Genomic DNA, 117,357 nt, shown 5'->3' on the forward strand with positions numbered 1-117,357 from the left:
TTCATTAGTTCGATAGCGGGGTGGGGGGGGGGAGGAGCTGTTCCTGAAATGTTGACTCCGTCTCTTCAGGTTCCGATACCACTTCCTTAATGGTAGCAATGAGAAGAGGGCATGTCCTGGATGATGGCGGGACGGGGGTGTCCTTTTTGACGGATGCCGCCTTTTTGAGGCATAGCCTTTTGAAGGTGCCCTCGATACTGGGGAGGCCGGTGCCCATGATGGAGCTGAGTGAGTTTACAACTTTCTGCAGCTTTTCCCGATCCTGTGCAGTGGCCGCTCCATATCAGACGGCGATGCAACCAGTTGGAATGCTCTCACAGCTGTAGAAATTAGCGAGTCTTTGGTGACATAGTAAATCCCCTCAAACTCCTAATGAAATATAGCCGCTGTTGTGCCTTTGTAATTGCATCGATACGTTGGGCCCAGACGCAGCAATCCCGGAACTCTCTGGTGTGGGAACTCCTTCACCAGGATTATAGGCTCATCCCCAGCTTTCCAGGGGCAGTTAGGGGTGGCCTCACCAGCAATAGCCAAATCCCCAGCGGTGAGGACTCTCCAGATGGTGCAGAGAACATGTGGAGGTTTTAACTGGAGCTCCCACGATGGCGCATCGTCTCCAGCATCAAAGCATCACCTTTAAGCAATGTGCCATCTACAGAGAGTGCTGTCGCAAAAAAGCAGCATCCATCATCAAGGACCCCGCCATCTAGGCCATGCATTCTGCTCGTTAATGCCATCGGGAGGAAGCAGCCAACAGATTCTGGAATAGTTATTACCCTCAACCATCAGGCTCTTGAACCAGAGTGGGTTACGTCACTCATCCCATCACTAAATTACTCCCACAACCTCTGGACTCTTCATCTCATGCCCACAATATTTATTGCTTATTTTATTATCGTTATTACTTTTTTCTTTCTTTTTCTATTTGTAGTTTGTTCTCTTTTGCATATTGGTTGTTTGTAGGTTTTGTTGAGCGCGGCTCGGCCCGAAATGTCGACTGTACTTTTTTCCATAGATGCTGCCTGACCTTGCTGAGTTCTTCCAGCATTGTGTGTGTGTGTTCATTGATTCTAACGTGTTTCTTGTATTTACTATAAATGCCCACAAGAAAATGAATCTCAGGGTTGTATATGGCGACATATATGTACTTTGAACTTTGAGAACAAGGCGCAGGTAAAGGCAGGTATAAGAGTCAGTGTGTGTGTGCGCCCCGCCCCACCCCACTCCTCCCCCGTTTGGGTTTTAATCTGAGACAAATCCCGGGAGTGCTGAATTTTATTGACTCCAGCACTGCGTTGCTGGGAGAGTGGCGTCGCTCAGTGACGGTTGCCGGGGGACTGGATCGGTTACGTGAGAGGTTTTGCAGAGTTCTTCCTCCCGGGGCTTCTCGCTGGCTGCGGGGGAGATGAGTCCTGGGTCTGTGCAGGAAGCCCTTCCAACGGTATCTTTGCAAATCACAGGGTCCCGCCGAATAAAATGACTCAAACTTCGGGGAGACGCGCCCACTACGGCGGCGGCTGCAGATGGGTGAGTAGAGAGACGGGAAGAGTTGTCAGGCTGAAGGGTGAGGGTGAACAATCCGGCGGCGCCGAGCACTTGTTCAAAGTCCGGCGGCACAGCAGCCGAGTGCATCCACAGGGTCTGCGCCTCGGGAGAAATTGAAACAAAATCCCCTCCATCAATTTTGTTATTAATTGAGTTGTACGGGACACAGCTCCTTTAAACGTATCCACAGGAGATTCTGGAAGTCCAGCGTAACACATACAAAATGCTGGAGGAATTCAGTAGATCGGGCAGTATCTTGTAAAGGGATAAACAGTCGACATTTCGACCCGACATCCTTCATCACGACCATGTGTGACTTACAGTCGAACAGATAATGTTAGAGCCCCCGGAGAATGGCTTTCAATGTATTTAAAATTCTCTCTGACTCCGGACTACAGTCCCGAGGGGGTGCCGCACAGCCTGCCAGCCCTGTCTCGGGTTAAGCCGATGCAAGATCTCCAGTCACCTTGAAATTTCTGACCCCCAAATGCAAGGAAGTTTGGCGTTGGCGGTTGTTAGGGACGAGGATTGGAATACCGCCCCGCAACTAAGAAGTTAAAAAGTAAATCAATAATTAAAAAAAGACTAGAGTCAGTCACAGTGAGAGTGATATTACTGATTATTATATAAAAATCAGGATTAAGGGAGGTAATTTCAAAATGAGGTGCATAGAAACAACTTCTCCCTGAGAATGTGGATCCTTGAACCAGAGAGGAGAACTTAGATAGATAGATAGATAGATACTTTATTCATCCCCATGGGGAAATTCAACATTTTTTCCAATGTCCCATACACTTGTTGTAGCAAAAACTCATTACATACAATATTTAACTCAGTAATAATATGATATGCATCTAAATCACTAACTCAAAAAGCATTAATAATAGCTTTAAAAAAAAAAGTTCTTAAGTCCTGGCAGTTGAATTGTAAAGCCTAATGGCATTGGGGAGTATTGACCTCTTCATCCTGTCCGAGGAGCATTGCATCGACAGTAACCTGTCGCTGAAACTGCTTCTCTGTCTCTGGATGGTGCTATGTAGAGGATGTTCAGGGTTTTCCATAATTGACCGTAGCCTACTCAGCGCCCTTCGCTCAGCTACCGATGATAAACTCTCCAGTACTTTGCCCACGACAGAGCCCGCCTTCCTTACCAGCTTATTAAGACGTGAGGCGTCCTTCTTCTTAATGCTTCCTCCCCAACACGCCACCACAAAGAAGAGGGCGCTCTCAACAACTGACCTATAGAACATCATCAGCATCTCACTGCAGACATTGAATGACGCCAACCTTCTAAGGAAGTACAGTCGACTCTGTGCCTTCCTGCACAAGGCATCTGTGTTGGCAGATACGTCTTAATACGTCTTCACTCACTCACTCCAACACTAAAGTGTTCCCACAATCTATGGACTCACTATCAAGGACTCATCGTCTCATGCTCTTGATATCTATTGCTTATTTATGTATTATTATTATTATTATTATTATTATTATTATTATTATTATTATTTCTTTTTCATATTTGAGAAGTTGTCTTACACATTTGGCCGTCCTGTTGTGCAAGGAATCTCATTCTTTTGTATCCACTGTGAAAGTCCACAAGAAAGTGAATCTCAGGGTAGTATATGGTGACACACGTGTACTTTGATAATATATTTACTTTGAACTTGAATTCCGAACCCATAGAGTTTGGATCCGTGAGGTGTTAGAGGAGGGTGAAAGTTTGAAAGGTCGGAGTGCTGTCCGAAACGGCCACAGAAGAGGAGACAAAGCCTGGGGCCTCTCAGCCATAATGGTATAAAATGGTGGGGCAGTCTTGTTGGGCCAAGTCGTCTGCTTTCCTGTGTTCATGAACATCCTTCAGGAAGGGAAATGTGACGCCCGAACTCCAGGCCACAGCCCCCCCCCCCCCCAGTCTGGTGCCCTATCAGAAACAGTTAGCCATGGTGAGAAAGGGCCCGCATTGCCAGGGGCATCGTGTTCTTCTCATATTTCCTTACAAAATTGAAGACCATTAGACTCATTGAGTGAATGCTGGCTCTCTGACAGTCCAAGAGTCCCACTTATTTCTCTGAAATATATTCTCCCCATCTTCCCATCAAATTCCCCCAAGGTTCTCCCATTCGCCACCACACTAGGGACAGTTAAAGGCTAAATGCAGCCAATTAACTTGCAGCCTACACATGTAGTTAGTGTAGGAGTTAGCGCATCGCTTTACAGTGCCAACAACCTGGGTTCAATCGCCTCTGTCTGTAAGGAGTTTGTTTGTTCTCCCATGACTGCGTGGGTTTCCTCTAGTGCTCGGATGGCTCCTCACATTTCAAAGATGTATGAGTTAGTAGTTTAATTGATCAGATGGGTGGAATTGGGTGATGTGGGCTCATTGGGCTGGAAGAGCCTGTTACTCTAAATAAAAAATAAATAAAACACCTTCTGAGACAAGTGCCGGAAGTCTTGAGCAATACACACAAAATGGTGGAGGAACTCAGCAGGTCAGGCAGAAATGAATGGTCGACATCTCTATCCAGATGAAGGGTCTCGGCCAAAAAAGTCAACTGTCTTGTTTCCCTCCATAGAAGCTGCCTGACCTGCTGAGCTCCCCCAGCACCTTGTGTGTGTTCCGCACATCTTTGAGATGAGGGAGGAAACACCTGGGGGAATCCAGACAGTCACAGAGAGAACGTGCAGACTCCACGCAGACAGCACCAGAAGTCAGGATTGAACCCGAATCTCTGGGGCAGGGAGGCAGCAGCAGCATTCGTTAACCCTGTGCTTCCTAGCCATGTTAAAATGAACTTTGAAGAGATCGTTGTTTGGTTGTGATTGTAGTGTGGTTGCTGTCACGTTACTGCCTGTGTGAGCTTGCAGTTGCCTTTCCTGCCTTGTGAAGTGATTGAATTAGATGCCTTTAAAATGATGTTGCAAGGTGGAATTAAAATTGGTTTATTATTGTCATATGTACTGAGATACAGTGAAAAGCTTGTCTTGCATACTGTTCCTTCAAATCAGATCATTACACAGTGCATTGAGATAGAACAAGGTAAAACAATGACAGAATAAAGAATAAATTATAACAGCTACAGAGGAAATGCAATGCAGGTGAACAGTAACATGCAAAATCATAATGAGGTAGATTGTGAGGTCAAGAATCCATCCTAATAGTCTGATAACAGTGAATAAAAGCTGTCCTTTTGCCTGGTGATACATGCTTTCAGGCTTTTGTATCTTCTGCCCGATGAGAGAGGGGAAAAAAGGGAATGTCTAGGATGGGTGAGATCTTTACTGAGGCAGTGGGGAAGTATAGACACACCCAATTATGCTAAACAGCTCAAAACTGCAAAGTTTACTTTATGGTTTTTAAAAAAAGCCTGCATTAAATAATCAAGACTGTATCTCTTTCTCTTGAAGCTGTCCAGGATATTGTGTCTCTAATATTCTGCCAGTATGGACCTGTGGGTGTGAATGGGGCTGCAATGAAATCCACCCCAAGGTCAATTAGCATGCATCATTCACAGGGTCGTTTATGAGGAATGCTCACTTAGGAAATGCCTTCCAGCCCACGGTTATTCTTTGACCCAAAGAACTTTTTAAAAATTTCATTTATATACCTTTGCTTCAAACAATCCAAGCATCCAGTTGTTTTTTTCTTTGTTATTTTCGTCCCCTGATTAATTTGCATTACTTTAATTTGTTCTGCTTCACGCCTGCTGACCAGCTGACAATTCAGGTTGCAACCAGGGATTTCTCCAGCAGCCAGTCTGAAATTATCTCAGTTACACTGAGAATTGGACCCAATCTGAATAATAGTGTAAATATTTACCAGCAATGTAATTTTGTTTTAAACATTTAAGTATAACTTTCATCTTTGATATTTCAATCTTAAATCTGTTTGGAAATTATGACTGATATGTTACTGACATAAATGTGTTACTGTGAAGCATGCAATTTGTCAACACATTCAGTTGCAGTCTATGGTTACAGTTACAAGTGTTTGTATGAGGCTTGTCTCTTTCTGGGAGCCTTCCCCACACTGTCGCCACTTCCTGTTCCATCAATGGTCGGAGACTGTAATTATAATGTAACATTTACATGTTAAGTACAGTACTAATATAGCAGTGAATTGCATAAATAGTATTAAATTTTACTTTTTATCTTATTTAGAGATGCAGCATGGTTACAGACCAGAAAGTGGTGAGGCATATGGATGAGTATTGAATTGCCAAGCCAGAGTAGACTACAGACCAGTGACTGTGATACGAGAGGAATGAGGGAATCTCAATGAAATCTATTGAACACTGAAAGATATGGATAGAGTGGATATGAAGAGGATATTTCCTACAGTGGGTGAGTCTAGGATCAGAGGGTGCAGCCTCAGAATAGAGGAACGTCCATTTTGAACAGAGATAAGGAGGAATTTCTGTAGCCAGAGACTAGTGAATCTGGAATTCAATGCCATGGATGGTTGTAGAGGCCAAGTCATTGAGTATATTTAAAGCAGAGGTTGATAGGTTCTTGATTAGTCAGGGTGTCAAAGGTTATAGGGAGAAGCAAGGGAACGGTTAAGAGGGATAATAAACCAGCCATGATGGAATTTCAGAGCAGATTTGATGGGCCCAATAGCCTAATTTTTCTCCTGGTGTAATGATCTTACAGTCTTTGGTATTGGTATAAACTATAGACTAAGTGCTAGTTAAAGGGGTTTGTATTAATGGACATTTAATGATCAGCATGGACATGATGGGCCAAAGGGCCTGTTTCTCTGTCCTTCGCAAAAGACAGGACCTCCTGGAAGCAACCTATTTCAATTCAACTTCCTATTCCCATTCTGGCATATCTGTCCATGGCTGCCTTGACCGCCAGGATGAGGCCACACTCAGGCTGGAGGAGTAACACCTTGTATTCCATCTAGGTAGACTCCAACCTGATGGCACAGACATTGATGTTGCAAACTTCCTGTAATGATTTCCCCTTCCACTTCTCTCTTTTTCCATTCCCCATTCTGATTAATCCTTCTCATCTCCTCACCTGTCCTTACCTCCCTCCTCTTTCCTTTACTTCTATGGTCTACTCTGCAACTATCACCTGCCAGTTTCTTACTTCATTCCCCTTTCCCCCCCTCACCTTGTCTCAACAATCACCTCCCACCTTCCCCTCCCCCCCCCCCACCCTCACTGATTGGCGTAGCATAAACAGGACTTGGAATATACGACCATCTGCTGCTTGCTCCCAGGCTTCACGTGACCCTGACCAGGGGGCTGAGCAGGTGCTACACCTTGCCCTAGGGTGACTTGCAGGCTAGCAGAGGGAAGGAGTGCCTTGCACCTCCTTTGGTAGAGATGTGTCTCCACCTTAGCCCTCCATTTTCTTTCTCAGCTGTTTGACTCTATGGTTGTTCACTTTTCATGGACTCTCCCTCTGCACCACCAAGGACAGCAGGAAATTGGCTTCTCTGCTAGCAGGTGGAAGTGGTGACAGACTGGACTAGATGTCAGCATCTCAGAATATCTATCCTGGGCCCAACAATATTGATGCACTAACAAAGAAGCTGTGACAGCACCCTGTTCCATGGGGCAGTTCAGGAGATTTGGTATGTCACCAAAGACTCTACCAAATTTCTGCGGATGTACCGTGGAGGTCATCCTGACTGGTTGCATCACTCTCTGGTATGGAGCGGCCACCGCACAGGATCGGAAAAAAGCGGCAGAGGATTTTAAACTCAGCCAGCACCATGTGGGCACAAGCCTCCCCAACATCGAGGACACCTTCTAGGCAACATCCATCATTAAAGACCCCCATCATAAGGTCATGCTCTCTTCTCATTACTAGACAGACAGACAAACATACTTTATTGATTCCGAGGGAAATTGGGTTTCGTTACAGCCGCACCAACCAAGAATAGTGAAGAAATATAGCAATATAAAACCATAAATAATTAAATAATAATAAGTTAATCATGCCAAGTGGAAATAAGTCCAGGACCAGCCTATTGGCTCAGGGTGTCTGACACTCCGAGGGAGGAGTTGTAAAGTTTGATGGCCACAGGTAGGAATGACTTTCTATGACGCTGAGTGTTACATCTGGGTAGAATGAGTCTCTGGCTGAATGTACTCCTGTGCCTAACCAGTACATTATGGAGTTGATGGGAGTCATTGTCCAAGATGGCATGCAACTTGGACAGCATCCTCTTTTCAGACACCACTGTCAGAGTCCAGTTCCACCCCCACAACATCACTGGCCTTACGAATGAGTTTGTTGATTCTGTTGGTGTCTGCTACGCTCAGCCTGCTGCCCCAGCACACAACAGCAAACATGATAGCACTGGCCACCACAGCCTCGTAGAACATCCTCAGCATCGTCTGGCAGATGTTAAAGGACCTCAGTCTCCTCAGGAAATGGAGACGGCTCTGACCCTTCTTGTAGACAGCCTCAGTGTTCTTTGACCAGTCCAGTTTATTGTCCATTCGTATCCCCAGGTATTTGTAATCCTCCACTATGTCCACACTGACCCCTTGGATGGAAACAGGGGTCACCAGTGCCTTAGCCCTCCTCAGGTCCACCACCAGCTCCTTAGTCTTTTTCGCATTAAGCTGCAGATGATTCTGCTCGCACCATGTGACAAAGTTTCCCACCGTAGCCCTGTACTCAGCCTCATCTCCCTTGCTGATGCATCCAACTATGGCAGAGTCATCAGAAAACTTCTGAAGATAGCAAGACTCTGTGTTGTAGTTGAAATCCGAGGTGTAGATGGTGAAGAGAAAGGGAGACAGGACAGTCCCCTGTGGAGCCCCAGTGCTGCTGACCACTCTGTCTGACACACAGTGTTGCAAGCACACGTACTGTGGTCTGCCAGTCAGGTAATCAATAATCTATGACACCAGGGAAGCATCCACCTGCATCACTGCCAGCTTCTCACCCAGCAGAGCAGGGCGGATGGTGTTGAACGCACTGGAGAAGTCAAAAAACATGACCCTCACAGTGCTCGCCGGCTTGTCCAGGTGGGTGTAGACACGGTTCAGCAGGTAGAGGATGGCATCCTCAACTCCTAGTCGGGGCTGATAGGCGAACTGGAGGGGGTCTAAGTGTGGCCTAACCATAGGCTGGAGCTGCTCTAGAACAAGTCTCTCCAGGGTCTTCATGATGTGAGAGGTCAATGCCACCGGTCTGTAGTCATTGGAGCCACTGGGGTGCAGTGTCTGGTACAGGAATGAGGCAGGACATCTTGCACAGCACAGGAACCCTCTGGAGACTCAGGCTCAGGTTGAAGACATGGTGAAGTACTCCACATAGCTGGGGGGCACAGGCTTTGAGCACCCTGGGGCTGACACCATCCGGGCCTGCAGCCTTGCTTGGGTGGAGATGTTTCAGCTGTCTTCTCACCTGTTCAGCTGTGAAGCCCACCATGGTGGTTTCAGGTGTGGGAGGGGTGTAGTCACAAGAGCAGGGTGGGGGGCTGTGAGGAGGGGAGAGTGGAGTATGTGTTGATTGGGGGCAACAGATGAATCATGTAGGGGATGGGCAGGGGCAACAGTGTCAAATCTGTTGAAGAACAGGTTAAGTTCGTTGGCCCTGTCCACACTGCCTTCAGCTCCTCTGTTGTTGGTTTGCCGGAACCCAGTGATGGTCCTCATCCCACTCCAGACCTTTCTCATGTTTTTCTGTTGGAGTTTCCACTCAAGCTTCCTCCTATACCCCGGTCTTGGCTTTCAGGTCCCTCTGTATTGTCCTCAGCTCCTCCCTATTTCCATCTCTAAACGCCCTCTTTTTAGCGTTCAGGATTGATGCACCATCAATAACTCACGCTGAGACTTAGGAAGAGAGATATCGGCTTTTATTGACTGGTAGAATAAACAGCACTACATCCTGGGGAAAATGAGGGAGAGCAGCAGCCCACAGTCGCCTTTATACAGGGGTCTGTGGGAGGAGCCACAGGAGCAGTCAGCAGGGTCTGTGGGAGGAGCCACAGGAGCAGTCAGACAGGTATATCTAATTCACCACAAGGATGTCCTTAACGTCCTTTGTTACCCATGGCTTGTTATTTGAATAACAAAGGACAGTTCTTGCCAGAACATTGCAGTCCACACAGAAGTTGATGTAACCAGTGATGCACTCTGTGAGCCCATCAATGTCCTCTCCATGTGGCTTACAGAGGGCCTGCTAGTCTGTCGCCTCAAAACAATCCTGGAGTGCCTCATAAGCCTCCCCCGACCATTTCCTCACTGACCTCGAGGTTGCAGGTTTACTCTTCACCAGAGGCACGTAGCAGGGTTTGAGATGCACCAGGTTGTGATCTGACCTTCCCAGTGGGGGGAGGGGAGAGCAGTTGTAAGCATCCTTAACGTTAGCATACATCAAGTCCAGGGTCCTCTCCCTCTGGTTGTACAGCTCACATACTGCGTGAAGTTGGGCAGTGTTCTAGCCGTGGTAACATGGTTGAAGTCACCCGAGATGGTAATGAGGGCACTCGGGTGCTGTGTTTGTAGTCCAGCTATGACGGTGTGAATGATGTTACACGCTGACGTCAGGTTGGCAGAGGGAGGGATGTGCACAACAACCACAATTGCATGTGAGACTACCACCTAGAAGGAGGTACAGGAGCCCAAAGACACACACTCAACATTTTAGGAACAGCTTCTTCCCCGCCACCATCAGATTTCTGAATGGACAGTGAGACAACCCATGAACAGTCACTCACTATTTTTGCTCTTTTTTTGCACTACTTATTAAATTTTTAAAAAAATGTTTCTTACTGTAATTTACAGTATATTTTGAGTTGCACTGTAGTGCTTCAGAAAGAGAACAAATTTTACAACATATGTCAGTGATATTAAGCCTGATTGTGATTGTGTACTGTTTCAGATCCTGCTGTCATCCTTTGGGATGACAATTAGAGGAGCAGGGAATCGTAGCTACAAACAGTCGCTCTTCCACCAGCTCCACGTCTTTCTGCTGCTCTCTGAGTTATTGGCAACAGGTAAGAAACCAGCTCTCGGTAATGCGTTTCCTGCTCTTGAAATGCCCCAGTATGTTACTTGGCTGCCACTTGTTGTGTTATTGTGGGCACCAACTGTAGTTTGGTAGGTAACACAGGCGTAACGGTATTATGGGGCCAGCAACCCGGGTTCAATTGCCACCACTATCTGTAAGGAGTTTGTACGCTCTCCCCATGACTGTGTGTGCTTCGCAGCTTTAATTTAGACCATAAGACCATTAGATATGGGAGCAGAATTGGGCCTTTTGGCCCATTGAGTCTGCTCTGCCATTTCATCATGGCTGATCCATTTCCCTCTCAGCCCCAATCTCCTGCCTTCTCCCTGTATCCCTTCATGCACTGACCAATCATGAATCTATCATGTCTGCCTTAAATATACATAAAGATTTGACCTCCACAACGGCCAGTGGCAAAGAATTCCACAGATTCTGGCTGAACAAATTCCTTGTCTTATCCGTTTCCACTGGATGCTCTGGTTTCCTCCCACAGACCAAAGACATACAGGTTAGTAGGACATGGGAGTAACTGGGTGGTGTGGGCTTGTTGAGTGGAAGGGCTGTATCTCAAAATAAAATAAATGTAATGATGTGGATGCAGGGATAGATATTAGCCAGAGGAAAGCCTTCCTCTTCTTTAGAGCCGTGTTAAGGATTTTGGGAGTGGTGAGAGACTGGAATGGGTGTCAGCATCTCAGAATATCTGTCCTGTCCTGGGTCCAACATATTGATGCAATTACAAACAGTGGCTGCTATTTCATGGTGAGTTTGTATTGATTTGGGACGGACAAGTTGGCCTGCATTGGCCTGGCAAATTGTCCATGAGTTTAACAGCAAGTATTTCCCCTCCTGAAGGACATTGAGGTATTTAGAGACATCTCAAAAGCATCAAAGGAACTGTCATGGCGACCAGATTTTTGTTTGAATTTAAGTTCTCCAGCTGCTGTGTGGGAACAGGAATTCATAGCTCCAAATCAATCATCCAGACCTCAGGAAAATAGTCCAGGATCATGACCATCAATCTACCCTCCTGTGAAGGGACTGGAAAATCAGCAGGACTGGTTATGGTTAGGAGTAATTCATGTGACTCTGGGTCAGTAAAAATTCTGCAAACATAGAGACACTCCTGTGCCAAGCATCACGTTGTGGGCATACAATCAATCTATGTACATAAGCTATCTGATGTATTTATATTTATTGTGTTTTTAAAATTATTATTGTGTTCTTTATCCTTTTTTTGGTGCTGCATCAGATCCGGAGTAACTTCATTCTCCTTTGTGTACTGGAAATGACATTAAACAACCTTGAATTTTGGATCCTTGGTGGAAGTTGTGTGAATCAAACTGTTCTTGTTGGGATTAGTGTGTCAATGAGACAGGCACATGGATAATAAAATAATGAAGTGCTAAGATTAGAATGGTCTCTTCAAAGCAACACTGTGGGCTGAAGGATCTTTACTGTGCTGTAGTGTTCTATGTAATTGTTTCTTGGTGCATGCACGGGTAATGTGGACTTGTTCAAATTCAGATTTATATATCACACCTACATCAAAGCAGTGAAGGTGTGCTGGGGGCAGTCCACAAGAGTCACCACACATCCCAGTGCCAAAAGATTGTGTCCACAATGCTCAGCACAGAACACAACGTTGCGGAAAACACGACGCAAGAACCTTCTTGGGAACACAAACCTCCCACAACACAGGGGCTGTATGTACGCACACAGGAACAAGATATACCAGTCAATTGTGACACAGCAACAACTTTGCTCTTAACACCTGCAAGACCAGAGAGCTAGTTGTGGATTTCAGGAAGGGTAAGACAAGGGAGCACAGAGTGCAGATTTGACCAAAAATGCTATTTATATTTTCTGAAGCAAATTGTGGTGAGGAGGCAGACGGAGGCAAGGCTGGTTTGGGGGATGAGCCTCGTGGAGGCATTGCGAGGTGCAACGTGTTCGAGCTGCAGGCAGAGCCGGAGTTCATATCGCTGCTGGAGATGGAGTGAGCAATTTGGAGAGGAGTCAGTACAGAAGAGATTCACTCCAACTGCTGAGCTGATTTGGTGAGATCGAGAATCAGGCAGCCCAAGAGTATCAGAGCACCTGCATTCGGGTCCTGGAATGTGGTTTTACTCAACACTCTAACGTCGGCCAGATAGGCTGGAAGCCCGAGATTTCACTCACGGTCCCACGAATGCTTATTCCTTTCTCCGCAGTGCCGAGGCTGTGAACTGATCGGGCTGCTGTACTTTTTTTGCCACGCTGGTGTGATGAAATGGAGACTGAGGCTCGGCTTGGGTCTACTCTGTCTGCTCGGATCTAGGACTCAGTCTGGTCTGCTCAGGCGTGCTTCTGTAGTTGTGAACTTCCCACGATTCAGGACATTTACAAGGACAGGTGTGTAAAAAGGGCCCATAGGATCATTGGGGACCCAAGTCATCCCAACCACAATCTATTCCAGCTGCTACCATCTGGGAAGTGGTATCGCAGCATAAAAGCCAGGACCAACAGGCTCTGGGACAGCTTCTTCCACCAGGCCATCAAACTGATTAATTCACACTGATTTTAACGTACTCTATATTACATTGACTGTTCTATTTATTATAAATTACTATGATTGCACATTTAGATGGAGACGTAACGTAAAGATTTTTACTCCTCATGTATGTGAAGGATGTAAGAAATAAAGTCAATTCAATTCAAATGTGCTTTGAATCTTTGACATGTCAGCCAATGGCCTTCTCTTTTGTCACAATGTGAGCAACACCTCATATTCCATCTCGGTAACCTCCAAACTGGTGGCATGAACATTGATTTCTCCTTCCGGTTATTTTCCCCCTCCCTCTTCACTCTTCTTCTATTCCCCACTGTGACCTCTTACCTCTTCTCTTCATCAGCGTATCACTCTCCTTGGTGCCCCTCCTCCTTTCTCCTTCTCCAGCCCTTTGCCTTCTTCACCCATCACCTCCCAGTTTCTTACTTCATCCCCCTTCCCCCACCCACCTGGCTTCACCTAGCACCTTCTAGCTTGTCCTGCTTCCCCTCCCCCCACCGTTTTAGGGGGCATCTTCCCCCTTCCTTTCCAGTCCTGATAAATGTCTCAGCCCAAAATGTCAATTGTTTGTTCATTTCCATAGATGCTGCCTGACCTGCTGAGTTTCTCCAGCATTTTGCATGTTGTTCTATTAAATAAGATTATCTTTTTTTGTCAGTTGTACATCAAAATATACAGTGACTTTAAAAAGTATTCACCCCCTTGGAAGTTTTCATATTTTATTGTTTTACAACATTGAATCACAGGGGACTTAATTTGGCTTTTTTGACACTGATCAACAGAAAAAGACTTTTTTGTGTCAAAGTGAAAACAGATCTCTACAAAGTGATCTAAATTAATTACAAGTATAAAACGCAAAATAATTGATTGCGTAAGTATTCACCCCTTCAAGTCAGTATTTAGTAGATGCACCTTTGGCAGAAATTACAGCCTTGAGTCTGTGTGGATAAGTCTCTATCTGATTTGCACCTCTGGACACTGTTATATTTCCCCATTTTTCTTTACAAAACAGCCCTTTTCAAGTTCTGTCACAAATTCTCAATTGGATTGAGGTCTGGACTCTGACTTGGCCACTCCAGGACATTAACTTTGTTGTTTTTAAGCCGTTCCTGTGTAGCTTTGGCTTTATGCTTGTGGTCATTGTCTTGCTGGAAAACAAATCTTCTCCCAAGTCTCAGTTCTCTTGCCGACTGCATCAGGTTTTCCTCCAGGATTTCCCTGTATTTTGCTGCATTCATTTTACCCTCTACCTTCACAGGCCTTCCAGGCCCTGCTGCAGTGAAAGCATCCCCACAGCATGATGCAGCCAACACCATGCTTCACGGTAAGGATGGGTGTGTTTTTGATGATGTGCGGTGTTTGGCTTTTGCCAAACATAGCGTTTAGTCTGATGGCCAAAAAGTGCAATTTTAGTTTCATCAAACCATAGAACCTTCTTCCAGCTGACTTCAGAATCTCCCACATGCCTTCTGGCAAACTCTAGCCAAGATTTCATGCGAGTTTTTTCCAACAGTGGCTTTCTCTTTGTCACTCTCCCATAAAGTTGTGACTGGTGAAGCACCTGGGCAACAGTTGTTGTATGTACAGTCTCTCCCATCTCAGCCCCTGAAGTTGTAACTCCTCCAAGGTTATCAGAGGTCTCTTGGTGGCTTCCCTCACTAGTTCCCTTCTTGCACAGTCACTCAGTTTTTGATGACAACCTGCTCTAGGCAGATTTACAGCTGTGCCATATTCTTTCCATTTCTTGATGATTGACTTAACTGTACTCCAAGGGATATTCAGTGACTTGGAAATTTTCTTGTATCCATCTCCTGATTTGTACTTTTAAATAACCTTTTTGCAGAGCTGCTTGGAGTGTTCTTTTGTCTTCATGGTGTAGTTTTTGCCAGGATACTGACTCACCAGCAGTTGGACCTTCCAGATACAGGTGTATTTTTACTACAATCAATTGAAACACCTTGATCTCCAAAAACAGATCTCTATTTAACTAATTATGTGACCTCTAAAACCAATTGGGCACACCAGTGTCATATTAAAGAAGGAGGGTGAATATTTATGCAATCAATTACTTTGTGTTTTATATTTGTAATTAATTTAGATCACTTTGTAGAGATCTGTTTTCACTTTGACACGAAAGAGTTTTTTTCCTGTTGACCAGTGTCAAAAAAGCCAAATTAGATCTGTTGTGATTCAGTGTCATAAACCAATGAAACCAAGGATCGCGAATACTTTTTATAGGCACTGTAGAGTGAAATGTTGTTTTATGTCAATGACAAACACTGTCTGGCACCAACAGAACATGCCCACAACTTATTAACCCTAACCCGCATGTCTTTGGAATGTGAAAGGGAACTGGACCGTCCGGAGGAAACTCGTGCAAGAATGTGCAAACTCTTTACGGACAGTGGTGGAAATTGAACCTGACTTGCTGCTGTTGTTATGTTTTACACAAACCCTTGTGCCCATTTACCTAAAGTATCACCATCCTTCTACAGCTGTGTGTGGCATTGCTCTTATCTCTAACTTTGTCAGTTTACACGATCGATGATCTGACAGTTAACTCTTCACTGTCCAGTTTCTGCCTCTAAGTTCAGGACCTGCGAGCCGTACTTGGATGCTGTGGGAATATATCACCCTGGATTCCACTGTCCACGCCTCAACGATGACCAGAAGCAAACATATTGCTGCCGGCAGAGTAACCAGACCCTCAAGTACTGCTGTAACAAACCAGAGTTTCAGAGCACCAAGGGAGTCAACTTGACTGAGGCCACCAGGAGCCCTGTGTATGTATGATCTCATCTAAGTGTAGAGGGAATGTGCTGGCTGCAGACAGGCCTGGCCATGTAGACTGACAAGTCTGCTTTGTGAGCAGTCGGAAGATGTATGGCAGGGTGTGGTCTCCAGACCAGAAGAGGCTGCCTAGCTCTGGAACTGCACACACATGCTACATGCTAGAGGAACTCAATAGGTCAGGCAGCATCAATGGAGGGAAATAAGCAGTGAGCGTTTCAGGCCGAGACTCTTAACCATGATGAAGAGTCTCAGCCTGAGACATCAACTGTTTATTCATCTTCACAGATGCTGCCTGATCTGCTAAGTTCCCCCAGCATCTTGTACGTGTGCCCTGGATTTCTAGCATCTGCAGAACCTCCTTTGTTTACCCCTGGAGCCCACCACTTTGACACTTGATTTTTATGTATTCATTTTCTTTAGCAGTACAGCACAGTAACAGGCCCTTCAGGCCCAATCAGCTCACATGGTCCGATGACAGCCCGTGACCAATGAGCTCACACAGTCTAATGGCACCCTTGTGACCAATGAGCTCGCACGATCCAATGACACCCTTGTGACCAATGAGCTCGCACGATCCAGTAACACCCCTGTGACCAATGAGCTTACACGGTCCAATGACATCCCTGTGACCAATGAGCCTATTAGTCTATATCTTTTGGAACGAGTGAGGAAACTTGAGCACCCGGAGGAACCCCATGTGATCACAGAGAGAACGTTCTAGCTCTTTACAGGGAGCAGCGGTATTGATTACAGGTTGCTGATGCTCCAGTAGTGTTACACTAACCACTCTGCTACCATGCTACATTTGTTCACAATTACAAATGTGAACGTCAGGAATGGGATTCGAACCCACACCCTCAAGGTGGAGATCAGAACACCTGTGTTTCTTCAGAAAGACTTCATTCCTTGAGTCTGGTGCGTTAGACCATTTGGCCACACGACAGCCCTAAGCGGATTGATGAAGTGTCTCCACAGATGCTGCCCGGCCCACCAATTCCCTCCATCGTTTTATTTATTCCAGCAGCTGCTACCTCTGGTGTGTGCTGCTTGATTGTTGCCAGGAATTCAGTGGGTGAAGGGCCTGTTTCTGTACTGTACAATGTCCAATCCTTGCGATGTTACAGCTCACCTGTGACCTTAAAATTGTCTATTCCCATATTCCTTAAAACCATTGCGAGTTGGTTTAATAATGAGCTTTGGATTTAATGTCCGCAGCTGACCAGCTCTGACCGGTCTGTGGAGACTTTGATCACGCTGTGAGTGTACGGAGCATTTTCCTGAGTTTGCTCTTGATGTGCGTGTCTCTACCTGTTAGCCCCAGCCTCTCCCACAGTGAGCACAGCAGATTTTAGTCATACAGTGTGAAAAGAGACCCTGTGGCCCTGCTCGTCCGTGCTGAGCGTGGCAGCCACATGAGCTATTCCCATTGGCCAATCTTGCTACGTTTTGCCTATCTATGTACTTGTCAAAATGAATCTCTTTATTGTACCTGCCTCAGCTACTACCTTTGGCAGCTCACTGCTTTGTGAGTGAAGAAGTCCTATTCCCCTCTCACCGACACCCCACCAATTTCCTAAACTTTCAATCTTAAACCCACACCCTCTAGATTTGACCCCTCTGCTTGGGAATAAGACTGCATCCACCTTTATGAACTTACAGATGGCCTATTACCTTAAAATGGCTTATTTATGCCTTAAAACTATTTGAATTCCTTTATAACGAGCCTTGGATTCAATATCTGCAGCTGACCGCACTGACCAATCTGTGGAGAGTTACAGACACTCATCTTTGTGTACGGATGGAGGATTTTCCTGATGTGCACCCTCTCTGGGGAGGGGTGTGTGTGTGTGTGTGTGTGTGTGTGTGTGTGTGTGTGTGTGTGTGTGTGTGTGTGTGTGTGTGTGTGTGTGTGTGTGTGTGTGTGTGTGTGTGTGTGTGTGTGTGTGTGTGTGTGTGTGTATGTGAGGGTGTGTGTGTGTGTGTGTGTGTGTGATTTTCCAGACGTGCACCCTCAATGGAGAGTTATAGACATTTATCTTTCTGTGTGTGTGGAGGATTTTCCTGATGTACACCCCTCTCTGTGGAGAGTTACAGACACTCATCTTCGTGTACGGATGGAGGATTTTCCTGATGTGCACCCTCTCTGGGGAGGGTTACGTGTGTGTGTGTGTGTGTGTGTGTGTGTGTGTGTGTGTGTGTGTGTGTGTGTGTGTGTGTGTGTGTGTGTGTGTGTGTGTGTGTGTGTGTGTGTGTGTGATTTTCCTGACGTGCACCCTCAATGGAGAGTTATAGACATTTATCTTTCTGTGTGTGTGGAGGATTTTCCTGATGTACACCCCTCTCTGTGGAGAGTTACAGACGTCAGTCATGCTCTGTGTGTGTGTGGAGGATTTTCCTGACGTGCACCCACCCTCTTTGCGCTTTCCACCTCCACATCTACCAGACCCATTATCTTGAAAATCCAAGTCGAGTCACACCTTGACCCTCTGAGTTCCAGGGAACTGAACCTGAGCTGATGTGTTTGCTTCTTGTTATTTAACCCTTGGTGTCCCTGGTGAACCCTTTCCAAGTCAGCACACGCGTCGAACTGTCGGAGGCTCATTACTGACCCCAGCAGGATGTAACCAGGCTTATTACAGACCCCAGCAGGGTGCTGTGCATTTGCAGTATAACTTGTCCCCTGCGGTGTCAGTGGATATAACACCAGCATTCTAGTCTCATTTTGATGAGAATCAGAATCAGGTTTATTATCGCAGATTTTCAGTGCCCATTAATGATATTTTATTTATCTTTAGACACAACGCCTACCTTCCCCCTTGAGCTTATTTGGATCTCTGCTGCTTTGGAGATGTACTTTTCCAATCCTTCCTGGGTTGAAATTTCACCTTGTTACTGATGACCTTGAAATCCATTTAGAACATAAAACATGAGCACAGTACAGGCCTTTCAGCCCATGATTTTGTGCTGACCTTCTAACCTGATCAATCTAACCCTCCACCACCACCCCGATAGTTCATTGTAGGTGCCCACCACTCTGAGTCTGAAATAAAACCTACCCCTAACCCTCTGACATCCCCCTTTACTTTCCTCCAATCACCTTAACATTATACCCCTTGTATTAGCTACTTTTGTCTCAAGTCTCTTAACTGTCTGTAATCTATCTGCCTCTACCACCACCCTGGCAGTGTGATCCACACACCCACCACTCTCTGGCGTCCCCCTATACTTTCCTCCAATCACCTTGAAATGATGCTCCCCTGGTATTAGCCATTTATACCCTGGGGAAAGTCTCTGGCTGTCCACTCGATCTTGCTGCAGATTCTCACGATTGTTCCACTAATGAGCTGTCTGTCCTGCTTAATGCAACCACATGCACAGTTGTCAAAGTGATTTGTCTTCATGTCACTGCTGAACCTGAGTCTGTGGCTGCTTTATGCTGTTACCCAACTACCCTTATCTTTATCAGTATGGAGAATAACAGTGACCACACCACAGGCCCCTGTGGGAACCCCATCGCCCTCCTCCCACACCAACCCCTACCAATCTGAGCTGCTGACCGTTGTCTGTGGTCACAATCAGGCTGGTAAAACCCCTTTGGTTCCCTAGCACATACATAACATGCTGGAGGAACTCAGCAGGTCAGGCAGCATCTATGACAATGAATAAACAGTCAGTGTTTCAGGCCGAGGCCCTACATCAGGACTGGAAGGAAGGGGGAAAGACATCAGAATAAGAAGGTGGGGGGGAGGAGGAGAAGCTAGAAGGTGGTAGGTGAAGCCAGGTAGGTGGGGGAGGGGCAGATAACATAAGAAGCTGAGAGGTGATTGGTGGAAAAGGCAAAGGGCTGGAGAAGAAGGAATCTGACAGGAAAGGAGAGTGGACATTGGGAGAAAGGGAAGAAGGAGGTGAGGAGAGGAAATGAGAGGTCAAAGTAGGGAACCGAAGAAGGGGAGAGGAACAAAGAGAAAAACAATTTCCAGAAGGAGAAATCAATAATCATGACATCAGGTTGGAGGCTACCCTGATGGAATAAGAGGCGTTGCTCCTACTCCCTGAGAGTGGCCTCATCGTGGCAGAAGAGGAAGCCAGGGACCAACATGTCAGAATGGGAATGGGGATAGGAATTAAAACAGGAAATTCCGCTTTTGGTGGATGGAACGGAAATGCTCAACAAAGCAAACCTCCAATTTACATCAGGTTCTCCGACTTTCTCTGAGAACGGGCTGGAAGTCCACGAGAACCATGTCAGGCTCATCAAGTCCCCTAAGCTTCACTGGGCTCGGAGGGAAGGGGACTTGCTCTGGGAGAGTGAGAGGGGTGGACAAGGAGTGGCAGCATGGTGAAGAAGGAGCCATTCAGTTGTCATCTGCCATGAGTTTGTGGATTGACGGATGTTTGGGGCCGTGGGGTAGTAGATTGTTGGGGCTTGGGATGGAACTGGGTGGAGTTGTAAGGAGGAATGGATGGGATGGGAGTGGGGATGGGTGACTGGGTGTTAGTGAGCTGGGGTGGGGTTGGGATTGGGACTGGTGTAGGCTGCGAGAGCAAGGTGGAGGTGTATCGGGTGGGATGGGTTGAGTGGAATTAGGTAGTACATAGAGTGTGTGGTGTGGTGGGGAGGGGTTGTGATTGGGAGTGGTGTGGGGTAGGGATGTAGTGAATGGGATGGTGGAGGGGTAGTGAAATGGGTGGTTGTGAGTGAAGTGGTGAGTGAGGGCAAATAGGATGGTGGGGATAGAAGTGTAGTGGTGAGGAGTGGTTTGGGGGTAAGATCGTGATGGGGATGGATGGATGGTGAGGAATGGATTGGGGTGGTGAGGAATGGATTGGGGGTGGTGAGGAATGGATTGGGGTGGTGAAGAGTGGGTTGAGGTGGTGAAGAGTGGGTTGAGGTGGTTGAAGAATGGATTGGGGGGGGTTTAAGGTAGTGATAGGGATGGGTGGATGCAGGGAAGAATGGATTGGGGGTGGTGAGGAAATGATTGGGGGTTTAAGGTGGTGATGGGGATGGGTGGGTGCAGGAAAGAATGGATTGGGGGTGGTGAGGAAATGATTGGGGGTTTAAGGTAGTGATAGGGATGGGTGGATGCAGGGAAGAATGGATTGGGGGTGGTGAGGAAATGATTGGGGGTTTAAGGTGGTGATGGGGATGGGTGGGTACAGGAAAGTTGTGGTTGAGCAGGTGGGCGTGGGTGGTGAGGACGCTCTGAGTGTGAGGGGGTGGGCACCACAGTAGTTTAGCGGTTAGCACGACGCTATTACAGCCTGCGGCGTCGGCATTCAGAATTCAATCCTGGTGTCTTCCAACTGGAATGCGTGGGTTTCCTCTGGGAGCTCTGATTTCCTCCCACAGTCCAAAGATGTTCTAGTTAGTAAGTTAATTGGTCATTGTGATTTGTCCTATGATTAGGCTAGGGTTAAATCAGAGGTTGCTGGCTGTGTGGCTCAAAGGGTTGGAAGGGTCTGTTCTGCACTGTATCCCTAATTAAAAATAAATGTAAAAATATTCACCAATATTCATCATTGTGTGAGCTGCCCAATGCGTCCAGCCCATGTTGATTGACCTGGGCACCCTCCGGACCCTCTGAGGCATTGACTCCCAAGCATACACCTTGATTACAATGGTCGAAGTTCAGTGGATTGGGCACTAACAGAGCTGTGACTCTGTCCCACCTGGCTGTAACCTCGGTGTCAGCAGTGAGCCAAGTTCATGACGTCTCTGTGTCTGTTCAAGATTGTTTAATGTCACTTCCTGTACACAAGTGTAAGGAGAACAACATACTTGTTACCCTAGCACAAAAGAAACACAAGATAAAGAACCCAATAATAATAACAACACAATAAATGTAAAAACATTAGACAGCTACTATTCCACGTCCATGAAGTGACACTAGGCTGTACATAAGGTGACTGATGGAATATGATAAAGTAGTGGTGGGTTAGTGGGTGGGGGTGTTGATCAGCCTGACTGCTTGGGGAAAGTAACTGTTTTTGAGTCTGGTGGTCCTGGTGTGGATGCCATGCAGCCTCCTCCCTGATGGGAGTGGGACAGACAGTCCATGAGCAGGGTGTGTGGGATCCTTCATGATGTTACTGGGCCTTTACAGGCACCTTTCTGTTCATATGCCCTTGATGGCAGGTGAGGCTTTTGATACACTTTTTATTTTATTTAGATAGAGTGCAGTAACAGGCCCATCTACCCCTTGTGAGCTCGTGCTGCCCAAGTAGACTGATGTGACCAATTAACCTACTAATCCGTAATGCGAGAGTTAATCCACACGGTCATGAGCATGCACGAGCTCCTTACAGAGAGCAGTGGGAATTGAACTTGGGTCGTTTGCGCTGTGAAGTGTTACTCGGACTGCTCAGTTACCATGCCGTATCCTCACTTGCTGACCTGCTGTTTTCTCTCCCCACCCTGCAGCAAGTACGGGCTGCTGGCTGCCGTTCTGGTCTACGGTCTGGGAGTTATCGCCCTTCTGCTGACCGACCTGCTGTATTACTACTCGCTGAATAGGGACGACCCCCGGCTGTGCCCAGCTCCCGCCTCTCTCTGCAGACGCCGTGGAAACAATGCTGAGGGAAGATTACCTGCGCTGGGTGAAAATTTGTCATCGGGACAGTGTGCCCTTTGACGTTGCTGCTGGTGAAGGATCCTTGCATTGGTGGATGTGAGAGCAGGTTGTAGGCCCCAAACTCGCAGGAGCACAGCCACTCTGCGGAACTCCTTGAAGGACAGGATGAACCGTGGAATCGAGGGGGTGCAGCAGCCTCTCTGTCTGGTCAAATAATATGTCACGGCAAAATCATTTGAGGGTCAAAGGCTAACCAGGACACCATGAGAACTCACAGATGCAAGAGATTCTGTGGATGTTGTAATTCTGTAGCACGGCACACAACATACAGGAGGGATGCAGCAAGTCAGGCAGTATCTGTGAAGAGAAAAACACAGTTGCTGTTTTGGGCTGAAACCCTTCATCCTTCCATAGATGCTGCCTGTCTTGCTGAGTTCCTCCAGCATGTTGTGTGTCTTCCCTATGAGAACTCTGCTTTCAAAAGTAGCATGTGGGATCTGGTGCCAAGGTATGCAGCAGTTCAGAATCAGGTTTATTATCACTGACGTCTGTCGTGAAATCTGTTGTTTTGTGACCGCAGCACAGTGCAAGAGATAAAAGAGTTACTGTAATTACGTCAAAATAATAAACAGTGCAGAATAGTGAGGTTGTCTTCATGAACCATTCAGGAACCTGATGGTGGAGGGAAGGAAGCTGTTCCTAAGCTATTGAATGTGGGTTTTCTGGCTTCTGTACCTCCTTCCCAGTTGTAGTCATGCAAAGAGGGTGGGTCCTGAGTGGTGAAGGTCCTTAATTATGGATGTCACCTTTCTGAAGATGTCCTCAATGGTAGGGAGAGTTGTGCTTACGACGGAGCTAGCTGAGTTTACAACCTCCTACAGTCTTTTTTGATCCTGTGCATTGGCACCTTGATATCTGTCTGTGATACAACTGGTGGGAATCCTCTCTATGGTACATCTGTAGATACTTACTGGAGTCTTTGATGACATACCAAATCTAGCCTGGAGCACCAGCCTGGGTTCTGTGGTCACATCTGGAGTGGATGTGAACACAGGAACTGTGTGTTTAAAAAGGATGCTGCCTCCCTAACCTCTGACTGACCCTGTAATACTCTTAGAGGAGAGTGGTAACCTTGGACATTGCTGGTGTTGCTTTGACCCAACTCTAGTTGTCCTATGGATAGAAGTTAGCTACTCTGCTTAGTCAACAGCATGACTTGATTGTCTGAGTAATGCTGAGGCTTTATAAGCCATTGGTTAGACCACTCTAGGAATATTGTGAGTAGTTTTGGGCTCCTTATCTAAGGAAGGATGTGCTGGCATTAGAGAGGGACCGGAGGAGGTTCATGTGAACGATCCCGGGAATGAAAGTGTTAATGTATGAGGAACATTTGATGGCTCTGGGGCTGTACTTGCTGGAGTTTAGAAGAATGGAGGGGGTGGAATCTCATTGAAACCTATCGAATATTGAAAGGTCTCAGTAGAGGGGATGTGGAGAGGATGTTTCCTATAATGGGGGAGTGTAGGACCAGAAGACAATGCTGACCCTTTAGAACAAAGATAAGGAGAAATATCTTTAGCCAGACAGTAGTGAATCTGTGGAATTCATTGCCATAGATGGCCATGCAGGCCAATTCATTGGGTGTATTTGAAGTGGAGGTTGATAGGTTCTTGACTAGGAAGGACATCAAAGATTATGGGGAGAAGGCAGGAGAATTGGGCTGTGAGGGATAATAAATCAGCCATGATTGAGTGACGGAACAGACTCAATGGGTTGAATGGTACAATTTTGCCCCAATGTTTTATGGCCTTATGGAGTATTCATGATGACAAATGATCCAGACCTTAGCCTTTTGTTCTGACAGTTCCCATGTGCCTGTTTATTCTGCTGTAGACATTGGCCCTTGCACTCCAATCACTCTTGAAGGGTTGACATTTATGTGATAATTTTTGGCAAACAGCACTCCTGAATTACAGGCAGAAAATCAGCATTTAGGTGACAGGAAACTTGACTCCTGCCCAATATTCAACCCTCAACCAACATTCCAAACAGACTGATCTAATGGCTCTCTGAGGCCAGTTTGTTTTCTTCCTTCTAACACTGATTATAATTCAGAAATATTTTACTGATATAAAGATTGAGTGAGTTGATGGACAAATCTTCCCTTCAAGTAGAAAGACCAGCTTGTGTCACTGTTGGTTGGGGAAGGGTGGGATTTGAAAATAATATTGATCAGGGCACGGGAAGTATGTTGCTTCTCTTTGAGACCGGTAAGTCTGAATTTCCCTCGGCGGGAGATTCAGCCAACTGCCTCTGCAATGAGAACTCGGTGCTAAATTCACCAGTTCATCACCCATGTGTGAGAGACAAGCCAGCTCCTCAAAACTTAATAATGATTTGGAGGTAGAGGTATTGACAATAGCAAAATTTAAAAAGTATCCAGATGAATAGATGGATGTGAGAGGTTTATGGGCCAAATGTGGGCAGATAGGACTAGCTCACTGGGCAATAAAAAGCATCCAGATGAATACATGGATGACCATGGATGGGAGAGGTTTATGGGCCAAACGTGGTCAGATAGGACCATCTCACTGGCCAATACAGTTGGTGTGGAAGAGATGGGCTGTTTTTTTTGCTCTATGCCTACACGATAATGTTGTACAAACTACTTAACTGTATATCTGTAAATTATAGAATAAAACATGAATTATCACATGCTTTTGTCTAGCCTCTTTGTGAGGGTCTAACAACTGCAATGTTTAATTAGGATGAGCCCCAAGATAGTGTTACATAGAACATAGATCAGTACAGGCTTTTCAGCCCATTACCTACTCTAGGATCAATCTAACCCTTCCCTCCCACATAGCCCTTCATTTTTCTATCATCCATTCTATATCTAAGACTTTCCTAAATGCTCCTAATCTACCTGCCTCTATAAGAACATAAAAAGTAAGAGCAGGAGCTGGCCACCTGGCCTGTCAAGTCTGCTCTGTCATTCAATAAGATCATGGCTGATCTGGCCATGGATTCCTCTCCAACTACCTGCTTTTTCCCCATAATGCTAAATTCCCCTACTACGGTATTCAAAAATCTATCCAAACTTGTCTAAAATATATTTACTGAGGTAGCCTCCACTGCTTCATTGGGCAGAAATTCCATAGATTCACCACCCTCTGGGAAAAGCAGTTTCTCCTCATCTCTGTCCTAAATCTACTCCCCCGAATCTTGAGGCTATGTCTCCTAGTTCTAGTCTCACCTACCAGTGGAAATAACTTTTCTGCCTCTATCTTATCTATCCCTTTTATAATTTTATATGTTTCTATAAGATCTCCTCTCATTCTTCTGATTTCCTGTGATTACAGTCCCAGGTGATGCAATCTCTCCTCAAATTCTAACCCCCTCATCTCTGGAATCAACCTGGTGAAACTCCTCTGCACCACCACCAAAGCCAGTATATTCTTCCTCAAGCAAGGAGACCACAACTGCACGCAGTACTCCAGATGTGGCATCACCAGTACCCTGTACAGATGTAGCATAACCTCCCTGCTCTTAAAATCAACCCCTCTGGCAATGAAGGCCAACATTCCATTTGCCTTGAGAGCCTGCTGCACCTTCAAACCAACCTTTTGTGATTCATGCACAAGCACTCCCAAGTCCCTCTGCACAGCAGCATGCTGCAATCTTTTACCTTCTAAATAATAATCTGATCTATTTTTCTTTCCAAAGTGGATGACTTCGCATTTACCAACATTGTACTCCATCTGCCAGACCCTTGCCCACTTACTAAACCTATCTATATCTCTCTGCAGACTCTCCATATCTTCTGCACAATTTGCTTTTCCACTCAATTTAGTATCATCAGCAAACTTAGATACACTACACTTAGTCCCCTCTTCCAGATTGTTAATGTATATCGTGAACATTTGTGGGCCCAGCACCAACCCCTGCAGCACTCCACTCACCACTGATTGCCAACCAGAGTAACACCCATGTATCCCAACTCTCTGCTTTCTATTAGTTAACTAATCCTCAACCCATCGCAATTTGCCTATAGCCACAATAGGTCAACGGCAGTCACAATTTCAATGGCTCTCCAAATCGCTTTAGACCACCTGGACCACACAAACGCCTAGTGTTCATCTACTATAGCTCAGCATTTAATACCATCATTCCCACAATCCTGATTTAGAACCTGGGACTCTGTATCTCCCTCTGCAATTGGACCCTCGACTTGCCGACTGGAAGACCACAGTCTGTGCGGATTAGTGATAACATATCCTCCTCACTGACAATTGACACTGGCGCACCTCGGGTGTGTGCTTAGCCCACTGCTCTACATGACTGTGTGGCAAGGCATAGCTCAAATACCATCTACAAATTGGCTGACGATACAACCATTGTTGGTAGAATCTCAGGTGGTGACGAGAGGGCGTACAGGAGTGAGATATGCCAACTAGTGGGGTGGTGCCGCAGCAACAACCTGGCACTCAACATCAGTAAGACAAAAGAGCTGATTGTGGACTTCAGGAAGGGTAAGATGAAGGAGCACATACCAATCCTCATAGAGGGATCAGAAGTGGAGAGAGTGAGCAGCTTCAAGTTCCTGGGTGTCAAGATCTTTGAGGAACTAACCTGGTCCCAACATATCGATGTGGTCATAAGGAAGGCAAGACAGCGGCTTATACTTTATTAGGAGTTTGAAGAGATTTGGCATGTCAACAAATACACTCAAAAATTTCTATGGTTGTACTGTGGAGAGCGTTCTGACAGGCTGCATCACTGTCTGGTAGGAGGCGCTACTGAACAGAACTGAAAGAAGCTGCTGGAAATTGTAAATCTAGTCAGCTTCAACTTGGGCACTAGCCTATGAAGTACCCAGAACATCTTTAGGGAGCGGTGTCTCAGAAAGGCAGCGTCCATTATTAAAGACCTCCAGCACCCAGGGCATGCCCTTTTCTCACTGTTACCATCGGGTAGGAGATACAGAAGCCTGAAGGCACACACTCAGCGATTCAGGAACAGCCTCTTCCCCTCCACCATCTGATTCCTAAATGGACATTGAAGCTTTGGACACTACCTCACTTTTTTTAATATACAATATTTCTGCTTTTGTACATTTTTAAAAATCTATTCAATATATGTAATCTATTTATTTATTTATTTATTTATTATTATGTTTATTTTACTTATTGTTGGTGTGTGGCCAAGTGGTTAAGGCATTCGTCTAGTGATCTAAAGGTCACTAGTTTGAGCCTTGGCTGAGGCTGCGTGTGTGTCCTTGAGCAAGGCACTTAACCACACATTGCTCCACAATGACATCAGTGCCAAGCTGTATGGGTCCTAATGCCCTTCCCTTGGACAACATCGGTGGTGTGGAGAGGGGAGACTTGCAGCTTGGGCAACTGCCGGTCTTCCATACAACCCTGCCCAGGCCTGCACCCTGGAAACTTTCCAAGGCGCAAATCCATGGTCTATTGAGACTAACAGAGGCCTACTTACTACTTTAGTTTACTTATTATTTTTTCTCTCTCTGCTAGATGATGTATTGCATTAAACTGCTGCTAAGTTAACAAATGCTGGTGATAATAAACCTGATTCTGATTCTAATACATCACCCCAATTCTATGTATCCTTATCTTATTGATAAGTCTTTTATGTGGCACCTTATCGAACGCCTTCTGGAAATCCAAGTAAATAACGTCCCTCTAACCACTGCTCTTGTTATATCCTCAAAGAACTCCAGTAGGTTTGTCAAACAGGACCTGCCTTTGCTGAATCCATTCTGCGTCTGCCTGCTGCTTCTATTTCTTTTCAGATGTCTCATTATTTCTTCTTTAATGATAGCTTCAAGCATTTTCCTAACTACAGATGTTAAACTAACTGGCCTATAGTTACCCGCCTTTTGCCTGCATCCTTTTTTGAACAGTGGCGTGACATTCGCCATCTTCCAATCTGCCAGGACCTGCACAGAGTCCAAAGAATTTTGGGAAATTATCACCAAGGCCTCTACTATAACCACTGCCATTTCTTTCAGTACCCTGAGATGCATTCCATCAGGACCAGGGAACTTATCTATCTTCAGGCCCACAAGTTTGCTCAGCACTGCCTCCTTAGTGATAGCTTTTGTATCGAGGTCCTCACTTCCCATTGCATCTGTAATATCTACCACCATCTCTGGCAGGGTTTTCCACGCACTCAACATTCTGTGTAACAAAACGTACCTATGACACCCCTCTTATATTTTCCTCCAATCTTACCTTTAAATTATGTCACTTCTTATTAGCCATTTCCTGGCTAATTTTTCTGGCTAGAGTCGATGCCTCTTTTAGTCTTGTACACCCAACAAGTCATCTGTCATCCTTCTCTCCAAAGAGAAAAGCCCCAGCGCACTCCACCTTTCCTCATAAGGCATGGTCTGTAATCTAGGCAGCATCCTGTTCAATCTCAGGTTCAAGTTCAAGTTTACTTGTCATTCAAGCATACCTGAACACCCATGAACACAGCCAAATGAAACAGCGTTCCTCTGGGGCCAAGGTACAAAACACAGAACCAACAGTCACTCACAGCACAAGTCACACCTAGCCCATGTACGATAGCAAGCACTTATAAGATGTCAGTAAAATACAGTCATAGAAAAAACTATAGTCCAAGACCCTGAGACCACAAATATTGCAGCAGTCTAAAATCAAACACAATACTACTTGTCTATTGTCGAGTGAGAACCTTTGTAAAACTTCCAAAGGGACTGAACACAGCACTCCAAGTATGTTCTAACCAGGGTGTTACAGAGCTGCAATGTTACCTTATGGCTCTTGAACTCATTCCCCCAACTAATAAAGGCCAACACACCATATACACAACAAAATCTGCGGATGCTGGAAATCCAGAGCAACACACACGAAATGCTGGAGAATCTCAGCAGGTCAGGCAGCACTTAGAAATGAATAAACAGTTAATGTTTCAGGCTGAGACCCTTCATAAGGACTGAAAAGGAAGGGGGAAGATGACAGAATAAAAAGGTGCGGGTAGGGGAGGGAGGGAAGATAGCTAGAAGGTGATAGGTGAAGCCAGGTGGGTGGGAAAGGTAAAGGGTTGGAGAGGAAGGAATCTGATAAGAGAGGGGAGTGGACCATAGGAGAAGGAGAAGGAGGAGGGGACCCAGGGTGAGCTGATAGGCAGGGGAGAAGAGGAAAGGGGCCAGAGTGGGGAATAGAAGAAAAGGGGAGAGGGAGGGAGAAATCGATATTCATGCCATCAGGTTGGAGGCTATCTAGATGGAATATTAGGTGTTGCTCTTCCCCACTGAGTGTGGCCTCATTGTATGGTTTCTTAACAACCATGTGTTTCTCTCTCCCCTCAACCACCTTCTAAATCTATTCCTCATCTTTTTTTCTCCAGTCCTGATGAAGGGACTCAGCCCGAAACATCAACTGTACTCTTTTCCATAGATGCTACCCGGCCTGCTGAGTTCCTCCAGCATTTTGTGTGGGTTCCATGGGTTTCCAGCATCTGCAGACTTTCTCTTGTTCTTAACAACCCTGTCAACTTGGTTGTTATATTGTAACCGAGCACAGTTTTTCCCTGGGACCAGAGATAAAAGGAACAACCATGAGAATTAGTTAATAAGGAAGCAGAAGGTATTCAAAGGAGTATTTCAAAGGTACTTTTAATGACAGATTTATCTATGTGGAAAGATGTTGCTGTCAAAGCTCTATTTATTGCCTGTATCCAACAACCTGAGAGATGGTGGTGAGTTATTACAATCCATCTAGTGACTCCAGTAGAGTTGTTGGAGAAGATAGTTTGATTCAACTACAACAAACAAAATGCTGGAGAAATTCAACAGGGTAGGTAGCATCTACAGAGGGGAATAAACCGTTGACATTTTGGGCCGAGACCCTTCATCAGGACTGGAAAGGAAGGGGATAGAAGCTGGAATGTTAAGCTGGGGGAGGGGAAGGAGTACAAGCTGGCAGATGATAGGTGAGGCCAGGTGAGGTAAGAAGCTGGGAAGGGATAGGTAGAAGGGTAAAGGGCTGAAGGAAATAGGGTCTGATAGTACTCAAAATGCTGGAGGAACCCAGCAGGTCAGGAAGCACCCATTTCCAGCATCTGCAGAATCTCTTGTGCTTATGAGTTCAATAGTTCGACTCCTCTGAGTGGTTGGTTCATTTCAGAGGCAGTTTATTGCCATGTTCACGAAAAGGTCAGACTGGGTAAGAACAACTTAGTTATTTCCCTGAAGGACAAATTCAATAGCTTCACCCTGACTATAAAAAAAATCTAGATTATTTAATCAACTGAATTAAAATTGTCCAGTGGTTATGTTGGGATTAGGTGTTTTTTGTTGTTTTTTCCCTTCCTTTCCAGTCCTGATGAAGGGCCTTGGCCCAAAATGTCAACAGTTTGTTCTATTCCATTGATGCTGCCTGACCTGCTGAGTTCCTCCAGCATCTGTGTTTCAGCTTTGAACTCGTATCTCCTTCTCAACAGTCCAGAGCTTTGCATAGTGAGGCCTCCATTGGTCACAGTCGACCATGGATGTTACATCCTAGCTATTGATGCAGCACCAACAATACACAAGCCAGGGCGATACGACATGGAGAGTAAGCTCCTGCCCGTGCAGCAAGCTCCTCCTCCCCACGCAACTGATGAACTTATTGGAACGGCAGAGACTAATGCAATTTGGCACCAGCGGCGTCGCAGGAGTTGCCAGTCCGTGTTGAACTCAACGTAGGGCTGTCTTGGGGACTCCAGCTCTGGAATCTTCCTTGGGCATTACTCTTGAAGACTTCTCCATGAGTGGCTGTAGACCCAAGGCAGCAGAGGTTTGAGATCAGAGTATTCCTTCTCCAAGACAAGGGGCCAACCACAGCTGATGAGCTCCATCTGCCCCAAGTGACTGGTTTTAAGGTGCCAGTAACCTGCCTTTACCCCTCCTCCTGTCAGTAGAAATGGTTCTGCTGGGCTTAGTAGCCTAGCCACACGTGAAGGCCAGGAGCTGGGCTTGGTTATCGGGGCACACCGTTGGGAGCATTTAATAGGTAGTGGGGGCTTATCCTCACTAACCTCCCAGATAACCTCAAGGAGCTTTGCATTAAATCCATTAATTTAACAATAGAATGTATCATCTATAATTCCATATCAGATTCTAAAAATGAAGTGTACTTCAAAATGTCAGGCTTGGGAAAAGGAAAGTTTCCAAAAAAAAAACGACGTTAACTGTTCTGACTGGATTGAGGTTCAAATATCTAGACAATTTGTAAAGGATGAGTGAGCTGGTGAAATGGGAAAAGTGTGGGGCTTTATTCAACTCGAGGGAGGAATCAGTGATGGGCAAAGGTGCTGAAACTTTGTTGGTTGAGTGCAGCCGAGAGTGATGGACTGAATCACAGAAATGGGGGGAGCCCCTGCAACACATAGATCACCAGCCCCACTCGCGTTAGGTTGGGAGGTGAAATCAGGTGGGCACCTTACACAGAAAGTTCCTCTGGGCGTCCCTCTAACTGTACCGAGCACACTAGTGTAAAGAAAGAGAGAGAGACAAGCGACACACACAGCGTGCTGGAGGAACTCAGCAGGCCAGGCAGCATCTATGGAAAAGAGTACAGTCGACGTTCCAGCCGAGACCCTCCATCAGGACTGGAGAAAGAAAGATGAGGAGTCAGAGTTAGAGGGGAGAAACAGAAGGTGAGAGGTGAAACTGGGGGGAGGGATTACGTAAAGAGTTAGGAAGTTGATCAGTGAAAGAGATACAGGGCTGGAGAAAGGGGGAATCGAATGGGAGTGGACAGAAGGCCATGGAAGAAAGAGGGGGAGGAGCACCAGTGGGAGGCGATGGACAGGCAAGGAGATAAGGTGAGAGAGGGAAATGGTGATGGGAATAGAGAAGGTGGGAGGGCATAACTGGAAGTTTGAGAAATCGATGTTCATTCCATCAAGTTGGAGGCTGTCCTGACAGAGTATAAGGTGTTGCTGCTCCAGCCTGAGTGTGGCCTCATCACGGCAGTAAGGGAGGCCATGGACTGACATGGTGGAATGGGAATGGGAAGTGCATTAAAATGGGTGGCCACTGTGAGACCCCACTTTTTTTTGGCAGACGGAGCTCGGTGAGGTTGTCTCCCAATCTACGTCAGGTCTCACCGATCCACAGGAGGGCACACCGGACACAGTAAATGAGTGCAACAGACTCACAGGTGAAGTGTCACCTCACCTGGAAGGACTATTTGGGGCCCTGAATGGTAGTGAGGGAGGAGGTGTGGGGACAGGGGTAGCACTTGTTCTGTTTGCAAGGATAAGTACCAGGAGGGAGATCAGTGGGGAGGGAAGAGTGGACAAAAGAGTCCCTGTGGGAAGCAGAAAGTGGGGGGAGGGAAAGATGTGCTTGGTGATGGGGTCCCGTTGGAGATGGGGGAAGTTACGGAGAATTGTGTGCTGGACGCGGAGGCTGGTGGGGTGGTAGGTGAGGACACGAGGAACCCTATCCCTGGTAGGGTGGCGGGAGGATGAGGTTAGAGCAGACGTGCACAAAATGGAACAGATGTGGATGAGGGCAGTGTTGATGATGGAGGATGGGAAGCCCCTTTCTTTGTAAAAGGAGGACATCTCCTTCGTCTAGAATGAAAAGCCTCATCCTGAGAGCAGACACAGCGGAGATGGAGGAATTGGGAGAAGGGGTTGGTTTTACAAGTGACAGGGTGGGAGGAGGTAGCTGTGAGATTCGGTGGGTTTGTTATAGACACCAGTGGATAAGCTGTCTCCAGTGACAGAGAGATCGGGAAAGGGGAGGGAGGTATCGGAATTTGGACCAGAGGGAACTTCATCCCAAACTCGCCGCGACTCTGCCAGCCGGAGCCCCGCCCCCTTTTTAGAGTGACAGCTCATCGCCTTTTATGGAGATGGAGTTTAGCGGGAGCTCCGTGCTGACGCCATCATCGCGCGACGGCACGGACGCCAAGGATCGGCCCGGTCGTGGTCGCCGCGGCAACCGGAGTGGGGATGGCGGACAGGGTGAGGCCGGAGGCGTGGGTGACCAGGGTGGAGGGAGAGAGGAGACCGGTGGGTCGGGGATCGGGGCAGAGGCCGAGGAGGGCAAGGGGACATGCGATCAGCAGCCGGGGTGTGCGGAGCGGAGGGCTAAACAGCGAGATCAGTGGTGAAACAAGAGGAAGGAGTGAAGAGTCCGGTGCTGTGTGCTGTCAGGCCTGGGGAGGGTGAGGGGCCTGAGGAAGGGCTGGGGAATAGGGTCCCTAGGGTGCAGAGGGCACCCACTACGTTGGGGACGAAGTGGGCGGGGGTAGGGTGTTGGACAGAGTGGTCCTGAGGATGGGGAGTGGCCTGGGTTCCGTGAATCACTGGGAAGTGTTTGGGACTGGAGTTGGCAGAGGTATCAGAGAGAGAGGGGCATAATTTTAAGGTGATTGGAGGAAAATCTGGGGGGGGGGCAGGTGGTGTCAGAGGTAGGTTTTTTACACAGTGGTGGGTGGTGGTAGAGACATTCACGTTAGAGATATTTAAAAGACTTTTGGATAGGCGTGCGGATGATATGAAGGGCTTTGTGGGAGGGTAGTCTTAGATTGATCTTGGAGTAGGTTAAAAGGCTGGCACAACATCGGGGGCTGTCGTTTTTTATGTTCTATGATGGGCCATTTACCATCACAGTAGGGATTCCAAGAGCCAGAGATCTCATTGCTAAAATATGAAAACAGTGCCGGATTGCATTCAGCAATAACACTCAAGACCATGTTACACATGCACTCCATGACTGCCAATCTGATCATCTGGTGACCAGATGGAGAGCTACGTAGGAGATTGATCTTGGTGTAGGTTAAGGGGTTGGCACAACATTGTGGGCCGAAGGGTCCATACTGATCTATGTTAATGTCTCATTAGATATTGCCAGGGAAGATGCAGCACGAGTGTAGCAGTTAGCACAACGCTTTATGGCTTCAGCTGTAAGATTCCCACCACTGGATGTCCTCCTTGTGACCACGTGGGTTTCCTCTTACATAGCAAAGATGTGTGGTTGGAGTTAGTGAGTTTTGTTGACTCTGGAAGCATGGTGACACTTGCAGGCTGCCCAGCACAATCTTTGCTGATTTGATTTGACGCAAAATGACAGGTTTCACTCGATGTACATTTAACAAACAAAACTTATCTTTTAATCTTTACAAACCCCTCTGCATTGTTGGATCAGTGAGTACTGCAGTGTTTTTTTGACATTTTATGTTTTGTTTTCTCCTACACTGTTCATCAAATGCTGCTGGGACAGAGATGACTATGTAGCCCCATTGTGGTCATCAGTTCTTATTTCAGTAAACTTCCTACTGTAGCACCAGCTGCTCTTCACCTTCATTAACTCAAGTTTACAACTTGCTCTAAGCTGGGGACAATTCATGCCTTTATCTCAAATAGACTAGATTAGATCAATACACTTTTTACTGGCCTTCCAAAGAAATCTATTGACAAACTTGAACTCATTCAGAATGCTGCAGCTAGATTTGTAACTAAAAGCTGGATGAGGGAGCACATCACTCCCGTTCTAACAGCTGTGTACTGGCTTCCTGTATCTTTTAGAATTGATTTTAGTGTTCTCTCTACTTGTTTTAAAGCTCTCTGTGGTCTGGAGTACGCCACAGAATTGTTTTAATTTTATAATCCTCCTCGAGCTCTCAAGTCTTCTTCCGCTGGTCTCTTAAATTTAAACAATCTCGATTTCCCTCAAAAGATAATTGGCAAGTCAGCTTTTTTGATCTATGCTGTGGAACTCAATAACTAAAACTGCAGACTCAGTTGACACTTTTAAACCAGCTCAAAACCTATTTATTTAGCTTTGCTTTTAACTAACATCAGGTTTTTTTCTTTTATTTTCATATTAGCAGTTTATCCCATCGTATGAAAACTGCTCATTAAATAAGATTATTATTGTTATTAATTGTTCTCTTGGGTTATTGAGGAACTGGGTCAGATCAGATTTTTGCATCTGTTTCTTGTTACAGGGCAGCGTGGCACAGCTGCGGGAAGATGGAAACGCAAGTTTTAAATCGGGAGACTATGAGGCAGCTCTGTCCTGCTATACTCAAGCAATTGAGCTCTCCCCGGAGCCAGCTGAGCTCAGAGTGCTGCACCGTAACAGAGCAGCCTGCTACCTCAAACTGGTGAGTAAAATATCAAATAATCTGATAGCTTGAGTCACCTTTTCTTAGAAACTGTGAACACAGGTAGTCAAAACTGCTCAACGCATCATCAGTTCAGGCCTACCCACCATATAGGACATACGGAAAAGGGGTAGTGACTCGTGATGGATCCCACCCACCCCACTCATGGACTGTTCGTCCCACTTCCATCAGGGAGGAGCCTACATAGCATCCACATTAGGATCACCAGACTCAAAAACAGTTACTTTCCTCAAGCAGTAATTTTGATCAACTCCTCCTCCCATTAACTCCGACCCTACATTATTATTTTCAGTCAGTCACCTTATGTACAGCCTAGTGTCACTGTATGGACTTACAAATAATCTATTTAATTTTGTATATTTATTATGTTTTTTTAAAAATTATTATTACTGTGTTCTTTATCTTTTGTTTTTTCTTTTTGTGCTTTGTCTGATCTGGACTAACAATTACTTCATTCTCCTTTACATTTGTGTACAGGAAATAACGATAAACAATCTTGAATCTTAAATCTCTGAATAATTATAAATTATTTATTCAGCCTTGTGGACAATATGTCTAATTATTTTTTGTTACTCTCTGTTATCAGGAACAGTACTCAAAAGCTGAGGCTGATGCTTCAAAAGGTGAGTGAAGAACGTGCTCTGTATAGTGATGCTTCATGTAACTACATTTACCTGGTTGTTCCTGAATATTCTCTTGCGTGGGAATGATATATTCTCTGTTGACAAACTGAATGAGTTAAAAAATCCCACGGAACCACTGAAGTAGTCAGCAAGGATGTTTTCCCCAGTGCACTAACCAATATTTATTCTTCTTTCAGAATTGCTGAGGCTAATTGTATATAGTCACTAAATTGTTAATAGTCCTTATTATATTCCGGTTGGTCTGATAAAAGTCTACTCTTCAGGGTATTTTCATATTCAATGAGATATTAAAACAAATATTAAAGTAAAGTGTTTTTTTCTTTTATTTCTTCTTCTTAAGCTTATCACCCCTACTGCAGCATTGGCTGCCAAAAGCAGCTCACCAGAGTACTCTGTCCTGGGCTGATAGAAGGTTGATCGGTTCTATGACTTTAGACATCTTCTAGGCAAAGATCCTTCCTCTCCCAGGCATGAGGTCTCTGGAGCTTCTGATGGCGTTTATGTAGCTCTGGGTTTTGAGGAATGGGGTTGCTTGCCCCATGCCCAACCTTCCTCCTTTCACAACCGGGCTTGGGGCCATCCATGGTGGAGTTTTCTTTGATTGGGAACATTCTAAATTAGACTCATAGCACAAATGCAAGTCCTGTGGTCCAACTTGTCCATGCTGACCAAGGTGTCTGCTCAGGCTAGTCCCATTTGCCTGCACTTGTAAAACCTTTCTCTTCGTGTATCTGTCTATATGTGTTTGAGCATTGCAATTCTTGTGTGATGCATGCAGACAGGTTTGTGCGATTTGAGAAGTTGGTTATATTGCAGCCATTTGTTTATTTAGCGATGCAGTGCGGAACGGGCCCTTCTGGTTCACCGAACTGTGCCATCCACAACCCACTGATTTAACCCTAGCTTATTCACAGGACCATTTACAATGATAAATAAACATGTTAACTGGCATGTCTTTGGACTGTGGGAAAGCACATTCCACAGGGAGGACATACAAACTCCTTAAAGAGAACACCAGGATTGAACTCTGAACTCTGACGCCCAAACTGTAGAAGTGTTGAGTTAACTGCTACGCTATCTTGGCACCTATGTTTGTCTGGTTTGAGAAGCTGGTTATTTTGCACCCATTGCATAGTTCTGCTGAGCTACTGGACTAGAAAAATATCCCTAGTGAACTAATCAATCCTAAAAGCATCCATCTCTCACGTATCTATTCAAATCTATCCTCACTTGCTATTCAGACTATAGTCTCCGAATTGTAGGTTACTCTTGTAAATAACTAGAAGCACGTAGTCCTTTGAACCTGCTTCACCACTCATCAAAGCTATGGCTTCTAGCTCAGTACCACTTTCCTGCGCTTTCTGTTTCCCATGATTCACTTAATATCTTGAACTCTCTTAATCCCTGTTTTCAGTGACATCAACAACTGAACCTTCACAGTTCTCCACAAGCCAAGAATTTCATGGTAAAGAAATTTCTCCTCTTCCCTGACATAAATGTCTGCCTGTTATGCAGAATATGAAACTGACTGAAGTTCTACACTCTTCAGCAAGGGTAGTATTGTTTCCAGTGACTCACACCCACCCTCCACTCCCTTCAAGCGTACTGTTGAGCCCTGTTTCAATGAGCTTGCTCCTCTCTTGAGGCCTAATCTACTCAATCTCATTTGTTTAAATTTCTGTGTTAAGTTCCAGCAGTAATGGTTGTTCCTCTTCTCAGTCATTGAGGTGGATGGGAAGGATGTGAAGGCTCTGTTCCGCAGGAGTCAGGCCCTGCAGGAATTGGGAAGACTGGATCAGGCATTTGCTGATATCCAAAGGTGTGCTGTTCTGGAACCGAAGAACAAAGTCTTCCAGGAGTCGATGCGGCAAATTGCAGCGAAGGTCCAGGAGAAGGTGAGGGGACTGTGGAAAGGCAGAAATGGTGAGGGTGGAGGTGGTACATATTGGCAGGAAAAAGAAGTGCATGCAGGTGTTAAAGTATTTGTTAAAGATTACCTTTACTTGTCACATGTACATCGAGATATAGTGAAATGTATCATTTGCATCAACAACCAACACAGTCCGAGGATATCCTTGGGGCAGCCTGCAAGTGTTGCTACGCTTCTGCTGCCAATGTAGCATGCCCACAAACCCGTACGTCTTTGGAATGTGGGAGGAAAGCAGAGCACCCAGAGGAAACCTACACAGTCATGGATCACAAACTCCTTACAAACAGCAGCGGCAACTGAACCCTGATTGGTGCTCCTGGCACTGTAAAGCATTGCACTAACTGCTATGCTACCGTGCCACTGTAAAAGCATTGGCTAAAGGTCTAAATAGTCATAGCTTGTTGATGTGGGAAAACAAAACAATGTCAATATAAAACACACCAGGTCAGGCAGCACCTGTAGAGAGAGAAGCAAAATTACCATTTTAGGTCAATGATCCCTTTTATTATGTTGGTCTGGGATTGCCTTTGTCGTAGACATGTTAGCTACAGTTATTGCGTATTGTCAGTTCCATCAGCAATGACTATGAGTTCAGAACCTAGTTTTTCATGACAGGATAGCATACTCTTCTGTTCATTCTTTGTCATCGCTGGGTTTCAGAAAACTGCCCCACAAGGAATGTGAAATTCTAATACATCTTAAAATTCTAATGGCACTTCCTGACATGGGCTGGTTGAAGAAAGTACTTAGAATTATTTTCTAGTGTCATGCTCAGAGGCTTGAATTTTTAAAAGTTAGGTTTTCTTTCCCAGATTCCTGCATTTCTACTGATGTTTCAAGTCTGACAGTGTCATTGTTGATCAACTCTGGTAATAACGACATAACAATCCTTATCTGCTGTGTTCCTGTCTCTTTATTTCAGGTCCGACTACAGTCCTCTACTGACTCGCGCGTAGAACAAATGTTTAACATCCTCTTGGATCCTGGAGAGAAAGATTCCGACAAAAAACAGAAGGTCAGTGTTTTCTAGAGAACATTTTGTCAACTTTAATGCTCTGATCTGAAGAGGGAGCTTGAGGCTTTGCGGAGTGTAGTACTGAGCATTGAGTGCTTTGCTGTGTCACTCCCTTGTGCGGTGAAAGATCAGCAAGTAGCAAGAGTGGCCTGGTAGAGCAGCAGTTAGTGCAATGCTTTACCGTGCCAGTGACTCAGGTTCAATTCTCACTGCTGTCTGTAAGGAGTTTGTACATTCTCCCTGTGACCCTGGGTGCTCTGGTTTCCTCCCACATTCCAAAGATTTACGGTTAGTAAATTGTGGGCACGCTACGTTGGAGCCAGAAGCACTTAAGAGCTGCCCTGGCACAACCTCACTGACTTGATTTGATGCAAACAACACATTTCACTGAACGTTTTAATGTTCATGTGACAAATAAAGCCAATCTCTTTATCTGTCCCTCTGATCATTAGGTACATTGTGGCAGGGTTATAATGACCTCAAAAGCAACAGTTAAATAATCAGATAGTCATAAATTGTTGATGTCAGCCCAGGATGCTGGGAAAACAAACAAAAAGAGAAAAAAAAAATCATTAAAGGTGGCATCTGTGGCGAGAGAAACAGAATAAATGTTTTAGGTCAATTGTCCTGATTAAAGATCATTGCCCTGATATGTTAACTGTGTTTCTTTCTCCATAGATGCTTCCGGTAATTTTCCCCCCTCTCCCTTCCCTCTTCTTTAATTCTCTACTCTGTCTTCTTACCTCTTCTCACCTGCCTATCACCTCCCTCTGGTTCCCTCCTCCTTCCCTTTCTCCCATGGTTCACTCTTATAGACAATAGGTGCAGAAGTAGACCATTCGGCCCTTCGAGCCTGCACCGCCATTTTGAGATCATGGCTGATCAACTACTATCAATACCCGGTTCCTGCCGTGTCCCCATATCCCTTGATTCCCCTATCCATAAGATACCTATCTAGCTCCTTCTTGAAAGCATCCAGAGAATTGGCCTCCACTACCTTCCGAGGCAGTGCATTCCAGACCCCCACAACTCTCTGGGAGAAGAAGTTTTTCCTTAAATCTGTCCTAAATGACCTACCCCTTATTCTCAAACCATGCCCTCTGGTACTGGACTGTCCCAGCATCTGGAACATATTTCCTGCCTCTATCTTGTCCAATCCCTTAATAATCTTATATGTTTCAATCAGATCCCCTCTCAATCTCCTTAATTCCAGCATGTACAAGCCCAGTCTCTCTAACCTCTCTGCGTAAGACAGTCCAGACATTCCAGGAATTAACCTTGTCTCTCCTATCAGATTCCTCCTTTTCCAGCTTTTGCCTTTTCCACTTATCCTCTCCCAGCTTCTGACATCCCCCTCCTCACCCACGTGACTTCACCAATAACCTTTGAGCTTGTCCTCTTTCCCCTCCTTCCACCTCCTTATTCTGGTATCTTCCGCTTTCCTTTCCAGCCCTGATGAAGGGTCTTGGCCGAAAATGTGTGCTGTTCATTCATGTCCATAGATGCTGTCTGACCTACTGAATTCCTCTGGCATTTTGTGTGTGTTCCTTGATGGGCTGAGTATTTTCTGTTTCTGATTTCCAGCATCTGTAGATTTTGTCAGGGAGTCAAACAGCATTGGAACAGGGCCCTGGTCTACCGAATTTGCCTGAGCATAAACCACCCACTTACACTATCCTATACAAGTCCCATTTTATTCTCTCTCTATGTTGAACTTAGGCAGCACAACATCATTCACAGAAGGGCCTATACTCTGCTGTTGTATATTCCACTCCTCCCAGATTCTATCACTTCCCTGCACACCAGGGGCAATTGACAGCAGTCAGCCTATCAGTCTACATGTTTTTGAGATGTGGGAGGAAATCAGGGTATCCAGGGGAAACCCACATGACACAGGGAGAGCATTTTATCTGCTGTGGAGATTTCGGCAATTGTCTTGGTAGTGGTGGACATCCCACCTCAGGCTCTAGATGAACTGAGCGATGTAATCAACAGGCATGAAATAGCTCATCCTGATGCTGTCAACATCATTATGGAGGATTCTAACCAGGCCAGCTTGGAAAAGTCTTAAATAATTATTACCAACAAATCATTTGTAGTACCGCAGCCAACACACTGGACACTCTTGAAGTGTGTTCTGCCAAAAAGTTCAACATCTGTCTCATCTGTCCACAGAACATTGTCCCGGAAGTGTTGTAGAATATCCTGGTCGTCTTTTGCAAACCTGAGATGTGCAGCAATTATTTTTGTTCTGGAGAGCAGTGGTTTCCTCCGTGGTATCCCTCCATGAACTCCATTCTTGTTCAGTGTTTTTCTTATAGTGGACATATGAACAGAGACTTCAGCAAGTTCTAGGAATTTATGCAGGACTTTCGCTGTTAACCTTGGGTTTTTTTTCACCTCCTCCATCTCTTGGTGTGATCTTTGCAGGATACCCTCCACTAGGGAGAGTAACAACAGTACTGAGTTTCCTCCACTTGTAGACAATTTTTCTTACTGATGAACACTCAGGTCTTTAGAAATGCTTTTGTAACCTTTTCCAGCTTGATGTATTTCTGTAATTCTTCTAACGTCTCCTGAAAGTTTTGACTGTGGCATGGTGCACATAAATGTTCCGAACGTATCTGCCTTTATCACCACCCTTGGCAGGGCATTCCATGCACCCACCACTCTCTGTAAAAAGCCTATCGCAGACATCCCCCAATACTTTCCTCCAATCAACTTAATATTATGCCCTCTTGTATTAGCTATTTCCACCTAGCTGTCCACACTGTCAATGCCCTTATCATCTTGTACACCTCCATCAAATTGCCTCTCATCCTCCTTTGCTCCAAAGAGAAAAGCCTTGGCTCACTCAACCTATCTTCGTAAGACATGCTCTCTAATCCAGGAAGCATCCTGGTAAATCCCCTCTGCACTCTCTCCAAAGTTTCCACATCCTGCCGATAATGAGGCGATCATTCAGAGCAGAACAAAAAGAGACCGTGTATAGCACCCGAGGTCTCTGGAGCTGAGAGGTAGAGGCTCCTCCAGCTGCTCCACACTTAGACTTTTAGGTTTTAGGGAAAACTGTTGCTTTTCTCTGATGTGGGATCTTTTGTGCCTAACCGTCTCGAGAGAAGGCCTGCATCTCCATTGGTGCAGTACTTCTCACTGAGACTGCTCACCCTCTGTGGCTCTAAAGTGACTGCTGACAAAACAAAATGAAACCACCAGACTGAACAAGAAGTTTCTGTACTTGTAGTAGTTTTGAACTTTATCACGTGCAGGCTGTCCAGAATCTGATTGTTCTTGCTCGCGAAGATGCTGGGGCCGAGAGGATTTTTCGCAGTGATGGGGCACGTCTCCTTCAGAAAATGCTGGACACGAGGAACGTGGATATTATGCTGGCTTCGCTACGCACACTAGTTGGACTGTGTTCAGGTCACCAATCTCGGGTGAGTCAGGAGAGTTGGGAGAGGAATTATCCTCTTGATTCCTTTTAATTAGGAATTGTGCTCCAAAGAGCCACCTAGTGGCCCGAGGTTTCAACCACCTTGTGAATGAATTGAATTGAATTGACTTTTATTTCTTACATTGTTCACATATATGAGTAAAACTCTTCACATTACGTCTCTGTCTGAATGTACAAATTATAGTAACATAATTAATAGTATGTCAGAAATAAAACAGAACAGTCAATATAGCTTAGAAATACAATTGTGTCAGCGTGAATTAATCAGTCTGATGGCCTGGTGGAAGAAGCTGTTCTGGAGTCTGTTGGTCCTGACTTTTATGCTGTGGTACCGTTTCCTGGATGGTAGCAGCTGGAACAGTTTGTGATTGGGGTGACTCTGATCCCCAATGATCCTTCGGGCTCTTCTTAAGCATCTGTTGCTGTAGGTGTCCTGAATGGTGGGAAGTTCACATCCACAGATGCGCTGGGGCTTTCTGCACCACTCTCTGCAGAACCCTGCGATTATGGGAAGTATAGTTCCCACACCAGGCAGTAATTCAGCCAGTCAGGCTGCTCTCAGTTGTGCCCCTATAGAAAGTCCTTAGGACTCGGAGACTCATGCCAAACTTCTTCAACGCTCTGAGGTGAGAGGGGCGTAGTTGTGTTTTTTTCACCACACAGCCAGTCTTTGGTATTGTGTATACCAAGGAGGAACTTAAAGCTGTTTACCCTCTCAACCCCAGATCCATTGATGTCAATAAGGGTGAGTTTATTTCCGTTCTTCCTGTAGATAAAATTGTGCAGAGAATGTTGAAACAAAACAATAATAAGTTGAACCCAATAGCAAGTTACATTTCTGAAGTGAAAGTTTCCAAGGTGGTATAATACCATAAGGTATAGGAGCAGAATTAGGCCATCAGTTCCAGTTACTCAGATCAAACTGAAAATGCTAGAAAATTTCAACAGCTCAGGCAGCATCTGCTGAAGGAGAAGCAGAGTTCCTGGCTATGTATCAGATCTGTCCTATACCACTTTATGAAAGATTTTTTAGCATAGTGATTTCATTACCTTCAACTTCGGCAGTTCCTCATGACCAAAGTTGACTGTATCCACCTCATAGGTTTAAAAACATTGTGAGGCACATAAGTAGTCAGAGAGTCAAGGAATCTAAAACTAAAGATTTCAGGTGAGAGGAGTTGGATTCAAAAGGGAGCCTGAGGGGAAGTTTATCATGCAGAGGGTGAGGGGTATGTCAAACAAGCTGCCACAGCAGTTGGTAGAGGAAGGTATAATTCCAGCATTTAAAATGCATTTACTCAGGTACATGGATAGGAAAAGTATATGGGCCACATCCAGGCAAATAGTATTACTATGTGAACATCTTGGTTGGTATGAATGATTTGGTCCAAATGGCCTGTTTTCTCCATTGCAGTCACTTAATGTGCGATTTGTAGTCAATCTTACTGCAACAGTCAGGTTCTGTAGTACTTGAGGCAATCTCTAAATTTTGGTACAGAAAGGTGGTATTTGTGACACCTTGCTTTTCATCTGAAAGAGTTAACATTTTGACGTCTGTTGATAGGCAACAATGATCTTGCACACAGTAGGAATGGACAGGCTGTGCTGTGTGATGGGCATTGACCACGAGCAGGTTTCCCTGGCGACCTGCAATGTGCTGCAGGGTATTTTTGATTCATTGAAAGGTGGAATAAAAAGTGATGTTCGAGGGAAGGAGGAAGCTGTAGTTCTCGGTAAGTGATCTATCTAACATTGATGCAAGTTTTTTTCAGGAGTGATTTCCATTTCCTTCTTATTGAAGCCTCACTCTCACTATCAACACTGTCTTAGTGGAGTAATTAACATTAAATTCTTCCATTACTTTTGTATGTACACTCAGGCTATGTCCACACTACACCAGATAAATCCGTAACTGAAGCTTTTTCTCTTCGTTTTTACCCTCCATCCACACTAAACCGGTGTTTTCGTCCCCTGAAACCAGAGATTTTCAGAAACGCTCTCCAGAGTGTGTAATTTTGAGAACGCCACTTGGCTGGAGCAGTGTGGACGGGGCAACTGGAGAAATCTAAAAACGCTGTCATGATGTGCCGGAACAGATGGTGACAGCAGCGCCACATTTCCTTGTTTTCTTGAACACAACCTAACAATTTCAGAACAGACGGCAACGAGACTGAAGCCAGAAGAGTTAGAAATGTACTCACCAAATACTTTGACCCATAACTTACTGAATAAATAAGTATGGTCACTTTGCCCTGTTTTCTGTCCTTGCTCGTATGAAGGTGGTTTCCCTATTTATGCAAGTACTTCTCTGACAATAGATGTGTAACAGCCTAATGTAACATTGTATGGAAATACAAGATAACACTGATGCAGACATGTTTTATACATTTAACAAGGGGCTTTATTAATGCAACAGAGTTCGTCAGGTTTTCAATGTTTGTCGTCAGCCGAGTCATACTGTCCATGAACTCCCTGTCAGTTGCCTCTATACGCTCCAGTATTTGTTTTTTTTTACTTTTAAGTCCTCCTGTGCGAGAGCCAACAGCTGCCCATCGTTTAAGTTTTTCTAGTTTGTAACTGAACAAATGCGCACTCAGTCTTTCATGGTGAGATTCGACACCAAACATGTTGCTTGTTTTCGGCAGATGTGTCCTGTGCATGCACAGTAGGAGGGAATTTGCCAAAATATCCGTTTTAATGAGGACAGAGATATTTTTTTAAATGCCTAGTGTGGACGCTTATCGTTTTTACGTGAAACCGGCATTTTCAAAATTATCCGGTCTCAGTGGCCACTTTATTAGGTGCCTCCTATAGTTCAGAGATACTGTTCTGCACACCACATTTGTAATGTGATTATTTGAATTACTATCACCTTCCTGTCAGCTTGAATCAGTCTGGCTATTGTCCACTGACCTCTCTCACTAACAAGGCGTTTTCACCCACAGACTGGATGTTTTTTGTTTACCTGCACCATTCTCTGTAAAATCTAGATACTGTAGTGTGTCAGAAGGTCAGCAGTTTCTGAGATACTCAAACCATCCCGTCTGGCACCAACAATCATTTCTTCCCCATTCTGATGTTTGGTCTGAACAACAACTGAACCTTTTGACCATGTCTACATTCTGTTATGTATTGTCCCTAATCAACTGGCTTCTGTGTGTACTTTCTGGCAATATGCTGATATGTAGGATGCGGGGCTCAGTCTCCTGGAGTTTAAGTATTTATCATTGAACGGAAACATAGGAAATAGGAGCAGGAACAGACCCTTCAGCACTGCTGCACCATTCAGCCATTTAACTGTTGATAAGGTGGTTACCCATTCTTCCAGCCTGTTGGTCTCCTGTTGTGAAATTTATTTATCCTCATTGCGGTTCACAACAATGCTAAGTATTGTGTCATATCAAACTTAGAAATTGCGGATTGTACCTCCAATATTATTGATCAAAAATGCAACGTGCAGTCTTTGATAAGAAGCTCTCTCAAGGCTCTCTTAAAGTGGAAGAGCATCACAAGGTAGTTAACAGGAATGTTATTGAATAAAATTTAAAAGTCCCAACTGAGCAAAATACAAGGAAATGAGACAAAAATCTTGATTGAAGTAGTTTTTTGAAAGAAAAGAGAATCAGAATTTTATAAAAAGAATTTCTGAGCTTTGGCTGTTAAAAGGCACGGCCATCAGTTGTGGAGCAAATGAAATTGAAGATGTACAAGAAGTTAGAATTGGAAGTGCTTGTAGGAAAGTGGTTGCACAGTTGCAACGCTGCTAGCATTACGCTTTACACTGTAAATGATCAGGATTCAATTTTGCCAGTTTCTGTAAGGAGTTTGTACATTTGCCCTGTGACTACGTCGATTTCCTCTGGATGCTCCAGTTTCTTTCAAAAACATACGAGTTAGTGTGAGTAAGTTGTGGGCATGCTATGTTGGTGCCGAAAGCTTACAGGCTGCCCCTTGGGCTGTTTTGGTTGTTAATGCAAACTATGCATTCCACTCTGTTTTAATGTTTCAATGTATATGTGACAGATAAAGATGATCTTTAAAATAGACTTTTAAAAAGTCTTTAAATTCCAAGGTTGAGGCATTGCTGGTCTGAGAGTTGATCATCATTATCAGCTGCCATGCCCAGTTTGAGCTTTGACTGCCATGGCCCACACACTCCTGTTTCGGGTCAAGTGGATCAATTCATTGGTATTCATTTCCAGTTCTCTGGCTACTGTCAGTTGATACAGAGATGTAAAGGAGTGAGTGTAAGGTTACTGCCAGCAGATCTCTGAATGAACTTTTTGGAAGACTGAGGTGATTAAATGTGCCTTCATGTTTGATAATTGACAGTTAGTCTTTGACCTTTAGATCCCGTGAAGGAGATGAAAATGATGGTGCAACAGCTAATAGAGATGTTAATTCAGCGTGATGTCTCTACACATGGTCGAGAAAATTCCATTAATCTCCTGATTAAAAACGTCCCACGTAAATCCTTACGGGACCCAAACAACTCCATGACAATTTGGGTCATTGATCAGGGTAAGTCAGCCCTAAAGATATTGCATGTTAAATTGTAAGCAAAGCCACTTTAACTGTGAATTACACTCCATTTCCTGAGTTAATGTCACTAACGGATTCTGGTGTCCTAATTTTGAATTTATTTATTGGCAGCTCTTTACTAGACACACTAATCTCTAAACAGGATAAACAATGACTGAAAAATCACCAGAAAGGTTCATGAAAATCTTGTCTCATAAGTCAGTCACGATAAGTGTGATTCTGATAAATCTGATTTAAAAGAAAAATAAACAGTGTTGGGAGTTATTAGCAGACCAGTGTGCATCTAGGGAAGAGGTAAATGGAGTTAACTGTTCAGGTTGACATGTTGACAGAACAGATTTGAGGTAATGAGCTTTGAGAGTTCAGTAGCTTGTGGAAACCACAGTCTGATTATATATAGTATGGTTTATTGGATTTGGGAGGAAGGAGGTTAAGAGAATTGGTGAACATGGTATTTAAAATCAGATTCCCAAGAGACAAACTTGTAAAAAACAAGCACTCTGACTTGTGAGAAATTGATATCAATTGACCTTAAAGATGAGCTGGCCAAACCATTTAAACACTTTCCCTAATCCAATGGTCTGTGAGTGCGCTGGGGAGTTGCCCACAAGACCAGGGCTGTGTCCCTATTGAAATTCAGCCACTTAACCAACAAAATGTGATTTCAACGAAATATAAACTGGTATTACTGTCAGATCTCCTTTAGGCATGTGTTTTTTTTTGTTTGCACTATTTGTCTTCTTTTGCACATTGGTTGTTTGTCAGATTTTGTTTATATACAGTATTGTTCAAAAGTGTTTGGCACATGATGTATTGCACTGTACTGCTGCTGGGAAAAAAAGCAAACCATTTCATTCAAGAGTGATGATAAATGTGATTCTGATATGGGTCTCTATTGTGGACTGAGAGGGGAGGGAGTGGCAAGCACCAGAGAGACATTCTGTAATGGTCAGTAACCCAATTGTTTGGTGTGTCTACACTCACACCACCCCTGCTCTTAGCACTCCACCTCTGCCACCTGCTCCACCCTCGCTATTCCCAACATCCTTTGCTCCTGCCAGACTTACAACCTCACTGTCTGCTGTACATTGACAAATACATTACTGTGCAAAAGTCTTAAGCACCCTAGATATATATAGTCAAGACTTTTGCACAGTACTGTACAATTTCTTGTAAATTCTACTGTATTCTTTATTTTCCTGTAAATGCCTGCAAGAAAATGATCTCATATGGTAACATATACATTGATAGTAAATTTTACTTTGAATGGTGAACTTTGCAAGTCAGGCTTTGAGGAATGTGTGGTCTTACTTCACAGTAGGTGCTGTATAATTCACCCACAGAATTCATTCAGCCCAGCAGGTCTGTGTTAATACTTGTCCTGTGTACAAAACTCCTTCAGCTCAACCCTGCCAATAATAGTCCTCTGTCTGCACTGATTAGGAATGAAGAAGATTCTGGAAGTGGCCGGGACGGTGTCTGAAGTTCCTGATAGCCTTCCAGTCACTGACAGTGGTCGGATGAGTGTATCAGTACTGCTGAACAAACTCTACGATGATCTCAAATGTGATGCAGAGCGAGAAGCCTTTCACAAGCTCTGTGAGGACTATGTCAGGTAGGAACTGTGGTGTCAGTGATAAAAGCACATTATTGGGACTGAAAGAGTCCAGTTTTCCAGCCCCTAAGGTAAATCTATTTCCCCTCGAATTACATTGTGTACATTGCAATAGCGTTTTGTACTCTGGCTCATAGAAGAAATATCTGATGTAGTTTCCACTCCTGTTTCCTGTACAATAAATCCCGTTGAAAGAGAAAATGGAGGGGCTCACTTCTCACCAGTGAACACATCATTGATCAGACCTCTGCCACTCCTGCAATGTCTTCCAACTTCTAATCCTCCCAGGTCTCCAAGCTTCTTCAGTTCTGACACTCTACCACTGGTCCATCCAGATGTCCGGGCCCTTATCTCTGTAACTCCCTCATGAGAAGGGGAATGGGACTGTGATTGCTGGGACCCAGTGACCCTCTGTATTAGGGTCATAGAACACTACAACACAGAGAGGCTCTTTGGCCCATCCAGTCCATGCCAAAATACATATTGTAATATGCATTTTGAGAAAGCAGGTGCAGCCATGACAGCCTTTGCTGGAGCGCACTTGGGGTTGGACTGAACCTTTAGGCTGGATTGGAGTGGCAGGGCCCAGGCCCAGGAGTGAATAATGAACCGATGTTTGGCTGATTTAAGCACCGAGCCAGATTAGAAAGTTTAAGGCATCAAGGGCAAACGATGAGCCGGTGTTCAACTTGCTTCTCCATGAGGTTGTACTTGTCTCAGCGCTGAACTGAATGCAGCCATTTTACTCGGCTCAGCGCTGAGTTCGGTTCCGTGGCTGTGGACTTTCTTTCGGGCACTCTGCAGTTTATGTCTTGTAGATTGCTTGTTTGCCTTTTCTGACTGTTTGCACAATGTGTTCTTTCTTTTTCACACATGGGATGTTTGACTGTCTTTGTAAATTCTATTGTTTTGTGCTTGCCTGCATGAAGATAGATCTCAGAGTTGTACATGTTTTCCGCTGAGAGGCTATCCTGCCCCCCCACCGCCCCGGCCGAAACAGTAACCGTATACAACTGGTATACCTGTCAAAGAGGGGTCTTGCACTGCTCAGTGTAAGGACAGGGTGGTGTTACGTACACACAACCTTGTTAAAGGTTCAGTAACAATAGAACACACCTGGAGTCTGGTTTTACTGTTAACAAAACACTATTTTATTAGTAACTACGTCATATAGCAATTTAAACCAGGTATATCAAAATTTAACGGTGTTATGCATATGTAGGTGTAAGTATATAAATCCCTAAACTTCTTCTAAGCTCAGGTGGCAAGAGTTACAATCTTACGATGGTATGTAAGAAAGTTCAGTTCAGATGCACAGGTTAATTAATGCGAGATGTTTGTAATCCAAAGGCAAGTGTTGTGAGAAGGCAATTACGTCAATATTCCACAGATTCCATGACAGCAATACAAAATAACGATAGCAGTAGGTTTTATCTCCAAAGTTGTTCCACTCCACACACGAAGTATCACCGACAGTGATCTTCAATGAATATCCTTTCAACACAAGTGGTACCACACCCGAATTCAGCTACGGGACGTCCCAAAGTGGTGGCCACAGGATACTCAAACAGAATCCACGTATGGATTATCACCAACAGTAGCTTATCACAAAGGGGACCATCTTCCAGGGAACCACCACCCAGGCAAGGGTCGACACACCGGTAGATTCCACACGGTTACCCCAAACACACAATGTGATAGCCACTTATCCAGTTCGACAACATACGAAATAACTCCAACAGTGTTTTGCCACAGGGGTGCCTTCTTCAGTGAACTACCACACCCAGACAAGGGTAAACACACACATGGTATTCACAAAGGTTTGCCCCTCACCAGAGAACCCATTCCTGTGGATTAACTAAGTGACAATCACACTTCCGTAGCCGAATGGGAACAAACTCACCCTCACGGGCTACTTAGAGAGTCCAAACAGTGATCTCTTTGTCACTAGGTTTCTTCTGTTTCAAATCTTCCTCTTCTCTTTTCTCTGCAAACTTCTAGTTGCAGAAACTTGTGAGAGTCATTTATCAATACTCTGGATTGATCTCAACTCACCCCTTTTTGGGCTACTGGAAGTTTAAACCAGCGACCGACTCACTGGTGTCTTCCATTGACCGAATCCATCTTGACTCTGAGCTGTGTGTCCTTGTATATTCAAAACAAGCCGTAGGAAAACCATAACATCAATTGTGCATCAAATAACTCCACCTCTCTCTCTCTCTGGAGCAGCTCAAACAGTGTCCAAAAGTCAGTCTTGTTCTCCCGGTGTTTTAAAGTGACAGTTCACAGAAAAACATGAATCCTGGGGGTACATAACAGTGGGCGTTCACCACCAGTGAGAAGATCCAGATTTCAAACAAATAATAAACTGCAGAATTCTGCTTATTTTTAATATTGGGAATTTGTTGTGTGTAGGGGCCGCTTTGAGTCTCCAGGGATGGATGGAAAGCTGCAGGCTATCCAGACAGTCTCCACCCTGCTGCAAGGACCCTCAGAGGTTGGCAACCGTGTGTTGGAGATGAGTGGCATATTGGAATGCATGATAGCCCTGTGCAGCTCAGAGAGGGAGATTGACCAGCTGATTGCCGTGGAAGCACTGATCCACGCAGCGGGCAAGTCAAAGAGGGCTTCTTTCATCACTGCCAATGGGGTGACCCTACTGAAGGACATCTACAAGAAGAATGAGAGTGATCAGATCAAGATTCGAGCGCTGGTGGTAAGTCAAAGCTAGTTCTGTAGGTGGGAAGTCAGGGAAATGGTCAGGGCGATGGATGTAAAAGTTACGAGAAGGGGTTTACTCCATCTTGTTTGTGCTGCTCAGGGAGATCTAGTGTGTTGTATAGGTGGTTGAGTGAGTAATGAAGCTGTATAACCAGGAGGTCCTGCTCTGAATAGTGAGCCAGTCACTCCCTGGGTGACAAAAAGGTGTCCAAGGGTTGTTGCTTAAGTACAGGTCTTATGACCAGTATTACAGAACAGAATACCTCGTTTTCTTAGTCTGTGCAAAGTTATCATCAAAGTATGTATATGACACCATATACTACCGTGAGGTTCATTTTCTTGCAGGCATTTCACAGTAGATTCAAAGAAACACAATAGAATCAGTGGAAAAACTACACACGAAGACAGGCAAACAACCAATGTGATGAAGAAGACAAACAGCAAACATAAAAAAAACAAAAATAAAAAGTGAAAAAAAAAAAGCAATACATAATATTGAGAACATGAGTTGCAGAAAGCGAGTCCATAGGTTGTGGAATCAGTTCAGTGTTGTTTGAGTGAAGTTATCCACTCTGGTTCAGGACCTGGTGGTTGAAGGGTAATAACTTCGTGAACCTGCTGGTATGGGACCTAAGGCTTTTGTACCTCCTTCCCGATCGCAGCAGGAAGAATATGGATGGTGGTGGCCCTTGATGATGGAGGGATTAATAGGATTATTAATGGGAGCTTGCTGTTTGCAGATAACTCTTACTCGCTTTACAGTACATTTTCAAATAAGCATGCTTCAATAACTGGTGAGAGTTTTGGAATGTCTTGTGATGTGAAAGGCTCTGTTTAATATTAAATTGTATCAAATTGTCTGCAATACCCCTTTGTATTTTAGTAATATCTAAGACTTGATTCTAGATTTGTTTTGGAATAAGGACCGTTTACTGGTCAGGCCTTATTTAAAGTATTGTGAATAGTTTTGGGCACTATATCTAAGAAAGGATATGCTGGCATTGGGGAGGGTCCTGAGGATGTTCAGGAGAATGATCCAGGGATTGAAAGGGTTAATTTTTGAGGGGTGTTTGGGTCTGTGCTTGTGGGAGTTTAGAAGAATGTGGGGAGATCTCATTGAAACCTATCGAATATTGAAAGGACTAGATAGAGTGGACATGAAGAGGATGTTTTCTATAGTGGGTGGAGTCTTGGAGGACAGAACTGAAGGGTGTCCCTTTAAAACAGAAATGAGGAATTTCTTTAGCCAGAGTGTAGTGAATCTGTGGAATTCATTGCCACGGACAACTGTGGAGGCCAAGTCATTGGGTATATTTAAAGCAGAGATGATAAGTTTTTAATTAGTAGAGGCATCAAAAGTTACGGAGAAGGCAGGAGAAGGGGTTGAGAGGGATAATAAACCAGCCATGATCGCATCATGGAGCCTGTGGTTATTGAAGCACCATTCTGTGCATTGCTGAACCCTGTTACATGGAGGACAGTTTGAATTTTGCTCGTGCCCTCCATAGACAGGACGTGCCACTGCTTTGCTTTCACTTGTAGATGTCAAGCCTGTGAATTACCTGATGTCTCCTGCCCTCAGGGTCTCTGCAAGGTGGGGTCAGCGGGAGGAACGGACTGCAGCATGAAGCAGTTTGCTGAAGGATCAACCTGCAAGTTGGCGAAACAATGCCGAAGGTGAGTTGGCTTCTGATGCCATGAGGTCACTTGTGATTCTGAGTACCATTTACAGGAATGAAAGAGCATTGACACTCGGAACAGGTTAATTGCTTATTTTTTCATGCTTGTTGAGGTATTGGTGGGACAGGTTTTTGGCCTGAAACATAGATTGTTTTTTTACCCTCCATGGGTGCTGCCTGACCTGCTAAGTTCCTCCAGCCTTTTGTCTGTGCTTTGGTGCCCCTCCTCCTTTTTCTTCCATGATCCACTCTCTTCTCCCCTTTACCTTTTCCAGCTATCATCTCCCAGCTTCTTACTTGATATCCCTCACCTTCAACTGGCTTCACCCATCACCTGCCAGTTTGTACTCCTTCACCTCTCCTTACCTTCTCATTCAAAGGTTCAAAGGATCATTTATTATCAAAGTATACAACTCTGAAATTCTTCAGTTCTCTGTGTACATGAAACCAAGAAAGAAAAGGAAGGCAGCACCATCATCAACCCCCAAAATCCCTCCTCCCCGCAAAAAAGAAAATGAACAAAAATGGAACAGGCACATTCATCCCCAAATCCCTCCTCCTGCACAAAAAAAACCCGAACAAAACGGATAAGGCACATCGACCCCCAAATCCCTGCACAAAAAAACCCCCCAAGAAGACCTGGTGAATAAACACAGAGATAAGACTGAAAAAAAGAGTCTAGAGTCCAAAGTCCAAATCCAAAACACAGAAAAAACCTGGACAGCTCTCTGCGCAGTGGCAGACTCTACCTTCTCCTGTATAGAGTAAACAATCAAAAGGTAACCAGAGGGTGCTCACCCTCTACACTCGTTTTGATGCTTCAATCTCCCTAGTCACTTTAATCGGCAAACAACGGAAGCTAAAACCAGCGAAATGGTGCCAAATGTTGACTTGTGGCCCGTCCTGCAGCCTGCCTGCAATGAGGTTTGTGCGCATTGCCTCTGCCTTTTGGAATCCTCTCAGAGACTGCAGAGCACTGGAACACCCAAACGATCTCCAAACTTCTGCACTTGCCTTGATGTTTCAGTCACCTTTGTTGCTTTAATCGGTGAGCAATGGAAGCTACAATGGGTGAGATGGGATCAGACATTGGTTCACGTGCCATCCTACAGCCTTCTACCCATGAGGTTCGGTCATTCCTCCCGGAATCCTCTCAGAGAATGCAGAGCGCTGAAGCACCCAAACGATCTCCAAACAACAAACACAGGTTCCAGCAGTTCCAGAATTACATTCAAGTTGAGACATAAACTTAAAAGACATAAAAGAAGTGAAAAAGATGGTTTCATGAACTATCCATAAGATGTCGACCAAAGGAGTGGTATATGCAGGCGCTATCTTGACCGGGAGTATCCCTGGGTAAAGAATCTTGGCCCAAAATGTCTATTATTTATTCCCCTCCACAGATGCTGATTGACCTGTGGACTTTCTACAGGGGCACACTTGAGCAATGTGCAATTTATAGTAAATTGTAATGAATAGTATGCACAACAGGACAGTCAATATAGCATAGAAATACAATTGTATGGAGGTTCAATTCCTTCTGCTATCTGTAGGAAGTTTGTATGGTCTTTCTGTGATTGCATGGCTTTCTTCTGAGTGCTCCAGTTTCTTCCCATGTTCCAAAAAAGATGTATGTGCTAGGGTCAGTAAGTTGTGGTCATGCTATGTTGGCACTGGAAGCATAGGAACACTTGCAGGCTGCCCCCAGCGCATCCTCAGACTGTGTGGATCATTGATGCAAACGACACATTTCACTATATGTTTCAATACACATGTGACAAATAAAGCTAATCTTAAATTTGTGAGGTGATACACTCAAAATGCTGGAGGAACTTGGCAGGTCAGGCAACATCAATGGAAATAAATAAGCAGTTGATGTTTTGGCCGAGACACTTTGTCGTGTCTGGAAGGGAAGGAGGATGAACCAGAATATGAAGGTGGGGGGAGGGAAGGAGTACAAGCTGTCAGGTGATAGGTGAAGCCAGGTGAGATGAGGTGAAGGGAAGATGGGGGGTAGGTAAACGTTGGCTGTTTATTCCTCACCATTGACGCTACCTGACCTGCTGAATTCCTCCAGTGTTCTGTGTGTTGCTCTGGATTTCCAGCATCTGCAGAATCTCTTGCGTTTATTGTCTACGAGGTGATGTGGTTTTGGGAGGTCGAATGCAAGAGAAAGGAGTGGATGGTTTAAAGGCTGCCTTTTGATCTCACTGCTGCTTTACCTTGTCCAGATGGTTGTGCAATGACTCGATTCAGTCCAGCACGCGGCGCTGGGCGACAGAGGGGCTGGCCTATCTGACCTTTGACGCTGATGTGAAGGAGGAGTTTGTGGCCGATCAGCCTGCAATGCATGCTATGTTTGAGCTGGCAAAGGTATGTCTCCGAGTTAGTGCCATGCATACGGAGGGACAGAATGTGCATGTGGTTAATGGTCTGTATCCCTGCCTTTGGCAGTCCTAGCTGGATTGTTAGAGAGGATTGTGACCAAGTTAAACCCTTTAGAGGTGTTTGATCTGTTTGGCTCTCTGAAATAATTCGGAGCTGGTGTTCCAGTTATGTTGTCACCTCAAGTCAGCCTCATGATGTGGGGTCCATTTGGCCCATTAGACCTTGGGCTTGGAGGAAACGTGTCACCAACATTCCACTCTTTATTTAGAGATAGAGCATCGTAATTGACTCTTCTGGCCCAACGAGCCCATGCCACCCAACTACACCCTTGTGACCAATTAACCTATGTCTTCGGAATGTGGGAGGAAACTGGGGCACCCAGAGAAAACTTTGTGAGCACAGAGAGAATATACAAACTACTTACAGACATCGGTGGAATTGAATCCAGGGCCTGGTGCTATAGTGTTACGTAACTGCTGTGCTACCATGCTGTCCTCTATTGGCCTTATTGGAAAATCTTTAGGTGTAGAGATGGACATTCATTGTTTAAATGTACATTGACAGCTGCTTCTTGATACCTGTGGAACAGGATGTATGTCCACGTAACAGTCCCTTGCCTCTCTCCCTCTCCAGTCAGAAGATAAAACCGCCCTCTTTGCAGTTGCTTCCACTCTCGTAAACTGCACCAACAGCTATGACAAGGAAACGCCTGACCCACAGCTGCTGGAACTCGCTAAGTATGCCAAGCAGCACGTCCCGGAGGAGCACCCTAAGGTATGGTACAATCTGGGGATGACATGGCTTAGTCATTGCGCCTCAGAGCCCGAGGAATCTACAGGCATGAGAGCCATTTGACTCTTCAGGTCCCTGCGCCACTGAATGGGTTCACTGCTAATCTTCTACTTAGTTCCATGTTCTGTTTTTACATTCTGCTTCCTTAAAACTGTCATGTCAGCTTTGGATAGACTCACCAATAAGGATCAACGGTCCTTTAGGTGCTAATTTGCAAATATTCTCAACTATTTGAAAAGCAACTAACAACAGGGGTGACTTTGGCAATCCAGTCAGAGGCAACTGGACTCGTTTGTGTTTCCTAAGGAACTGTGGTGTGAACGAGCATTGGCTAGCAGATAGCATCCATGTCAAAACAGAAAGATACTTTATTCATGTAGAATTGTTTATTCGTCTGCCATCTGCTTATCGGTATTTCACTCACCTTTTTATTATCCTTAGGAAGGGAAATTTACAGCTGTTAGTCTGTCTGAGGATGCAGAACTTGCTTAGAGCAAGTGAAAAGATCCAAATGAGCCCATAGAAACCAAGAGGGGCTTGGATTTTTATATGTCAGACATCTCAAAACAGTTTCCATAGTGAATTGCTTTCAAATGTATTGTAACAGTGTCCAGAAATAGCAACATAGTTGGTGACCAATTGATCTATTCCTGGCATTGTATGAAGTTATACATCCTGTCTTCGTACGACGCAGGTTAATGTCAGTACCTCTGTGGGTTGCATATTCATACTTGGGCCTGTCTCTGAGTCAGCTGGCTGTGCTTTCAATCTCAGTGCCAGGGGCTTAAGTAAGTTGACATTGCAAGTTCCGCTCTGAAGAGCTGCTGCACAGTCAGAGTTATGAACTTTGGGAAGAGAAGACAAACAGGAACTCTGCCTGCTTTCTGAAGTGTTTGTAAAATATCCCAAAATGTTACTTTGAAGAGTTTGTCATTACCAATTAACTAGACTCTGAAAACTTGCACTCATTCTTCAACCACGCTTTTTTTAAATTGTGCACAAAGAAAACACATGGTCCCTGTCACCAAACTGTTCTAAAGTTTGAACAAAGAATTGCTAATTTTATACAGAAACTGGAGAGCTCGATACAGAAATTGACTATAGAAACTTCGTGCACTTCTGATCCCGTTATTTGCATATTAAGAACCAATCAAAATACAAAATTTGGGTGTTTAAACCTGTGTTAAAGGTGAATAATACTTGATAACTGTTCAATAGTAGGTGTTGCCCTGGAGTCCTTTGTTTGTCTCCATCTTGTCTTGGTGACCTCGGTTCCTGGGCAAGGACAGAAATGCTGTGCAAAGAAGAGTCAGGCTTTCAAGGGCCATGTTCAGCCTGAATGGCTACACACTGTCAGCTTATAATATTGGCTTTTGCTTTGCTGAACTTCCACAAACAGAATTTAATGAGTACATTAGATCTGTTTTCACTAAGGAAGACACAAGCAATCTCCCAGATGTATGGATGGGCCAAGGACATAGGGTAACAGAGGAAATGAAACAGATTGACATTCGGAAGGAAACTGTGATGAGTAGACTGATGGGACTGAAGGCTGACAAATCCCCAGGTCCAGATGATCTGCATCCTAGGGTACTAAAGGAGGTGGCCCTGGAAATTGCGGATGCATTGGTAATCATTTTCCAATGTTCCTTAGATTCAGGATCAGTTCCTGAGGATTGGAGAATGGCTAATGTTACCCCACTTTTTAAGAAAGGAGGGAGGGAGAAAACAGAGAACTATCGACCTGTCAGCCTGACATCGGTGATGGGAAAGATGCTAGAGTCCATTATTAAGGATGAAATAATGGCATATCTAGATAGCAGTGATAGGATTGGGCCGAGCCAGCATGGATTTACCAAGGGTAAATCATGCTTGACTAATCTGTTGGAGTTTTTCGAGGATATAACCAGGAAGTTAGACGGGGGAGATCCAGTGGATGTAGTGTACCTCGATTTTCAGAAGGCATTTGATAAGGTCCCACATAGAAGATTGGTGGGTAAAATCAAAGCTCAGGGCATCGGGGGGAAGGCATTGACATGGATAGAAAACTGGTTGGCAGATAGAAAGCAAAGGGTAGCGATGAATGGGTGTTTCTCGGAATGGCAGGTGGTGACTAGTGGGGTGCCACAGGGCTCGGTATTAGGACCACAGCTGTCTACCATTTACGTTAACGATTTGGATGAAGGCATAGAAAATAACATCAGCAAATTTGCTGATGATACTAAGCTGGGTGGCAGTGTGACATGTGATGAGGATGTTAGGAGAATTCAGGGTGACTTGGATAGGCTGGGTGAGTGGGCAGATACTTGGCAGATGGCGTTTAATGTGAATAAGTGTGAGGTTATCCACTTTGGGAGTAAGAACAGGAAGGCAGATTATTATCTGAATGGTGTAGAGTTGGGTAAGGGAGAAATACAAAGAGATCTCGGAGTCCTTGTTCATCAGTCACTGAAGGTGAATGAGCAAGTGCAGCAGGCAGTGAAGAAGGCTAATGGAATGTTGGCCTTTATTACAAAGGAAATTGAGTACAAGAGCAAGGAAGTCCTCTTGCATTTGTACAGAGCCCTGGTGAGACCACACCTGGAGTATTGTGTACAGTTTTGGTCTCCAGGGTTAAGGAAGGACATCCTGGCTGTAGAGGAAGTGCAGCGTAGATTCACGAGGTTAATTCCTGGGATGTCTGGACTGTCTTACGCAGAGAGGTTAGAGAGACTGGGCTTGTACACGCTGGAATTAAGGAGATTGAGAGGGGATCTGATTGAAACATATAAGATTATTAAGGGATTGGACAAGATAGAGGCAGGAAATATGTTCCAGATGCTGGGAGAGTCCAGTACCAGAGGGCATGGTTTGAGAATAAGGGGTAGGTCATTTAGGACAGAGTTAAGGAAAAACTTCTTCTCCCAGAGAGTTGTGGGGGTCTGGAATGCACTGCCTCGGAAGGTAGTGGAGGCCAATTCTCTGGATGCTTTCAAGAAGGAGCTAGATAGGTATCTTATGGATAGGGGAATCAAGGGATATGGGGACAAGGCAGGAACCGGGTATTGATAGTAATTGATCAGCCATGATCTCAAAATGGCGGTGCAGGCTCGAAGGGCCGAATGGTCTACTTCTGCACCAGTTGTCTATTGTCTAAAAGGCTGTACAATATGTCTGCGCTCTGTTCTGTTAGTACACCATTTTAACCCTTATCTTGCTGCAACTTCCATAAGTCCATCAGGTTTAGATGAAAGATATTTTTGTTAAATGATGAGAAGATTGGAGTGGCGCTAACCATGGCTGTGGCATTATTAAAAATGGGACATAACTTTAAGGAGGGAAGTATAGAAAGGATGGCAGAGGTATTTATATAAGGGGTAGGTCATTTAGGACAGAGTTAAGGAAAAACTTCTTCTCCCAGAGAGTTGTGGGGGTCTGGAATGCACTGCCTCGGAAGGTAGTGGAGGCCAATTCTCTGGATGCTTTCAAGAAGGAGCTAGATAGGTATCTTATGGATAGGGGAATCAAGGGATATGGAGACAAGGCAGGAACCGGGTATTGATGGTAATTGATCAGCCATGATCTCAAAATGGCGGTGCAGGCTCAAAGGGTCAAATGGTCTACTTCTGCACCTATTGTCTATTGTAAGTTTTATATAGCATGCTGGATGCCCGAAATGCACTTCTGGGGTGGTGATAGTGGTAAATACATTAGGAACATTTAATTAACTCTTGGATAGGCACATTGATGAAAGAAGAATGGAGGGCTGTAAGGGAGGGAAAGGTTCAACTGGTTAAGTAGGTCAGCATAACACTGGGCCAAAGGTCCTGTATTGTGCTGAACAGTTTTATGTTCGTAAAAGAGAGAAAAGGATAAATGGCTAATTGCAGGCTAGTTTAATTGTTCAGCAAATTATTGGAATGAGTTCTGAGTAATATTTATGAACTTCATTTTGAAAGACACTGTTTAATTAAGGAAAATCACCATATGTTTGTAATGGAAAGGTGAAGTCTGACAAACAAAGGATTGTTCAGAACACTTGCTTATGGACTGCATGGATTTTAGTGAAGCTGTTCAACCACTTTCTCCATTCTACTGGATTAACTATCCTTTAATCAGCATTACCAACAGAGCAACACACACAAAACGCTTGAGGAACCCAGTAGGTCAGGCAGCATCTATGGAAAAATGTATACGGTCAATGTTTTGGACCAAGACCTTTCATCAGTACTGACTTGAGTCATGATGAAGGGTCTCAGCTTGAAACTGGATGACCTGCTGAGTTCCTCCGGCATTTTGTGTGTGTTGCTCTGGATTTCCAGCATCTGCAGAATCTCTCATGTTCTTGATTACCAACAGAGACTGTTGGGTTAATGCTGTATTGTTAAGAATTTGCTTGTACAAGTTGGCTGCTGTACTTCCTACCTCATTGTCTGTAAAGCAGCTTGGTTGATGAAAATGTAAAAGCACATTGGCACTTCGAGCAACTTAAATTTAATTTTACTCATTGCAGTCTTTAGAAATCCATCTCCAGGATTTCATCTTTAACTTCTAATTTCAGAACTTTTTAATGCTCTCTTATAAACATTCTACTTTTAAAGTAAAAACGTTTGAGGAAAACTGGTAAGATGGTTTATTATTGCCACATCAATTGAGGTACAATAGAAACACTTTGTTTTGCATGCCGTCCACACAGATCATTTCATACATCAGTACATTGAGGTAGTACAAGGGAAAGCTTGCAGAACTGTGGAACGAAGTGTTAGTTACAGACTAAGTGGAAAATAGGCGAATAAGGTGCAAAGTCATAATAAGGTAGGAGGTCCCTCTTTTTATATTACAGGAGCATTCAGAAGTCTTGTAACAGCAGGAGAAAAGCTGTTCTTGAGCCGTATCTTCTGCCAAATGGGAGGGAGAAAAAGAGAAAATGCCCAGGGTGGTAGGGGTCTTTGATTATGCTGGATGCTTTTGTGAGGCAGCAAGAGTGTAGACAGTCTATAGAGGAGCGGCAGATTTATTTGATGTGCTCAGCTGTGTCTGTAACTCTGCAGTTTCTTGTGGTCTCAGACATACCAGTTGCCATACCGTGCTGTGATGCATCTGGAAAATTGGTGAAGGCCAAAAGGCATATGCCAAATTTCTTTAGCTTCCTGATGGGTGAGATGGATGAGGAGAATTTGGGTAGAATTCAGAGAGTTCTCCACTCTAACTACTTTTAAAGCTGAAAACCTTTCTCAATTTCTTCCTCAAGATGCTGGAGGAACTCAGCAGCCCAGGCAGCATCTATGAAAAAGAGTATAGTCGACGTTTCGGGCCGAGACCCTTCAGCAGGACTATTTTTCCAGACTTGCTGAAGGGTCTCAGCCCCAAATGTTGACTATACTTTTTTCCATAGATGCTGCCTGGCTTGCTGAGTTCCTCCAGCACTATGTGTGTGTTGCATGAATTTCTCGTTTGTTAATTTCTTCCTCATTTTTTTTTGATGATGATCATAATTTGCATTGTTTTAAAAAAAAAATCTCACCAAGTAAACCAATCTCTTAGTATTAGTTTGGGATTATTTTTCTTTAAAATGATGGTTGCTAAGAAAATTGAAAGCAGATTCAGCAAGACTAACATTTTCTGAATTGTAGGATAAACCCAGGTATGTGGGGAAACGGATTGGGAAACTGCTGAAGGCAGGTGTGGTGTCTGCACTGGTATGCATGACTAAGAGGGAGAGTCCAGCCCTGACTGATTCTTGTAAGGAGATGATTGCTCGGTGAGTATGATTAACAATTGTTGTTACGTAGATGTTTTCATATGGCGATATACATAGGGATGTATTGATTATTTCATAGGCAGGCATGATTCACATTTGACCAAATGTAGGCTGTGAGTTATTTGATTAGTGTGACAGTATCATTAGTCTGCCTGAGCCACCACAGCAGGTGGGAGGGAACTTCTATTTTGATGAATTGTACTGGAATCACAGGAATCCTCTACAACAACCTACAGTGAACTGGTTATGAGCATTAATAGAGCTAGCATTTCCTGGAATGTTTCTTCTAGTGCTCTCATGTCCTCAGTACTTCAGGCGATGCTGCTGCTATGAGCTTAACTTCTGGATTATGGCTTCAATGCTGAATAAAAGTAAAAATTGTTTCTCTGACTGTGCAGCATTCCTTCAGACCATACTGAATTAGAATCGGGTTTGTTTTCACTGATGTGTGTCGTGAAATTTGTTGTTTTGTGGCAGCAATACAGTGCAAGATATGAAAGTTACAAAACAAAGTAGTTAAAAAGAGGAATAATGAGGTAGTGTTCACGGATCAATCAGAAATCTGATGGCAGAGGGAAAGAAGCTGTCCCTAAAATGGTGTGTGTGAATCTTGAGGCTCCTTTACCTCCTCTTTGATGGTAGTAGTGAGAAGAGGGCATGTCACGGATACTGAGACTGCTTCATGATGGATGCTGCTTTCTTGAGGCACCAACTTTTGAAGATATCCTTGAGGGACGGAAAGTTGTGCCTATGATGGAGCTGGCAGTACGTCTACAACCCTCTGCCCTCTCTTTTGATCCCAGGATACAGGTTCAGGGAGCAGTACTTGACCCAAGTCTTTGTGAATGTAAGGTGCAAGCTAATAGCAGTAAAAGCAGCGTTTACTAACTCACCTGACCAGATTATTAATCAAAACAGTACAAACTAATATAAAACACAGGCAAACTAGTATAAATGCTCCGGGGTCGGTACTTTTGGCCCAATTAAGCAGCGGCCCCAGTTAGCTGAAGGGTGTTTATTAGGTGCATCAAAAATCAAACTTACAAAAATTAGTGAAAATAGTGAAAAGGAAATTGCCAATATTTAAAAAAGACATCTTCAAGAAAACGCAATAATAACTCCATACTTACTCTTGTCCAGTTTGAACTCCTCACAGCCCCCATCTCTCTCCCCTACTGAGGGTGATGAACTCTTTACTGTTAAGCACTAGAACATACCATCTTTAATTACCCACAAAGATTAGGTAGAATATGATCCACCCCTCAATGTAGTTCCAATCATATTGAGAAATAAACAGAAGTTTTTACATGTCTCTACCTTAAATACAAACAATATATACATATTTACACATCCCATTACTAAAGAAATGGAGTATTCCACTGTGTATGGAGGGAAAGTCACTATAAAGCCAACCCGAGCCCATCAGCTCTGTTTGGGGCCTATTATGAGCACACACCGGGGAAGACGAAGTGCGCACATTCTATGTAACAACAGCAGAATGACCAGGCAATGTCTGTTTGTGTGAATGCATGTATGTAAGGAGTGAGTTTACTGAATGTTCTCTGTCACAGTCTCTACTCTGGATTGAGAGTGGGAAGGGAGCGGTGAGAGGGGAATTGTGGTTGGGAAAAGGGGAAGGGAGAGGGGAGGAGCGGGATGCACCAGAGAAACATTCTATAATGATCAATAAACCAATTGTTTGGATTCAAATACTCTTGCCTGGTGTTGTAGGGCTGGGAGCGTCTGCACCTGTCTGCCACCTGTCCCACAGTGTTCCTCCCTGGCCATTCCCAATGTCCTTTGATTTACAAACTCCTTCTCTGCTCCACATAGACAAATACAGCACTGTGCAAATGTCTTAGGCACCCTAGCTCTATAGTGTGCGTGTGTGCGTGCGTGGAAACAGGAGCAGCAGATCTTTCTGCCCTGCAGGATTGACAGTTTAAATGTCTTTCTGATTTTCAGAGTATTCCTGGCTCTGGTGGAGGTTCCTGAGGATCGTGGAGTTGTGGTAGCTCAGGGAGGAGGGAAGGTGAGTCAGCACCAAACACTTCATCTTTACTTCGGTGTTCATTTTGACAGGGACAGTGGAGATAATGGTTAGAAGATGTCTGAGAATGTATCCTCTTGTGTTTAGAAGCAATGCCACAAGGAACCCACAGTCCTGGCATGTCTCTCCAATCATAGGTAAAGATGAAGATTAAGGATTTGTTTTATTTGTCACATGTACGTACATCAAAACATACAGTACAATGAAGTGCATTGTTTGTGTCAATGACCAACATGTTCCAACGATGTGCTGGTGCAGCCACAAACATCGCCACGCTCTCAGTGCTAACTACTAACAAACCTTAATCCGTACGTCTTAACTTGGACAAAGCCCAATTTGTCATGGGGAGAATGTACAAACTCCTTACAGACAGCAGTGGGAATTTAAATCACAATCTTCTGATCACGGGCACTGTATGGAATGTATTGTAAGTCTGGCATCCCAGCAGCCTTGAACTCTTCCTTTCACCAAAAGTTAGAGGATAATAGGATGTCGTGGTAGCATAGCGGTTAGTATGACACTATTACTGCTCGGGGCATTCCAGAGTTCAGCGCTGTTCTGTAAGGTGTCTCTGTACCTTCCTCTCCATGGAATGCAACGGTTTTCTCCGGGTTCTCTGGTTTCCTCCCATAGTATGAAGACTTACCTGGTAGCTTACTTGGTCATTGGAAATTGTCCTGTGTTTAGGTTAGGGTTAATTGGGTTTGTTGGGGGTTGCCAGGGTGACATGGCTCAAAGAACCAGAAGGGTCTATTTCGTGCTGTATCACTAAATAAATAAGTAGTTTTTAATAAAAGGGATTGGGAATTAAATTGAAATTGCGGCATAGAATTGGTGTTTTTTATCCCAGTTGGTCCATGCTCACCTCTGTTTCATGCTTTAAATGTATCTTCCATTGCTTTGACCTTCATGTGTTTATTGTGCTTTCACTTGAATCAAATTCTGTCAATTCCCTTCAAAGTCCAGGTTTCCCATGCTTCCCACAATAGGTAAATTTGACTGATTGAAGACTACCTGGTGTTTGCTGTTGTTGAGTTTTGATTCTTCTCATGTGGAAATTGTTCTTCAGAGGGATGGCTGTGCAGTGGCCAGTGTTAGATCTGCCTGTTACTGTGACTGTGTTGTTGGTTTTGTTCAAGCTGACCTGAAAGTCGTCTTCCTCAATCCCACAGGCATTGCTCCCTCTGGCATCAGAAGGCACCGAGGTTGGTAAAACTAAGGCTGCCCAGGCACTGGCAAAGATCACAATCACCTCAAACCCAGAAATTGCTTTTCCTGGAGAGAGAGTAAGTGCAGAGGTTTTATCTGTTGTACTCCACTAGCTTCGTGATAAGCTCACTTTTTCTCAACAAAATATTCCTCAGCACAGCCCCTTTAGTCCATGCCAAACTATTAATCTGCCATTGACCTGCACGGGGATCATAACTCTCCATACCCCTCCCATCTATGTACCTATCCATATTTTGCTTAAACGTTGAAATTGAACCCACATCCGCCACTTCTGCAGGCAGCTCGTTTCATACTCTCGCCACCAGAGTGAAGAAGTTTTCTCTTAAACATTTCATCTTCCACCCTTAACCTGTCATCTCTAGTTCTACTCTCACCCAACCTCAGTGGAAAAATCTTGGTTTTACTGTATCTGTATTCAGCAGTAATTTTAATTTCATGTTAAATGGATGTGCCCTCCAGAACTGGGTTTTGTAGGGTAATGTAATCGGTGGAAACGTACATAATTCACAACACCAACATTGAGTTGCGGTTCACTTTAAGTGGCTGGTCTGACGTGATGACATATTTTGTGAAGCTCTGTTACTGTGCTTTTTGTGTTACTGTTTATCTTAAATGTAAAAATCCTTACGCTGATTTATTTGCGAAAATCTACGTTGGTGACCCTGATGCTCTAGGACGATTCTACAGTTATTGAACATGTTAGCCAATGCAGTCGCTTTGAAACTGCTGGAGTTTTGGAAGCAAAATGCTGTCATTTGGTTTGTAAAAGCTGAGGCCCAATTTGCGCTGTGAGATGTCACTGCCGACAGCACCAAATTTTTCTTTATGGTTGTGTCGCTCTGCAACTCCACAGCTGTGATAATGGTGAGTCTACTAGAACACCTGTCTGAACACGATAGATACCTGATAGATTGCTGAAAATTCACCTTTTATAGACTTCTGGACTATCAGAGTCTGAACTCCTGCCTCAGCAAGTACCTTGGCCCATTGCAATTTGCCTATAACCACAATAGGTTAATGACAGACACAATCTCAATGGCTTTCCACATGGCTTTAGACTACCTGGACAACACAAACACCTATGTCAAGATGTTGTACATCGACTATAGCTCAGCATTTAATACCATCATTTCCACAATCCTGATTGAGAAGTTACAGAACCTGGGCCTCTATCTCCCTCTGCAATTGGATCCTTGACTTCCTAATCAGAAGACCACAATCCATGTGGACTGGTGATAACATATCCTCCTCGCTGACGATCAACACTGGTGCACCTCAGGGGTGTGTGCTTAGTCCACTGCTCTACTCTCTATATAAACATGACTGTATAGCTAGGCATAGCTCAAATACCATCTACAAATTTGCTGACGATACAACCAATGTTGGTAGAATCTCAGGTGGTGACGAGAGGGCGTACAGGAGTGAGATATGCCAACTAGTGGAGTGGTGCCACAGCAACAACCTGGCACTCAACATCAGTAAGATGAAAGAGCTGATTGTGGACTTCAGGAAAGATAAGACGAAGAAGCACGTAACATACGGAAGTACAGCACGTTTGACCATGAGCTTTTTGGTCTCTATCTGACAGTCTGCCATTTTTGTTTTCTTGTGGAGTGTTGCCATTTCACAGCGTTCGTTAACCACAAACCCTTTGTGCATGCGATGGCCAAAATGACAACAAGTGCCACCTGGCCAACATATCAGACTTCAGAACTGATACACAACCTATCAAAGGGAAAAATAATGCCACAGCTGATTGTCTGTCACGTCTAGCTGTTGAGGCCATACACCGTAGGGTTGACTATGCTGCCAACCAAGCTACTGCCCAGGCTTACCGAACAGCAGTCATGAGCCTGAGTTTGGGGAAGCTGGGGGTCTCTCTCCTGCATGATGGTTTAACTGGTCACCCTCACCCCATAGTGTCAGCAAACTGGAGGCAGACTGTTTTTGACTCCTTACACAGCCTCTTTCATCCAGGCCGGAGGCCTCACGGAAACTGGTTGCAGTAAAGTTTTTGTGGCACGGCCTTTGAAAGGCCCAGGTGGCCAGAGGTCATCTCTCTAGCATTGACGAAGGCCACGCATGTGGCTCGGGCGTTCAGCAGTAGCTGAGTTTCTTGGTTTGGCAACCCCTCTGATATTTCCCTTGACCACGATCCCCAAATCATTTCAGACCTCTAGGCAGCTATGGCCCAAACTTTGGAGTTAGGCTTGATCACACCATGGCATGTCACCCGCAGTCCAATAGTCTGTGTGAGCGGTTTCACTGCTTCTTAAAGGCTGCACTTGAGAGCTTCCCTGACTGATGAGTGTTGGCATGATCATCTCCCATGGGTCCTACTGGGGCTCAGAACAGCTCCAAAAGAGGACTTGCAGTCGTCCGCTGTGTTGGTATATGGGCAGCTGTTACGAGTGCCAGTTGATTTTATTTCTGACGCCATGACCGTCTGGTTGGCCTATCAACACGTTCCACCATCCTCAGGAAATTTAATTCCTTTGCACCTATTGCTACCCCCCATCATGGCGTACAGCACCCTTGGGTTCCTGTTGACCTACGTTCTGCCTTGTTTGCTTTCTTCCGCCATCATACACACGAACATCCCCTCAGGCCATCATATGATGGCCCATTCAATGTTTTGGAATGGACAGAAAAGACTTCTATCATAGGTAAACCTGAATGTATTTCGATAGATCGCCTTAGATTAGCCCACCAAGATTTGGAGGATTCTGCTACCTGGAAGCCCACGGGTATTGCCACACATTCTGGTGCCAACATAGCATGGCCACGCTGGGCTGAACAATGCAGTACACAACAAGTGACACAACAACAGCAAAACAAGCCCCTTTCCTCCCACCCACCAACACCCATACACAGTCCTTTAATCCCAGAAAAGGCCATCTTCATCCTCCAGCGGAATGGACTCTCCTCTATCTGCACATCATAAAGTCTCAGTAAAGTTAATTTGTATGTCCTTTGGTGAACTTTCTTCAACACCAAACCGTGCAAGACAGGTGTTGTCACACTGGTGTGAAAGAAGGTACTCATTATTAAGATCAGGTTGAGGCATTGGAAATGGATCCAAACTAAACACTATAGAGTAAGCAGATGCTGGAAATCCAGAGAAACATACACAAAATGCTGGAGGAAGCCACCATCTATAGTGGGGGATAAACAATCAATGTTTTGGGCAGACACCCTTCAACAGAATTGAAAAGGCAGAAGCCAGAATAAGATGGGAGAGAAGAAGATGTTCAGGCTGGCTGGTGATGGATGGTAAAGGCAGAATTTGATAGGAAAGGACAGTGGATGATGGGAGAATGGGAAGGAGGAGTGACACCAGAGGAAAGTGATGTGCAGGTGTGTTGAAGAAAAGGGGTAAGAGAAAAGGGCCAGAATATATTGAAGGGAAAAAGAAAGAATGAGGGAGAAATCAATGTTTATTTATGTTGTCAGGGTAGGTTGGAGGTTACTCACGTGGAATATTAGGTGTTGCTGCTCCATTCTGAGAAATGCCTCATCATGGCAGTAGAGGGGGCCATGGACTGCATGTTGGAATGGGAAGTAAGAATTAAAATGGGTGATAACTGGGAAACCCACCTGTTGTGCAGCAGAGTGAATGTGCTTGTTGAAGTGGACACCAATCTGCATCAGGCCTTACCAATGTAGAGGAGGCCACATCTGGGGCACCAATATAGTAGGTGACCATAATAGACTCATAGGGGAAGTGTCACCTCACTTGGAAGGACTGTTTGGGCCCTTGAAAGATGGGGATGAAGGGGCAGTTGTTGCAATTGTCAGGAGAGATTTAACACTCTTCCTTCACCCTTTGCTTTCCCAGGTTTATGAGGTAATCCGACCTCTGATCAGCCTCCTGCACCTTGATCGCACTGGACTGCAGAACTTTGAGTCCCTGATGGCATTAACCAATTTGGCTGGACTCAGTGAGAGGCTGCGGTAAGTGGCTGGGCAGAGGTGAGATTGAGGGATTGTTCCAGTAACCCAGTGAATAAACATATCCCTTCATTGTGGATAAATCTGAATCTTTATTATCTTACTCTTATAGCTGTTCCTATAATCATAATCTTTTAGGTTAAAATGTTTCTTCAAATGGACTAAATGTCTGAATTCCTAAGATTGCAGTGTTCTCTTTAGCAAACAAAAATCTCCTTTACAAGGAGCGCTGTAGCAGGAAAGTAGCATCTATTAGCAAGGAGCTCAGACATCCAGGCCTTCCTCTCTTCTCGCTGCTGTAAACTGGTAGGAGGTGTAGGAGCTCACGACCCACACCACTAGGTTCAGGAACAGTTATTATCCCTCAACCATCAGGCTCTTGGACTAAAGGGGAAAACTTCACTCAACCAACACTGAACTGATTCTACAACCTATCAACTTACTTCTAAGGACTCTACAACTCATTGATATTTATTGCTTTTTTTTTCTTTTTTTAAATTTGCACATTGGTTCTTTGTGTGACACGTGTGTGTTTTTTCATTGATTCTGATGTGTTTTGTTCTATTTACAATGAATGTCCGCAAGAGAATGAACGTCTGGGTAGTTTATGGTAGTATATTTGTACCTTGATAATAAATATACTTTGAACATTGAACAGACCAATTGGTCATTGTACTTTATGATTCTTCCGGTTGAATTATTTCTGCCAGATGGCTGTGGAGTCTAAGTGAGTTTGTGCAGACTGAAGTGGCTTGAATATATTTACTTCAGACTGGTGTCATGTTTAACTCAGCATGGAATTTTCTGATTGCAAATCTGTGCCCTCACTGACCACACAGTAACAATATCTAGCTACTCGTCTCAACTGCCGCATAAAGCTCCCATCTCCACTACTTCAACTCGACTGCCACAGAGAGCCCTCATCTCCACCACCCTGACTGCCACAGAGAGCCCTCATCTCCACCACCCTGACTGCCACAGAGAGCCCTCATCTCCACCACCCTGACTGCCACAGAGAGCCCTCATCACCACCACCCTGACTGCCACAGAGAGCCCTCATCTCCACCACCCTGACTGCTGCAAGGAGCCCTCATCTCCACCACCCTGACTGCCACAGAGAGCCCTCATCTCCACCACCCTGACTGCCACAGAGAGCCCTCATCACCACCACCCTGACTGCCACAGAGAGCCCTCATCTCCACCACCCTGACTGCTGCAAGGAGCCCTCATCACCACCACCCTGACTGCCACAGAGAGCCCTCATCTCCACCACCCTGACTGCTGCAAGGAGCCCTCATCACCACCACCCTGACTGCCACAGAGAGCCCTCATCTCCACCACCCTGACTGCTGCAAGGAGCCCTCATCTCCACCACCCTGACTGCCACAGAGAGCCCTCATCACCACCACCCTGACTGCCACAGAGAGCCCTCATCTCCACCACCCTGACTGCTGCAAGGAGCCCTCATCTCCACCACCCTGACTGCCACAGAGAGCCCTCATCTCCACCACCCTGACTGCCACAGAGAGCCCTCATCATCACCACCACCCTGACTGCCACAGAGAGCCCTCATCTCCACCACCCTGACTGCCACAGAGAGCCCTCATCTCCACCACCCTGACTGCCACAGAGAGCCCTCATCACCACCACCCTGACTGCCACAGAGAGCCCTCATCTCCACCACCCTGACTGCCACAGAGAGCCCTCATCACCACCACCCTGTCTGCTGCAAGGAGCCCTCATCTCCACCACCCTGACTGCCACAGAGAGCCCTCATCTCCACCACCCTGACTGCCACAGAGAGCCCTCATCTCCACCACCCTGACTCGACTGCCGCAGGGAGCCTCCGTCTGTTTATTAGGCTCCAGGCTGTGTTGTTGCAACTAATTGCTGACTTTTAAAAAATTGCTTCTTGTTTTCTGATTCAGCGACAAGTAGTATCTACAATCAAATGAGGCACTGTGCATGTGTTAAAGACCATAAGACATAGGAGTCTGCTCTGCAGTTATATAAAGAATAAAATACAGAAAGAACAAAAAAAAGTAGTAAAAAAGGCAAAATAATACTTATCAGGCAATCATGAAGCCACGCTATCCAATAAACTGACAGAGAGACCCACAAGTGTTGACAACAGCTTTTCCAGTCTCTCTCTCTCTCTGTCCCTCCCTCTCAATGGCCTTGTCTCTTTATCTCCAGCTAAGAGAAGATTGTCCTGGCACTAAGAAATTGCCCTTTTTTTAAAAAAAAACCCTTCAAGACCCTTTATCAGTTTCCCAGGAAAAAATGTGTTTTCCACCATGATCTATTCTCAAGGCTGTAGAATGCTACTCGCATGAAGTTCTCAAAACATTGCTCTGGACGGGTCCCCTTGTACTTCCTCAAAACATTCCCAGATCCCAGATGAACACCATTTTAGCATGTACCAAAGAGGAATCAAATTTAACTCTTTACTTACACTGACATCCTTTACTGTGTAAGTGGAAGCTGTTGTAACCGTAAACTTCATCACATTCCGTAGCTTTTCCCACCTTGTCCCAACTCCAGGACTAAATGGGTAATCCTCTACTACTCACTCCAAAGCATTCTGGTTCATCTTCTGAGATTTTCCAATTGGATAATGGAACTTACTATGTTCTGATTTAGGTGCGAGTACTTTGATTTGCTCAAGGCTGATTTATCTCTTATGTTTTTAGCGAGAAGATAATTAAGGAAAAAGCAGTTCCAATGATTGAGAGCTACATGTTTGAAGATCACGAGATGATCAGATTGGCAGCTACGGAGTGCATGTGTAACATGGTCTTAAGTGAAAAGGTGTGTTATTGCTGGATACAGTCGGGTTTTTTTTGCTGTATTTGTCCCATTTTGAGGGTAAGTGGCCCATCATAGAACATTACAGCACAGTACAGGCCCTTCAGCCAACGATGTTGTGCCAACCTTTTACTTATTTTGTTTTAGCGGAGTAGCCCTTCTGGCCCTTTGAACGACACTGCCCCAGCAACCCCAATTAACCCTAACCGGCTCCAAGATAAATCTAACCCCTCCCACATGGCCCTCCATTTTGTCTATTATCCACAGGCCAATTAAGAGTCTCTTAAATGTCCCCAATGTATCTGCCTCTACCACTGCCCCTGGTAGAGTGTTCCATGCACCCACCAATCTGTTTTTAAAAAAAAAAAACTCCCACCTCAGACATCTCTACATTTTCCTCCAGTCGCCTTAAAATTATGCCCTGTCGTATTAGCGCAGCAAGGACTTTGGTGATGTGGAAGCCCTAGATACTGTCCCCACTGTGTGCTGACTTGGTGATCTCCAGGAGGTGCAGCTGGGACAACTGGCCTGTCCAGTGTCCCTGAATGAAAGTAGAGGGCTGGGGATTCTAGAAAACAGTAGTGTCACAGAGCTTGCTGAAACAATAAGAACTGACCTGAGTTGTATGAATAGTTTAATCCAAAATTAGCCCACAAGCACAGAAAGAGAATTCTGGACATATGCAGTTGGTCATCAGCATCTGTGGACAGAGAAACAGATAAGTTTTATGACGCTTTATCAGAACTAGAAATATCATCACACAATCAGTTTCTCTCTCTACGGGCACTGCCTAACCTGCCCAGTATCTCTGGTATTTTCTGGGTTTTTTTTGTTTGTTTCAGATTTCCAGCTGCTGTAGTTTTTTGAACAGTCAGCGTTTCGGACTGAGACCCTTCCTCAGGACTGGAAAGGAAGGGGGAAGAGGTCAGAATAAGAAGCATGGGGAGAGGGGAAGGAGTACAAGCTGGCAGGAGATAGGTGAAACCAGGTGACAGTGAAGGTGGGTGGTAAGGAGGGGGTTGAAGAAGAAGCTGAGAGTGGATAGGTGGAAGAAGGGCTGAAGGAGGAATCTGATAGGAGAGGAGTGGACCATGGGAAAAAGGGAAGGAGGAGGGGCATCAGAGGTAGGCAATAGGCAGGTAGGGAGAAGGGGGAGAGGGTCACCTGGTCTCACCTATTACCTGCCAGCTTGTTCTCATCCCCCTCCTCATCGCCTTCTTATTCTAATTCTCTTATCCCCCTTACTTTCCAGGGTTTTGGCCTGAAACATTGACTGTTTATTCTCCTCCATAGATGCTGCCTGACCTCCAGCATTGTGTTGGTGTGGCTCTGAATTTCCAGCATCTGCAGAATTCCTTTAAGTTTTTAAGCTGCGTGTATTTTTGCTCTTTAGTAATTAATTGAAGGTCTGTGGATTAGATTTTGTTGGGAAAAGAATGTTGCTTTGCAGCTGGCTGAGTGTTTTATTTTTCTGTTTGCATGCTGTTCCAGGTGCAGGAGCTGTTCCTGGTGGAGGGCTCAGATCGGCTGAAGCTTTTAGTGCTGTACAGTGGTGAAGAGGATGAGAAACTGAGATGTGCAGCTGCAGGGGCTTTGGCTTTCCTGACGTCACTACAGCCAAAACTCTGCACCAAGATGACACAGGTGGTGAGTGTCTGTACACATCTTTCCTTTTCACTGGACCACACTCCAGGCTTAATCCTGAACTTTTGCTTTCTCATTCCCAGCTTCCTTCTCCATAAAGAGGGTACTTTATCCAATTGTAATGCTGGAATTGTTATGGCATAGAAGGAGTCTATTCTGCCCAACAAGTACAAGATAGCTGTTTTAGAATAATCTATACAATCCCACTCACCTGTTCTTGCATGTGTCTATCCAGTTCTGTTTTAAATCTCTGTTGACTCTGCTTCCATCTTCCCCAATGGTAAAGATCCAGATCATAACCTCACTGATTTAAAAATAATTTCTCGTCTTCCCTTTGTACAGTACTGTGCAAAAGTCTTAGGCACCAGAGATATTTTTCTATGGTTTCTGATGGTATGGCTTCCACAGAGCCTGATCTCACTGATCCCAACATCATCAAGGCTGTCTGGGATTACCTGGAGAGACAGAAGCAAGCTAGATTCAAAGTACATTTATTATCAAAGTCTGTATAAATTATACAACCTTGAGATTCCTCTGCTTACAGGCAGCCACAAAGCAAGAAACCCAAAAAAGACTAACACCTAATGCGCAGAGAAAGAGAAAAGAAACAAAAAAATCATGCAAACAATAAAAGCAAGCAACAGCATTCCAAACCAAGTTGAGTCCATAGACCTGCAGCAGCCGGAATAGGTCCGTAGCTTGAGCCTCAGTTCATCACACAGTGGAGCAATTCGCCACACGGAGCTCACAGGCACGAAGCATTTAGTAGCTGGAGCAGTCTCAATCCTCAGTGCCATGGAAAGAGGAGTAAATGTCATGAAGAGTGAGAGGAATCAGCCCAACCCTTGCCTTCAGTCTCGACATCCTAGTTTTTCAGTCTATCTGTGCCAGCATTTAACTTGTCCAAACACTGGGTCATGCCCCACATTAGGAGCCAGGTCCTGCCACAACGATACATTCAGGGCCTGTACCCCACTGTCCAGCCCGAGGCCTTTCTCGACATTTCCAAATCGGCTCAGCACATAGATCAATCCGACCTCGCTCCCGGTTTTGGTGGATGGACACCAAAACTCTTCTGCCCCAACTCCTGTCCAATTCACTCACTCTAACTCCAACTCTGACTCCGTCTCCATCTCGACCATGTCTCAAACCTCGCTTCGACCGCTTCTCCTTGAATGTATCATGCTCCAACTTTGCATCACACCTGCAGAGCTCGATCATCCAATCAGCCCTGCCTTCGCTTGCCTCTTTATTGTTTTTGGTGATATTCTACCACAATTTACCACAGAAAGAGTGTTATTAAAAAAGTGCTGTCATATTTCTTGCCTTTTGAACCACCAGCCAAAGTCTGCAGAAGAACTGTGGTAAGTTCTCCAAGATGCTTGGAACAACTTACCAGCTGATTTTCTTGTAAAACTACACGACAGTGTACCTAAGAGAATTGATGCAGTTTTAAAGGCAAACGGTGGTCATATCAATTATTGATTTGATTTAGTGTTTTACTCTTTACTGCTGTTTAGAGTTTTTTTATATTTAGAAACTTAATTTCATTATTTTTGAAAGCATCTTCAGTTTACAGAATTTTTTACATGTGTGTAAGACTTTTGCATAGTACTCAATATTTTCCTTGTGAATTGAAATCTGTGTCCCTGAGCCTTGAGAACTATTTGCAAATAGCATCAGGTTCTTTTTTTTTGAAGCACAGTATATCAGATACACATACTTCCCAACTGATCCAGCCACACTGTGACTCCACACCCACTCTCGCAATCCAGTGGCTCTTTGGAAATCAAGAATAAGGCAGAAAACTTGGTGGTCACAGCCTTTTTATTAAGTTTTATAAGAACAAAAAAAGGAAGGCAAAGAAAAAGAAGTTATAGTTGTCTCATAATCAGACTAGAGTTAACAAGATTCCAGTGACAATAGTTAACCTATAAAATTGGGCACCACTGTAATGTAGTGGTTAGCATGACACTATTAGAGCCCAGGCATTCTAGAGTTAAGAGTTCAACTCCAATGTCATCTGTAAGGAGCTTGTTCATTCTCCCCGTGAACACATGGGTCCTCTGGGTGCACCAGTTTCCTTCCATAGTCCAAAGATGTGCCAGTTAGTAGGTTAATTGGCCGTTGCCAATTGTCTTGTGCTTAGGCTAGGATTAAATCAGTGGGTTACTCGCGGCGCTGCTCTTTGGGCCAGAGGGCCTATTCCCCTCTGTATCTCTAAATAAATAGATTGCTTCAAGTGGTATGTCACCTGCTGCAGGAAAACTGAAAAGCTTCCAGAAAATACAGAATCAGCTAAACAATTATTAGAAAATTTACTGAACAATTACACAGATGTAGATGATTATATAAAAATTATAAGTGAGCATAGAAAAATTAAACTACAAGGAAAATACTAATAAAAAGCAATTCTACACCATTATCCAAGAAAACCAATCAAACTTGAATGGCTATGATGGACAATAAATGATAAACAACAGCTCTCCTACTGAATGGATCATTTAAAAAAAAACTTAAACAAACACATAGAAAATCCTCTATGAAAAGAAGTAAAGAGATTCGGATCTAATGCAGGCAAATGGGATTAATATAGTTAGGCATCACTGTCAGCATGGATGAGTTGGGCCGAATGGCCTGTTATGTGCTGACTCTACCCTGAACTAAAGTGGAGACCTGTCGAGTTAGCTTCCTACTGGTAAATCTGTTCTGTAGGTGAGGATTAAACCCTGTCTTTGTCTTCCTGTTTCTTCTGTGCTTGTAGTATCATATCTGCTGAGTAAGTTGTAAAATCCCTTCATTTCCTGGAGAAGCCACAGGGCAGGGCACCCTGTGATTAAGGGCTTTAAATTTAAAAGGAAACCCAGGGTCTGTACAGTGCTGCCTCTGGACAGGCGGCAGGGCTGAGCTACCAACTTTTGAAGATCTGAAATGGGATGGAAAGCTGCAGTTTATATATAAAACACTAGATTCCTGACAGTTAATGCACAGTGATCTATTTGTTAATGGAACACAAAACATGGAGGTTATACATTAATCCCCAGCTGGATCAGTGTTTAACTCTGGAAGGTTTTAAGGTTCAAAGGTTTGTTTATTATTCAAGCATGTATCCATATAAAACTCTGAAACGTATTCTCCAGAGAGCCATGAAACAAAGAAAGAACACGAAAATCGTTCAGAGAGGAACATCAAAATCACCCCCCCCATACAAAAAAGTACAGCATCCCAATCATCAATCCACCAAAAACCCCCTCCACACAAAACAGAACAGGAACTTCAACCCTCCCCCCCCAAAAAAAAACAACTCCAGAACACAGCAGAACATCAATCCCCAAACAGCATCCCTTGCACAACAAAACAGAAAAGGAACGGGTGATTTAACAAAAAACACAGAATATAAAAACCGTAAGTCTGGAAAAAGTCCCCAGTTGATAAACGCAGACGACAATACCATCCTATGATATCACTGACTTAGGATGAAGTTGTTGATGACATTTACTGGAATGGTACCAAGATGAGCTTCTTCAGTTGCAGATAAATAGGAGAAGCATTTAACAATCTGCTTGGAGTGGAGAGTCACCAGAAATGTCATGAAAGTTTAAATCAAAAATGAGTAACGCACAATTTTCTGGTGGAAATCAGTGGGTCGAGCGTTACTGGTGAGGAAAAATAAGTTGTTGCTGTTTTGGGTTGAAACCCCGTATCAGGACTGAGTGGAGAGGGGAGATGAGCAGTACAGTGAGGAGAAGGGGAGTGGTGGGAAAGGACTCTGAGGTGATTGGTGGACTGAGGAAAGTAGGTAGTGCTAGGAGGGATTGGAATTGGAAAACTGTGGCAGGTAAGTGATAGATGCAAAGAGAGAGGAAAAGGTGGTGGTGTTGGGGGGGAACTACCAAAAGAAATTACTGTTTCTGGTGATACACCAACAGTGGGCAGTCACAAAGCAAGGGGGTGGCCATTCTGGACAGAGATGAAAAGAAGTCTCTTCACCCACAAATTTCCTTTTAGATTCTCTGCCCAGGAGAACTAGGGAGACTCTGTTACTAAGGGATATGACTAGTACAGGAAAGTGGTGCTGTTGAAAACAATCAGCCATGAACTTATGAGATGGCAGAGTTGGCCATTCTGTTGTGAAGGTCTTGCATAGGCTTGCAGGTGGTGAATGGTCCTTGCCAAACAGCAAATGTCTACTTGGACTCAGCAAAGCCCAGGTGAGGAGAAGTAACTGGCAGCATTCTGTTTACACTCAAAGGATGTAGAAGCTTTAGAGAGGGTGCAGAGCAAATTTACCAGGATGCTGCCTGGATTAGACAAATGTCTTGTGAGAATAGGTTGAGCAAGCTTAGGCTTTTCTCTTTGGCGTGGAGGAGGATGAGAGATAGATAGACAGGACAACCAAGGACTTTGTCCAGGTGGCAGTGGCTAATATGAGAGGGTATAATGAGGAGGAAGGTATAGGTGGGAGGTGTCAGGAGGTAGGTGGGTGCATGGAACACACTGCCAGGGATGGTGGTAGAGACAGAAACGTTAGGGATATTGAAAAGACTCTTAGACAGGCACATGGATGATAGAAGAATGGAGGGCTCTGTGGAGTGAGGGGCTGGATTGATCGTAGAGTAGGTTACAAGGTTGGCACAACACCTGTACCTCTCCTCTGTGATGAAATGCAGTGCATTTGTTAATTACGTGTTGTTCCTCTTCACCCTCCAGACAAGCCACTGGATGGAGATTCTGCAGGCGCTGGTGCTGAGCCCTAATGTTGACTTGCAACACCGGGGAGTCGTCATCACACTCAACCTGATGAACGCTGAACGGGAGCTGGCCACCCTGCTGATGGAGTCGGAGATTATGGAAATCCTGTCAGCCCTGGCCGGGGATGCTGATGAGAAGAAATCCAAAGTGTGTGGGGTTGCCAAAGACTGTCTTGACCGAGCTGTAGAGTACGGACTTATTAAACCTAGCGCGGAGGGGAAGAGCCCGTAGTGGAGGCAAATGCAGGACATTCCAGGGATATATGACCTATTTCCCAAATCACTTTGCTATTCACTATAAACCAATGAGCTTTGGTGCCTCACATGCTTCTGTTGATAACAGAGTACCGAATATTAGCCATTGCAATTGGGGTATTAATGCCAGCAATGTGGCTAAGCCTTAAGACACTTCCCACTGTAAGGTTTTGCAGGACTTACAGTTTGCTCTCCCCATGGGCACAATGGGCTTGTTGAGTTCTGGTTTTGGCGTGATGTTTGGCAGCCTTCTCCCCTTTGTGGTTCACCTGTACATAGTATTGAACATTTCTCTGTCATCTCCTGTGAAAGACAAAGAGAAAAGCCCAGAGAAAATTGGGAGAAAGTTCCTCTTGGATAATTAGAAGCAGTCCAAGAGATCTCCTTCTAGTCAAGGATCTCTGGGTTCCTCCATAAGGTGGATCGTCAGCTCCCACCTGCACCAGAGGTTTCCTGTCCATCAGGGGTTCCCAGCTTGGGGTTCACAGATCTTTTGCTGAATAGTAGGTGTCCATTGTATGAGAAAGGTTGGGAAGCCCTGCTCTACATGAAGAACCATGTCCAGTTTAGCATAGTTTTAATAATGTTTGTTTACAACCTGCATTAATCTGATTACTATATGGCCTGATTATATATAACCAGGCGAGCTGAAAGCACTCTGGTAACTGACTTTTAACACACAAAAATCTGATAATAAGGATAAAAAGATTCACTTATTAAACAACTTAATAGAAGACATTAGACAACCATACACAATGATTGAAGATCCTTAGAAACTTATAATATACTGTATGTGGAACAAACAAAACAATACCTTCAGGGAAACCAACAAAATATAGGCAATAATAGCCAAGAACAAAAATATTCCCAGAGGGACCATGTTTCTAGATTTTAGGACGTTTATGACACATTTAATTTACGGGTATATAAAATATACCCAAATAAAATAAAACATTTGCTTTCCACCCATCAGTTTGAATGGGAATATTAATAATGTTAATTGGTTGCAGAGAACTTTGTGCTGGAAATGTGACATGAAGAAAATTTGACTGTTAAGGTTTTGAACAATCCGATTCATAGTGCAGCCAGAAAAAGACAGTGAGCAGGAGATGTAGATTCAGGTTTAATTGATATCCAAACATACAGTGAAATGCAGCATTTGCATTAACAATCAGCATACCCATGGCTATGCTGGAAGCAACCGGCAAGTGTTGCCACACATTCTGATGCCAACACTAACAGAACTGTAAAGGGATTTGCTGCTAAGGCTGGGAAGAGTGTCCGTGGAACAACCCTAAACCTAATGCCCACTTGAAGCCACTGATATGAAATGAAATTATTGTCCACATGTTAAATAATCTTATTGCCCAAACAACTTATTACTCATTCTAGGTAGGCATTTGTCCTCCAGAGGCTGAGTGCTTTTACTCATATGGAGTTTAAAAAGACCCATTTCATCTTTCTGGTGGGAGTGATATGGGTTGGACTAAATACAAAAAAAGTATTTAAAGATCACATTGGATTAATTACCACCTTCAGATAATAAAAGAAAAAAGATCAAATCTTGAAATGAACTGTTTTTGTGTATGCATCCTTGAACCTGATAGCTTAGATTATGTGTGTATATAGACATATAAAGGTCTATATGTGTATAGGTTAATGGTCGAGCAATATTCAAGGCGTCAGGTTACAGGGAGAAAGGAGAATGAGATTGAGAGGGATAATAAATCAGCCACGATGGAATGGGTTGACAGATTTACAATCTCATGGAGCAGCCACGGGTGTGAACCATTGAAGAACATAATAGCTGGGAAATCTAATTCAAGAAACAGCGACTGCAGAGCAATTAATGGTGTTTATAAACACGTAGGATTACTGAAGCAGGGTGACGACCAGAAATCTCGATCTTCTCACTCTGCCTGTCTGATCTGCTGAGTTCCTCCAATATTTCACCATCTGCAGTCTCTCGTGTTTCTGGTCCACTGATGCCCTTACCTACTACCCTGGCTCGGGTCAATAAGGAATTGCATGGATTACAAGCAATGTCCACACTCACTGCGGGATTGATTAACACGCACAAAATGCTGCAGGTACTCAGCAACACTGATGGAGATGAGAAACATTCTACTTTTCTGGCTAACATCCTTCATCAGGACTGGTAATGAAGGGTCATTTTTATATATTTGTACATAATAGTGAATGAGCTGCCAGAATTATTTAAATGTCCGCCAATAAAGCCATTTAATTTTGTCATGTTTCGATGACTGAGAGAAAAAAAAGTAGTGCAAGGGTCGATGGGGGAGAGGTCATTGTGTGGGGACTGCTGGGAATCCCGGTGTTCAACTCCGGGACCACGCGGAGGCTGCCGGGAGTGAGGTCGGTGACAGCGAGCGGGAGGCATGGCGCGGTGTACAGTTTCGAGTTAACGACCGTCTGTTTTCCCGTCACTCGGTGTCTGCGGGGATGGCGGCCGCTGCCCCAGCCAGCACCGGGCGTTGGTTTGGGTTTGGCTTTAATCGTTTTGGACAGACTGTCAACAGCGTGGAACGGCCTGGGAGCCCGGTGAAACGTGAGGCAGATGACCGGGTGCTGGAGCCCCGCGAGGTGACAGTCTGTAACTCGAGGCCAAACCGGAGCGATGTCCCTCCTCCCCGGTCTGGTCTCGAGTTACGGACAGCCCAGCCTGAGGCGGACGATGGCAACGGGCCGAATCCGCGGCGGCTTGACTTACCCTGTAGGGTCTATCCCGCCTGGAGTCATTCTGCCTGCTTGACTGGTAAGGGGGCGTGACGGGGAAAGGGATGAGACCCCGGAGAACAAAGGGCGATGGTGCTCTGGTCCTGCGTCGTGTTGTAAATAAGACTATAAGATATAGGGGCAGAAGTAGGCCATTCGTCCTATCGAGCCTGCACCGCCATTCAATCATAGGCTGACCCAATTCTTCCAGTCCTCCCCACTCCCCTGCCTTCACCCCATACCCTTTGATGCCCTGGCTAATCAAGAACCTATCTATCCCTGCCTTAAATACATCCAATGACTTGGCCTCTATAGCCGCTGGTGGCAACAAATTCCACAGATTTACCACCCTCTGACTAAAGTAATTTCTCCACATCTCTGTTCTAAATAAAGATCCTTCAATCCTGAAGTCGTTCCCTCTTATCCTAGACTCCCTTATCATGGGAAATAACTTTGCCATCTCTAATTTGTTCAGGCCTTTCAACACTTGGAATGTTTCTATGAGATCCCCCCTCATTCTCCTGAACTCCAGGGAGTACAGCCCAAGAGATGCCAGACATTCATCATACAGTAACCCTTTCATTCCTGGAATCATTCTCATGAATCTTCTCTAAATTCTCTCCAATGTCAGTATATCACTTCTAACGTAAGAAGCCCAAAACTGCACACAATACTCCAAGTGTGGTCTCATGAGTACCTTACAGAGCCTCAACATCACATCCCTGTTCTTCTATACCTCTAGAAATGAATGCCAACATTGCATTTGCCTTCTTCACCACTGACTCAACCTGGAGGCTAACCTTTAGGGTATCCTGCACAGAACTCCTAAGTCCCTTTGCATCTCTGCATTTTGAATTTTCTCCCCATCTAAATAATAGTCTGCCCATTTATTTCTTCCACAAAAGCGCACAACCATACACTTTCCAACATAGTATTTCATTTGCCACTTCTTTCCCCTAAACTATCTAAGTCTCTCTGCAGGCTCTCTGTTTTGTCAACGCTACCTCTTCCTCCACCTATCTTTGTATCATCGGCAAATTTAGCCACAAATCCATTAATCCCATAGTTCAAATCATTGACGTACATCATAAAAAGCAGTGGTCCCAACACTGACCCCCGTGGAACTCCATTGGTAACTGGCAGCCAGCCAGAGTAGGATCCCTTTATTCCCACTCTGTTTTCTACCGATCAGCTAATGCTCCGCCCATGCTAGTAACTGCTGTAATTCCATGGGCTCTTACCTTGCTAAGCAGCCTCGTGTGCAGCACCTTGTCAAAAACCTTCCGAAAATCCAAGTACACCACATCTACTGCCTCTCGCAGGATCTTCCTTTCAGGAAACCATGCTGGCTTTGGCCTATCTTGTCATGTGCCTCCAGGTACTATGTAATCTCATCCCTAATAATAGATTCCAACAACTTCCCAACCACTGATGCCGGGCTAACAGGTCTATAGTTTCCTTTCTGCTGCTTCCCACCCTTCTTAAATAGCTGAGTAACGTTTGCAGTTTTCCAATCATCTGGTACAATGCCAGAATCTATCGATACTTGAAAGATCATTTTTAATGCCTCTGCAATCTCTTCAGGTACTTCCTTCAGAACCCAAGGGTGCATTCCATCAGGTCCAGGAGATTTATCCACCCTCAGACCATTAAGCTTCCTGAGCACCTTCTCAGTCGTAGTTTTCACTGCACAAACCTCACTTCCCTGACACACTTGAATGTCCGGTATACTGCAGATGTCATGTGCTATGAAGCCTGATGCAAAATACACATTCAGTTCCTCTGCTATCTCTGCGTCTCTCATTACAATATCTCCAATGTCATTTTCTATTGGTCCTATATCTACCCTCAATTCTCTTTTACCCTTTATATACTTAAAAAAGCTTTTAGTATCTTTTTTGATATTGGTAGCCAACTTCCTTTCGTAATTCACCTTTTCCTTCCTAATGACCTTCTTAGTTTCCTTCTGCAAGTTCTTATAAGCTTCTCAATCCTCTAACTTCCCATATAGGTTGATCATCCTGTCAACATTTACCAGTCTCAACACTGAGTTATAGAGTTATACAGCACCACAACAGATGCTTTGGAAGGTGGGACCTGTGCAGAGGGACAGTTTGCACCTGTACTGGGGAGGGGGGGGGTGCACTAATATCCTAGCAGGAAGGTTTGTTATTGCTGCAGATTAGACAATGTCTAAGGAGAGCAAAAGAGAAGTAATGTTTCAAAATCAGTTCTGTGTCTCTCTCCAAATTGTTGCCAAAACTGCTGAGCATTTGCATGAGCATTTTTGTTGTCATCCTGGATCAAGGTAATCTTCTGATGGTGGTGTTTAGGATTGGTTACAGATCATAAGACATAGGAGCAGAGTTATGCCATTTATCCCATCAATTCCTCCATTCCATCGTGACTGATTTATTATCCCTTGCAACCCTATTCTCCAGCCTTCTCCTTCGATGCCTATGTTAGCAAAAACCTACCAGCCTCTGCTTTAAACATATCCACTGACTTGGCCTTTACAACCATCTGTGGAAATCAGTTCCACAGGTTCCTTATCCACTGGATAAAGAAATTCTTTCTTATCTCTATTCTAAAGTGATGTCTTTGTATTCTGAGGTTGTGTCCTCTGGTCTCCCCCACTATAGGAAACATCTCTCACTGCCCACTGTATCTAGGCTTTTCAAAATCTGTAAGTTTCAGTGAAATCCCTCCCACCCCCACCCCCATTCCATACTCTAGCGAGTATAGGCCCTGAGCCATCAACTGCTCCTCTAGCTTTAACTCTAGCCTTAATCTTATTATATTCTAACGTTCCATCAATTTTCTCTTAATTTCATCTGCATATTGGGGGAAATTTAGAGTGACCACTTAACCCAGCAATCCACACAACATTCCCTCTAATTGTTTTTTACTACTGAGCGAACTAACCTTTGCTCTGAGCAGGAAATTTTTACTTGGCCTGAAAATTGCACAGCACTTTAAATGGTTTTTGTAGCATGCACATCAAGCAAGCACAGCCTTTACACAAGTAAACAATGTCAGGTAGTCAAAACAACCAACAGACACAATGACAAAAGTAAAATATTTTGACACCATTGGTTTTCAGCAGGCTGGCAGTTTATTAACAATCAGCTACTGACTTCCATTCTGTGTTTATTGTTACAATTTGATGCAGTGTTGTAACTTGAAACACTACAATGTAAAGACTTTGAAGCTCTAAAATGTTTTTAAAGTAAAATTTGTAGTACATTTATTATTTAGAAAATTTATAGATTATAATCATTAACACGTAATCACACGGTATTTCACAATTCTATTAACATAAACTTGAACAAAATGGGGATAACTTTTATCTTGTTATTTATTGCTATTTATTTATATCTGTTCTTGCATACTTTGTTGTCCATGGATCCTGTTTACAGTTCTAAAAATTTGCTAAGTATGCCCACAAAAGAAGAATCTCAGCTTTGTATGTGGTGACGTGTATGTACTCTGATAATAAATTTTACTTTGAACTTTTTGAGATTTCAATATTGTGTTAACATTATTTTAAAATTATATTGCCATTATATAAAAGAAGACCCCAGCTGTGTGGCAGTAAAAGTGATAAGTGTGGGAGCATTTCAGTTGTTGCACGGCTGTGTACCCGTGCAGCTTAGAGGGAACAGTGAATCCACATTATCACCCATTCATTCTCTTTGTAGTTCAAAGTAAATATGCAAACAAGTTCCATTGCATTAATTTTGTTTCAGTTTGGTTCCAGATGATGGGTCAATTTATTTCTGGGGGTTTGTTGCTGATGTTCCATGGCACCAGATGTCCCTAAACAGCCAAGGTTTGCGAGGATGCAGAGATATTCTGTCCTCTGAGAAATACCTGCTTACGTTGTGGCGGGACAGGGTGGAGTGCTGGGATATCCCAAGCCTCTGCCGTACTGGAGAGGCAACAGATGCTGTCATTTGGAAGAAGCACCTGCAGGAAGAAGAGAAACCAAATGCAGGTATGGCTATTTGCAACAGCGCTTTGTTCCTTGTTCCATATCCTCCACCTCTTTTGCGTTTGCCACTCTGTTTTTCTTTTTGCTCTCCAGCTGTTGAATATTGCTGCAATTGCTTGCCTGCTCACAACACGCCTAGAGAGGCCTCACCAGTGCTTTATAAAGTTTCAACATTACATCCTTTCTTTTATATTCTAGTCCTCTTGAAATGAATGTGAACATCGCATTTACCTTCCTCACCACAGACTCAACTTGCAAATTAGCCTTTAAGGAATTCTGCACAAGGACTCCCAAGACCCTTTACACCTCAGTTTTTTGTGTTTTCTCTCCATTTAGAAAATCATCAACAGTTTCATTTCTTCTACAAAAGTGCATGATCATACACTTCCGAACACTGTATTCTATCTGCCATTTCTTTGCCCATTCTTCTCATCTACCTATGTCTTTCTGTAGCCTCTCTGCTTCCTCAAAACAGTCCCCACACAGACCCCTGTACAGCACCACTAGTCACTACCAGCCAGCCAGAAAAGGCTCCCTTTATTCCCCACTCTTTGCCTCCTGCCCATCAGCCGCTGCTTTATCCATGCTAGAATCATTCCTGTAATACCATGGGCTCGTTGCTTGTTGAGCAATCCTGTCAAAGGCCCTCTTAAAATCCAACTACAGAACATCAACCGATTCTCCTTTGTCTATCCTGCTAGCTATTTCTTCAAAGAATTCCAACAGATTTGTCAAGTAAGATTTTCCCTTGAGGAAACCCTGCTGACACTCTGATTTGATGTACATGTAACAAATAAAGCTAATCTTTAGAAAGAGGCACTTTGCAGCTTTCTGTACTCAGAAATGAGCAGAATGTTTTCAGAATCAACATTCTTTGCAGGCTTTTATCATGCGTTTGTGGCCTTCAGTTTTTATTCTTTTTCCTTTTACAGTATTTCAGATTTCATACCTGCATTCTGATCTATACCTCCCCGGTCCCCATCATTACAGCTGGCATCATTCAATCTACACCTCCCCTGTCCCCACCATTACAGGTGGCTCTGTCAATGTTTGTGTCACTCAATCTCTCCCAGCACCTCTCAGTTTTGTCTGCAATTTAAAACTTGTTTCTGAATTTGATTGTTCTTTAAATCTGGGAATCAACCCAAAAATTCTACATGTACTGCCTGGTCAAAGTTGAGTTTAGTGTTATATTGTCATATGCCTCTTTAACCTCCCAAGAAAATAAAGACTCCTTATGATTGCATCTATGTGCTGGGTATAGGACTGCTCATCCAATGTGTTACCATACAGGAATTTAAAGCTGTTGGCTTTCTGCCTGGTCTGATGAGCATATTTAGAATTCCTTGTTGTTATTACATACTTTCTCTTTCCCCACCCCCCCTTACAGCATTTCCATTAATCCACAGCATTTCCGTTAATCGCTGGTGGTTACATTACAACAATGCCTCCATTTTACAAATCGCTGTCACCACTGCTTGGTGCAAGGAAGCTGGTACTTGGCAGTGAGCATGCTCTCCTGCTGACCTGTGATTGGACAGTGTATTCCTGGGGCGCAGGACGGTAAGGCTTACTTTTTAGTTATGAGAAATCTCAAAACTGTTCTGAATTATGAGCTCTATCCTGTAGATGTATGTCAAGGGATATAATTGTAGTAAAGTTCCTCAAACACAAGGAGTTCTGCAGATGCTAGAAATCTTGAGCAACACACAAAATGCTGGAGGAATTCAGCAGGCCAGGCAGCATCTGTGGAGGGAAATCAATAATTGATATTTTGGACTGAGAATCCAAGTTTATTCAGCCTCTGTGTTTGAGTTTTTCCACTTATTATCTATTAACTATTTTTCTGAATCTTGATAATCATCTTACTCTTTCTCAAAATGGTCAAATCATGACTTCACTAGTCGTGACTTGTTGGATGAAATGGCAGACAAGATTGTATTGTTTTGATCAAATCAACCTAAAAATAGCCGTTCTGTACCAATTTCACTTCAGATTTACATTGAGAATGTTTCTCTATGAACTGTTATTAATGTGAAGCATTCTGAAAATCTGCCCTTTCTGTCATCCTGCTGATTGACCAGTGTTGCTCATATTGCCGCCGGTTCTCTGTAAAGCCTCTCATATGTACCATTCTGGAAAAGTAATTGTGGATAGGTCCAATGCCTGCTTATTTTTCTATCAACATGCTCTTCCTGTTTGCAGACATGGTCAATTAGGACATGGTGGTGTTGAGGATGAAGCAGATCCACGGATCGTGGAGGCGTTGCATGGCCTGGTGGTGACTGAGTTAGCAGCCGGGGCCTGGCATTCTGTATGCTCCAGTGGTAAGGTCTGACATTGTGCCTCTGTCTAATCTGCTTTATAGAGCATAGAACAGTAAAGCACAATACAGGCATTAGGCCCATGATGTCGTGCTGACCATTTAACCTACTCTATGATCAATTTAACCCTTCCTTCCCACAGAGCCCTCTATTTTTCTATCATCCATGTGCCTATCTAAGAGTGTCCTAAATGCCTCAAATGTATCTGCCTCTATCGTCACCCCGACAGTGTGCTCCACACATCCACCACTCTGTATTTTAAAAAGAAAACTACTGCTGACACCCCCCCATACTTTCCTCGAATCACCTTTAAAAATTTTGCCCCCTTATATTAGCCATTTCCGCCTGGGAAGATGTCTCTGGCTGTCCACTTGATTTCTGCTTCCTTTCATCTGTACACCTCTATCAAGTAATCTCTCATCCTCTTCTGCTCCAGAGAGAAAAGCCTTCGCTCATTCGACCTACACTCATAAGACATACACTTGCAGATTCCTGTCTCTGCCGTTCTTTTGGATTCATTAGCTGTGTGGAGCAACAGCTTGATCTCCATATTGACTGACAGTGTGGAAGTCGAATCCAGGTAAAGTCACTCAGAGACTAAGTACAAACTCTTTATTCAAAGCACCTGGGGCTTACTCAGTTGCTCAAACAGGAACAGCCTGTGACTGTTCCTGCCTAATTCACCACCTAACTCACAATTCCCCTTACAAATGGATATATTAGTTCGGATTTTTTTTAGCGTGTTGCACCAGACAGTCAGCCATTCTTGTCTGGCACATAGTGTCAGGATTGGATTGGTCTCCTTTCGGATTAACCGAGTCACGATATGAACGTTCCTGACTCAACCCTTGTATTTTGTACGAGGCCGAGTGGCTAGCTCGATGCTCAACCCAGCATGGATGGAAAGTGTGCTCAGGGGTGGCCTGACTTGGATTCGAACTCGGGAGCCTTCGCTCCGGAGCCCGGCGCTGATGCCATTGCACCACCAGCTGACATTCATTCAGGTACCCCCCCACACATACCAAGCTGGAGTCAGACTTACCTATTGCTTGACAGTACCGAGAGACAAATTACAGAATAGGCACAATGGCCTAATACACAAAACAGACTGGAGCTGTCCTGTCTCTACGCATGACTGCACAAGGAGATAAGCAATCTGAAAGAAAGATGAGAGGAGACATGATAGAGGTGTATAAGATATTAAGAGGAATAGACATAGAGTGGACAGCCAGCGCCTCTTCCCCAGGGCACCACTGCTCAGTACAAGAGGACATGGCTTTAAGGTAAGGGGAGCGAAGTTCAAGGGGGATATTAGAGGAAGGTTTCCCACTCAAGAGAGTGGTTGGTGCGTGGAATGCACTGCCTGAGTCAATGGTGGAGGCAGATACACTAGAGAAGTTTAAGAGACTACTAGACAATTATATGGAGGAATTTAAGGTGGGGGGGTTATATGGGAGGCAGGGTTTGAGGGTCGGCTCAACATTGTGGGCCGAAGAGCCTGTAATGTGCTGTACTATTCTATGTTTTATGTAAACCGTAGCTGGCTACCTTCAAAAAGAAATATTGCTCAGCATTGAATAACAAAATTAGCACATCTGTTGATCATCAGCAGTTTCCTTCAGAAAACCAGGCTGCTATTTTTTAATGAAGTGTTAACCCTTTTACATACTTTATCAACAGCACTGCACCAACATGTAGTCAGCTAGGACGCGACATCCATGGTCAACCCTGACCAACAGAGGGCCTCGATGCTGATCCGTGATATTCCTCTAATGCGTAATTGTCCATAGTGTTGACTCTCTGGTAGTTCAAAGGGCAGTGGATATTGAGTTTGTCTCTACCATTGGGAACATCCCTTATTGCCTCCATAATCATAATCAGAAGCAGGTTTTATTACCACTAACATATGTTGTGAAGGTGTTGTGGCTGCAGTGCAGTAATACAGTAAATTATAAGGAATCCAGAGCAACACACACAAAATGCTGGAGGAACTCAGCAGTCGGTTTCAAAGGGAATCAAAGACACCAGAGAGTCTGTCAATGCTGGAAATCTTGAGTGCACACACAAAGGTGGAGGAACTCAGTGGGTCAGACAGTATCTGTGGAAACCTGCATCAAGACTGGAAGGGAAGGGGGCAGAAGCTAGAATAAGTAAGTGGGAGGGGAGGGGAAAGAGTACAAGCTGGCAGGTGATGGATGAGACCAGGTGATGGGGAAGGTGGGTAGGGGAGGGGGATATTGGAGCTATTTCTCTTATTGAAATGTGCTCAAACACACCTCTGCTCTGTTAGATGTTGCTCAGTCTATGTTATCAATTTTGTTCTTGTATTTTTATTTTTAATATGGTTAGCCTCAGGAGACCTGTACGTGTGGGGTTGGAATGAGTCGGGACAATTGGGTCTGCCAGCGAGGTCGTGTTCAGGGGAGGAGCATCAGAAGCCTTCTCAACAGGTTGAATTCTCTGGGGAAGGTGAGGGCATTCATGTGGTAACTTGCATTTATCCACATTTTACTGTACCTGCAATGTATTTGCCCACTCACTCAATGACCCAGAATGGTAATCTCTCCTGCTATGCTGAAGTGCAAATTTATAGTTCCAACAACGTTCTCTATCGGTTAAGTCATTTGTGTCCTTCTGTGTGTCCACTGTCCTTGTGTTTCTGTAGAGCAGCCCCATGTTTCCCCACTGACTGTAAAGGAGAGATTGGAATTGGTCTATTACTATCACAGTGAGGTGCAATGAAAAGCTTGTCTTGCACACTTCATACAGATCAATCATTACACAGTGCATTACAAGGTAAAACAATAACAGAGTACAGTTACAGAAGAAAAAGTGAAGTGCAGGTAGAGAATAAGGTGTAAGGTCATGATGAGGTAGATTGTAAGGCTGAGAGTCAATTTTATCGTTCAAGTTTAATTGTCATTCAACCATACGTGAATACCCAAGAATATACCAAATGAATCAGCATTACTTGGGGGCCAAGGTGCAAAACGGTACCAACAGTCCACAGTACAAAGCACATATAAGATAGCAGTAAAATGCAGTCACATAAAATAATTAGTCCAAGTTCTTGAGTCCATGATGTCGCAGCCAAACACCGTCCTGCTTGTCTTCTGCTGAGCAAACCCTGGGGGCAACACTGACTCCAGCATAGACGCAGCACCACATTGCCACCGGCACTCCTGTGGAACACACCAACTCCCAACGCCACCTGCTCTCCTGGCAACTCTACAGTTTGAGAGAGTGCCCAAGATGGATGGTGTCTTTGCTTTTGCTGGCTGCTTTACTGAGGCAGCAAGAAGTATAGGCAGTGTCCGTGGAGCAGAGGCTGGTTCTCAAGAGTTCATCTTATTGTACAAGAGTCTGATAACAGCGGATAAAAGATGTCCTTGACCCTGGTGGCACATGCTTGCAGGATTTTGTATCTTCTGCTTGATGGTAGGGTGGGTGAGAAGAGCATATGTCCAGGGTGGGGTCCAGCATAGAAGAAGCAACGTCGGTAGAAATGGCTCATTACTTGGTACTTGCTGTAGTTTTGGTGCTTTCAGTAACACAGTGTACATTGTCTTGTATTCAAAGTGTGTAAGTGTTGGCTGGTGTTTGCATGAATGTTTTTGGCTGAAAGTACTCAATGTTTATGTGCAGGCACACCGATCCTGTGTGATGCAGGTGACACAGTTCAAAAATCCACCACGGAAAAAGCAACAATGGGAAATACAAATGTGTTCATCTCAATTCAGGCATTTCCAGCACTCTTGGACTTCCCAGGGGAGCTGGAGATCAGCAGAGTCAGCTGTGGGTCACGGCATACGGCGGCTGTTACCAGTAGGTACCAGTGTAATGTTTCTCTGCAGTGAACGGCAACCTTGTCTGTGGTTGAAATCATGTTTGTTTACGTGGTTTCTCAATGTGTTGTTTAGTTCAGCTGCAAATTTAATCATACATGAATTTACAAGCGCAGAATTTTAATGTGAGAAATTGAAGAACTGTTTAGACTATGAATATTTTGTTGCTGATAATAAAATGAAATAACTGGGCTCAACTGAAACATATTTCTATTTTACTTGTGCACAAGGAGAACATCCTGGCCACTGTCACCCACACTGTTCTGAAGTCAGAACAGAAACCTACTATTTTTATGCAGACTTGGTAGAGTTTTTATACAGTTACAGATATTGATTATTTGGTAATTTTTATATGTTTGAATTCCTTACTTGCAAAATCAATCGCTGTTCATAATAAATGTGTTAAAAGTTGATAGAAACACAGGCTGACAACTGATGATATTTTGAAATTAGTAAAGAAAGTTGGTGTATTTCACATCCTTCTGTTATTCTTATCTCATCTGTCTCCAGCACTCCCTACTGTGTAAAGGTTGATTACACGCTACCACAGTCGTTCTCAGCTCACTGTCTGCAGTAAGGAAGATTGACTCCAGTGGTCTCAATTCAATGGTCTCCTTTGAGTGGGTTTTTCTGCACAAGGTTGAGGGCTGGCTCCTTCTGTCGGTGGAATGACCAGCTGGATTGCATGCCTGCTTATGTTCATCTGCAGACTGCTGAGAGCTGAGTGTTCTTGCTGATGACACCCATGCACCCTCAATTTACAGAATATGTCACTCGGGCTAGAGCTATATGTATTTATTTCTGTGTGACTGTTTACTTCCTATCTTATATGTGCCTTATATGTACTCTGTATGACTATGTTTTGCACTTTGGCCCCAGAGGAATGCTATGTTCATGGGTATTCCTGTATAGTCAAATGTTAAGTCTTTGCCTAGATGTTATCTTTAACCCTTGCCTTACTGCAACTTCCACAAATGTATCAGTGGTCAGATTTACAATTGTTCCTAATCAACAAGTCCAAAGAATCCCTTCATTTTAGCTGTCAGTGTGCTATTTGTGTCTTGTTGGTTACTTCCATCCTATTATTGATAATCTAAAAGGTTAATATGTTCTACAGAACTCAGACAATCCATTCCTCTGAAGAGTGAACATTAGAAATACAAAGTGTTGGAAACACACGTTTGTTCCACCAGTTATTGAAGCAAGAAAATTCAGTAAATCCCTGAACCATAGCCCTTTCTTGAAGATCTAGTATTGTGTATCTTGGCACGTGTTGATAGTGAACTGTGGTAGTGATTTTTGTAATAGTACTGAATACAATGTAAAAAAATTCTAGTCTGAGTTGGACACCACTAAGATGATTCTTCAATTATTTGAGGATGTGACAAAACACATTGAAGGTAAAGCTGTGAATGTGATGCATGTGGATTTCATTAAGGTGTTTGACTATCAAGGCTCCCCGGGGGGGGGGGGGGGGGCACATTCAGAAAGTCCTGAGGCATGAAAGCCAGGGAAACTTAGCTGCCTAGATTCTGAGAATGCAAAGGGTGGTAGTACATGGAGCGTATTCTGTCAGGCAATCAGCAAACATTGATGTTCTGGGACCCCTGCTCTTTGAGAGTTTTATAAATGACGTGGATAAGAAAGTGTAGGGGCGGGTTAGTAAGTTTGCACGTGATGCAAAGGTTGATGGTGATGTGGACAGTGTAGAAGTTTGTTGTGGGTTACAAGGGGATATTGATAGGAAGCTGAGCCGGGCTGAGAAGTGGCAAATGGAGTAAAATCTAGCAAGGAGTGAGTGAAATGATTCTTTTTGGAAAATCAAATTTGAAAGTAGAATTCTTGGCAAGGTGGCGGAATCTAGAATCCACATCCATAGCTTCTCAAAGTTGCCTTAAATTGATAAGGTTGTTAAGAAGATGTTTGAAGTATTAGCCTTGATTAGTCAGAGGTTTCAGTTGAATCATGAGGTAATGTTGCAGCTCTGTATAGCTATGGTTGGAGATGTTTCAGAAGCCCTCAGGTGGACACATGGATGATTTTTAAAAAAGGAAGGCTATGTAGGAGGGAAGGGTTAGACTGATCTTAAAGTAGGTTAAAAGATTGGCACAATTTCATGGGCTGAAGGGCCTGTACTTGTTGCCCCTTACACTGCTGGTGTTTAGGGCAGCAGTGAAGCTCCTCCATCCCTAATGGTGTTCAGGGTTTCCTGTCAGTACCACTGAAAGTCATGCAAATTGCAGGTGGCGACTCAGGAATGCCGCTGTCACACGTAGATGTAGGATTCTTCACTGCCATTTCAGCAGCAGTTTTGTTTACCAGTCAGGGTTGTTAGCCCTGAGCTCAACCCCCAAACCTGGAGGACTGATGGACCACTCTTAGTCTGGCCTCGAACCTTTGACCTGTTTGGCATGGGTGACCCTACCAAGAGCCAAAGCATAAAGCTTTGACTCCAGCCAACATAGCACTCCGGGTCTTTGAGGCACGCAAGTCTCCAAAGCACAAAGTTGTGGGTCTCTTAGGGGTGAAAGTGCTGTACTGTGCTGTAATATTCTATCTTCAATACTAGTATTGAGAGTTAGGATATTGTTTCATTTTGTGTACACCATTCAGCTTTTAATAGACATAAATGTGTAAAAATAGCAAACACTTAGAAATGAGTTTTGACATCAAATTTCCAGTAACAGTTTTTGAGAGGCACATGAGCAGGCAGGATATGAAGGGACACAGGCCATGTGCTGGCAGATGGGATTAGTTTGGATTGGCACAGACTGTGGGCCAAAGAGCCTGCTGTACTGGTCTATGTTCTCAATAAAAGCTGATTATTGTCTCAGGATTCACTATTAAACCACATCATTTCTCTTTTGTTTCCAGGAAGTGGTCAGCTGTTCACATGGGGCTGGGGTAAGTGGTAAGCAGTGTCCTGTCACTTGTGTGTTTTGGTTCAGTTGGTGTTCTGTGAAGTAGATAGACTGAGCTCTTGCTCTGCTTTTGGTGTGGTGTAAACGTGTGCAGTCAGCAGAATTTTCAGCCAAGCTTCTGTTTATTGCTCTAGTTGGTGGAAAGGTAGTTATTTACGGTGTGGGTAGCTCTTGAGCTCAGGGCAGGAGCAATCTTTCACCATCTTGAAGTGGGCTGGTTAGTCATTCATCTGGGTGCTGGTTTGTGGATTGTTCCTACTGTAAAATGCCAGCTTGCCTTTCCAACATAAGTCAGTGGCTACAAATCCAGTTCCTGGTTTAGCATCTGATATACTATTGAATTAATGCATCATGTTTTGCAGTAAATTTTACATTGTTCTTATTTTCTAGGGAACTATGGACAACTTGGCCATGGACAGACCCTCAGCACTGATCTTCCAAGGCTTGTCGAGTACTTCATGAGGAAACAGCTTTATGTGCTGGATGTTGTCTGTGGGCCATGGAACACCTTTGTGTTTGCACATGAGAAGGATTGAACTGTGCTCTGATGATGTAGTTCCATGTTTACTGTCATGAGGGAAGTCAGCCACCTGGTTCAGTGAATTTTTCAGGCAGAAATTGTTGGTTTGGCTCTTGATCATTGATCATTTACTAGGCATTTACTGTGATGTGAGTACACGGTGTTGGAAACAGCTGGCCCACCTTTCCTGCTCCTGATTGTGGTGTAGTAGTGTGATCAATTGAATAGAGTATGGGGTTGTCTTACTGGTGAGTCCTTTGTCCACTGTAGAGCTCGATCCAGAATCCACATAACCTGGGATGTTAGGCTGGATTCTCTTAACATGGGCAGAAACCGCATGATCTTTGATATATTGAGGTCAAGGTCCAGTGACATGGGGTGCAAGATGACTGGGTACCCATCACTTCTGTAGCCTTCCTCTGCCTTCACTGCTGTTGTGGTGTGTCATCATTTTTTGCCAGCTCCAATACTGAGGTCTTGGTCAGATTGCTCTTTATCTGGAACCTCCCCCTTGACCGTACTACTATGGGTGACCCTACCAAAAGCTAAGTGCCAAATAGCTAGACCCCAGATGACTTCACTCTCAAATGGAACCCACAAGCCTCTCCACCACAACAAGGTGATGGTTCTTGGAGGAGCACCAATATGGTGTACTGTAGTGAGGGCAGGACTGAAACACTTCGATAAGATGTTTAGGAAGATTGCTTATCTTGACTTGTATGAGGAGCTGAGATCTCCACTGCTTTGTGGCCCACAGGGATTTGCACTTTCAAGGTGAGATGGAATGTGTTGTAAAACAAACTTCTCCCTTTAATATCATAGCAGAATGAATTAACACCAGAAGGTATTAGATATGGAGACTTGTTAAATAATGTTTCTAATACAGAAAAAGTGTTGATCAAGTTTCCTGCTCCCTCTCTTAACGTGTGGTCCTTAGTTTATTACTGAATATAGATTTATGTATTTGGCAACAGCTCACTATATGGAGTCTGATCATTGCTGGGCTCTTGGAGTATGTGTACAGTCCTGGTCCCCCAGGATGTCATTAAAGCTAGAGTGTGCAGAAGAGATTCATGAGGATGGAGTTGTAAGAAGAGGCTAATTTTTCTCTGGAGTGAAGGAGGTTGAGGGGGTAACCTTACAGATTTTTATATATCATGAAGGACACATAAGGTGGTCACAGTCTTTTTTTCCAGGATAGAAGAGTCTGAAACTGAAAGACATGGCTAAGTTGGGCCAAAGAGCCTGTTTCTGTATCATCATTTCCTGTACAAGCTAACTGGCATTAGAATAAAGTGAAAAATGAAGGACACCAGACTGGTGATAAATATGACAAAAGTGGTGAGTGTGAAGATAGAAAATACCTTTATTGCACAGTAAAAATATTAACAGGTTGGTCATTAATAATTACAAAATTAAAAACAACTTATTAACTGATCGGGTAGATATTTGAAACAATTACTCTGATCGTTGTAATTCTGGTGAGGAACGTTGACAAAAAAAACATTAAGAACAGCAGCGAGAAAGAGAAACGTGACCTTTCCGACAGGCCACAGAGCTTTGTACATTCTTTCCTTTTGTAGGTGTTCATCGTGTTACAAGACGATCCGAAACGAGCTGAGAAACAAATGGAAATGGATCAGCCGTGGAGAACAGGACAGGGCACATTAGTATTTCCCCTCAACAAACGATCCTGATGCTGTTTCACGTACCTGACAAAGTCTGGTGATCTGGAAATGACATGCTGAAATTCTGAGAGGTTCACTGTCCCATCCTTGTCAATGTCAGATTCTTCCAAAATCTGGGCAAAACAGTAATATTCATAAAGGATTCTAGTCTTCAGTCTGGAGTTATTTGCATTTATCAACTCAACAGAGCAATTTTAAAGATTGAAAATTAACACAATCTATGCCTGGCCCAAACAAAAGTCAAGATCAGAGTGTGGCAGAGTCAAATTGCCCTTCATCAACAAACAACAAAATAATCCAATTGGAAGATCAGGAGCTTGAGAGGAGGAAATTTCACTCTGACCGAATATAAAAGGCACAGCAACTCACGGCAGTTTTTGGGAGCTCTGACTAGGAAGCATTTGGGATTGATTAGCAAGAACAAATTAAAGGAGAGTGGTGATTTTAAGTCTTTAGTTCTTATAGGCTTCAATCACAAAAAAAAAAACAAAAAAGCTCTAGGTAGAGTTTGTTTCCCCCCCCCCCCCCCCCCCCTTTACATCTGCTCAGTTGGGACAGTAGGGATGTCTGGCAGGATAGTTGAATGCTCCTTTTGCGGGATGTGGGAAGGCAGGGAGACCAAAGGTATCCCTGATGACTACAACTGCAAGAAGTGTATCCAGCTGCAGCTCTAACAATCCATGTTAAGGAGTTGGAGCTGGAACTGGATGAACTCCAGATCATTTGGGAGGCTGAGGGGTGATAGGTGGGTAACAGGAAGGGGAAGGGGATTAAGGAGCCTATGAAGAGTAACCCTGTGGCCATCCCACTTAACAAAAGAAATATCACTCTGGATTCTGTTGGGGGGATGATCTAGCAGAGGGATGTCACAGTAGTCAGGTCTCTGCTGCTGTCTGGTTCTGTGACTCAGAAGAATTGGAGGGGAGAAGAGGCAAGCTGTGGTGATGGGGGATTCGTTCATTAGGGGAACAGAAAGGAGGTTTTGTGGGTGAGAATGAGATTCCTGGATGCCAGGGTCTGGGACATTTTGAATCGAATCCTGAGCATTTTCAAGTGGGTGGGTGAACAGGCATAGGTCAAAATCTAGGTAGATACCAATTACATGGGTAGGATGAGTGACTGGTTCTGGATAGGGAGTTGGGTGCTAGGTTAAAGGGCAGGACCTCCAGGGATGGGACTGCAGGATTGCAACTCGTGCCAGAACTAGGAAGATTACAGTTTAGCATGTGGCTATGGAGTTGGTGTAGGAGGGAGGGCATAAGATTGTTTGATCATTGGGTTCTCTTCCAGGGAAGGTGGGACCTGTACAGAAGGGACAGTTTGCAGCGGGAGAGGGGGCGTAGAGGCTAATATCCTAGCGGGAATGTTTGCTAATGCTGCACGGTGGGGTTTAAACTGGAGTTGCCAGAACAGTGAAGAGGAGCTGGAGACTTATTAAAACTGCAGACAAAATCAGGAATCAAAAAGTTGAGCATGGTGCAACTCATGTCCTAAGTGTATATTTCAATGCAAGAAGTATCATGGGAAAGGCTGATGAGCTCGGCCCAGATCAACACCTTGAATTATGACACTGTAGCCATTGGTGAGGCTTGGTTACAGGAGGGGCAGGAATAGCAGCTCAGTATTCTGGGGTTCCATTGTTTTAGACATGACAGAGCGGGAGGGATTAAAGGAGGAGGCATGGTGTTACAAGGCAGGGAAAATGTCACGGCAGTGCTCCATCAGGACAGACTGGAGAACTCAACTAGTGAGGCTAAGTTATGGGTGGAACAGAGAAGAGAAAGGTATGACCATGTTAAAGGACTATATTACAGACCATACAATCGTCCTTGGGATTTAGAGAAACAAATTTGTAAAGAGATTGCAGACTTGCAACAAACATAAGGTTGCTACAATAGGTGATTTTAACTTTCCGCATATTGACTGGGACTGGATGGGATAGAGTTTGTCAAACGTGTTCAGGAAAGTTTTCTTCGTCAGTATGTAGAAGTCTCAATGAGAGAGTATGTGATACTGTATCTGCTATTAGGGAATGAGACAGCACTTTGAATCTGGTGATAACAATGCCATTAGTTTCAAAGTACATATGCAAAAAAATTCTAAAAAGGAAAAAGGCCAATTCTGATAGTATCATAAATGATCTGGCAGGCTAATTTCTGACAAAGGCGTACTTGGGAAGTGGAAGGCCTTCAGAAATGAAAATTTGAGAGTACAAAGCTTGTATGTGCCTGTCAGAATAAAAGGTAAAGATAACAAGTGTAGGGAACCTTGCTTTTCAAGAGCTATTCAGGCCCTGGTTAAGAAACAAAAGGAGGTGCATGGCAAGTAGGAACAAATGAGGTGCTTATGGAATCGAAGAAATGCAAAAGAATATTTTAAGTAAGAAATCAGGAGGGTTAAAGAAGACATGAGGTTTCTCTAGCAGACAAGGTAAAGGAAAACCCCAGGGGATTCTACAGCTATGTTAAGATCAAAAGGATTGCAAAGGACAAAACCATCAACTTTATGCACCTTGTACAGATTATAGTGGAGGAGGTGTTTGCTGTCTTGAGGCAAATCAGGCTGAGGTCATTCCTGTAGTCCCAACAGGAGAATCCCAAGGGATTCTCCTTCACCTTGACTGCTAGAGGCAAGGATAGAAATTATTGGAGCCCTAGCAGAGATATTTAAATCATCCTTAATGACAGGAGAGATACCAGAGGATTGGAGGAGAGCCAGCGGTGTTATGCAGCTTTAAAAAGGCTCTAAATATAAACCAGGAAATTATAGGCCAGTAAATCTGCCATCAATTATGGGAAAGTTATTGTAAGGTGTTCTAAGGGACTGGATACATGGACTTCAACAAGGACCCACATGGGAGGTTGGTCAAGAAGGTCAGTTGCTTGGCATTCAGGATGATGTACTGTTTTGCATTAGACATGGGCTTTGTTGGAGAAGCTAGAGAGTGATAGGTAAATGGTTGCCTTTCAGACTGGAGGCTGGTGACTAGTGGTGTGCCACAGGGATCAGTGCTGGGTACTTTGTTTTGTCATCTGTACCATTGATCTGGATGATGATGTGGTTAGCTGGATCAGCAAATTACAGATGACACCAAGACTGGGGGTGTAGTGGACAGTGAGGAAGGCTGTCATAGCTTGCAGAGGGATCTGCATCAGCTGGAAAAATGGCAGATGGAATTTAATGCAGACAAATGTGAGGTTTTGCATCTCCCAAGTCCAAACAGGGTAGGTCTTGCACAGTGAACAGTAGGGTACTGAGGAGTGTGGATCAAAGGGATCCGGGAATGCAGGTCAATACTTCGTTGGAAGTGGTATCATAAGTAGACAGGATAATAAAGAAAGCTTTTGGCACATTGGCCTTCGTATATCAATGTACTGAGTATAGGAGATGGGATGTTATGCTAAAGCTGTATAAGACATTGGTGAGGCCTAGTTCGAGTATTGTGTGTAGTTTTGGTTACCTACTGGAAAGATGTTAACAAGTTTGAATTTACAAGGATGTTACCAGGTCTGGAGGACCTGAGTTATAAGAAAAGATTGAATAGGTTAAGACTGTATTTCTTAGAACATAGAAGATTGAGAGGAGATTTGATGGAGGTGTACAAAATTATGAGGGGTATAGATAGGGTAAATGCAAGCAGGCTTTTTCCACTGAGGTTGGGTCATAAGGATGTGGAATGAGCTGCCAGCACAAATGGTGTATGGGAGCTCAATTTCAATGTTGAAGAGAAATTTGGATAGGTACATGGATGGCTATGGTCCCAGTACAGGTCAATGGGAGTAGGCAGTTTTGACATTGACTAAATGGGCTGAAGGGCCTGTTTTGGTGTTGTACTTCTTTAAACCTACACTTTAATTCCTTTTCGGCTGTATACTCCCAACAGCTCCCTGTACACTGCATCAGAGATGATTTGTTAACTTTCGAGCTTGCCACAACTCCTCCACACGGTATGGGTGTGACACTTGCTGTCTGGGTCACTCATACACAGAATCTGTTCCAACCATTCGCTTGGGCAAGGACACACGATTCAGCAACGAGGTGCATTTGTATAATGTCTCTTTTGTACTTGAGATTACTGCACATACTAGTATATGACACCAGAGTGCAGAAGAATTCATACAGAAATGATCGGAGGGAGTTTAGAGATGAAAATATTGGACACGGGTCCAAACAACTGGATCAGAGCACCCAGAGGTGAGTCTAGTATTTGGAACACCAGAGCCAGGGAGGTTTCCAGTGAGGGGTGTTGTAGCTAAACAGTCAGTGAAATCAAGCAGAACATTCAGGTTACATTCAGGCACATTGTGGTTAGTAGGCAGGTTCAAGGTCACAGACATCATCTTACGTTGTTGATCAGCTGGTTCATGTCTGTCTCTGTCAGCTGGGAGTTGGCTGTGCCTCCTGTCAGACAGTTCACCAGTTTCTTCAGGTCCTCCTTATTCAATGTCCCATCACCATCAAAATCTGGAAATAGATACATTAGAGCTGCATAGACACTTCCTCCACATTGAGTATGCCACTCAAATATCATGGCCACACCACAATTTTAACCAATCGCTATGACCCTCAATTCTCCAACTTCCAGAAATCTCCCTTCTCTCCCTCACACCCCCTCCCCCACCATCCTTTGGTTCCCCTCCTCCTTCGCTTTCATACATGGCCCACTTTTCTCCAATCAGATTCTCTGTTCTTCCACCCTTTACCTCATCCAGATATCCCTTCCCAGCTTCCGTCTCAACTGCTTTCATCTATCACCTTTCAGCTTAAATCGAAGCAAGAGGCGGAGAGTGAAGAAGTAAGGGCATCTTGGAGAGAAGCCGTTTTATTTTTAAACTGATTGGGGAGAAGAGGCTAGACTGCACAGGCACATGATATAGCGCGCCAAAGGTTTAAAATAAAAGACAGCGGCCATTGTCAGAGTGGGATGGCTTTGGCTCAACAGGCAGAGGCGAGGGTAGGTTCCGGTAAGTTTTGTTTTGTTTGTTTAGAGTAGACAGAATGCCAGGCAGGATGTTGGAATGCTCCTCTTGCAAGATGTGGGAAGTCAGGGAGACCTCCAGTGTCCCTAACAAACCGCATTAGGGAACTGGAGCAGGAGCTGGATGACCTCCGGATCATTCGGGAGAATGAGGAGTTTATAGATAGTAGCTACAGGGAGGCAGTTACGCCAAAGGAGCAGCGCACAGGTAATTGGGTTACCGTCAGGCGAGGGAAGGGGAAAGGGCAGGTAAAGCAGGGCTCCCCGTGGCCATTCCCCTCAACAACAAGTATACCGATTTGGATACTGTTGGGGGGGCGGGGAATGACTTACCTGGGACAAGCTGTGGCAGCTGGATCTCTGGCACTGAGTCTGGTTCTGCAGTGCAGAAGGGAGGGTGGAAGAAGAGGAGAGTGGTAGTGATAGGGGACTTGATAGAGGTAGAGGCAGGAGGTTCTGTGGTCACAACAGAGACTCCTGGATGGTTTGTTGCCTCCCAGGTGCCAGGGTTAGGGATGTCTCTGATCACGTGCACAGCATTCTGAAATGGGAGGGTGAGCAGCCAGATGTCATGGTACACATCGGTACCAATGATGTAGGAAGAAAGAGTGAGGAGGTCCTGAAGAGTGTATAGAGAGCTTGGTAGGATTAAAAAGCAGGACCTCGAGGGTGGTAATCTCAGGATTGCTACCTGTGCCGCGTGCCAGTGAGGGTAAGAATAGGATGAACACGTGGCTGAGGAACTGGTGTAGGGGGCAGGGTTTCAGATTTCTGGATCATTGGGACCTCTTCTGGGGCAGGTGGGACCTGTACAAGTGAGACGGGTTACACCTGAACTATGGGGGGGCCAATATCCTTGCAGGGGAGTTCGTTGGTGCTATTGGGGGGGGAGGGGTTTTAACGAGATTTGCAGGGGTATGGGAACCAGAGTAGATAGTGGAGCAGAGGTGAAAATAAATGATGTTAAAGGTTCATGCAAAGTCACAAATAGAAGGGTTGTGTGTGGTGGTAATAATCTTCTGAGGTGTGTCTATTTCTATGCGAGGAGTATTGTGGGGAAGGCTGACGAGCTGAGGGTGTGGATTGACGTGGAATTATGACATTGTAGCAATTAGTGAAACTTGGCTACAGGAGGGGCAGGACTGGCAGCTTAATGTTCCAGGGGTCCGATGTTTCAGATGTGATAGAGGCAGAGGGATGAAGGGTCGGGGGGGGGGGGGGGGGGTGGCACTGCTAGTCAGGGAAAATGTTACAGCAGTGCTCAGGCAGGACAGGTTAGATGGCTTGTCTACCGAGGCCATATGGGTGGAGCTGAGAAACAGGAAAGGTATGACCATATTAATGGGGTATGACCACCCAATAGTCAGTGAGAATTGAAGGAGCAAATCTGCAGAGAGATAGCAGACAACTGCAGGAAACATAAAGTGATATTAGGGGATTTTAATTTTCTGCATATTGATTGGGACTGTTGAAGGTCTAGACGGGTTAGAGTTTGTAAAATGTGTTCAGGAAAGTTCTCCAAATCAATATATAGAGGTACAGACTAGAGAGGATGCAATATTAGATCTTCTATTAGGAAACAAGTTAGGACTGGTGACGGAAGTGTGTGTAGGGGGACACTTTGGTTCCAGTGATGATAACACCATTAGTTTCAACTTGATCATGGATAAAGATAGATCTGGTCCTTGGGTTGAGGTTCTAAACTGGAAAAAGACCAAATTTGAAGAAATGAGAAAGGATCTAAAAAGCATGGATTGGGACAGGTTGTTCTCTGGCAAGGATGTCATTGGTAAGTGGGAGGCCTTCAAAGGATAAATTTTGTGAGTGCAGTGTTTGTATGTTCCTGTCAGGATTAAAGGCAAAGTGAATAAGAATAAGGAACCTTGGTTCTCTAGGGATATTGGATCTCTGATAAAGAGAGAGATGTATAACATGTATAGGAAACAGGGAGCAAATAAGGTGCTTGAGGAGTATAAAAAGTGCAAAAAATACTTAAGAAAGTAATCAGGAGGGCTAAAAGAAGACATGTGGTAGCTTTGGCAGTCAAGGTGAAGGATAATCCAAAGAGCTTCTACAGGTATATTAAGAGCAAAAGGATAGTAAGGAATAAAATTGGTCCTCTTGAAGATCAGAGTGGTCAGTTATATATGGAACCAAAAGAAATGGAGGAGATCTTAAATGTTTTTTTTGCATCTGTATTTACTCAGGAAACTGGCATGGAGTCAATGGAAATGAGGCAAACAAGTAGTGAGGTCATGAAACCTATACAGATTGAAGAGGAAGGAGGTACTTGCTATCTTGAGGCAAATCAGAGTAGATAAATCCCCAGGACCTGACAGGGTATTCCCTCGGACCGTGAAGGAGACTAGTGTTGAAATTGCAGAGGCCCTGGCAGAAATTGCAGAGGCCCTGGCAGATATATTTAAAATGTTGGTTATCTATGGGTCAGGTGCCGGAGGATTGGAGGATAGCTCATGTTGTTCCGTTGTTTAAAAAAGTCTCTAAAAGTAATCCGTGAAATTTTAGGTTGGTAAGTTTGACATCTGTAGTAGGTAAATTATTGGAAGCAGTACTAAGAGATAGGATCTACAAGTATTTGGATGGACAGGGACTTATTAGGGAGAGTCAACACGGCATTGTGCGTGGTAGGTCATGTTTAACAAATCTATTAGAGTTTTTCAAGGAGGTTACCAGGAAAATAGATGAAGGGAAGGCAGTGAATGTTGTCTACTTGGACTTCAGTAAGGCCTTTGACAAGGTCCTGCATGGGAGGTTAGTTAGGAAGATTCAGTCGCTAGGTATGCATGGTGAGGTAGTAAATTGGATTAGACATTGGCTCAATGGGAGAAGTTAGAGAGTGGTAGTGGAGGCTTGCTTCTCTGAGTGGAGGCCTATGACTAGTGGTGTGCCACAGGAATCAGTGCTGGGTCCATTATTATTTGTCATCTATATCAATGATCTGGATGATAATGTGGTAAATTGGATCAGCAAATTTGCTGATGATACTAAGATTGGAGGTGTAGTGGACAGTGAGGAAGGTTTTCAAAGCTTGTAGAGGGATTTGGACCAGCTGGAAAAATGGGCTGAGAAATGGCAGATGGAGTTTAATACGGACAAGTGTGAGGTATTGCACTTTGGAAGGACAAGGTAAATGGTAGGGCACTGAGGAGTGCAGTAGAACAGAGGGATCTAGGAATACAGATACAAAATTCCCTAAAAGTGGTGTCACAGGTAGATAGGGTTGTAAAGAGAGCTTTTGGTACATTGGCCTTTATAAATCAAAGTATTGAGTATAAGAGTTGGAATGTTATGGTGAGGTTGCATAAGGCATTGGTGAGGCCGAATTCTGAGTATTGTGTGCAGTTTTGGTCACTAAATTACAGGAAGGATATTATTAAGGTTGCAAGAGTGCAGAGAAGGTTTACGAGGATGTTGCCGGGACTTGAGAATCTGAGTTACAGAGAAAGGTTGAATAGGTTAGGACTTTATTCCCTGGAGCGTAGGAGAATGAGGGGAGACTTGATAGAGGTGTATAAGATTATGATGGGTATAGATAGAGTGAATGCAAGCAGTCTTTTTCCACTGAGGCTAGGGGAGAAAAAAACCAGAGGACATGTGTTAAGAGTGAAGGGGAAAAGTTTAAAGGGAACATTAGTGGGGGGGCTTTTTCACACACAGAGTGGTGGGAGTGTGGAATAAGCTGCCAGATGAAGTGGTAAATGTGGGCTCACTTTTAACATTTAAGAAGAACTTGGACAGGTACATGGATGAGAGGGGTATGGAGGGATATGGTCCAGGTGCAGGTCAGTGGGACTAGGCAGAAAAATGGTTCAGCACAGTCAAGAGGGCCAAAAGGCCTGTTTCTGTGCTGTAATGTTCTATGGTTCTACTTCCCCTCCTTAGCACCTTATTCTGTCATCTTCCCCCTTTCATTCCAGTCCTGATGAAGGGTCTTGGTCCAAAACATGGACTGTTTATTCCCCTCCATAGATGCTGCTGAACTTGAGGACGAGTTCCTCCAGCATTTTGTGCATGTTCCTCAAGATTTCCACAGCCGTGTTCACCTTGGAATTAAATGTGGCCAAGGTATCAGTTATCCAGGAGCCAGGAAAATCAAACTAACCAAAGATTTTAAAAGCATAGTGAGACTTTAACTCAGGTGTTGCAGAATCACTAAACACACTGAGCATGTCCAGGAAGTCCTCAAAGGACATGCTGCCATCCTTTTCAGCCGAAGTTGAAAACACGAAGCAGATTCTCTCTCGGAAGGGATTGGCCTATAATCAGAGAACAAACAGTCATTAAACAGATTAACTTCAAACTGTCTTTTTCGTGTCTCATCCTTACCATTCAGATCACTATTAGATATCAGTAAAAGCACTTGAATCATGAATATACAAAAAGCTATTGGTCAAGTTCTGGAAGGTGGGATTAATATGGTGGGAGGCAACAAGCTGGTTAATGGGCTGAATGACTCATTTCATGTTGTTTGAGTCTTGTGGGAATTTCCACAATGAGTTACAATCAATGATCTTCCTACAGACTGTCATAACCAGGACAAATTCTTTGAGAGCCCAAGCTACAACTATCCAGAGACTAGCTTTGCCACCCAGCCCAGGCAATCAGGGTCTCATCGCACCCACTGCAGAATTTACGGCGAGTGAGGGGTACAGGTAAAGAGCATTTCGTTCCCCTGTCCAGAGCATTCCTGCAAGATCACATTTTTGTCAGATCTCATTTTTCAACATTAACTATTCTGACATTGGTTGGTTCTATTCATTATTAACAGACCAAGCCCCAACCATTAACCATGGCCAGAATCTTTTACCTCCACAGATACAGTCTCATACCTTCAACTCTGGCATTTCACAAATCGTCATCTTTGGAACTCGTGTGTTTTGTAAGTCGATCTGTTCAGATGAAAGCAGCTGTTTGAATAGCCGATGAGCACTTTGGATAAAAAACAAATTGATTAGCATTAATATGTTACATCTCCGGAACATACATAATCGATTTTCTTATTTGCAGTGGTAATTCATATGGTTAATTTTTAAAACAAGGTTGGCGACAGTTATTCCTGCCATTGGCTGGTGCAGAAATCATCTGCCCTCTGTTGCAATGTTAGCCCTTTGCTAGGGTGAACCTTCATAAGTCCCAAATTTTGTCTGTTGTCTCCTACAAATCAAGACAGTGAGACTGAGTGAGACTAGAACTAGAGGTCATGGGTTTAGGGTGAAAGGTGAAATATTTAAGGAGAACCTGAGGGGGCGCGTGTGTAATGAGCAACCAGCAGAAGTGGTGGATTGCAACATTTAAGTGAAGTTGGATAGGAGGGGTATAGTTCAGGTACAGGTTGATGGGACTAAGCAAAATAATGGGTCAACACAGATTAGATTGGCCAAAAGACTTGTTTCTGTGCTGTGGTGCTCTATGATAAACATCTAATCATGTCTCCTTGGGCATTAATCTCCTGTTTTTCCTTGCAACCCTTAACACGCTAACTAATCAAGAACCTGTCAATCTCTGCTTCAAACATGCCCAATGACTTGGCCTCCACAGCCGTCTGTGGCAATGAATTCCACAGATTCACCATCCTCTGAAGAAATTCCTCCTCATCTGTTTTAAAGGGACATCCCTTTATTGAGGTTGTGCCCTCTGGTCCTAAACTCCCCTACTACTGGAAACAACCTCTCCACATCCACCGTCTAGGCCTTTCAATGTTCGATAGGTTTCAATGAGAACCCACCTCATTCTTCTAAGCTCCATGTACAGGGGTCAAGGCATCAAATGCTCTGTTAACCCCTTCATTCTCATTAACCTCCTCTGGACCCTCTTCAATGCCAGCATGTTCATTTTGTAGACAAAGGGCCCCAAAACTGCTCATAATACTTGTGTGGTCTGACCAATGACAAAGTCTCAACATTATATCCTTGCTTTTATATTCCAGTCCTCTTGAAAGGAATGCTAACATTTACCTTCACTACTGACTCGACCTGCAAATTAACCTTGAGGGAATCCTGCATAAGGACTCCTAAGTCCCTTTGCACCTTACATTTCTGAATTCTCTCCATATTTAAACAAAGTAGTCTATGCTTTTATTCTTCCTACCAAAGGGCATCACCCCCACACTGCATTGCATCTGCCAACTTTTTGCCCACTCTCCCAACCTGCTGACGTCCCTTTGTACCCTGCCCATGACACAATCTGTCCCTCCTTCTGCCCGTCCCCGGCCACTTCCCCTCCTCCTATCCCTGCTCACTCCCGTTCTCCCTCCATCCCTACCCACTCCCACCTTCCCAGCCCTGCCCATTCCCGTCCCCCCCACCTCCTGTCTCTCCACCTGTCCTGGTCGTGTCTGCAAACTTGCCCACGATGCTATCAGTTCCTTCGTTCAGATCACATGGAGTCTCACAGCTCCCCTCCTGCAGCTACACTAAGCATTGTTGTTGAGGGACCAGGTCATCGGAGGTCCATCACCTTCACTGGGTTTCATCCAAGGAGAATTAAGAGGGCAGAAACTGAAAGGTGAGAGTGTTGGTGTGATGAAGGCTGTCAGAGGTTGTGGGTTACCCTGGTGGACTGAATGGAACAGTTTACACAGACTGTTGAAGGAATTCGCAATAAAGGTATTTGGGTGATGGGTGTGAAGAACAGGGATAGGAAGGGGGACATCAGAGCATCCAGATTCAGATCTCTGTTCCACCTCCGCTCTGCCTTTGATCTCTTGCACTGTGCCATGAAGCTGAGAACAAGGAACAATACCTCCTCTTCTACCCTCGCTTCTTAGGACTTTTGGCCACAAACCCCGCAGCACAGTCCGTCAAACCCCTCCCTGCTCCAAAACAAAAAAAATTATATCGACTTACTGCAAAATGTCCTGCTTTGTTAAAAATGTCAGCTCCTAAAATAAAAGAACAAACATTAGAGTCAGAGTCATACAACACAACAGCTCAAAAAAGGCTCTTCAGCCCATCTAATATGTGTTGAACTTCTGTTCTGCCTAGTCTCAATGACCTGCAGCTGGACCATAGCCTTCCACACCCCTCACATCCATGTACCTAGACAAATTTCTCTTAAATGTTGAAATTGAACCTGCAACCGCAACTTCCACTGGCAGCTCGTTCCAATCTCGCACCACCCTCACACTCACCTTTCACCCTTAACCTCTTGTTCACATCTCACCCCACCTCAGTGGAAAAAGCCTCCTTTCATTTAACCTATCTGTATACCTCACCTCTATCTAATCTTCCCTCATTCTCCTACGCTCCGGGGAATAATGTCCTAACCTATTCAACATTTTCCTATAGCTCAGGTCCTCAAATCCTGACATTTTCTTCTAAATTCTCTCTGCTTACTTTCAATCTTATTGACATCTTTCCTGTGGGTCAGAGACCCAAACTGCTCAAAGTTTTGTACAACTTCAACATAACATTTCAACTCTTGTACTCAATACTTAGATTTGTGAAGGGCAATGTGCCAAATGCTCTCTTTACAACCCTATCTACATGTGATGCCACCTTCAAGGAATTATGGATCTGTATTCCCAGAACACCGTGCTCTACCACACCGCTCAATGTTCTGTCTAAGCCCTCACTGCCTGTTCCTCCAAAGTGCATGTTGTGATTGCAACATGCTGGTTTCAAGCACACACAGGCATGTCCAAGCTTGTGTGTAACCCAACCACTGACCAAAAGTGAGTCCTCCCGGGTTTGGTTACAGAGGATAGAATGTCTTGTAATGCCTGCTTCCCACCTTTGGAAGCTTCACAAGTGGCTAACGATGAAGCAAATCTCTGCAATTTCCTCCCTCAAAGTCAGAGGATGCATTCGGTTGGGCCGTAAGGATTTATCCACTTTAATGCGCTGCAAGGCTGCAAATAACTCCTTGCTGATGAAAGTTGTCCAAAACATCTCAATTTGTCATTGTCTCTTGAGAAACCATGTAAACACCTCGAAATCCCACCCATCTCCTTAGCTTGAAACATAGTTGGCTTGTTGATCTCCAAGGAGACCTACTCTCTCCCTCACCACCCTTTTAATTTAGCTCTAGAATCTCATGGGATTTTCCTTGACTTTACCTGCCAGATCCATCTCACACCCTCTCTTTGCCCCCTTGATTTCCCTCTTAGGACTATTCTCACTTACATACACTTTTGTTGCTCCCTCTCCTCTGGTGACGATCTAGACTGGTAGTTTTGTTCCTGCCTCCATGGATGCTGAGTAATTCCTGCAACCTTCGTCTTACTGCACACTGCTGTCAGCTGCTATGTTGAGAACCACTTGTTTATTGTGCTTGGGGGCAGGTGGTTCCTTTGAGACAGTCCTCACAAATGCAAGATGCCAAAGATTTGTGTTTCCTTCTCCCCTGGGTTTAGTGATGCACCAGAGGGTGATGCTTGTTGGTGTTAATGTAAGTGTTCACTCTGATGGGAACCTGACCTTGTGACCAGCAGATCTGATACTGCAACAGGGGTGGCACTTAGGGCTGCCCCTTGTGGCTTCATGAGTGAAGGAGCTACAATATATCAGAACACAGAACAGGCCCTTCAGCCCACAATGGTATGCTGACCTTTTTAACCTACTCCAAGATCAATCTAACCCCCCCCCCAACTCCCACAATGCCCTCTCTTAAATGTCACTGATGCATCTACCCTACCACCAGACCTGGCAGCTCGTTTCCTGCACCCACCACTCACTGTAGAAAACCCCCCACCTCTGACAGACTTCCCCCATACTTTCCTCCAATCACCTTAAAATTATGTCTACTTGTATTAGCCAATTCTGCCCTGGGAAAAAGTTTCTGGCCATCTTAACATCTCGAAATTATAACATTGAACTTTGCTCTTCCTACTCCTGAAGTTATAAGAACGTAAGAAATAGGAGCAGGAGTCGGTCTGCTCCTCCATTACCGGTCTGGCCGTGGACTCGGCTCCAAACCTGAAATCACACAGTACTTCAGGTACCCTGAACAGCTGAAACATAACCTTGCTTAGTTCCAGGAGTGGGAAACTTCACCCAAAGACTTAACAAGTTCCAAATGAGTTAATGAATTAGGTGCCATAATCAAAGACCCCACCCATCCTGGACAATTCCTCCTTGCCCCTCCCATCAGGCAGAAGAATCAAAAGCCTGAAAGCAGATACCACCAGGCCCAAGGAAACAGTCCCACTGTTATAAAGTACAATAACATGGATCCTTGACTGCAATCTACCTTATGATCTTGTACCTTATTGTTTGCCTCTGTAGTTACAACACTTCATTCTGCATTCCTTCTTCTATCTCAATGGACAGTGTAATGACATGTTCAGTATGAACAAGACAAGATTTTTCACTGTACCACGGGACACTGGAGCAGAGTTTGGCCATTTGGCTCTTTGTTTTCTTCACCATTCGATCACGGCTGATTTATTATCCCTCTAAACTCCATTCTCCTGCCTTCTTCCCATAACTTTTGGCACTGTTACTAATCGAGAATCTCTCGACTTCAGTGCTAAATGGCCTCCACAGCCATCTAAAGTTTGAATAAAATTTATTATCAGAGTACACACGTCACCACGTACAACCCCGAGGTTCTTTTTCTGCGGGCATCCATAGAACAGTAGCTGTAAACAGGATCAATGTACAACAAACGATGCAAATGCAAATATAAATAAATAGCAATAAATAACAAGCTTGAAATAACATTAATTGTGGGAACACCAGAGTGTAGTCTCCCCCTTCGGTTCAACAGCCTGATGGTTGAGGGGTAGTAACTGTTACTGAACCTGGTGGTGCAAGGGCTGAGGCTCCTGTACCTTCTACCTGATGGCAGCAGTGAGAAAAGAGCACGGCCTGGGTAGTGAGGATCTTTGATTATTGATGCAGCTTTTCTACGGTGAGGTTTCATGTAGATGTGCTCAATGGATGGAAGGGCTTTACCCGTGATGTACTGGGCTGAATCCACTACATTTTGTAGGATTTTCTACTCAAAGGCATTGTTGTTCCCGTACCAGGCTGTAATGCAGCCAGTCAGCACACTTTCCACCACACATCTATAGAAGTTTGACAAGGTTTGTGAAGACATGCTGAATCTCTACAGACTCCTGAAGAAGTAGAGTCTTATTGCTTTCTTTGCAATTATATTTATATGATGGGTCCAGGACAGGTCCTCTGAGACAGTGACATCCAGGAATTTAATTTTTTATGTTCTAATTCCACAGTATGAATTCAATACCCTCTGACTAAAGAAATTCCTCCTCATCTCTGTCCTATTCTGAGGCTGTGCCCTCTGGTCTTAGACTCTCCCACTACAGGAACCATCCACTGTATCTAGGTCTTTCAATATTTGGTAGGTTTCAAAGAGATTTCCCTCATTCTTTTAAATTCCAGCAAGTACAGGATCAGATCCAAACACTCCTCTTGCATTACCCTTTCGTTCCCAGAATCATTATCGTGAACCTCCTCTGGACCCTTTCCAGCTTTCCATAGAGAAGGGGCCCCAGAACTGCTCACAGAACTCCAAATATGATCTGACCTCGGAAACGTGTCTGTAACAAACCAATTCCAAGTCACTATCTCACCTGATACTCAGTGAGTTGCTCCTTAGAGAGCTGGCTTGCTGACGCCCCCATGTTTACAGAAGCTCCGAAGTTTCCAGCCCCCCCTGAGCTCTCGGATTCTGCCGTCCCTCCAGAGCCTCGTTACCTGAAATTAGTTCCTGAAAGGGAAACCAACAGGTTAGCATGGGCTGGTCCTGGGCAGGCACAACTGGAGACTGGAACCAGGTTAGGGTAACAGGCTGGCTGCACAGAGTGTGTCCAGGGTCGACAGCTAAAGCTGCGAGGCTTACAGAGACACAAGAGATGCTGGACATCCTGAGCAAAACAAGCAGGAGGAACTCAGCAGGTCAGGCAGCATGTGGAGGCCCTGCGGCGGTCGGGGTCAAACACGGACGTTGAATCCTATCTGCATGGTACACAAACCAGGTCACTACGACATGGAGAGCCCCTCTACACACAGCTGACGAGTCCAAAGGGACTGCATCGCAGGAAATACCAGTCAGTGTGGAGTCCAGCCCCGGAATTTTCCTTGGGGTTTACCCCTGAAGGCTTCCACATGAGCGGGTGTAGCTGCAAGGCAGCGGAGGTTTGAGATCAGAGTCTTCCTTCTAGATGAGCTGCTAGAGCCCGAAGCATCGGCTATTTATTGTTCTCCATTGACCTGCTGAGCTCCCCCACCATCTCGTGTGTCAACAGCTGCGTCACCTGAGACGAAGAGAAAGATCTTGAATCATCTAACGCAAAAACACACTAGGTAAAATACAGGCAGACTACTCGGCCCATCAAGCCTGCTGTATCTCTCAGCGATGGCTGATTTTGTACATAAAGGCCACCACGCAGTCGGATCCCCAAACCCCACCATTCACGTGGGGAGCCCACCTGCCCTCCAGACCACAGAATTCCCAGGAATTTCCTCCACACTTATGCTGACCCAGCCTGGTTGAATTCTTCACGGAAGTGATGAAAGCAAAGCAGTTTATACCGATTTTATGTTCAGTTCTGATTGCTTCATCACAAGGAAAGATGTGGAAGGTTTAGGGAGGGTGCAGAGGAGATTTATCAGGACGCTGCTTGGGTTAGAGATCTTGCCTAATGAGGGTAGGTTGAGTGAGCTAAGGCTTTTCTCTTTGGAGCAAAGGAGGATGAGAGGCGACTTGATAGAGCAGTACAAGATAAAAGTCACAGATCGAGTGGAGAACCAGAGACGTTTTCCCAAGGTGGAAAGGGTTAATACGAGGGGACATAATTTTATGTTGATTGGAGGAAGGCATATTGGGGGAATGTAAGAGGTAGGTTGTTTTAATAAACACAGCGTGGTTTGTGAGTGGAACGTATTGCCAGGGATGGTGGTGTAGTCAGGACATTCATGTGATTTTGATAGGCAGATGGATGAAAGAAAAATGGAGGCTATGTGGGAAGGAAGGGTTAGATTGATTGTGGAGTAGGTTAAAAGGTCTGCACACCATTGTGGGCCGAAGGGCCTGTACTGTATTGTAATGTTCTATGCCAGATTTTCAGAGTGCCCGTCAGTCATCTGCTGATACAAAAGATAGTGGCAATTTCTACCACCATCTTCAACACCCCTCCCCACACACACAACTCTACTTACAGACTCCTCTCCAAATATCCCGTGTTGTATGCTTGCATACATAAAGAATGTTTCTGAAAAAACTAAATAATGATTTATTCAGAGGCAAGGATAGTTTTTGTCACTATCTTCAGCACCCCTCCATAGATAAGAACACACACACACATGCTCACCTCCAGTGACAGACACAGAGACAGAGGCTCCACACATAGATATCCTGACATTTGATACGTAGACATTAGCTGGAAGGTGAGGGATGGGAGTGCGGTGAGAGACACTAATGGCTTTGTCAGAAAGCATCATTCATTATTAATCTGTTCAGTGATACTGGTGTCTTGTTATAAAGAGTGCAACACAATGCAAATGTTTCCACTGCCAGCTCTTCCCGTGAGTAAAGCTGACTGCGGATCTCAGCCAAGGCAGGAGTTCCAGACCTCAGTCCGAGGACAGAGTGAAGGGAAGAGAAATCAATCGCACTTCCCGGACAGAACGAGTTTTATTTGTCACTCAGCGACCCCTGCCCAGTCAGCCGGCTCTGTGAGGTGTGAGATCTGAGGCTTTGATCTAATGACAAGCAAAGCACCAAAAAAATTCACAGCAAGGAGTCTCTTCAGCCCATCACCCATACTAGCACAAATGGATTCTTCCATTTCCCAGCTCTCAGTCCATAGCCCACTTAATGTACAGTGAGGAGGATCTCATCTCCAGCAGCCCTCCAGGTAAAACCATTACTATTCTAGAGGTAAAACCTCTTCCCCACTATCAAGGGCATCTTCAAGAGTCGGTGCCTCAAAAAGGAGACGTCCATCACTGAGGACTTACATCATTGAGACGTGTCCATGGGGGGAGGGGGGAGGGACACAGGAGCCTGAAGACCCACACTCAATACTTCTTCCCCTCTGCTGTCAGATTTCTGAGTGATCAATGAACCCACAAAGTCATTATTGCTTCATTGTTTGTACCATAGATTTTGAAATTTATAGTAATTTTGCATTTGCACTGTACTGCAACTCAAAAACAGCAAGTTTCATGTCAGATTCTGACTCTCTGTTCCCTCCTGATCCGAGGCCTGGGTTTGACAGGGTTCTAGCCACTGTAAGGTTCCCATTGCTCTGGATGGGATTACTGGGTGCCACCATCTCTGAAAATCTATCCCAGGTCCAACATATTGATGCAATTGCAAAAGCAAAACAACAGCAACTCAATTTCATTAGGAGTTTGCGGAGACTGGCAAATTTCGACAGGAGAGCTTTCTGACTGGTTACGTCACCATCTGGTAAAGAAGGCAGCATCTGTCATTAAGGACCCCCCCCCCACCCCACATCACATGCCCACTTCCCCCCCCACATCACATGCCCACTTCCCCCCCCACATCACATGCTCACTTCCCCCCCACATCACATGCCCACTTCCCCCCCCACATCACATGCCCACTTCCCCCCCCACATCACATGCCCACTTCCCCCCCCACATCACATGCCCACTTCCCCCATCACATGCCCACTTCCCCCCCACCACATGCCCACTTCCCCCTCACATCACATGCCCACTTCCCCATCACATGCCCACTTCCCCCCCCACATCACATGCCCACTTCCCCCCCACCACATGCCCACTTCCCCCTCACATCACATGCCCACTTCCCCCCCACATCACATGCCCACTTCCCCCCCACATCACATGCCCACTTCCCCCCCAACATCACATGTCCACTTCCCCCCCCCACATCACATGCCCACTCCCCCATCACATGTCCACTCCCCCCCACATCACATGTCCACTCCCCCCCACATCACATGTCCACTCCCCCCCACATCACGTGCCCACTCCCCCCCACATCACGTGCCCACTCCCCCCCCACATCACGTGCCCACTTCCCCCCCTACATCACGTGCCCACTTCCCCCCCCACATCACGTGCCCACTCCCCCCCCACATCACGTGCCCACTTCCCCCCCCACATCACATGCCCACTTCCCCCCCCACATCACATGCCCACTCCCCCCCACATCACGTGCCCACTTCCCCCCCCACATCACGTGCCCACTTCCCCCCCCACATCACGTGCCCACTTCCCCCCCCACATCACATGCCCACTTCCCCCCCACCACATGCCCACTTCCCCCTCACATCACATGCCCACTTCCCCCCCACATCACATGCCCACTTCCCCCCCCAACATCACATGCCCACTTCCCCCCCCACATCACATGCCCACTTCCCCCCCCCACATCACATGCCCACTTCCCCCCCACATCACATGACCACTTCCCCCCCCACATCACATGCCCACTTCCCCCCCACATCACATGCCCACTTCCCCCCCCCACATCACATGCCCACTCCCCCATCACATGTCCACTCCCCCCCACATCACGTGCCCACTCCCCCCCACATCACGTGCCCACTCCCCCCCCACATCACGTGCCCACTTCCCCCCCCACATCACGTGCCCACTTCCCCCCCCACATCACGTGCCCACTTCCCCCCCCACATCACGTGCCCACTCCCCCCCCCACATCACGTGCCCACTTCCCCCCCCACATCACGTGCCCACTTCCCCCCCCACATCACCTGCCCACTCCCCCCCACATCACATGCCCACTTCCCCCCCCACATCACGTGCCCACTTCCCCCCCCACATCACGTGCCCACTTCCCCCCCCACATCACGTGCCCACTTCCCCCCCCACATCATGTGCCCACTTCCCCCCCCCACATCACATGCCCACTTCCCCCCCCACATCACATGCCCACTTCCCCCCTCACATCACATGCCCACTCCCCCCCACATCACATGCCCACTTCCCCCCCCCCACATCACATGCCCACTTCCCCCCTCACATCACATGCCCACTCCCCCCCACATCACATGCCCACTTCCCCCCCCACATCACATGCCCACTCCCCCCCACATCACATGCCCACTTCTCATTGCTTCCGTCAAGGTGGAGGTACAGGAGCCTGACGACAGACACTCAGCATTTCAGGAACAGCTTCTTCCCCTCTGCCATCAGATTTCTAGATGGTCAGTGAACCCACGAACACTCCCTCGCTACTTTTTTCTCTTTTTGCGCTGCTCACTATACATTTCTCACTGTAATTATAGTTTATTCTATATTGCAATGTACTGCTGCCATATAACAAATTTCACGACATAATGCCAGTGATAGTGAACCTAATTCTGATTCTAATAGACATCGTCAAATCCTTTCACAGAGCAATGATTTTGGTCTCAGTCTTACTTAGGAATGTTACCAGTGACTCCCAACGTCATTCATTTCCGTTGCTCAAGATTCTGACCGATTTATCACGTTAATCGAAACACAGTGAAATGGGTCGCTGGGGGCAGCCTGCAAGTGTCACCACACGCTCTGGCATCGACAGCATACTCA

At 44.7% G+C, this 117,357-nt stretch overlaps 4 protein-coding genes across 10 annotated transcripts; 3 read left to right on the top strand and 1 right to left on the bottom strand.

Annotated features, from left to right (window-relative positions):
- Positions 1-221: 221 nt before the first annotated feature.
- Positions 222-25,161, top strand: LOC140714069 (protein shisa-like-1). 2 transcript variants are annotated; one of them, XM_073024777.1, is made up of 5 exons: positions 222-1,527; positions 5,704-5,886; positions 10,399-10,513; positions 15,654-15,861; positions 22,296-25,161. In XM_073024777.1, the coding sequence occupies exons 3-5, from the start codon at positions 10,420-10,422 to the stop codon at positions 22,504-22,506; spliced, it is 513 nt and encodes a 170-aa protein (XP_072880878.1). In that variant the 5' UTR covers positions 222-1,527; positions 5,704-5,886; positions 10,399-10,419; the 3' UTR covers positions 22,507-25,161. The 2 variants fall into 2 exon arrangements, with proteins under 2 accessions (XP_072880878.1, XP_072880877.1); XM_073024776.1 differs by lacking the exon at positions 5,704-5,886.
- Positions 25,162-33,344: 8,183 nt separating this feature from the next.
- LOC140714070 (protein unc-45 homolog A-like) lies at positions 33,345-80,403 on the top strand. The gene is made up of 20 exons (XM_073024778.1): positions 33,345-33,456; positions 35,445-35,603; positions 36,211-36,247; positions 37,988-38,163; positions 39,121-39,213; positions 42,483-42,650; positions 44,232-44,400; positions 47,018-47,188; positions 48,653-48,824; positions 51,240-51,540; positions 53,128-53,222; positions 55,456-55,597; positions 56,246-56,386; positions 62,017-62,144; positions 64,110-64,176; positions 65,367-65,480; positions 69,263-69,378; positions 72,069-72,186; positions 73,675-73,830; positions 78,538-80,403. The coding sequence occupies exons 1-20, from the start codon at positions 33,445-33,447 to the stop codon at positions 78,808-78,810; spliced, it is 2,808 nt and encodes a 935-aa protein (XP_072880879.1). The 5' UTR covers positions 33,345-33,444; the 3' UTR covers positions 78,811-80,403.
- Positions 80,404-80,538: 135 nt separating this feature from the next.
- On the top strand, positions 80,539-96,611 carry LOC140714071 (RCC1 domain-containing protein 1-like). Of its 6 annotated transcripts, none has more exons than XM_073024782.1 (8): positions 80,539-80,991; positions 85,319-85,566; positions 86,973-87,126; positions 87,769-87,890; positions 90,237-90,356; positions 91,533-91,712; positions 94,607-94,636; positions 95,044-96,611. In XM_073024782.1, the coding sequence occupies exons 1-8, from the start codon at positions 80,819-80,821 to the stop codon at positions 95,187-95,189; spliced, it is 1,173 nt and encodes a 390-aa protein (XP_072880883.1). In that variant the 5' UTR covers positions 80,539-80,818; the 3' UTR covers positions 95,190-96,611. The 6 variants fall into 6 exon arrangements, with proteins under 6 accessions (XP_072880883.1, XP_072880881.1, XP_072880880.1 ...); XM_073024780.1 differs by lacking the exon at positions 80,539-80,991 and adding an exon at positions 81,213-81,609 and having other exon boundaries at positions 85,330-85,566; positions 94,607-94,643; XM_073024779.1 differs by lacking the exon at positions 80,539-80,991 and adding an exon at positions 81,213-81,609 and having other exon boundaries at positions 85,330-85,566.
- LOC140714074 (calcium and integrin-binding protein 1-like) lies at positions 96,516-112,534 on the bottom strand. The gene is made up of 7 exons (XM_073024787.1): positions 112,398-112,534; positions 108,706-108,740; positions 106,690-106,789; positions 105,963-106,116; positions 101,207-101,325; positions 96,886-96,974; positions 96,516-96,790 (listed from the first exon to the last, which is right to left on the bottom strand). The coding sequence occupies exons 1-7, from the start codon at positions 112,446-112,448 to the stop codon at positions 96,769-96,771; spliced, it is 570 nt and encodes a 189-aa protein (XP_072880888.1). The 5' UTR covers positions 112,449-112,534; the 3' UTR covers positions 96,516-96,768.
- Positions 112,535-117,357: the final 4,823 nt, after the last annotated feature.

Source organism: Hemitrygon akajei, chromosome 21 (genome assembly GCF_048418815.1).
Source record: "Hemitrygon akajei chromosome 21, sHemAka1.3, whole genome shotgun sequence".
In the NCBI taxonomy this organism is placed as follows: domain Eukaryota; kingdom Metazoa; phylum Chordata; class Chondrichthyes; order Myliobatiformes; family Dasyatidae; genus Hemitrygon; species Hemitrygon akajei.

Excerpts from the sequence above, each read along its gene's own strand:
- LOC140714074 (XM_073024787.1), bottom strand. The coding sequence starts at position 112,448 with ATGGGGGCGTCAGCAAGCCAGCTCTCTAAGGAGCAACTCACTGAGTAT. Across the intron at positions 106,790-108,705 it reads ACAAAGCAGGACATTTTGCA|TGCTCATCGGCTATTCAAAC; the intron begins GTAAGTCGATAT and ends TTTTATCCAAAG. Across the intron at positions 96,791-96,885 it reads AGATCACCAGACTTTGTCAG|CTCGTTTCGGATCGTCTTGT; the intron begins GTACGTGAAACA and ends TTTGTTTCTCAG.
- LOC140714070 (XM_073024778.1), top strand. Across the intron at positions 35,604-36,210 it reads CAGCCTGCTACCTCAAACTG|GAACAGTACTCAAAAGCTGA; the intron begins GTGAGTAAAATA and ends CTCTGTTATCAG. Across the intron at positions 44,401-47,017 it reads GGAGGAAGCTGTAGTTCTCG|ATCCCGTGAAGGAGATGAAA; the intron begins GTAAGTGATCTA and ends TTTGACCTTTAG.
- LOC140714071 (XM_073024779.1), top strand. The coding sequence starts at position 81,297 with ATGGCGGCCGCTGCCCCAGCCAGCACCGGGCGTTGGTTTGGGTTTGGC. Across the intron at positions 87,891-90,236 it reads GCATTCTGTATGCTCCAGTG|CCTCAGGAGACCTGTACGTG; the intron begins GTAAGGTCTGAC and ends TAATATGGTTAG. Across the intron at positions 94,637-95,043 it reads GCTGTTCACATGGGGCTGGG|GGAACTATGGACAACTTGGC; the intron begins GTAAGTGGTAAG and ends CTTATTTTCTAG.
- LOC140714069 (XM_073024776.1), top strand. The coding sequence starts at position 1,477 with ATGACTCAAACTTCGGGGAGACGCGCCCACTACGGCGGCGGCTGCAGA. Across the intron at positions 1,528-10,398 it reads ACGGCGGCGGCTGCAGATGG|ATCCTGCTGTCATCCTTTGG; the intron begins GTGAGTAGAGAG and ends GTACTGTTTCAG. Across the intron at positions 10,514-15,653 it reads CTCTGAGTTATTGGCAACAG|TTTCTGCCTCTAAGTTCAGG; the intron begins GTAAGAAACCAG and ends TTCACTGTCCAG.